Source organism: Brachycentrus maculatus, unplaced genomic scaffold (assembly GCF_059751285.1).
Source record: "Brachycentrus maculatus isolate JH-2025_06_01 unplaced genomic scaffold, ASM5975128v1 h1tg000396l, whole genome shotgun sequence".
Classification (NCBI taxonomy): domain Eukaryota; kingdom Metazoa; phylum Arthropoda; class Insecta; order Trichoptera; family Brachycentridae; genus Brachycentrus; species Brachycentrus maculatus.
In genome coordinates, this window is record NW_028281145.1 from 1,547,936 (window position 1) to 1,692,114 (window position 144,179).

At 31.7% G+C, this 144,179-nt stretch overlaps 6 protein-coding genes and 1 long non-coding RNA gene across 14 annotated transcripts; 4 read left to right on the forward strand and 3 right to left on the reverse strand.

Annotated features, from left to right (window-relative positions):
* The first annotated feature begins 12,881 nt into the window (after window positions 1–12,881).
* On the forward strand, window positions 12,882–16,277 carry LOC148302944 (F-box and leucine-rich repeat protein 13-like). Its single transcript, XM_088270840.1, has 3 exons — window positions 12,882–13,076; window positions 13,198–14,931; window positions 15,546–16,277. Exons 1-3 carry the CDS (start codon window positions 13,059–13,061, stop codon window positions 15,792–15,794), a joined length of 2,001 nt encoding a protein of 666 aa, XP_088126966.1. The 5' UTR covers window positions 12,882–13,058; the 3' UTR covers window positions 15,795–16,277.
* Window positions 16,278–27,080: 10,803 nt separating this feature from the next.
* On the forward strand, window positions 27,081–30,043 carry LOC148302945 (uncharacterized). The gene is made up of 2 exons (XR_015838556.1): window positions 27,081–27,139; window positions 27,988–30,043. It is a non-coding gene; the product is annotated as an uncharacterized LOC148302945 (long non-coding RNA).
* Window positions 27,586–48,776, reverse strand: Hsf (Heat shock factor). 7 transcript variants are annotated; one of them, XM_088270785.1, is made up of 10 exons: window positions 48,580–48,776; window positions 45,916–46,371; window positions 45,136–45,333; window positions 44,303–44,516; window positions 43,269–43,477; window positions 39,388–39,779; window positions 37,659–37,727; window positions 34,584–34,689; window positions 33,808–33,895; window positions 27,586–28,794 (listed from the first exon to the last, which is right to left on the reverse strand). In XM_088270785.1, exons 1-10 carry the CDS (start codon window positions 48,682–48,684, stop codon window positions 28,595–28,597), a joined length of 2,037 nt encoding a protein of 678 aa, XP_088126911.1. In that variant the 5' UTR covers window positions 48,685–48,776; the 3' UTR covers window positions 27,586–28,594. The 7 variants fall into 7 exon arrangements, with proteins under 7 accessions (XP_088126911.1, XP_088126915.1, XP_088126912.1 ...); XM_088270789.1 differs by having other exon boundaries at window positions 39,388–39,686; window positions 44,303–44,519; XM_088270786.1 differs by having other exon boundaries at window positions 39,388–39,725; window positions 44,303–44,519.
* Window positions 48,777–50,369: 1,593 nt separating this feature from the next.
* Window positions 50,370–58,101, forward strand: Sc2 (trans-2,3-enoyl-CoA reductase Sc2). The gene is made up of 5 exons (XM_088270794.1): window positions 50,370–50,554; window positions 50,637–50,998; window positions 53,387–53,603; window positions 55,525–55,717; window positions 56,517–58,101. The coding sequence occupies exons 1-5, from the start codon at window positions 50,549–50,551 to the stop codon at window positions 56,642–56,644; spliced, it is 906 nt and encodes a 301-aa protein (XP_088126920.1). The 5' UTR covers window positions 50,370–50,548; the 3' UTR covers window positions 56,645–58,101.
* Window positions 58,102–58,171: 70 nt separating this feature from the next.
* tous (testes of unusual size) lies at window positions 58,172–73,328 on the reverse strand. 2 transcript variants are annotated; one of them, XM_088270793.1, is made up of 22 exons: window positions 73,147–73,328; window positions 71,347–71,496; window positions 69,791–70,073; window positions 68,688–68,804; window positions 67,665–67,828; window positions 67,127–67,242; window positions 66,533–66,638; window positions 65,846–65,981; window positions 65,266–65,470; window positions 64,977–65,194; window positions 64,745–64,893; window positions 63,933–64,347; window positions 63,708–63,848; window positions 62,099–62,239; window positions 61,867–62,010; window positions 61,537–61,768; window positions 61,220–61,413; window positions 60,543–60,639; window positions 60,286–60,455; window positions 59,683–59,865; window positions 59,333–59,527; window positions 58,172–58,565 (listed from the first exon to the last, which is right to left on the reverse strand). In XM_088270793.1, exons 1-22 carry the CDS (start codon window positions 73,200–73,202, stop codon window positions 58,437–58,439), a joined length of 3,741 nt encoding a protein of 1,246 aa, XP_088126919.1. In that variant the 5' UTR covers window positions 73,203–73,328; the 3' UTR covers window positions 58,172–58,436. The 2 variants fall into 2 exon arrangements, with proteins under 2 accessions (XP_088126919.1, XP_088126918.1); XM_088270792.1 differs by lacking the exon at window positions 60,543–60,639 and adding an exon at window positions 60,793–60,889 and having other exon boundaries at window positions 58,234–58,565.
* A 6,666-nt stretch (window positions 73,329–79,994) lies between these two features.
* On the forward strand, window positions 79,995–104,707 carry LOC148302949 (uncharacterized). Its single transcript, XM_088270852.1, has 5 exons — window positions 79,995–80,434; window positions 98,133–98,242; window positions 99,921–100,101; window positions 102,280–102,499; window positions 103,590–104,707. Exons 1-5 carry the CDS (start codon window positions 80,256–80,258, stop codon window positions 104,649–104,651), a joined length of 1,752 nt encoding a protein of 583 aa, XP_088126978.1. The 5' UTR covers window positions 79,995–80,255; the 3' UTR covers window positions 104,652–104,707.
* A 272-nt stretch (window positions 104,708–104,979) lies between these two features.
* LOC148302950 (HEAT repeat-containing protein 3) lies at window positions 104,980–111,992 on the reverse strand. Its single transcript, XM_088270851.1, has 8 exons — window positions 111,792–111,992; window positions 111,257–111,508; window positions 110,219–110,327; window positions 109,597–110,109; window positions 108,635–108,884; window positions 107,081–107,363; window positions 106,007–106,306; window positions 104,980–105,130 (listed from the first exon to the last, which is right to left on the reverse strand). Exons 1-8 carry the CDS (start codon window positions 111,930–111,932, stop codon window positions 105,017–105,019), a joined length of 1,962 nt encoding a protein of 653 aa, XP_088126977.1. The 5' UTR covers window positions 111,933–111,992; the 3' UTR covers window positions 104,980–105,016.
* Window positions 111,993–144,179: the final 32,187 nt, after the last annotated feature.

Genomic DNA, 144,179 nt, shown 5'->3' on the forward strand with positions numbered 1-144,179 from the left:
GATTTTACTCAAAAATGTAATTATATCGTGAAATTTATGTAGCAAATTGGTAGATAGTAGTATCTTATTTCTAATTATTTATTGAATGTTTTTCTTAATAAACTAATAATATTTATTTACATTTTTTTCTGAGTAAATTATGCAGTAATTTTTTTAGAAATCAAGGTTAGTTCAAATATTTATTGCAACAGTAAAAGCAAATTAAATTGGATTTTTTTTTTCAAAACAGTGTGGAAATTTAATTTCGTACCGACGAACTGGTAACTTAATATTTATTGAAAAAAAAAATTTCATCAAGAGATTATTTATTTTGTAAACGAATTCAAACTTCATTTGTTAAATACATATTCAATTTATTTTATACATAGGCTATATAATAAATAAATATGTTCGATTTTTCTTAAAATTAACCTTGTATCGTTCATTATATTTGTGTTCATTTTACGCCGATATTTTTACGCCGGTGTCTCTCGGAACGGAACGACGATGTAAAACGACGGTTCCCTGCATGTGTTTTTTTATAAACACCACTTAGTAATAATAAAAAGCAGTTTTTGCTGTTTTTTCTTTGAAATTTAAATTGATATTTTAGGATGAATTTGGTATCACTGATGAATTATACATCGTTAATAAATTTATTCTACATCATTTCGCACCAGAGGGAATTTGTATGAGCGATCGATTTGGGGGGTCGTTGGAGTCTCCCGCCGACTCCCGGTGGGCACCCGCCCCCCTCCCCCCGAGGCCTAGGGAGTCCCGCGGGACCATGCCGCTATCCTCCATCACAAAGTCCATGTTTATTTTCTGTTTCCATACCTCTCCCGATGCTTCCGAGACCAAATAAGAAGGCATCTAACAATGGACCATAAATTTTGTTCCACGAAACTGACCATCAAAAGAAATGGAAACTAGAATTGTGATTGAACGAGAAATGGTCAACTTACAACCGAAGTTTACCATATGTAAAATAAACAATATCTTTCAAGAAACTTTTTTTTACATAATTACGCATATCGTTCACTCCTTTCAAAAACGTCATGTATCAAAAATCGTCATTTTTCAGTTATGTATGTTTTCGGAATGCCCAGAAAATATACTATATCCCAGCAAATGAGGCATATTTTTAACATAATATTTACCCGCTACAGGGCAGAAAGTGTTATTTTTGCATTTTGAAGAAAAGGAATTGTTTAATTATTTTATTAAATATACTAAATATTTTTCAAATAGAGAAAAAACATTCATGTTTTACCTAAAAAGATCTGTTGCACAGTAAAAAGTTCAATAAGTGTATTTGGTCCATAATAATATAATATTTATTCATTATCCTTGATTAGCGCTTGATGCACATATGCATTTAATCACCGCATAATTAAATAATAAATCAATTGCGTCTCGGGATACATTTAGTCGAATAGGGCTATGCACATCGTATTGACGAAACGCACGTCCGTTTTTATATACCCCGAGAGGCAAATTGTTTAATTTTGAGATGGTTAAACTCACGTGTGTATCGTATCTTAAGATCACAATCAAGTTAACAATACTGTATACAATAATTATGAGCATTTTTTTAATTATTGACTGAACCCCTATATCTTTCCGCCCATGATTTACTGATTGAAACTCCTTTATATAAAAGTTTATTAATATGTAGCAAACATAAATCATTTACATTTAGGTCGCAGTAATGTGTATTATTTTTGAGCTTCATCTTAATGAAGGTGACAATAATTTTGATGAATACTTGCCTGATTTTTACAGCACTATTTTTCAAAATGATCGACATAAGAGCGTTTAATATTTTTCTTTTAAACGATTTGTAGTAAGCACAAAATCTATACCTATACACTCAGTGCTATATAATACATTCATTCCACTCCACAACAAAAAAAGAAATTGCCTGAAGAAAAATGGTGTCACTAGGTTGTCACTAGGGTGTCATGTGTGATTCAAATGGATTTTTTTTAATGTGAATATGTGTATGTTTATATGTATTTACCAACATTTTGTATCTCATTACATCTGACAAAGTAGGGCCATTATGCAGGTGAGAAACTGTGCTGACATAATTACAGTCCTAATGCGGTCCTGCGTTTATCTGGCCGCAGTGGGCGCCCTATGACGCGCATCCGGCCCTAACGTCATCACTCGGCGGTCGGTGCTTCTGTCATTGATATATCAACTCTCCTACGATACCAAACTGATACTAATGGTAGCAGTAAACAGCTCCGGATTAGCAGATCTATCAGCCCACTTAACTAAGTGTGTATTAATATGGTTGAATACAATCGGATCATAAAATGTAATATTGAATATTACTATTTTTATTTATATGTTTACATATTTACTTGACCCTTATCTCGTCATCCAATGGTGCATAAAGCACTGCACCAAATTCATGTAATGTTAGTTTGATCGTGTATTAAGAATACAGAAGAATCGTATATAATGAAGGTACGGTGATCAATCCTTCACTTTACGCCAGTCCAGGGTAATATTTAATTCATTTTTGGGTTAAAAAAATATATTTAATTTAACCCCCCCTGTGTATTGAACTCGGGACCTGCAGCATGGTAGCCAAATAAACTAACCACTACACATATAAAATCGATTATTTATTTGAAAAATACCTTTAAATAATTGGTAATAATTAGCAACAAATTCGGAATATATTGTATATATACGAGTAAATATATATTACACACTCCTTTATTATCATATCTCAAATATTATAAATTTTCAAATATTTTTTTTTTTTAAATAAAATTTTATCTGATACCTTTCCATATTTAAATGATTTAAATGAAAGATTTTTTGTTTTCACTTTTTTCTGTCCAAAGTGTTTATTCTCAAAAGATTGATTTATTTGTTTGCCATACCGGTATAATATTTCTTTTATTTAGAGCAAAAAGAACAGTTGATCTTAGCTTTTTGAAATCTTAATGTAAAAAAAATCCGTTTCATTAATTAATTTTGATTTTTTTTCTTCATTTTAAAAGAGCAATCGTATAAATAATTATATACTCAATTTTAAAAAATAAGATGTCATGAACAGGGAGAAAAGAACTAATATAAATTATTTTACCTTTCCTGCAAAACTTTGACGAAAATATTTTATCGTAGGTAGGTAATGTTAAGTTAAACCCTTCTTCATTTTCGAATTAAAAATGCAAATAACAAAAACTTTAATTTATATTTTCCACCTGTATTTTTCCATTCAAACCATCCCTTCCCTTTGGGGTGTGCTTTTCAGGAAAACGTCGCCAGTAATTTGAGAAGGGTATAGAAGGGGTTCAAGTAATCATTTGAGAAGGGTTGACGAGAAAATTTCGCAGTTTTACGAATGAGTAAACTCATTAAATAAAATAAATCAAAACGTTTAATAAACGTATTTTGGAAATTTATAATTCTGAAATGCATTCTGGAAAAAAATTGTGTAAACTGGTGCCGCGGTGTAGTTGGGTAGACGCTCGACAGCGAATTTTGTTTTGAAGAGTTTGTGATGTATTTTTCACATTAATCTACCCTATCCTTACTATCCTACCTGCAAACAAACCTCTAAATGCATAGAGGCTTTGCGGGTTATTATTTTTTTTAATCCCAAGTGCGTCATTCTTTTTCTGATGTTAATTAAAAGCACCTGTAATTTATTTCCTTTCCTGTATATTAGTAATATCCTTCACCATGAGCTCCTCTCCTACGCCATCTGCTCTTCTTCAAAAATGTTCCATTCCTAGATCGAAGGAGAAGAAATACAGCGTAGAACGCAGCAACCATCATCACAACTGTCAAAAAAGACGATTTAGTTGGCTAGGCCATGCTAGATCTTTTTTTATTATTTGGGAATTTAACAGAAGTTACATCAAGTTATACACATATACGAGAATGGCGAAAGAGATGTCATCTGTTGCTGCAGACCAATCTGCAGGATTGAGACCAGAGAAAGATAAAACACGTACTTTTACTGCTCCAATGTTTAAAAATTTTCATTTGTAAAAATACCTGTAAATTGTACGAAATAAGGGACGCACCACGATATCAACATCGACTGACTATGTTAAATGATCTTAGCGCTGACAACGTCGAGTTGAAGATATTAATATCCCCATATTCATTCATTTAATATTCAAGTATACTTACGAAATTCCATTACTTTCATAAAATTTATATAACTTAACTTTTACCACTCTGTAGGGACAGACATTCTGGCCCGTATGATTCTAGTAGGCAGCTCCGTGGGCCACAATGTCTGGCCCGGCGCAGGTATGACTTTAATCACTGATTTCTCTATCACCCAAGTATATTCTACCAAAAAATAGTTCAGATAAATACAGTTTATCTTAATTAACATGGTCATACAAATTGCCAGACAGTGTCTCAAAATTAGGGAATCAAAATATTTATTTTAAGGGTAGAAAAACGTCGCATTTTTTTATCAGAGTAGCTGATTAGTTATGAGAAAAAATAGTCAGAGTAGAAAAGGTTAAATGTTATTATAATTATAGTACGCCACTTAAATTCATACAATTTAAGTTAATTTTGTCGGAAAAAATATACATAAAATCATGGTTTTCAACCCCTGCCTTGTTGTGTTGTGAAATTTTGTCTAGCCTCCTACCAGTCGATGATGTTGGTAATGATGAAACCCGGTCACTGGTCACGTAAAATAAATAAGGGAAATTCTTTATAATTCTTGTTTTATTTTATATAAAAATAATACTAAATTACGAGTAACATATTGAACACAGAATGACTCAAAATATTTTTTTAACTTTCTTTCTTTAAGTCTCTTCTTCTTCTTCTTATTACTTTAAGTATACACAATATATATATATATATATATATATATATATATATATATATATATATATATATATATATATATATATATATATATATATATATATATATATATATATATATATATATATATATATATATATATATTTATAGATATATATACTGTTTTAGAAAACGGGAATCAAGTTGTAGCAGTGCGAAGAATCGGATCTACAGACCTCGAATGAAAAGCCCAAGACCACAGGCACCCGACTCATTTATTTTAATCAATTTAATAAATAATAAAATAAAAACTTAACTTATTTCATATTTATAGGTAGAATTTAGAATTTGATTATTTATATACAGTTTTTTTATCTTCATATAATTAAGAAGATATTTATTTTATACAATTATAAAAGCTATCCAAAAAGTTTGTAAAATATTTGAATAAAAATAATGGTCATAACACTAAAATATTTAATTTCATTCATTACTTCGGCAGTCACTTTGTGGTAATATCTATACATTTCCAATTTAAGTTTTACTTGGTATAAACCACTTAATGGAAATAGTGATATTTACCAAGTAAAATATATACTAAAATATTTCATTTACATCCCTTTTTTATAAAATCATGCAAGCAATGAAATAAAAGTGTTTAAAATTAAAAACTGACATTTCATAAAAAATTCCAATCTCGCAGCCTTTGAGGACATCATTTCTAGACATTACAGACTTTATTACTCTATGGTAATTAAAGCGAGCGAGCGAGTGTGTCTATGGTTGCGCCACTCTGACGTCACACGCTGGCATTTTTAGAGCGCGCCCCGCCGGGGAGTATTCCCCGGGGAGCCACTCGCCGCCCCCTCCGCCCCCGGGCCCCGGCCCGACCCCGACCCCCACGCCACCTGGGGCCCCCTAGGACTCTCGTAAAGGTTTAAGTGTCTTCTCTTCTGAATTTAAAGCTGACGGTCGGTCAAAAGTTCACGGCTGAACAGGACCACGTGACAAATGATCCTACACAAATTTACTTGTCTAATTTCAATCTCATAAATAAATCAGCTATGGATCAACTACCTACTTTATTGAGATGGCTAAAAAAATGTCCGCCTCCATAGTGTTGTGGTTAGCGCCCTCGGTTACCGTACTGGAGGTCCCAGGCTCGATTCCCAGGGGGGGTCAAATAAATATAAGTGATCTGTTCATTCTAATATTTATTCAATATAACCTTGGACTGGTACCTGAAACAATGGGCTGATCACCATTCCTTCGTGTGTCAATGATCGATATAACACTGCATTTATATTATGTAGTCCCCTATGTACCACAGGGTGCGGAAAAGGGTTTAAAATAAAATATTGAATAATTTTAACCTCATTATAAATCAGTTATGGACCAAGTACCTAGATTTTTAAGATGGCTAATCCTTTTTACAAACAATTATTTACAATTTTTTTTCATCAATATTTTATCTGTATTTTTTTACTATGCACATTTTAATTTTGAGCATAATTTTTTATTTATTTTTATAACTGGTGTTCTAGATTTGTTTAAGTAGCTGCTAGTGATTTTGTCGCAGCGTCAAAAAGTATATACTGACGGTACTGTGTCCACACAATCAGATGCGTCAAAAATGATTCTTTTAGTGTATTGACTAAACATTACTTAAATGGTGCATTTGAATCTCTCGAAACTATTTGTATAGTCTGGTTACGGAAAATTTTTCATTTACTTAACATAGAATCACCCCCATTTCATTAAAATAATAATATAATAATTACTGCTAATGGAAAAATAGTAATAAATTTTAAATATTGTAATTTAGTCAATTATAATAGATTCAAGGGAAAATTCAATTCAAATATGAATGATTGGATAGAAATATTGAAAATTGAAAAAAAACGTTTGAATAGATGTTCTATCTAGAAAAATGGTTAAAATTCGCTATAAACTTTTTACAAAACTTAATAACCCCTTTTAGTGAATTTTTTGTAATCTAATGTTATTAAAAACTAAATAAACATACAAAACATGTATGTATTATCAAATAGTTTTGTGGAATATTTTTGAAAACATTTTTGCTTTTTTTAAATTTACAATTTCATTTTTAAAAAATCACAACCTAACTAGAAACAATGTGTCTAAATTCTTGTATAAACTATCAATTTGACATAATTTTGAGTATTATTACCTACTTACTAGATGCAGTGTAGTGTAATTGTTGCTATTAGCTACATACGCATTAAACAAAAAGTTTTAAACATAAATTGGAACATCACACTTGTCAACCAAACTATAGCTGGCAATTTATCTAATTAATATTAAAGAAAATTAATTTTTGACAATTTGAAATATTAAGATTTTTTGATGACTTTGTGGATGATTGTGCATAAAACCATATTAATAAAGGTATCATAACTCACGTTTGAGAGACCTGGGTTTCGCCTGTTTCCGGCGGGACATACCTCCCGCCTTTGGTACCCACGTGGGCGCCAGGCTGTCAATCCTCCCAACTTTCCACGAAAATCCAACCAACGACTCTCGTCAACTTCCTTCACTTCACGATCCTCATCTTTCACATTAAAAACAAACAACAAAAAACCACAACGCATACAAAAAAATATTATTTTTGAACTGTATTTTTCCCGCCCGAATCAGTTTGTTTTCTCGGTTTTGGCGGGATTCGTTTCGTTTTTCGCGCGTTATCGGAGCGAGTGTTCGAGAAGGTTGATTCGAAATACCCCAAGTTGCAGGGGATGCCGTCCGCCGGCGCGGCACAGGGCGCACTGACGGCTGCGGGCGTAGCGCCCAACAAGTGGGAGAGAGCAACGCGCGTGCGTTCATTCATACAACCCGCGTCTTGAACAGATGATGTATGGAAAACTTTTCCAATTTCTTTCAGTGCTTTTTGGTCATCTAGAAAAGAACTGACGTCAGCATTCAACATACAACAGTGTTTACATAGAACGTTTCAACTGGAATCCAAGCAGATGCGTATTAGATACTTTTTGCTGTACAAAGTCTAATTAAAAATAGACACGTTCATTTTTATGTTATTCACAAAATAAATGTTGATTAATATTAATATTTACTTTAATCTTAATAGGATATTTGCATTCGGGAGAAATATCTAATTGAACGGATTAAATTTTTTTTTAAGATACCTTTATTACTAAAATATAAATAATAACTTTACTAAGTTATCAAAAAATTGCATAATCTGTCACGCATACAGCGTTGAAAATAATACTATTTGACAATTTGAATATTAATTAAATTAAGGATGTTCAAACGTAGTGCTTACGTCCAAATAAAAGGGTCTCTTATAAAGCTAAATAAATGCTTTCTCAATCTAACATAGATGGCTGTTGTGAACTGATATGTACTGTGACATGAAATTAATGATATGTGTAGAAGTTCCGAATTTTTGGGTATTGTGATTGTCAATCATGGGTAGAATGTTGCACGTGTTCAAAGTAATAACATAACCAGCCTATGACAGATCATAAGCCTGTAAATGTCTAGACTGCTATATATTTCTTCATCTTTGTTGAGATGTCAAAAAAAGTGAAACGTAGTATTTTTAAAAAGATTCAATTTACCACAAACTCTTTCCTCTACAAGAGTGTATTTGCAGAATACGATTTTATTAACTAACGAATAATTTTTTTTGAGTAATCAAATTTAATAGATGTTTTAATAAAAAAAAAATACTTACTTTCGTATTAATAACTAAGAATAAAAATGATTTGTTTTAAAATGTAGTCGATATGATAATGAAAAGTGTTTCACGTACGTCCTTTTGTGTCTTATTTTATAAATATATTTTCAGTAAAAAGCTTGTAGTAAAATAAACCTTCATGAATATTCTATGTTGCGACGTCTCCAGAAGACGTCTCGGTTTTTCTCGCCGCGCTTTAGCTGATCATACCTATACGTCGTTCTTACAGAAACTGCAAGAATCATGGTGAGAAATACGGAAATCATTATTTTACTAACCATCACGCCACTTCCGCAGGGGTAGGAGAGAGAAACGAACGCCACACCACTCTGTCTTTGCAAACATTCTTCGCCTCTTCTACATTCATGCATCTCCTCATACATACCCGACGATTATTACGACTCCTGACCCGGCCGCTTTCAAGTATTTTAATGTGATTTGTTTAATTTTAATTTATTTACTAACTAAAATACTTATGTTGTCCGCCTCCGTAGTGTAATGGCCTGCACTATAGGCTACCGCACTAGAAGAGTATTGGTATGCAGCCCTGAGAGGAGCCATTTATGTTATTTTCATTTTCCTGCGTGGGATTCCTTCTTCATTCTCTTTCGTATATGGCAATAATATCACCCCAACCAGAACTCCTTCACTTTCCTAATGTGTATATCTTAAAATACATTGCGCTCCTAATTCCAAGAATCTTAAGCGCAGAACTATTTATTACCTTCTTCTTCTCCGGTCGTTTCCCTTATTGCCGTTTCCTCAGATCCTTGATCCTCAGATCGTGACCCCCTGCTGGCTTCTTCTAGAACCTCAGACAATACTCCGCCATTGGTAGGGACCAATGGCGGAGTGTTGTAATGGCCAAGGCTGTAATGCAGGGGCATTGCAGCCTTTAGAGCGCCCGTAACGTAGAGGCCTGTGATTTCTTTCACCTGGTCGGTCCATCGGGTTGGAGATCTACCTCTAGCTCTCCAAACATCTAGGCCTTCGGTTATGACATTACTTTACCACCATAAAATAAATGAAGAAGTTAATCAAGTTATCTGTGACCTCTGCACCGTCAAATGCGAATAGAGGTCAAGGAAAATGTTATATGTATTTATTTACAATGTAGAAAAAAAGATAATGTATGTAATGGGACACTTTACTCAATTTCTTATTTTTCTGGACATGAAACTCCATAAGGATGATAATAATTTCATGAATTTATTTGTTTCAAATAAAACAAAAAAAATCGAAAATCTAGTATCAATGATGACTATTAACGTTTTGTTGATATGTGAAATCTTTATTTATTTATATCGTTTTGTAATAAATTTATACCTTAATATCAAGTGTGATGCTTAAAAATATTTGTTTTATAATTCGGGTACCTACATATTTTAATATGATTTAATGTTAACACATTGTTTTGTCGCCTAAAATATGCCTTTGACTGGCGCTAGCCCCGGCACTGTATAAAATACACAATATACTACTTGATACATAAAATAATACCTTCATAATTGTGTCGCCTACTTTCAAAATCCGCCAGATTCATGTAGGTCGATTTTACAAAAAATGCAAAATTCGCCCGGTAACATTTATGTTTAAAAGATTTGTCATTAGATAAAATATTATGAAATAGAGAATTTTCCCATTTTTTTTAGAAAATTATTTAGTATTTAAAAAAAAAAAAACACGAGACACAAACCGATAATGACTTCATCTTAATTTTTTACCTACCCCGCTCTCTGATTGGCCGATATGGGTCAGAAGGCAAGTTCCATAAATATAGCGGAATTAGAAATAAAAGGCTGTTTTTAAATATTGTTTAGCAGGGTTTTTAAGTATATGAATAATTTAAATAATAAAACCCACAATTGGCATTCCGATAGAGTGTTTATTTTAAAATCTTATAAAATTGGATCTGGCGGATTTTGAAAGTAGGCGACACAATTCCGGTACAACCTATTTTATTTGGTTCAGAGCGTTGCAGCGCCCCTTTATCGATTCCAAGTAGTGGTGGTTCATCAGTTCCAACTTAGACTTTTGCGACCGTCTAAAAAAGGTTACCGTTGGTTAGCTTCAAGTTGTAATGAAAATTTTCATCTATATTAGATCAGTAGTATTTATAATTCTTTGGTATTGCGGATGCAGGGTTAGGAAGGGGTCTCTTATCATTGTATTATTACCCACTCTTCAGAACCCCCTATCGCCTCTGGGACCACCAGCTCATACCCTTCCATCGTCCCAAAGGGGTAATATTGCCCACTTCCGGAATAACCGGTATAAAAGATCTATAATATTTTAACTCTTATATAACTATATATATATATATCTATATATATATATATATATATATATATATATATATATATATATATATATATATATATATATATATATATATATATATATATCTTATAACTATAAAACTTAAAACGTTGAAGCCTGAGTAGGGTCATGATAAGCGGTGTTGCATAAGCCGTAGCTAGATTTCAGAGTCACTTGGACGTTAGGTAATTAAAAAAAACTCACTGCTTGCATCGCGTTAGCTTGAAACATAGTATCATCCCTTCTTAGTAGTCATTTTTATCTTTAATCGCGAAAAACTTTGCATGATTGATTAAATACCGATATAAGATTCAAAACAAGCAAAGTTTTTTTGAATTGATGGATCAGAATGGAAACCAAAAGTTTCTATACCGGACTTGGGAATGTAGCGGGAGCTTTCAAAGTATTATCCCCGATAGTTGCTCAAGCTAGCATGATTAGGTTCAATAACGTTATATATCTTCCGTGACCCTGATTTATCCGTACCTTCTAAATTTTATCAAAAAAGTATGTATCTATCTACCTACTATGTATAAGCGATCAATAAAAACTTTAAAAAAATAAATCATTACTTAATTTGGTTTTTAGATTAGATCACTTAAATCAATCGTACCAATCAGAACACACGTCACGCATTGCGTATTGACAATTTGACATCAAAAATCATCTTAAACCATAATTGAAATATAAACCGAGAAAAAGTAACAAATACTATCCTATTTAAGTAATCGAAAAAGTAACAAATAGCCATTTGTCACAGCTTTACACAAAAAGATTTGTAACGCTGCCAGTACATAAGCGATTTCCTATTTTGTAATCCGAATGCATGAAACCCATGCAATAACAATGTCCCAACCACTCATTTGGTTTTTTTAAACGTAATTTATTTAAAATTCTGAATTTTTGCATGGGTTTCATGCATTTGGAATGCTGAGTAACCCGTAAGCTGCGGATCGCATCTATTGTCGTTTTTTATAGAAGTACCGTTGACTGCGGATCGCATGCATAGTCGTTTTTCAACTTTACGTACTTATATCATCACCTATGGATAAATTTTTTGCACTTAAATTTGGTTCGAGGCATGGATGAATTAGTTCTCTTTGATTTATTGTCATAAAATATCAAAATTATTTTAATTTAGTGTAAACTTTAATTTAGTGAATACTTCCGGTCGGCTCGTGCTCCGCAGATACGACAGCCGCGTCTTCTATACAGCCGCCATACTTTAAGCCGCGAGTCCGTAAATGTTAATATTTTTGTGTAAATACACCATAAAAACATAATAAGTAAAGTGCATTGTATACTGTGAACATCTATGATGGATATCCGAAAGTTTCACTATAAAAAATAGGCAAAAATATGCTTTTTTGTCAAAAATATTATAATGTAAAATAATCCAGCACGGGACGGAAAGTTCGACACTCGAAATCGAGCAGCTTAGAGGGTAAGAAAAATTAAAGCTAAAAACGAACGTGTGTTTTCAACCTTATATATTTATGAGCGCTACTGTATCCATTTTTGTATACAAACTACTGAATCTGAATGTGAAAATATCACAAAACTCTATTACATTTTTTTTCTGTTCCACAGATAAGTTTTTCGACGGATACACATAAATATTCAATATACATTTATGATTTCAAAGTTTATATTTTATAAACATTACAACTGCATTTTTATTAAAATTTCAGACAATTGAACTGCCAGTTTTGACGAAAATGAAATAATATAAAATCACAAAAAAATCCTAATTTTAAATACTTAGAAAAGCATGTATTTAAAAAAAAATCAACTTCACAATAATCGAAATCGAATAGATTTTGACCCACTAGCTCTACAGGAAAAATAAGCGATAATAATTTTTGCTTTTAATAAACACTATAATTTTTGTGCAATATTTTTGGTTGTCAACCTACGTTTATTTAAAAATAATTTTATTTCATAAAACGTTTTTTTCTTTTTGTATATTTCATAAAAGTTCCTACGTTGTTTATAAGCAACCATTAAATATAAAACTGAACAGCCTTAAAAAAGTATTTTAAAAGTTATGTCATGTGTCATGTGAAACATGACAGCTCGGGACAATGTCATTTTTTTGCCATTTAACTTTAGTACGTGAAGTTTATCGTACTTATTCTTTATGTTAATATTTATAATGAATTATCATACGTTTACTTTTAACCTGTGATAGTTAAAATCTCAATACCTATGAACTTTGTGTTCAATAAACATAATGGATATTCCCATCGAGGTACGCATAATATTTATTTTTCCTTGAAATTAGCATTTCTCTGTTGTTCAAGGTAATCAATTCTATATGATAATATCATAATATTTTTGAATTTATGTTTTATCTTCCTCTTTCCTTTTAGGTACTCGTTTACTTATTTAAATATTTACCTCATGCTGATAGACTATCGGCTAGTCAAACATGCAAACTGTGGTACGAAGCTATATGCAGCAAAGAATTTTCCAACAAACAGATCATAAAACTTGCAAAAATAGCTCTTCAAAATGACTCCTATCCTAGCAACATTTACAGTTCTAATTACCTTCGAAAATTTACAAATTTTTCCTTCGAAGAGATGGATATGTCAAATCCAGCTTCAGAATTTTGGTATGAAAACGGAGAAAACATAAAATCTCTGAAATTTGACCAATGCGACATGCAAGAAAAGCCATTTGTCAATATTATAAACAGTTGCCCGAATTTAGAAGAACTGACAGTTTATTACTGCAGAGAGCTGTTTATGTCCGCCAGGCTATTTGAAGATTTGAATGAAGGATGTCTCAAACGACTCAAAGTTCTTAATTTACCTACAAATAGATATCTATCTGATGCCCTGTTCGATAGACTGCTATCTGCGGTCGGCTCCCTGCAGGAACTCGATCTATCCGACTGTCCTGTATCTTTCCACCCGGGATTATATAAGAAATTTTACCCTTTCGGATTAACACAAGACGGTACTAAAACTCCTTCCGAAAGTGTCCTCACTTTTGTTTATATATTAAAATATTTGGAGACAAACTCTCACAGTATTAAAAAACTTTCATTTAATAAAACCCTTATTGATGGAGAAGCCTTGAAAGACATTTCAGAAATCTCAGATTTAAAGTTGACACATCTGTATGTGAACCAATGTGACCAGCTCAACCTCTCTGGATTTATGTCCCTAACGCTGCATCAACAAAACTTGGTGGAATTAGATATCGGGAAGTGCTCTAGAGTAACTGACAAGGTTATCGAATCTATACATACTTGCTTGCCTAACTTGAAGCTTCTTCGTATCAACGCTTGTAAAGAAATAACTAATGTGGGAATTTCCCAACTGTGGCACTTGACAAAGCTGGAAAAACTTGATATATCGGAAAATGAAAACATTACCGGGGAAGGTATTCAGAATGGATTATGCAGAGACGTCAACTATCACCTGAAGGAATTGAACGTATCCTCGTTAGACATGGAAGAAGATACTATAATTTTGTTATCTGAGAAACTGCCTCATTTGACAAATTTCAATGCTAATTATTGTTTTTCTTCCGTCACCGATAAGTCCATTCAAGCAGTTTTTGAAAATCTTATAAATCTTCGCTGTTTACACATATTTAGATCTCAGGTATCCGATGTAGGCTTGACAGGAATGGGAATTGGCAAACAGCTTCTTAATGCCGCTGTAAAGTTACCTAAAAAAGGAAATATGTCATCCGATGGAAACATTCACAAAATATCTCTCAGGTCTCGAGCGGAAGAAGAAATTGTGAGAGACGCCAGGAGAAAACAAGATGTCCAAATCATGTGTGAAAATATTCTCGACGAAACGGACCGCGGATATTCTATTTCTCGTCTAAAGCACTTAACCCATTTGGATATCAGCGCTTGTAATAAAATAACTGATGTGAGCCTCATGTATGCGTTCAACTTTGTGCAGTTGAAGCAATTAGACCTGAGTGAATGCCAACAAATTACGCATGTTGGGCTGGAAAGCTTAGCTACTAATTGTCCTAGTTTGGAAGTCATTGAACTTCGTAATTGTTTCAACACCCGAGATGAAGGTGTCACATTTCTCGCTAAGAAATTGAATCGACTAAAACACCTCAACCTGAGTGTAAGTATAATTTTTCTTTTGTTGCGATACTTTATATCTATTTTATCAACTCCTATCAGAGATAACAAATTAATTTTATCACCAAATCATAGTATAATGATGATTAAAATCTATTTGTTTCGCTTCTCAACTATTTAAAAATCAAATTTCAGATTATACAGTTTTTTATGATATACATTTTTTTTCTTCATATTTCTCTAACCCAAGAAAAAATCAAAATGTTCTGCTTTCTATTCTTATATTTTGTCTACAAAATCTTCATACCATCAATGTATCAAAAGTGATCATCATTTATTTTATTTTATAACATTTATAAAATTCACTGGACTCGTTCGTATCTTTAACAATCATCCACAGTAAATATCTGCATATTAATAATAATACTATGTTAATTGATTATGATAAGAAAAGACGTTAATGTACATCCGGTATGTATTTCATTCAAATAGATATCTAATAAATATTCTAATGACTTCAAAACATAATAAACCTTGTGTATAAAAAAGTGGCAATTTTTTTCTAGTAAAAAAACCACTCTATAACATAACAAAAATAAGAAATTCCCAAATCTCGTTATTTGTATAAAAATAGTTTAAAATATTCTTTTTTTACAGGGCTGCAATCTACTTACTGACGGCTGTCTGTTTGCAATTCGGAATTACTGCAAATGCCTCCATTTCTTAAATGTGCAAGGGTGTCGCAATATTTCACCAGATGTTGCTAATTCCCTATCTTCTATTTCCACGCTTCACACTGTTCTCATCTCAAAACCCGGTCCCTACATTAATGAAGGACAGAAATATACCGTACCATCGCCTCCGTCAATTTCTCTATTTGCTAAATTTAAAAAACGGATATTTTAATTTTCTAACAATTTTAGGAATGCCTGGTTGACCCTTTTCCAGCTGAACATTTCAGAGTAGAAATTTTATTTTATAGAATGAAGTTAAATTAAATTAAACGTAGATATATTTTGCTCAAATAAGAAATAAAATAATAAAAAAAAAACATTACCGTCTGCTTTTCAAAATAAATCAATAACAAACTTATTCTTTATTATATAAATTACTTACAACACTTTTTTCTAAATTATTATTAATTCCCTTAATATGGCGCTAATAATTTTCTTATTGGGAAAGATTTGATATATTATTACCATATTCTACTTACGGCCTTTTATAAAAATTGCTCATCACTGTTATTTCATATTATTTATTATTATTATTATGGAATGAGATATCATCACATTTTGTAATATCCAGGAAATTGTGAAACTATTTTAGCTATTTATAAGGAAATTAATATATAGGTAATTGTTTACATGTACTTATTCACAAATAAATAAACAAGATAATAGAACATTATAAGCTCTATCAAAAATGCACATCATGGCGAATGCGCCCTATTATTATTATAAAAAACATTTTAATTAAACAGATCAAAAAAGTTGAACAAATAGTGTCACTGTAAATTTTGCATTTTGAATTTCCACTGAAGATATATGTAGTTTTAGTGTCGGGTTGTGGTCCCGTGGTTAGTGTCACGGACTCTTAAGTCAGAGTTTCTCGGTTCGAACCCACCTACCACAATTTAATACCTATTTCTAATAATGAGCCCCTTAGGCTCACAGAAATAGTATGAAATTGAAATATTTATGTAAATAATAAAAACAGAAATATTTTATTTTAAATTAAAACAAAAACAAAACAAACTTTCAAACTTTTAGGGGTATTTGAACATCCCCTAAGTTATACATTAAAACCAATGTTCCTAGGGATGAACAAGTTTCTTATAAGGCAATCGAATTGCACTTTAAGAGTATGTATAAAGGTATTTCATTTCACACATGTATAAATATTTGATAATAATATAGGCTTAATATAATTATCCTTTGTATTGTATAAGCATGTATATAACTATCTTACAACGAAAAATTATAAGAGTTTTAATTTTTAATGATTATAAAATATCATCTGGTTCTTTATATTATATATTATATTTACTCAGCTTTATTAAAATTAGTTTTTTTGTCACATAATGTTGCCTGATAAATAAATAAACATAATGTTTAATCTATAGGTTAGTATGTATAGTGTCGGTACATTTTTAAAACAAAAATGTGAGATATTTTTGTTATCATCAAAATTTACAAAATGAGTTAGATACAAATAAAAAAAAAATTTAAATCAATATATTATTTATTCATATATTTATGAGATGTCAAAACTTGAATTAATTAACTTTAATGATATATACATAATGTGATCTACTAAAAACAGTTTATTTATTTATTTATTTAATATTACCCTGGACTGGTAACTGAAGCGGAGGACTGATCACATTTCCTTCATGTGTTAACGATCAAGATAATACTGCGTTTATATGATGCAGTGCTCTATGCACCATCAGGCGCGGATGAGGGTTTGAAGATGAATGTAGAATCTAAAACCTACAGTGCATAAATTAAATAATATATTTATTTTTAATGAAATAATGTTAAACAGTATTTTTTTTAAATATTGTAGTCCATTAATTAGTTTTTTTTAATATTTGTGCATAATATGTAGAGTTCAAGTAATATATTTTTATATGTTATTTTATGTTTGTCACCTTTTTCTGTGATATTTTAGACACACGTGTGAAGGCACTTAGTAACTCGATTTTTTTGTCATTCATCAATTTGCAATATTATTTAAAAAAAATTCTTGTCCCTTAATCTATCATATATATTTTATAATTTGTGATTTACTTTATATATATTGTGTATATTGTAAAAATATACTGTTGAAATAATCTCAGCTATAATATTTTACCTCCTGGACTGAAATCTGATGTGTAAAATGGTCATTATATTGCGGCATCAATCCATCTTGATCTTTTTCACTAGATGCAGTTTATAAGAAGAAAAGGGATATCTCTCTCATTATTGGGTTTTCAATACTGTAGAAATGCTGAATGTAGTAATTCGTAATTTAAATAGACTGTAAATAACTAATTCCTCTTTTGTAATATAACAAAACAAATAGTCCTATTTTAATATGTAAATAACATACTGTCACCAATATTGAGAGAACAAATAACTCATTTTCACCGGTAAATGTAACCCTTTTATTTCACCGGTAAATGTAACCCTTTTACGTTTTGAAATCTCTGGTATCTGTTTCACATTTTTTATCATTATAATTCTTTATTTTCAATGCAGAAATGTGTTGTGTTAATATAAAGATTTATGGTTCCATTTTTTTTAAAGACAGGAAATGATAATTATTTCATATTGTTATCATCTTGATGTTGTCTTGGAAAAAGTTTTTAAAAATTTAACATGTTTATTATTGTAATCATTTTTTTCATGAAATGCATTTTTAAACATCACTTTATTTTCAAATAAATATGTAAAAAATTTGATGTATTAATTTGCATTCACCAGTACAATTGCATATTTTTTTTATTACCAATATTACTAATATTACTTTGTATATACATATAACCAATTGTGTAGTAAAGGTGACTTTAAAACTTGTAGATATAATCAAAATATTGTAAAAAAATTAATGTATATTTGATTTAAAAATATAAATAATATTTATTTTTATATGATATTAAATTTTTAAAATATGGTAGATTTTGCTTATTTCAGACAATTTATGACCAGAAAATTTGTCTCAATTGTGCCAAGGTGTATGTAACAATAAAATTAAACAATATCTTTGTGAATATTTATTTTATGTATGTTTATATATATATATATATATATATATATATATATATATATATATATATATATATATATATATATATATATATATATATATATATATATATATATATATATATATATATATATATATATATATATATATATATATATATATATATATATATATATATATATATATATATATATATATGCATATATATTGTCCGCCTCTGTAGTGTAATGGTCAGCATGCTCGGCTACCGTTCTGGAGGTCCCGGGTTCGATTCCCCGGGGGGTTTAATAATAAGTGATTTTTTCACTCTAATATTTATTCAATATTACACTTGACTGGTACCTGAAGTGGAGGGCTGATCACCTTTCCTTCATGTGTAATCGATCGAGATAACGCTGCGTTTATATGAAGCAGTGCCCTATGCACCATTGGGGTGCGGTAAGGGATTTATTATTTTATATATATATATATATATATATATATATATATATATTATCATATATATTATATATATCATTTCACCGTAACATGGTACTTGTTTAAAATTCTTCTTATTTAAAAAATTGATCAATAAACCTCTAATCTGTTGACTCCTTAATTGTTCCAACTATGAGACGTAAGCTTCTTTTTATTTCCTATCCTCGATATTTGGCCCAAATAAGCAGCTGCCCTAATTACTGGCCAGCCCAATCAAGCAGAATCTACTGTGTTTGCATGTAATTTCCATAAAACCGCTTGATCAAATTAATATCAGATGTTTTTATTATTATGTTTTAGCTAAATTCCTCGCATAATTGCAAATAAATAAGGCTGTTGCAAGAACGCATAATATAATGGAAATCTCCATACTTGTGTCTTTTCTTGAGTCTAATCTGATTTTTTTACATTACCGCTTATAATTGAATTTGCTCATTACTTTGTAAATGTATAAGTCATTTGTGAAACTAAGACATTTTAATGAAATTAAAAAGCTTTATCCAACATTTAGTAGCTTCAAAAGCCTTTATATTGTATATACTGCTTGTAGCTTAGTTTAACATGAAATATTTAAAACTGATAAATCGCTTACTCCTTTCAACAACGTCATATTTAAAAAAAACTTCAAGATCGTTTTTAAAGTTTAAAAATATAATAAAATGTATTAAAAATAAATATCAAGCCACTTATTGAACTTTAAACTGTGCAACAGATCTTCTTAGGTAAAACCTCAATGTTTCTTCTCCATTTGAAAAATACTTAGTATAAATAAAAATATATAAAAATAATTATTAAACAATACCTTTTCTTCGAAATGCAAAAACAACACTTTCTGCCCTATAGCGGGTAAATCTAAATTTTTTAAAATTAATGTTTTACTTAGTAAATACCACTATTTCTTAAAACATACTGTGACGTGTTTCGATGCATTCCGCATCATTTTCAAACACCGTATGTGAAGCTTATTCTAAATTTTAGAGTTGGGTCCTTGGGACGTTGAAGGTTGAAGAGGGGGTAGTAGCTGTTTCTTATTTTTATTTATTAATTTAATTTTTTTTTTTTTTTTTTATTTCTTATTAGGAAAATATGCCGCTTTTGCTGGGATAAAGTACATTTTCTGGGCATTGCGAAAATATGCACAACTGAAAATTGACGTTGTTGAAAGGAGTTAGCGATATGTCCAATGATTTTTTTTACAAGTAAATCAAATTACTAGCTGTTTCTAACTTGGTTTAACGACTTTAATTTGGTAAAATTATAACAACTTTTAAATATTAATTTGGATGATACTCTAAAAGAATTTATTTAATCAATTTAATTTAAAAAATGTACTTGAAAAATCCTTAACAGTCAATAGTACTTTATTGTATCTGCTTCTAATTTCAATATTTTTTCCTAATTTGGAAGAAAAACAAAAATATATCTGTTTTAATCTCTGTTATCATCAGTATCTTAATCCTACGGATTAATCATAAATTCAATAGCAACTAAAATCCATCCAAAGTAAACCAAAACACAATTCTGAAAGTCACATTGTTTAATGTTGGGCATATCTTATCTTCTTTTTAAAAAAATATCCGCACTTAATTTTTCATTATTATTTAGCACTTGAATGGACCTTTTGTAATATTAAATTAATGGACCCGTAATGGACTTTTTGTAATATTAAATTCGAAATGTTTTGTTGTATTACAATTTGCCAAATTTCCAAGGTTTTTTTTATGATTTCAACAAATTTTTCATGTTAAAATATTTTTCCTGCAAAATGTTCACAAATAGATCCCTTCTTTATCATGTATTTAAGCCACAAAATGCAATTTTGTGGCTCGGTATTAAGTCAGGTGGTAAACTTGGGAAGGCTACACAGTGACATTGGCAGCCTGTATGGAGTGATTATCAAAATTGGAAATATAATATTTACTCATTTTTTATGTATTCAGATTAAGAAATAACAGATATATTGTATTTTTATTTTTGTTAATCTAAGATCATATATTATTTATAATAATAAAACTATTTATTATCTCATATTTTTTATTATTATTTAACATCACGGATGCAGTTCTGGGCTACCTGTGTGTTGAGATGACAGACACCGTGGCATAGTTTGATTCCTGACAATTGCAAAATAAATTCAAGAAAGATTGATTTTCAATTAGTCTGGGTATTTGTCATGTGTTTTCCATATTTACCTTCCCTGTCCTACCTGCAGACAAGCCTCTAAAAGTAGAAGATTTGCGGGTTATTCCTTTTAAAAATTGAAAAAAATGAAGAAGTAAATGGAAGTCTGGGCTTTACAGGGCTTACGATACATCATAGGCTGAATTTACAGGGCTTAAAACCCGTAATAGGCTGGTTTAAGTGATCACTTTATACACATGCAACATTCACCATTGATTGACAACTACACTACTCAAAATTTTGAAACTCAAAATCTATGGTTGGTTTGAGTAATTTTTTTTTATTTAGCAAAGACTTATAGCTTAGACCTTATTTTAAATATATCCATTTCCTTCCAAATTATTTTACATACTGGTAGATGCCTGAAAACATGATTTGAAAGCTTGTAATTTCACCAGTTATTTTATTGACATGTAATTGAAATAAACTACTGTGGGCCAGCCCAGTTAGAAACTGACCGTGTCTGGACCCGTTGATGGTTACGGGCCGGTGTTGGCATGTGCAGACCCCTGATGCACGTCATCATCATCTGTATTATAATTTATCAAGAAACATTCAAAGAAAAAAAATAAACATTTCTTACTACAGTGAAACCCCTATTTTACGTTTTTTAAGGGACTGAGAAGGAAAGCATAAATTAAAAAATATATAAAACAAATTTATGAGGCGAATGTAATTGGGAAAAGGAGCAGAGGAAGACCGAGAAAAACATGGCACGATCAGGTATACCAAATACTTGAAAGTGGTCAGGTTAGGTTAGGTTAGGAGTCGTAATAATCGGCGGGTATGTATGAGAAGATGCATGAACGTGGAAGAGGCAAAGAATGTTGTCACAAGACAGAGTGGTGTGGCGTTCTATTCTCTCTGCCTACCCCTGCGGGAAGTGGCGTGATGGTTAGTTATTTAGTTTTTTTTTTACAGAAAGAAAGCTTAAATGGAGGGAAAATGTTAATGCGAGTATTGAAAAAAAAAAATTATTTAATTTTTGTGAAAATCATGTAGATGGGTTTTTTTGCTTACAAAAACCTAAATGGAGGGAAAATGTAAATCGGGGGTATTAAAAAAAAAACATTTTAAATTTCATTTTTAAATGAAAATTGTAATGACTTAACAAATAAAACAAACAAAAAAACATAAAAACTGCACGTAAACGATGATCACGAATAATGTTAAAAAAAAAGAACCATCATAGATCGAGTAAAAAATCGAATATGTCACAGGATAGTTTCGATGTAAACTGGGGAAAAAAACGTAAATACGGGTAATCAATGTACGAAAATATATCGGGGACTGGAATAATTCCATGAATTGGTGGGATAATGTTAAAACCGGGGACATAAAATCCGGATTTCACTGTATATAATATTCGTAAAATAAAACTAAATAAAATGGTGTTCATAAATTTATTGTTAACTTAATGAGAGTTACATTCCAATTCAGCCTTTACATCCTTGTCAGTATTCCATGAACCTAATAGAAGAGCAGGTTACTTGGAACTTGTTTCACCGTTCAGACAATGTACAAATCAGTGTATGAATATATAAACAACTCTTATATGTCCACTATCCTTAGTGCGTTTACTATATAAATATTCTTTATTACATATTTACATGGCATAAAAATCCAGGCAGCCAGTGAGGAGAGCTGCTTGTCAAAGCGGCCATTAATATATTTCCATGAATTCATTCGCATTTTGCTGTTATATTTTTTTATACAATAAGAAAAATTACTAATGAAATCTAGAAATAAAAAATTTAGAATAAGTCTGTATTTATTATTATTATTAATGTTAAGCTAACAATAAACACACTATCAAATCTCTGGTACATAAAATGACAAGAAAAGAAAATCGTCATTTATAGATCATAATATTACAAAAACTTATAAATCTAAGTTTCATTATTTATTGTTTATTGAACATTTATATTAAAACATTAAATTTCTCATAAATATTTAATCATTACTTATATATTCATTTTCTTTATCCAAAAATATTAATTTTTGTTCGAGCTTAAACAGGAAATAGACTAAATTCTTAACAAATTATTTGCTATTCATTAATGTAAATGTATTATTGTATAGGATAAACACCCATGGTATATCATGCATAATAAATCTTGAAAAATCACATAAATTAGGAGTGTTTCGTTAGAAATAAGCGTTGAATCACCAGATGGTGGTTTAAAAATCGTATGTAAAACCCTGTTATTACATTCCTCATTTCCGAGTTTTCCCACTTTTTACACTGAAATATTTCCGTTAAGCATTCATATAACTTTGTCCTGATTACCACACTCATGGTTACGCAACCCCATTTTAATACCATTTCAAAAATTGTAATGCTGACATTTTGCATTTATATGCTATAATCCATTACTGGTTACGAAAACATTAACTCATTTTCTTTATGTTATAATTTTTTTAACATTTTTGAGTTTAATAGTGCGGAAATTATATTTTTTGCTGAAAAAAATTACGGTAAGTAGTGTGGTAATCACAAGTTAACATTTTTGTAATAAATTTCTATATTACAAAAGACTGCCGAGTTCAAAGTTTTTGTCTGGTTATGTTTCTATAAAATATACAAAAATAAAATCAAGGAAAACTTTAAATCTCACAAAAATAAATCATTGTTTATTATAATTACAAATAGTACAAATCCATTCTTCATTTTAACATTTCATCGATTTTGCACCAATTTTGTCAGTCTCTAAAAAAACATAAAAACAAGGTTTTACTGTATTTGCAACATAATACACAATGTACTTAGGTGGGTAGTAATTTTATTTTATCTATATTGCCCACACGGTGAAACACCCTTCTTAACTTACGATCTAATTAGTTCTTAAATGATATAGTTTCCTATTGAATAGATTGTTAATATTTTATTATATCGTTACTGATAATTAACACTGAATAATTATTTGTAACACGTGACCTTTGTATGATTATTTATTTTTCGTCTGATTAATCTTAAAATCACATATCTCCTATACAGAATACATAGGAGATATGTGGATTTTACACTAACCAGTGGTAGTGAAATATGTAATTGATACGATGAATCTAATTATGTTACAGTAGGCCACCCTAACAATTTCAAAGACACTACGATACTCCCCGTTTAAAAAAATATCATAAACCCGTAAACTCCTATTGGCTTATTTCGATTAGGTTGCAACTAGTTGCAAGTATGTATATAGCTTTTTTTAATACATCAGGTTTTTAAAAATATCACATCCAAAAGATTTATAAAAAAAGTATTATATTTAATATAGTTTTCTATTTGTTAGTATATTACAGAAAAAAATCGGTATGTTGCCAATAGCACTTGTCCGAGGTACTCATCCAGTACAAGAGTTGCCATTAAAGTGGTCGGTGTTAAATAAAACTGAAGGAAACATTAATATTAATAAAAAATAAAAGTATTACCTCAGAACGCCATAATCTTTTTCCATGTTACGCAATTATGACCAAAGGAGGTTATGTCTTGGCGCCATGATAATCAGCAATTAAAATAAAGTTGGTCACCCTGGTTAAATGTCTATGACAAGTAGATTGAATCAAGATATTTTGGCAATTTGTTCACCCGGACTTAATTTGGCATTGACCACATTAAAGTAATAATTTAGAACAACTAAGGGATGGCCGACTTATATCGTAAGCATACTGCGGAAAGTGACGAGTCAATCCATATAACTTCTCAAAAAAATATTATTTTGTTCTATTATAATATTCTAGATTACACTGAAACACTCTTTTGTCGAGTGCGGCTCGACACCCTATTTATTACGCCTACTTTGATGTCGAGTTTAGTTCCACATTGTATTTCTCAATTTCTATTGTAAAAATAATACACACTGCAATTTATCAATACAAAACTTTTAAGTATTTTGTAAATGAATTAAGGAATTAGTGCTAGATAGAAAATGATTAATTAGAAATTGAGGAATGCATAAGTTTAAGGACTAAAGCTGAAAATCATTATTTAGAAGTAATAAAATATTTACTGGTGACAATCAATTTATTTTATTTTAATTTACTTTGTCATCTTCGGCAGCATACTCATGATATCTTCTATCATCAGTACATGAATAAAATTAGACATACTAAGGCCTCGCATATAGTAAATTTATTGGTAATATCAGCACAACATTTAAATAAGATCTCTAATAAAATATGTATATACATAACATTGTATTGTGTAACATGAACCTCGCAAAATACTTCACATAGATTGATGATAGATTTGGCCAGACAGCCATTGCAAAAAGCTTGAAAATAACAAGCATTAAATGTACATAAGTCACTGTTTCTTATTCTGCTCAACCATTCATCATATAAGTCACTGTTCCTTTACTTAATCACAACTCCTGTTCTTTGATCTCATCTTACAAAAATAGACCTTTCAAGTTAGACAATTATTATTAGGTAAATACATATATCCTAAACCATAAAGTAGTACAACAACAAAAATATAATAAGGTGACTCAACATAAATAATATTTCTAGATAAAATTCAAATTTGCATTCATATTTATGTGCATTTTGATTTTATTAACCTGCGAGGCGGTATCAATGTACCGGTACCTTGAAATGTAATCTATTATGCAGTACTTTAATATGTAAATTTTGCTTATTTTCACTCATTAAAAAAAAATCACTCAGCAGGTTAAGCGATTTAACAAAAGTATATTGACATTTTGTCCGCCTCCATAGTGTAATGGTCAGCACGCTCGGCTACCGTTCTGGAGGTCCCGGGTTTGATTCCCAAGGGGGGTAAAAATTTATTCAATATTACCATGGACTGGTACCTGAAGCGGAGGGCTGATCACCTTTCCTTCATGTGTAAAACGATCATGATAACACTGTGTTTATAAGACACAGTGCCCATGCACCATTGGGGTGCGGATAAGGGTTTTATTATTATTATTATATTGACATTACACAATTGTATATTAAAAGTGGAAAATTAATCAGAGTGGGCATCAGAATGGATTAGAAAACTTGTACCCTGATCAAGAACCTACCTTTTAATTTTGCATCATATGTATTTATCCGATTATAATAGTAAACCTAAGTAAAGTGTCTCAAGAATGTCCAATCAAATTATCAATGTCTCTCAATGTTGCTCCCTGTAGCAACAAATCGAATGTCACAGAGGAATTGAAGTAATTAGCATTTGCAATTTCTCATTGACAGAAAATGATACGTATTTTGATTGGAGCACAAGCAAAAAGTGGATGATTTTAAAAAAGCAATTTAGAATTATCTATTTTTGTCAAGAATCAAATTTTGTATTTAACACATTGAATATTATGCTGGTGTTGTACAATATAAAGCAAACAAAAAAAACCCGTCTGCACTTCAATTAATTTATTACAGGAAATATTTATTATTAATTGGACTAATATATTAAATGAATTTTTAAATGTATTTGAAATGTATTTTTCATATCTTCCTTCCCTGTCCATACTATTTTACATGCAAACAAGCCTCTTGAAAAGAGGCTTTGAGATTTGTCAAAAAACATAGACAGAGATTTATTATTGTAAACCAAAAAATAAGCATAAAATTTCTTATACAAACATGGATTTTTTTTAGCAACACACCCAAGAACTTGATAATTCATTTTCATAGAAATAAAAACCAGTTGAAACATTAGAATACAGAAAAAAATATACAATTGTTCATTAACAATAAGCTGGATTCATTTGTTCAGCTGGAAAATATGCTTAGTCACAACTAATGATACTCATGTTCACAGTAAGCAATCATAACATACAATGGATGATATTAAAAAACCAAGTATCTTCATACTATCGCTCCTACATTAAAAGGTTTTTATCCATAAAATAATTTACATATTTGAAATTTAGGATAACCTAATCCATAAGGATTCACTTTGCCTCAATTTGTTTCAATAATGTTGAATCATCACTACATATTATTACATAAAAATAGGAATAAAATAAATTTTTGAATAGAATAAATTAATATTATAAAAATAAATACGGTCTACAGAAAATAAAACTAACATTCAAAGACTTACATAGTAAACCTCCGTTTGATACCGTAACTCTAATCCAAAATGTAATTAAATCACCAAAGAAAGAAAATACATTTTGTTAATGTAAAATATACATTTTGTTAACACTAGAGGGGCCCACAACGCTTACGATTCCCTTTTTCTGATCTTTCATTCACCTCATCACTTTTAGTTGATCAATATTATCTTATAGCATACAGAGACCACCATTTTCTCCACTGCTAGCATTTCTTTCAGTTTTGGTTTTTGCAATAGAAGCAGTTATATCATGGGCGTACATGTTATATCATGGCAAAAAACCATTTTCTTGAAAGTATGCAATTTTGACTTAATGATGCATATTATAAAGTTTTCAGTGTTCTATAAACCGGCAAAATACACTCAGTAGTTTGAAATGTCATATATATGTGGTTTTAAAAGTAAATTCAACTAAGTAAGTTTAATAGCGGATATTTTATCCAGACTAAAAGCTTTAAATAAGAAAGATTATTTAAACAGGGATTTTAGAGTTAACGTTTTTTGCCAGTATACCCACGATATATTCTTATCATCATTGTGATTATTTAGAATCGATGAAATCAAAATTAAAAACAATTTATTGACATTGGTGGACAACAGTAATTTTGCGTCTATTTTCAGGTATGGACTCCCAATATTGTGACGAGGATCTCGCCGCAGGGGAGATGGAAGGGGGGAAGGTGGTGTCACACCTAATTTTAACAAGGGGCCCCGCGCGAGCCACTCCACCCCCACCTGTCATAATTCCATTCATCCATAAAATAATACTATTTTAACCTTCAAGCCAGAGATACACGATGTAGCTTGGAGCTGCCGCGGTCTGCAGAGTAGCCCGACTACGGTAGCTCTAAATTGCCACGAATATGCCAGATATCAAAACAAAGCAATATTTTTTAAAAATAATGTATGTATTAATTGATAGTGAACCGCCAAATTATTTTAACTAACATTTTGTTTATATTCTTTAATTTTGTAATTTTAAACTACCAAAATATTTGACAGAGATTTTTTTATAATGTATGTAATAGATTGAACTATTGTTATACAAATCAATGCTTATTTATAAAAAAAAAATTCATTGTATTTTCTGTAAAATTCACAAAAAGCTATAATTGAACTGTAATGATTGAAGAAAAATTTTAATTTACTTAGTAAAAAAATCTTATCACTCGGTGAAGTTATTACTAGATTTTGAGGAACGGGCTTATTAAATAAGGGAACATGTGCTTTAATTCCCCTTTCGGACAAAATCTGGTTCAGCTAGCCGAATTTGCGGTGTGTTAAGTACGGCGTCTTCAATGGGTGAAGAAATGCTCTTTCCCTGGTCCTCCTGCCAATCCGCCGGATTGGAGTCGTTATCCAGCGCAATGTCCTCAAAATCGAAAAGGTTCGAAGGGGGAACATAAGATATTAGCTGGCTCGCAGAATCTGTAATCATAAATACCCACTTAGATTTTATACTCGTTGCTTGCGACAATTATTATGGTTACTATGCCAGTATTCAATTTCACATGACATAACACAAACAATGATTCTTTGTGTTTACAATTAAATTAGTGTACCACGGAGTTAGTGTCTTAAATATCCTGAATTATATTTTGAGAATCATTTCTGAGTCTGTTTTGATTATGCCATGTATCACAAGCAATGCTTCAATATCCAGCATCCCAACTGATGATATGTTACGCCCTAAATGTTGAATGCTACAATGTAGTAGAATGTTACAAAGAAGTACAAACAAATATGTATATTGTAATAACTGAAAAAAAGTTATAAGCATCTGGACGGCTGTGAATATGTAAAATGTTTACATGAAGAACTGTAGTCCTTTTAGATTTGTGTTTTGTCCATTTTGATAAAAATCAGTACACATTCCAAATCAAGTATACTGAATCCGAATCATGAAACTGGATGGAATCTCAAAAGTTACATATTTTTCTATCCATCCAGTTTACAATTCTGTATATTTATAAGATAAGTATTATGTTATTTTTTTATGTTAAAGCTTGGAGAAAGCGCCATAGACCTATGTTTGATACAAATCGGAAATATAATGCAATATTATTGACTCGTAATACATCTATTATCGATATGTAAAGATACATGAATTTACTAAGAAATTTGGAAAAAATATTACTCAGGATATGATTATCATGCAGGAACAATTTTTGATAAGAAAATTTTTCTCTCAATATCACACAATCACAATTTATGAGTTTAAATATATTTATTATAAAAGAGCGTCCAATCTTTTCATTATCACTTTGAAATCTAAGATTTTTACACATTTTGTGAAATTCATTAATCTATCAGTAAAAGTTTCCATATACCCAATACAGTTACATCACTTAAAAATTTAAAAGTTTGAGTTATTGAGTTGGCCGAAAAGTTATATGGATTTTTTTGGACTATCGATGATGCAATTTCTGTTTTATTAAAGTATTCTGTAAGATTCTTCCATCTCATAGGCACGCTTTTAATTATTTCCTCAAAAAAATCCTATCTTTACTGGTAAAAATTCTAGGTAAATTTTTACACTTGTCAAAATTTCATATCAAACTATAAAGAGTTTGCTCCAAAAAAAAAACTCAAAATGATATCAGATGCGTGTTATTTGAGTATTTTTGTGTGACAAAAACAAAACTCACTTTTTGGCCAACCTTTGCAAAAAAAGAAATTATTTAAAAACATATTTCTTGGACAAAAGAATTTGAGCAATTCTCATTTTAAATTAAATTTCGTAAGAGTTTACCAATACCAAATGATGTAATATTTCACTATACTGCATTCAACCTGACAGATGTGCAAAATAATTGTGTAAACGCATAGTTACGAAGTAATGCGAAAAATCCTATCAAAGTGACAGCAAACAGACCCTGCTCTGAAATGTAAAATATAAATAGTTTTATAATAGATTAAAACCACCTACAAAATATTGCGATTGTATTACTTTTAAAGCAGAGTATAATATTATCTTCAGAGACAGGTAGTATGAAAATGAGGTGCATGAAAATGGTACCAGAGTTTAACTTCTCGGTGAGTGATTTTAAAAATTAATATATTGTTTATAAAACATTATAGATTAATCCAAAACTAAGTAATATTTTCAATAAACAGTAATTGCGATGTAATGAAACTGATTGCCGGTTTCAGTAATCTTCAACCATCAGTTTAGGAAAAACAAACATTATACTAAGTTTCAACTGCGAAACTCGGTATTACTAATAAGTGTTTTAAAACATGTACACGGCATTTTATATTCAATAAAAAAAGATGAAAGATGGTAAGTGTAAATCGTAACAAAAAAACTTAATTAAGTAAGTTATACTGGTTAGTTAACAATAATAGATTCCAGTAAGACATAAAATTTAATTATTGTATTGACTTATTCTTCAGCGCTTTGATTTCTTTCCATTACATTAAATTACTGCATTATAACTTCATAGCTCTTTTCTAAAATCAACAAGATAAACTTAAATAATAAATTTAAAAAATTAAAAACTGTTATAAAATACATGATTTAATAAAAATATGCTAATATAAAAACCGTTCAAACACTTTTTTGTCACTTCCCCTTTATAAGGTTTTAAGAAATTTCGGATTGAAATTACAAATTAAAAAAAAACATACTATCAGAGGACACAATGGAGATTGATAAAGGACAGTAGCCACCGTATTATAATTTCTTAATTCTTATTGCCTTAATTTCTGCCTTAATTTTTAAATTAAAGATATGATGTATGATTATGATTTTGTATACCGGTCCCGCAAGACACATCAATTCTACTCGATGACGTTGGAAAACCCAAGCGAATATATTCACGGGAGACATTTAAGGAGCGGTTTTAAATAAGTATAAAATATTTTTATTTTACTATTGATGCATAATATCCATATAAAGATACCTTAAACCGTCGATTGCCAACAAAAGATTTTGCCAAAGATTATCAAATCGGAATATAGCGTTGCGAATATCTCAAATCAGCAGTGGGCAAACCAAATAATTAATAAATTAAAAAGCACTAATATACAAAAGAGAGATAAACAGCCAAGAATTAACGGGGTACATTTGGCGGAAAATACTGGAATACTCGGAGACTGTTCATTGTAAATACATGTCCAATCGCATAGACATGACGTAAGAAGACTGTACTAACCGAAGTACACATTGCACCTAAATGGGAAGGCTTCATATTTGTGAAGCAAGTGAACTTTGAATATTTGAAAGTTGCCCACTGGGTCATAAATCATTATTTGGCACTCAATGGATTAATGAAAAAATTTAAAAATATATAATTACAATTTCCATCGTAATGTTGAGTTCGATGAATTGTTTAATAATATGAAGAAATCTCGGGCTGCTGTCATCTTCCGTCAAAGATGTTTTTATCGAAATATTACAATTTTTCTTATCAAATTTACGTATTTTATTATTAAATATTTATTATTAAATCTAAAAATTAAAATTTTTGTAACTTTTTTAAACTTTTGTTTAAAAAGAAACATGATATGGCAATAAAGTAAAATTTATAAAATATAAGATGCTCATAATTTCCCAGCATGACGGACTTGCAGCTGAAGGGAAAAATGCAGCGATAAAACTACTTGATTTTTAAAATGTAGATTTAGAGTAAAGATGCTAACAGTTTCTCAGTTTACTGGTAGCAGAGAAACATGTTACAGCGATATTTCGATTTAATAGACATCTAATAAATGTAATTTTCTTAGTATTAGATGCTTTCATTCCCTTTGATTTGGAATACAAACATGTTAGAGGTATATTATGTAGATTTATTATATTAGATGCTTAGATTCCTCAGTTTGCTGGAGGAAGAAACGCGATGCGACGAGGACCCAAGACATGATTACGTTTTGTGAAAGTTATTCATCAGCCACTCAAAATCAATGAGTTGCAATTCTTTGGGAGAATCTAGAAAAATAAAATTGACAGTTCATAGGAATATCAACTTTTCAAATCCCTTGCTGCACAAAACCTATTTCCACCATAGTAACTAACAATTATACCAAATCACTCATCATAACTCAACTCATACTCATGCTTGTTCATACTTACCTTACACAAATATGTACCATACGTTTATAATATGGTGAATGAGGATAAAACTATTTCAATCTCAATTAAACTCTGTACAGTTTAAGTAGCTGTAAGCCGCTCCCACATTTTAACCTGTCCAGGAGTATGGTCGTATATGTACGACCAATACAAAACATGACTTATGACATGATTTATATCATAATTATCCATGTTTCGATAAATCATGTTTACTGGTACAAATATGTTAATTTTTTTATTCAATAAAATATGTTGACTTAATATAAAACTAAAAAAAGTTTTAAAAAATATTTTAAAAAAACTCAGTCCTGGACAAGTTAATAACTATGTTATATATTTTTGTTTAACTGCGCAATGTTAACAAATAGGCATCATACACATAACGATTTTGGGAATTAGCAAAATGTCAATGTGACCAGTATTAAACAGCATTGGGTATGCCCCAACCTTCCATCAAACAAAACTTAACATCTACATTAGACATTACCAAGACGTAATTCAGTTATTTGGATATGTAAAATGTTATAAAAGCGTGGTTTTTTCCATCCGAATATGGGTTTGTATATTTTAAATTAGTTTTATAAAGTTATGTCTCGAAAAATTTATCATATTCATGTCGACATTTGAACCGCAACTCATCTTTCTGATCACCTATCTAATAAATTTTTAAATAATGTTACATATATAACATTTTGTGAATGTTTTCGTATTTTTTATAACAATCTACTACTATTCGATTTTGATTAATGCTGTATCTCTACAACAAAGATACTAGCTTTGGTAGTTGGAAAGGGACTGACACTGTTTTAGTTTTAATGAAGCTGAATGAAAATTTTATTTACATTTCAACACAGACAAAGTCTATTCAGATAGGAATATGTCTAAAAGTCTGGGAATTTAAGGGACTTATGACCTGTCATTAGGCGGTTAAAGTCACTTTTTACGCTGTGTAACATTCATCGTTTTACTAATGATTGAGTAAATCCAGCTTTGTAATAGATAAGCTTAGGACACGCTCAAAATATTTCAATGGAGAGGAAAAATGTGTTTTTAGAAAAATCATAGAATTAAGTTTGTAATCTGAAGTTCCACTGTACAATGAAATGCTCACATTTATAAACAGGATACATCCGTTTTGGAAAAACTAGCAAATAAAAATAAAGTATAATTCAAATATCATCTGCAATAAGTAATACAATAATAATTATCTCTGGCTGGATAGCAATAACAAGCACCAAATGAGTTTGTTTTAATAGCATGTTGTTCATTAGTTGCTTAAAAGTAAATATGGGATGATGAATTTGCATATTTGGTCATATTTTAATTTTTTATTAATTAATTATTATAATAATAAATTATTTACATACCATCAACTGCGTCTTTGGGTTTTTCTGGCATGATGTCCGTTGGATTCATGGGTGGTAGATTGTAGAATGGCTCATCTTGACTGAACAACTGGAATAAAAAAGAAAATATTACAAATACATCCACACATAATAATCAATGCCTAGATTCTATACTTGACTTTACCCGAAATGAGAGTTCTCCAAACAGATTTATCTTTGAATGATGCTATAGCCGCTTGTGCACAACGTGGAATTTTACCGTCCGGCAGTATGGTTTTGAAAAATAAAAGCGACTACGAGAGTTTAGCGTGATCGAATTTACGCGCAACGTGTTCAAGCACCGATCAAGAGCACCGATCCGAAAAATGGACAAAAGCACAAGCCAATCATCGTTTTATCACGCTTACTGAAGTGCCGGACGGTAAAATTCCGTGTAGTGCACAAACGCCCCATATGTACAGTAAATCTTGAAATTGGCAATGTTGACATTCACTGACAATTTGGTTTAAAACTTGGATACTTCATCATCATAAAGCCCTCATCCGCACCAGATAATGCACAAGGCACTGCATTATATAAATGCAGTGTTATCTTGACCGTTAACATATGAAGGAAAGGTGATCAGCCCTCCACTTCAGGTACCAGTCCAGGGTAATATTGAATAAATATTAGAGTGAAAAAAATCACTTATATTTATTTGAACTGCCCCCCTGGGAATAGAACCTGAGACCTGTAGAATGGTAGCCAAGCGTGCTGACCATTGCACTACGGAGGCAGAAAAATGCATAAATACATACCCCTAACAGAGTGTTGGCATCAAATGAGTAGGAATCGCTGCGGAGTAACTCTTTGAGACTTTCCAAATCGGTCTGCATAGAGTCCAGATGGTCATCGACTTCCTCACTAAAACCAAAATGTACACAGAATCAGTAAAACTCTAACTAACTAACCATCACTCCGCTTCCCCGCAGGGGTGCAGAGAGAATCCAACGCCACACCACTCTGTCTTTGCAAACATTCTTCGCCTCTTCCACATTCATGCATCTCCCGATGATTATTACGACTCCTGACCTCGCCGCTTTCAAGTATTTGACATACTTGATTGTGACAAATTTTCCTTGGTCTTCATCTGCTTCTTTTTCTAACTACATTCGCCACATAAATTTGTTCAACCATTCTTTCCTCACTCATACCAAACCATCTCAACACACCTTTCTTAACTTTATCGATAATGCTTATCTCAACCTTGCATTCATTCCTTATTTCATCATTCGAAAATCTATCAAACATCGTTTTGCCACACGTTCGTCTGAGGTATCGCATTTAAAACAGTAAAACTCTGTGTAAATTATTTTACAAAAAAATATGTTATTAAAAGAACATCCTTTTTTTTACTGCCCATCTATGATTTTTTTACCCGTCTATAATTGTATCATAAAAACAACAACTCGAGTCATTCATAAAACTTTTCAATTCCAATTGAAGTTATTTGATAATTCATCATTTTCATCTTTAAAATTATGATAATACATAGTAAACTTGTATGTACTTTGTATTAATACATAAAAAAAGAGTTTTTACAAACTGTCATTTTGAATGGTGAAATTGTAGTTAATTATCAAGAACCACCCAAGTAAAAGTTATAATAGCAAAGTACCGACACCAAAATCATATTACCTATAACTTGTTAACAATACATTCTTAGTATTTTTAATTTCTACTATGCCATAATTATAGTATTAGTATTTATCACAATGAAGATGCCTTCTTGGGTAAAATCCCTTAGTGATCAGATCAGAAAATAAAATATACGTATATTAGCATTTTTAAGACATACTTTTTCACAATATAACATTTTAATTTGAGTAAAATATTAGGTACAAAGTGAGAAAACAGACACATATTGTAATAGGATATGTCAGTGCCTTATATATTAAATACAAGCCATGGTGTAAATTTGATAACATCATATCAGCCGCAATTGATAAACCATTTTAAATAGTTTTTACACACACAAGTATGTAAATTTATTTATCAGAATGTTACAATTCTATTATAAGCAATATTTGTATCAAATTAAAACAAAAAGCATGATTTTAATTAAAAATAACCCATAAATTTTAGAAATATTTACAGGTACAACCGCCACATTTTGCTTTAGAAGAATGGCAAAACCAATTGTGTCGGGTTGTGGTCCAATGGTTAGTGTCGCGGACTCTTAAGTCAAAGTTTCTCGGTTCGAACCCACTCTACCACAATTTGACACCTATTTCTAAAAATGAGCCGCTTAGGCTCACAGAAATAGTATGACATTGAAATATTTGTGTAAATAATAAAAACACAAATATTTCTCTTTTCTTTAAAAAAAATTAATAAAAAAAAAAGCAACCATTTATCAAACACATGTAATATAATAATGTCAATATATATTTTCAACATCGATTCCATGATCAATAAATAGATCTCTCGGTTTATATCCTGTCAATCAAAATGGAATTAATAAAATCATCTCATGAAAGCCTACTATGATGGTTACCATGGCAAATGCGAACAAACAACTTGCCAAAACTATCTCTGAACATGGCATTGTATTTTTTAACTTGTAACAGGGATGCCCAAAATATATTCACAAAGGATTTCATGCAAGTTGCAAGATACTCTCCCAAGAGCAAAATGGCAATTTGTATGAAAAGTTTGGGAGCCCCTGGTCTAGAAGTTACTCTAACAATCTCCAGATAAAATCATGACCAAAATGTCCAACACAATATATTACAGCAAGGAATTATTGTAATAAATTTGGAAGAGAATTTACTGGCTGAAATTTGATTCGTACCATATTCTTTTATACCGACATTGGAAAATAGTATTTCAAACATGATTTTATAAAGACTACTTAGTGATTTTGTTCAAGGTAAAAACCTTTTTGCAGCCAGCTAATGTCCAAAAAAATTCAAAAATATTCATTCTATCGCTCTTTAGTTTATTGATAATTTTCCAAAATAAACTGGTTTTTAAAATCGACAATTGATTATGAATTCATTTGAAGATTGTGGTTCATTAGTAACTGACATATGAATAGAAGTGTTGTACATAAATATGGGTTATCAGATTTAATACTGCCCACCCTCAATTTATAATTTATTCACAAAGATTCACCTAAGGTCTTAGAATTGGAATAAAGTACTATAAGATCCGAGAAGAAGATAAAAATTATTGGATTTAATTTTCATTACCAAATAATTCACAACTTTTAATATATGCAGTAATAATGATTCATGGTTTCCTTAAAGATGGAAGTCACAAACACATAACATTACTCCAAGGTTTTGGGAAAACATACTATTTCACAAATGTAAAACAATATAAGAATTGACATTCAGAATGCGAGATTAGTTATTATTCCCCAGTTGAAAAAAATTATTTATGATCAGGTTTTTATGCACTAATTAAAGAAATAAATGAATAAACATAAAATTTAAACATTTTCAAATGCTTAAGCTCTGTTGATATTTTCATACGTCTTAATATTCCACTTGTATCCAAGAATTTGGAGCGCAAGACCTTGCTTTCATATAATGAATAATTAATTAGATAAATTTTTGATCTAATACTGTGCCCTATGCATTACATAGGTGCAGATAAGGATTAGATGGTATTAGTTTACAAATATAGCAGTAAATTATTATTTTTTAAATTCATTAATAGGTTATGATGCTGGCAAACTTGGGATTCCACTTTTTGAAAGATGGCCGAAGATTGTATAATTTATGCGTGTCGACCTGTTGTAAAGGAATTCCCTCAACAAAGTCTTCCGAGTATGTAACCGTTGTCAACATATTATGTAAAGAGGGTCGACCGTATAAATTAATTACTTGGGATGGTGTTGTCCTTGAAGTTTCTTGGATTTTCTGTCCGGACAAAGGGATGTGAATTCCTTCTTCCTAAATATAAAAAGTTATTCTGTAATTTTACACCACAGAGCACACTTGCTATTCATGTGTGTATTTCATACAATATTTTACATAAACCCTTCCAAAACAGGCAGGATTTTGCGTGTATTTATGTATTATGTAGTCGAGAATTGACCTGTTATGTACGTAATCCCTTCAAACCCACTTCATTACAAACGTATCAACTGTACCTTCTATTTTAGTTTGATATGTGATTGTTATTTAAACATACATTTGCTAAATAATCAAATGCATGGAACTAAATATTCAATCGTAAACCCCATCCTATATTCTATTGGAGCCAAAAAAAATGTATGGCTGACTTCGTGAAAGAAATACTGACTTATTCACATTATAATTTTTTTTTCTTCATAATTTAACATACAAAAATTATACATAATACGAAAGATGAAACATATTTCAATAAAGGGAAATGGAGAGATTAACAATGAAAATTAGCGCAATTTCATAGTAATCGTATAGCCAAGGTATAGGAAATAATACAAATACTGAAGAAAATTTTGATCCTGAAACCTTCAAACTAAATACATACCTGCAAATACTTGTACATGCGATATTGTTAAAAAAATTCAACAAGAGACATTTTCCCCCAACTAAAGTTCAGATTATTCTGAATTACTATTTTCATTTAAAATTTTTGATAATGTTAAAAAGTACAATGATTCATAATTTGCAAATATATTATGTAAGAAATTCGAAATTAAATTATGTTCAAACAATTGTTTTCAATGCATTAAGACAGGCAAGTTATAGAATTAACTTACAACCTGAAGTGACAGTTTACAGAGTACACTGTGTCGGTGCTCATAAGGATAGAGCAATCATTTGAATTTTGCTTATCTACCTGGAACCAAGAACTACCCGTACCGGTCAGAAGTTGCAACATTAGCTCATATTAATCCTTTGTGTCAGGTACAATACATCCCGATTTTTCAATTTTGAAATTCTTGTGTTTAAAATGTTTTAATAAAAATTGCAGTATTTTCTAGTTTATTTAATTCACTCAATAACTTTAGTAGCAGCACGAAAAATACAATTAGATTTTTTATATTATACTGTTGATTTTTACAAGATATCAAATTTAACAACATAAAAAATCAACTTTGAATGATTATTTACAAAGTATTTTTTTTATAAGATTTAAATTTATAGCAGCAGAAAAAAAAATGTGTATTATTGTCTTTTATTAACTACTTTTGTAATTCTGTCGACTAAAAATACAAATAATCTTCGAAACATCGATAAACATTAGTTTGAACATGACAAAAGGTAATTTTATTCTTTGATATTATATTGCTAATTTTAAAAAAATTCTAATTAAAATTATCCACCAATGTTGAATAAACAAGTTTTTACTATACAAGATTACGAGTATCACATTAACACAATCACCGCTGAGGATTTTTTAAAAATACCTTTAAACAGATCTCGATGGTATGAAAAATAAGCGGCATTTAGAGCAATCATTATTTACAATCTGAATAATCAGTTCTGAAAAAATAAACTTGAAATCTCTAATACCCCAAATCACACACTTATCTAAGATAGTCATACGGCAGATACATCTGTACCGTGTGCAGATGTGTGTCTATACCCAGTCAACGAGTTTAAGTAATAAAATTGCGCTTACACTGACTGGAACCTGTTCAGGGCGGGCCTTGTCTGATCATTATTGGATACTGTCGCCAGAGACATATTAGTCCAGTCGTCTTCATCGGCGTGTACAATTTCTTCCTTAATATTCTTCAACAAGGCGTCATCTCGCGCTTTAGATTCGTTCCTGACCTTCTTGCCCTTGGCCCGAGCCGAGGTGTTCAGATTCAAGTTGGAATTGTAGCTTCCCGAAGCCAGAGTGGACAGGTAATCCATCCCGTCGGCATTCTCTTCGTACAATTCATCTGACGCGTCTTGCAGCGCCGAAAGGGCTGCCTGTTGATTTACATCAGATAGAGACACGGGTATTTCATCCTGGGAATTTGTTTCATCATTGTCAAATATATTATTCGGTAGAGTGGGTGTCGGCTAAAACATTACAAACACATTGTACACATCTATTTTACACGGATACATTTAGGTCTACACATTTACAACAACAAAAATTCTTTTTCCAACCCTTTTCGGCATCCAGTGGTGTATAGAGCACTGCGTTAGATCGATACAGTGCCTCACAATTTAGATGCTGGTCCAGGGTAACGCATTAAAATATTATAGTGAAAATATAGTCAGCAGAAAGGTTAATTTATGCCACGACCATAATATTATCAGAGGAAAAAACTTTGAAAGATTTTGATGCCGAAATACACAGAGAAAATATGCTCTTATATGAAGTCTTAAGAGAGTTATCTAATTTGACTAATATGAAGTCATTTAAAGTGAAAATCCACTATTAAATCAGGTGCAACATATTCAACATATATGCTCTATCATGGCTGGCATTTTTACGTAGTTTAGCATTAAAAATGTTTTGAAAAAAAAAATATTTTAGAAATACAAACCATCCTGAAAGTTAAACCCCAGACCATGAATTTGGAAAATAATCTTAATAAAATCCTAAAATAAATTTTTGGTCATTGTTATAAATTACCTTTCTGCTGATAATATGTTGCTGATAATAATTTTATGTAGACCCAATCGGGAATTTAACCCGGGACCTCATGCATGGTAGCAAAATGTGCTAACCACTAAACCATGGGGAGACAATAATTACTAGACAACATCAGTAAATGGGTGAGAAATAAAGGAAACTACACACATATTTATTTTTATATTCATAAAGGAATAACCCGCAATGCCTCTATTTTAGAGGTTTATCTACAGGTAGGATAGTAAGGAAAAAGAAGGTACATAGATGTGGAAAATACATTACAAACAATAATTGACAATAAATATTTCTTGAATTCATTTTGCAATTGGCGGGAATTGAACCCGCAACGCCAGTTTCGTAGTTGAGCGTCTACCCAACTATGACACGGCGACTGTCAAATTATAAATAAAATATTTTTTATTGATCACAACAATAAGGATGCACTAAGATAATGTCACACATAATATTGGGTCATATAAAAAATATCCGCAGTTTTTTTATACATATTTGAACAAAAATTTTCTTTACTGAAAATTTATTTTAATCACATACATATTGACCATTATTATCTGTGACCTTTTGCCATTTTTCGAGTAGCTTCATAATTCCATCGGTGATGAACTTCTGTGGTCAATTGCTGAAAAACTTGGTCAAGTGATTTTCAGCGGCGCTTCGGTCAGCAATTTTTTTACCATCAATGCAGAGACCGAAACAAATGGTAATCAAATGGTGCAAAATCCAAGCTATATAATGGATGCATCAAAACTTCGTAACCAAGTTTCGTCAATTTGTTCCGAGTCATCAAAGATGTGTGTGAACGCGCATTGTCATGATGGAACACAACTCTCTTTCTGTTGGGCAATTCTGGTCGTTCTTTCTGGATTACTTCATTCAAGTTGTACGCAGTGAAGGACCAAATTGATGGTTTTGCCAGGTTTCAGCAGCTCATAATGGATAATTCCCTTCCAATCCCACGAAACACTCAACATAACCTCGCTTGCCAACAATCCAGGCTTTGAAGTCGTTTGTTGGAGGGTGACCAGCCTTTGACCATGACCATGATGGCATTTGATATTCTCATATTTCATCCACTTTTCATCACCTGAAATGATTCACTTCAAAAGTGGTTCAATTTTGTTGTGTTTCAGCAGCATTTCACTGATGGTAATTCGGTCAATCCATTATTTTTGCGTTAATTCATGTGGCACCCAAACATTGAGCTTCTTTTTGTAGTCTGCTCTATTCAAATGATTCCAAACTTTCATGTGATTGATGTTTAGTGCCTCTGCTATTTCCTGACAGCTTGCGTCCCAGTCTTGCTCCACCAGTTTCATCAACTTTTTCAGTGACTGGCCAACCAGAGCGAGGTGCGTCTTTGACATCGAAATTTCCAGACAGAATCAAACAAACAACCTCCGGGTCCTTCGTCCACTCACAACATTTTACACTTCACAAATTTAGCGGCATGTTTATTTGTAAGTATCACAAGTGTATTTCTTCAGATATTTCACACATTTTCAAATCAATATAACTTTTGACACAAGCAACTAACTAGAAAACTATCTTCACAAAAAATGTAAACTGAAATGTCACTTTTTAAGTACATGTTCGTTTGAGACAATCAGGTGAGTGTTGCCCGATATATAGGGATCAACACCATCTAGTGGCAAAAAACCGCGGAGACTTTTTATATGACCTATTACAATTGAAAATACCTTACCATTTCTTTTTTTTGTTATTTTTTATTATTTTAATTTTACTATTTGCATAGTACTGTGGAACATATCCACCTTATAAAAACAGAATAAGGAATCCAATCCTAATGGTTGGCTATACATGACAAAATGTTAATAACCTTCAAGAAACGTATATAACATTACTATCTATCCTCGGACCCATATTATCCTTTCCTCAGAGCCTCTCCCTTTCCCCTCAACTCCTTACCCGATTCCACTCTCCACACCTTCCCTGCTATTATCAATTTACATTGTCATCAATATATAATCATTTAATTATTCATACTCCCATCTTCTTTTAATTTATGTTTGATAAAAAAAACTAACCAACTAACCATCATGTCGCATGGGTAGGCAGAGAGAATAGAAAGCCACACCAATTTGTCTTGGAAATAATCTTGACCTCTTCCACATTCATGCATCTCCTCATACAAACCGCCGATTATTCTGACTCCTGATCTGACCACATTCAAGTATTTGAAATACTTGATCATGCCAAGTTTTATTTGGTCTTACCCCGCTTCTATTAACAATCGTGTTCGACTCATAAATTTGTTTTACTATTATTTCTTCACACATTCCATTGACATGCCAAAAACCATCTCAACACTTCTTAACTTTATCGATAATGCTTATCTCGGCCTTGCATTCATATCACCATTCAAACATGTTTCATAAATCGTTTTGACACACATTTATTTGAGAGATCGCATTTCGACTGCCCATTGATTTCAAACAGCACAGACTTTGACCACTATTAGTCTATTTTCAATTGGTTTTAGGATAGCAATATACCCGCCAATATAATAACAGACTCAGTATAAGAAGCCTAGTTAGTAAACAAAGAGCAACTGTTAAATGGTCCCATGGATGTGTCGCAAAGTACAGATCTGAGGTCCAGGGTTCGATTCCATTATTAGGCATATTCTCTAATACCTATTTTCTAACTCAAAAGTAATAAATATCACAAAAAACAAACATACCACGGGTACCTGCAGATTAGGACGACTCTATAACAAAGCCCACAAGCAAAACTTTGATTAAAATTTGTGTGTTTTAATCATAAGTCAAAAAAATATATTCTGTGAATGTAATTTTGTTTTTAATCTTGCAAACAATGTGCCTTACCTGTGTTGAGGATGTGATTGTGCATGCAGGGACAGATTTAATCTTGCAAACAATGTGCCTTACCTGTGTTGAGGATGTGATTGTGCATGCAGGGACAGATTTTGAATCTGCCGTTGACTTTTTTGAGTTCTTCCCGTTAGAAGTCTGGTTCCTTCCTTTATTACTTGTGAACAAAGTATGCGGCATCACATTTTCAGCTTCAACTTGGACATTCATGGGTATTTCTCCTGTCAGCATTCTTGTATCAAATTCTGGTACATCGACGGGGACATCTAGTAAAGTCAAGATTTTTTTTTTATTACACACTTTAAATTTTCAGTTCAGGGGGTAAAGAAGATACTAACCATACTGGATACAGTAAAATTCTCAATTTTTTATCATTCAATTTTGTGATAATGGCAAATTGCGAATGCGGTGTGAACAAGCCTCAGTGATGTAAACATTGTCAATTTTACTAACCGTGTCCGAGGGACTTTATCAAGTTATATAAAATATTCATAGAAAATTTTAAGGTAATGGACCATTTTCATTTGATATAGTGAAATACAGTGGAACCTCTCATAACGACCATAATTTGTTCCAGAATCTTACTCGTTAAGCAAAATACTTGTTATGCGAAACATTTTTTCCCTTGGAAATCAATGTAAAATACGATACCCTTATTAGGGTAATTCTTCTTAATGTACGAGGCAACAGTTTTCTATTTCTCTTATTGTGCTAGAAGATTGTTGCTCCGCTGCTTCCTCCTCCTCCATAATTTCTTCTGTGAAACACGATGCAACTCCATAAGCTCATCGGTGGTCAGCTCTTGACTGTGCTCTTTCACAAGATCTTTTATATATGTTGCTATCCACCTCGAGTCCCGGCGCGAAGTGTGGTCCTTTCTCTGTAACTCGTTATGCGAAATGTCGCTCGTTAAAAGAGAAACTTTTTCAGTTTTTTTGTTTGTTATAAGAGGTTCCACTGTATATTGCTTCTCAGAAAAAAAAGAAACAGATAAAATAAACATATTTTTGTTTTTATATTTTTCAAGGATAAGGGATAATTAATATTCACATCATCTACTGATATAAGTCTATATAGAAAATTTAACTTACCCTGGATATCCGGATCATCAATATCCTCAGATTCTATGAGAACGTCGTTGGCCGGTGAGGTGGAGAAGGCGGGGGAAGGAGAAGCGTAGGAGTGAACCGTGAGCGGACTTCTTAAAGTCAGCGGGCTGCTGGAGGGATGGCCTTCACTGTTCAACCTCATACTCCTCCTGGCCTCCGAGTGCTCGTGATCCACTTCGTGGATTGTGGGCCCCGACTCCTGATTCAAATTATAACCTATTATTGGCTGATTGAAAATCAAGTTTACCTCCATAATGTGGTTGTTAAAGCATTTGGCTACTGTATCCAAGGTCTTGGTGAACAAAATAAATAATAAAAATTGTTCACTGCAATATTTATTAATTATTACCAGACTGGTTGGTACCTGAAGCCTTTGCCTTACTACCGGGTAGCATTACTACCAATTTATTCAATGATAATGACTCAGCTCTTTAGTAATACAAAGTAAATCCCATTCCAGCAGTTGTTTATTTTAAATAATACATAACGCTAAATATACACTTATCACTATTTGCTACCGATGGAAGAATTTCTGTTCAAGAATTTGGTGTCGGGTTGTGGTCCCGTGATTAGTGTCGCGGACTCTTGAGTCAAAGTTTCTCGGTTCGAACCCACTCTACCACAATTTGATACCTATTTCTAATGAGCCGCTTAGGCTCATAGAAATAGTATGAAATTGAAGTATTTTTGTAAGTAATAAAAAAATTAACATTTATCTTTCAACAAAAAATAAAAAAAATTTCAAGGAATAAGATAGGGCCACTGATTCAATTTCAAAAAACACACATTAAGCTTTGGTTGACAGTTTAACTTACCACAGTTTCAAAGTCCACGTCATTTTCATCTAATTCATAATCAGGTTCCGGATCGACACGAGGACTTTTGGAATTTCTTTCGCCTTCATCGTGGTTGTGTGCGGAATTGTTTATCATTAGCTGATAACGCCTCTTGACTCCCGATTTGAGCGGACCATTGCGGGAAGGTTGGACTAGCGACATCAAGAACTGAATCAACTGGGAACAAGAATTGAAAAATATTAACCACAGTCAAATTTTGGTAAGAAAATTCGCCCGTGCAAGAAATCGTCACCAACAAGTCAAACCAAGACTGCCCGAACACCGCTCGGATTAGTAAATAAAAACAATACATAAATATATTTGGCTCGGGCAAATCAAAACTGAAAATTTGGAATACGATTTTCCCGAGCAGCACTCGGGCTCATCACTACAATGCAAACTCCTTACCCAACTGAATCAAACCCACAACACCACTTTCGCAGTTGAGTGTGTACCCAAGAAACCTACAGTTGCCAGTCACATGTAACACACTTTAGACGGGAAAGGTATTTCTACCCATTCGGTCGAATGATGCTTAAGGATGGGAAGGGAAAAACCTTTTACCTTCTGCGCTAGCCTCATTTCAAAGTCAGAAAAGAAAGAATTACATGTTTAATGTTTTGTATATTAGTATTATGTACCAGTCTCTTTGTTAAGGTCTTAACTATACGTACATAATTATCAAATCCCGTCGCCAATAAAAAACACATGGCCAAAATGTTTTAATACGTCACTTGAAGATTAAGAAAAATGACTTACATTGTTAACAATTTGCTGTTGTTTATTGTGTTTCTGTCGCAGTAAAGCGATTTCTCTCCAAAGTGCTTCATTTTCATGTTTCATGACGCTGAAGCGAGCATCGAGGCTCTCCTGCTTTCCTTTCATCTGCTTGACATCCACCAGAACCTTGTTCATGATTTCGGGTCTCAGAGGCGGCTTATCCTCGCCGAAGCTAGAAATCTGTGGCTTGGGATTCGCAATCTTCCTCTTGATATGTTCCAGTAGGTAGGGGTGCCCGCAGTGAAAGAACGGATGGCTAAATTCTATTTCGTCCTTCTCCGACTTGAGTCCCCCATTTTCGACAGAAGTAACTTTGTGAAAACCGTACATATTGAGCTGTCTGATGAAGCTGGCCATGTTATTATGCTTGTAATACAAAGGTAAAAGTTCTCTGGCAAAGTCTGCTTGATTCTGAATACTGAACATTTTTCCCCCCTAGAAATAAAATTCAATTAATAACACATGGGGCTCCATTTGTCATACGTCAATCGGTCCGTGAAGAACTGAACAGAGACAAATTAATATGTAAAGTAAACATTTGACTTATACCAGTGGTCGGCAAGCTCATTAGTTAACAGAGTCAAATATCCACAGTACAACGACTCCAGTTTGTTCTAATAGACAATTTTATTACAGTTAAAACTGTATAGGTAGGTAATTTTTTTTTTTTAAAACTTAATAAACTTTAATTAAAGCTTTATGTTTTAACTAAACGATATGTATAAAACTTTATATCATGCTGAATAATGGGCTTTGATATAAATTAAATTGTAAATAAATTATCCATAAAATTAAAACTGACAAACACTTAATGTAAACAATGGCTTTGCGTCTCCTTTGAAAGTTTTAAAGAAAAAGTCAGGTTTGTATGTAGGTTTTTTTAATTATCTGAAACAATTTCTCATTTTACTCTTGATAAGGGTCATGATCGATAACAAAATTGTTCGCATGTATATGAAGAACCGAAAAGGTAAAAAACTAACTTTTGGTGTTCTTATGATTTTGTGACTCAGGAATACTATTCCAGATGTTAAAAATAATCACGTCTTTCTTCTTCAGGTCTTTTAAAGCAGATCACACGTGTTGTTAACAAAGTTCACTAACTTATCTTCTTCTAACCCTTATCCGCACTCAATGGTGCATAGGGCACTGCATCAAAATGGTGAAGTGTTATTTTGATCGTTACTTATACGAAGGCTTGATTACTCCAGCACTTAAGGGACCACTCCGGAGTAATATTAAATAAATATTAGAGAGTAAAATGGGAATCAACCCGGGGCCTCTAGAACGGTAGCTAAAGATGCTAACCATTACACCGCGGAGGCACATAACCAACTCAAAATTTATGACGGAAACTAACGTTTACCAACGTGTTTATTTAATATGTATGTATGTATTCTTAGTATCTGAAATAATTTATTTTATTCTCTTTATTTATCTGTCAACGAGAAGAAAAAACATTTTCAATAATGAAAGTCAACATTATTGGTGATATACTATGTTCACAAAAACTTATGGCCAATTAATGTAACAATTGGTAACTACTTGTTTTCAACAGAGTCTAAACTAAGTAGCACTGCCTACGGGTACAATTTTGAACTAATCATTTATTTCTTTTAGCCATTGAAAAGAAGTTAATTTTTCTGGGTGCCAGTTGCCATTTGTGGAAAAAATGTGACTTACACTGATTGACCTTTGAGGATACTTTCGATCCATAAACTGGAAAGAATAACTCCTTACAGATTATGGAAAAAACTAAAAATTTATAATTTTATGTGCTTGCACTAAGCTGAGCTTGAAGAGCCAACTCAATAAAATTTTATTTTTAAATAAGTTTCTTATAAAATTTACGATTCATATATTAAATATCTATAACACATTATGTATTTATTTGTAATTTGTAACAATTACACTACTAAATATGGAATATATATTATTCATTAAAAAAGTAATTACTTAAGTCCTTGAAATTGATTTTTTTTTCTTAAATTAACGGCATACAAATAGAAAAACCATTATTTAAAAAAAAAATGAAATTATAACCTTAAAACTTAAACACAATTGAGTCATTGCACAGATAAGTTGTTATTAACTACTGACACTTGAATAATTATTTAAAATAATGATAAAACGAAAATTATTGTAAAATTAATGATTACTTGGAAAGATTTATTAAAATATGTTCGATCTTTTAATATTTGTTTACAACTTTGTTGGTTAGCAGCAAAACTTTTATTTTAGATAAAACCTACATATGGTATTTATATCCTCCGTGACATGAATAACACAAATCATGTCATGGAAAATTCATATTTTAGAAATATACACATCCCGCGTGGGCATAACGTAGTATCTAAGATAAAACCGGATATAAATAAGACTGCTTTATCAATTTTAAATATGTAAATATACAATTGAAATAACGAAAACGTAGAAGTGAATAATTGACAAGAATGTGTGCACAGAACTGCTATGTACGCATTACCCGCATAGGAACTATAAAACTACGTACAAATCGTAATATACAAAAAAAACGGAAAGAAGCAAATCCTGCATCATGCGAATAAATTATTCGGAAAATTTATGGGCAATATACTTGTAATAACTCCATGACCAGTTTGGTAAACACATTCTTATACTTACGGGAGACCATGATATCAGGTGATCTGTATCAGGATCGTCAACTAATTTCCACAACTTGGCCAAAAATGCCGGAACATTGGCACCAAATTCCACAACAGAACGCATTTTGAACAGAATTATATGCTTTTTCACAATATAAATAAAACTACGGAAAACACCGCAGAGCACAACACATTTGGACAAATACGAAGCGATGTGAAGTACGTAATAAGTTGACGCAATCGTACCAAAAATATGACACAGAATATTAGTTGCTCGTGGATACGGAAAGTTAGCTCCTCCTGAAAATTGTCGGCTAAAAATGATAGCATTTCATTTATTTTGAAACCAACCACTATAATATTAATATGATTATAATTAAATAAGTATATCACGTTAACTTTATTCTTAACATTTAAAAAGACAGGTTACAAATGACAACGGCTAAAACGAAACATATTTATTATTTGGTTTTTATTTGACACTGACAAAAAAGCCAATATAAAAGATAAAATATTTTTAAAAACATCAAATCTATGTCACCATTTGTTCATTTATGTATTTTTTATCGACAAAAATACAATTAATCCATTTCCTTCTGGTTCTATGTAAATTTGGAGTCATTTTTAATTATTTTTTTTAATTAATCATATTTTTAAAAGAAATACTCTTCAATTATCCCTCAACATTTCTTGGCTTTCAACGCCTCATTTACATTTTTATTTCTGTTCACACTGCCCCACACGAAAATATTATTATTTACTCTTTTTCTTCTTGCTGCTGTTTATTTTTTTTTTTTTAAACTATAGGGATGTCTTTAATTCTATAAATTATTCGTATTTTGTAAGCAATAATAAAATATCAATAGAAACAGATGGCACAGGAAGGTGAAAAAATATTACAGTTTATATTTTTTTAAACTTTGATAAGTAAACAAATAAAAGAATTCAATAAAAATTAACTCTTGAAACAGGTGAAAATAATAACAATTATTTCCTCGGTTGTTTAAAACAGTTTTACTAGATATCTCGTCTCCTATAAGCAGTAATTTATTTTATTTTATTTGAGTCGACATAATAAAGTATAAACATTTTATTCTATTTCGGAAAGAAATGAAATTCTGGTTTTCCAACAAACTTGTTTTATTGTTGTTTTGTTCTTTTTATTTGTCATTATTATAGCACCTTTCGATCTTGGTCGATTACTTCCTTCATATTTATTTATTTGTATACGTATAAGCATGAAATATTTTTTTTATTTTATCTAAAATCCGGATTTTTTATTTTTCTAAAAGCATCTTGGTATGCAAGTCGGGTGGTTTTTTACGATTAACTTTTTACTTTTATTTTGGCTATATTTTTATTATATTATAGGTACAGGTCAACTATTGTCTATTTTATAGAAATCTCTTATAATTTTACCTTCTATACTTTTCACGTATTATTGTCTATAAGCATTTAAAAAAGAGTAAAAGTGACGTTTATGTGTTGTTTCTTGTACACCTATGTCCAAAAGAAAATAAACCAGTCTTACCAACGACCATACTTAAATATAATATTATATAACACTTTAAGTACCTACCTTTAAAAAATATTTAAATGGCAATGTTTCACTTGACTTGAAATGCTTGAAATCTAAACGAACCGAGGTGTCATGCACGCGCATAATTTATAGTCACTTAATAAAAAAGCTTATTAAAATCGCCTTAATACGAATTAAAATCAGTTTTTTAAATAACCTTTTGATACGCGGGCACAATTATCTTTTACCTGTCATTACTAGTATATAATCTTTGCCTGTCATTATCGGCCGCTTCTCGTCGTGTATTTGTCAGGTCGTCAGGTGTACAAAGTTCTTCTTTATCTAGTGGCCTGCACAAATCACTGGATAAAATTGAATTTAACATATTTTCAACAGTAATAGGCAGCCTGACTTATTAATACGTAAACCGTGAACTTGACAAGAATCCTCGTTTTATTTTTATTTGAACATGGAGGTATTTGACGGATTTATAAAATTACAATGAGCACAACTTTCTATAAATGTTTAATATTTTAAGTGTATATTTCTGTTTTTAGATTGAAATCGTTAACTCTTTTAAATCAAAAACTCTTGGTAAGATTCACGTCAATCCTGAAACGACTATTAAGGATGTAAAGAAGAAAGTAAGTACATTGAAAAATGCTCCTCCCCCTGATCGCCAATTAATTCGTACGGAACCAAAGGGAAAAGCGCTGAAGGATAGCGACACTATAAAGGCGATAGGCATTTCTAACTCGGGAAAATTATACTTGAAAGATCTTGGCCCCCAAATACCCTGGACGACCGTTTTTCTCGCAGAGTATGCAGGACCTCTTGCAGTATATTTGTGGATGTACCAGAGACCCTGGTTTTTTTATGGAACTACAGATGGGTCCAGTCCAATGTCTATTGTTACGCAGTAAGTACATTTAATCTAGATTGAAACATAATTTCTAAAAAAAGCACATTATCTTGTCTTTCTGTGTGATGGAATAACTAGCATTTTTAGCACATAAGATCCTAGATACAATCCTTGTACTTACAGGACAAATTTTACACCATTAATATGTTTAATGATATTTTAATATTTTAAATTTTTCTAAACTAAAATAAAACATGCGTAAAATAAATTAGCGATTTTAAATTGGAAAAATGCGGACATTCATAGCTAATCATAATGAATTATAAATGAAAATTATAATAATTTAGATTCGTTTGCTGAAAACATTAGAAACTAATATTGACACCATGATCCCAATTTCTAATGTTGGAATAGACAATTCAAATTTTGGAGGCCTTATTTAGGCAGTAAGAATTGTGTGTACTCACGCAATGTAAATAATGCATGAACCTAAAACTGTGTACTATAAACTGGTCTTCTTGACCTTGATTCACCTCGTATTGTATTGTATACGAATTGTGTATACTGTTGACCTTTATCACCTTACCTAAAAATACATTGCACTGAGCACTTGAAGCCTTCATATTAGATTATTCTAATGCTGATATTGAGAAAATTCCAAATGTATCCTCTTTTGCTGATCATAGAACTGTAACAGACCCTTTTAGTACTATAATTATATGTTTAAAAGCATCTAGTGCTATGGTACTCAACCATTTTTTTCTTCAGGCCACAGGCATATATTTGTAATATTTGTAAAGTTCCGCTGGCCTCAATACTATATTGGTATGATGAAAACAATCATGACACACTCCTCCCCCCTTTATTTAAGAAATCATTTTTGTGATTTAAAAATTATAAACTAAAACAGAATAATAATAGTACAAATCAATTAAAATGTTTGACCACAAAGTAAATGCTTTGAATATAAATAATATAGTACAAATCACTTATCAGCATACTGTTCCACAAGAAAAAATATTTGCACGTGTACTTTTGTCTATCAAATATTTGTTTCTGGGAATAAATCTAGAGTGTGCAATAGCAACTCTTATACTAGATCTAATGTGGACCATAATGACAATCATCTTTGGGTGTATCTATTTGTGCATCAAAGTCGAAACGAGTCAAGATATAAGAAATTTAGAATGCCAGATTTTTATAAACCATGCTCCTGATAATAAGTGTATTTAGGGCCGCACATAAAAGCCTGGTGGGCTGACGGGTTGATTATCGATGATCTAGTGCAGAGGTCGGCAGGAGTGGCTCGCGAGCTGCATGCGGCTCTCTGCCTAGACGTTTGTGACTCTTTGCCCTCTATCTGCGAAAACATTGCAAGATAGAATTTCCAAAATGTCTTCGAATGTAACAGAGCAGCGAGTCGATATGAAGCTTCAATCAAACCCTCATCTGCACCCGATGGTTTATAGAGCACTACATCATATAAATGGAGTGTTATCCTGATCGTTAACACATGAAGGAAAGGTGATCCAGGGTAATATTAAATAAATATTATAGTGAAAAAAGCACTTGTATTTATTTGACCTCCCCTGGGAATCGAACCCGGGACCTCTAGTACAGTAGCCGAGCGTGTTGACCATTACACTACGGAGGCAGACAATGAAGCTAGTTTCCACAATATCAATTGCAACTGATGAGTCATGTGATACTAACTTCTTTTTCCTAACATTTCACCTCTACATATATGTATATGACATATATTTGGCTCTCTGGTTCCTTAGTTATCCTATTTCCATATCAATTTAGCTCTTCTCACTTGAAAACTGCCGACCCCTGATCTAGTGCAACAATTCAAGGCATTCAAGAGCTAATATTTAAATCTCATTTCTCAAAATCGTCGTAATGACACTTATATTATGAGCATCTGTCTGCAGAATATTTAAAGAAAATATCATTTGGTATTAAATGATAAAATTTGGCTTTTGTAATATCGCACTCTCACCGTGTGGCATGATAGTAACTTAAGCACTCATGTTTGAGAATGAGTAGACACAAAAGTAATGTTTTTTAACGTGTCTTATTAAAATTTTCTCATGAGGATAATTTATCATTGAAATGATTTGTAACTTACTTATACATCTGTCATTGCAATAAAAAATGTATCATTTTCTAAAAAATATGTATTTGAAATATGTAGTAAAGAAAAAAAAGGACTTTCGTGCTTCGTAGTATGGAAGTTATGATAGGTTGTGATGCGGAAATAGAATTAAGTAAAAATGAAAACAAAAAATGATTTGGCTAATAGTGATTTTAGTACAGGCAAATCAAATTAATAAAATAATCACAATTTGACATTATTTATTCATTATTTATTATTAATTTGAGTTTAATTTTGATTTCACAAATTTTTTTTAAATGTCTAGTTCTTTTAATTTTTTTTTTTAGTGCTGCGGCTGCTTGTTGGTCCATCCACTATGCAAAGAGATTGTTTGAAACCGTCTTCATTCATCGCTTCTCTCACTCCACTATGCCAATGTTCAATCTCTTCAAGAACTGCGGTTACTATTGGGGATTCACCATGTATGTGGCTTACCACGTGAACCATCCCCTGTACACACCCCCTTCACAGATGCAATTCTACCTCGGGTTGGCCGGCTTTATGGTATGTTTATTTTGTTCTCTATCATATTGTGTGGAAAACTTTATCCAATTCAATTCAATTTATTTAATATAGTTAACATACACATTACAAACTTAAATTTAAATCATATACATTAACAAAAATAGAAAATAAGCAAGAATACTATTGCTAAAGGTGTAGAAGAATCCCGCTTCGGAAAACTCCTTCAGACACAAGGAACATATCAATATCCAATGAGATATTGTTCAACACAGCGGTAGCTCTTCCTACAGGCATAACCATCGGCAGGTTGGTCCTGTTTATAGGAAACAATCTATGTCGACGCTGTCTTAGGTAACTATCGGGAACATACAGACCAATGTTCCGGATATTTTCAGGATTATCGATCATACAGCGCAACAATCGATAAAAATGCATTATCAAATACACATTCTTTCTAGTCTCTAAACTATTGTAGCCAAGCATACCCTGGAGAAACTCGGTCGGGTAGAGCCAAGGATAGTAGCCGTACTCTCTCAAGTAGAGATACCTTAGAAACTTCTTTTGGACTTCCACTAACATCCTGTACATAATCTTTGAGTAAACTTGTTTTCTAATGGAAATTGTAATTACAATTTCCTTTACCAGCAGTAGTGTGCACAGAGTGTTTAATCAGGATAGGCAGTAGGGTTGAGTAAGGATAAGGCATAGTAGGCACTAGTCGTGTTTCTGTATGTAATGCGAGTAATTCGGTGTAGGCACTGCTTTTCTGCCTATATAGAATGCCCCTGTCTCCCAGAAATCATTCGTTTGTCACTTAAAGAATCAGTATTACCCTTTACTATTATTTCCTAGGTCTAAGTGATGTTTATTTTAACTAAAAATCTAGAATTGTGGAATGACTAGGTATCAATTATTTTAAGTTTACATATCGCTCACTCCTTTCAAGAACGTCATAAATAAAAAAACTTGATTTCTCAGGAGAACGTTTTTAAAGTTTAAAAATATAATACAATGTATTAAAAATAAATATCAAACCACTTATTGCACTTTTAACTGTGCAACAGATCTTTTTTGGTAAAACCTGAAGGTTTTTTCTCCATTTGAAAAATATTTAGTATATTTAAAAAAAAAATTAACAATACCTTTTCTTCAAAATGCAAAAACAACACTTTCTGCCCTGTAGCGGGTAAATATTATGTTAAAAATATGCCACTTTTGCTGGGATATAGTACATTTTCTGGGCATTCCGAAAACATGCACAACTGAAAATTGACAATTTTTGATTTATGACATTCTTGAAAGGAGTGAGCGATATGTGAAATGCCTCAAGCTTATTAGTCTTTACCTGTGAAATACACAAGAAAAGAAAATAATGGTTGTAACATACTTTTAGTTTGTACTCATTTAATTTGTTATTTTTTTTTAGATATTAATTGTTATATTATTTGGAAGAAAGCAATAATCGTAAATCTCTGGATTTAATATATGTATGTATGTGTATATATTTATACATGTATATGTGAATACACATAGTTAACCAATTGTTTTAATAAAGTAAAATTATTATAGACTGGTGTTCTAATGTCTCAAGATAAAAAATTATGGAAGTTATTGTCGTTTATATAAAAGAAAAATAAAATAAGCAAAATATTGATAGCTGTGTGTGATTCTGTTCATATTTGAGTCCTGAACTTTTAAGGTGGAGACTGACCGGAGCATTTCGTCGTAACGTAACACGTTACGATGCGAGCATTCAGGCAGTCAGTACAGCGAGCCGAGCACTCCATCCATAGTTTCGGATGCTCGGTGATGCTCGCCGCGAGCGATGTTACGACGTTATGTTACGACGAAATGCTCTGGTCAGTCTCCACTTTTAGAACCTGTAATAATTACATATTTCTCTATTATTTTTGGTGCTAGTTTCTGCATTGATGACATATTTGTTGTTTTTATTTCTCAGCTGAGTGAATTCGGAAACTTAAGTACCCACATTTTGTTGAGGAATCTTCGTCCAGCTGGTTCCACCGTTCGCAAGATCCCAGTTCCTGATGGCAATCCTTTCAACTCACTATTCAATTTCGTCTCCTGCCCTAACTATTTTTATGAATTTGGAGCTTGGGCTTCATTTACCATCATGACACAGTGTATCCCAGGTAACGTATATTTTACAATCAAATGTATTTAATTTTTTTTTTTAAACGCAACTAGTCATGGGTAAAATTGTCTTACTAGTCCGCCTCCGTGGTGTAATGGTTAGCGTGTTTAGCTACTGTGCTGGAGGTCCCGGGCTCGATTCCCAGGAGAGGGTGAAAATAAATATTTCTGATTTTACACTCTAATATTGATTTAATACTACCCTGAACTGGTCCCTGAAGCGCCAGGAGTGATCAGCTTGCCTTCATGTAACTAACAATTAAGATAACACTGCGTCAGTACGATGCAGTGCTCTATGCACTATTGGGTGCGGATAAGGGTTAGAATAAAGAGAGAATTAGTTTACAACTAAACAATTGTATGGAATGCTCTTTCGTCAATCACTCGTATGTGGAATATTCAAATCTTGTCACAGTTCTACTCTTTCTTTCGTCTTTACCCGCATAGTGCATAGGGTACTCCAGTGAACAGGTGCAGTGTATTCTGGCAATTTGAACACACCTGTACTTCAGAGGTCAGTTCGGGGTTTATATTAATAGTTAAATAGTCACTCAAATACGCCAACTACTTTACTAGGGACGCAAACAAGACCTTTGCCTATGTATAAATACTGGCACCTGAGTATGTGTTTGTTATTTCTTATTTTATTAGACAAGCTCTACTAAGATACGGTACTCAATAATCATCCCAGCTGATTGCATAACCTCTACATATTTGTTATCTGAGCTATATCACTTAATCCAATTGATATAATATGGTGAAACGATCCGGATTTTGATTATAATAATTCATTTTCAGCTGGCATTTTTGCACTTGCCGGACTTTACCAGATGAGCATGTGGGCTATTGGCAAACACCGCAATTACAAGAGGGAGTTCCCCAACTATCCCAAAGGAAGAAAAGCTATCATCCCGTTCTTGCTATAAATTACCTCAATATCAAAACCGTACTAAGAATGTTGATTGGTATGTGTGAATCTAGTGCTCCCTTTAGAATGTACTGCATTCAATTATATTAGTTCTAAGTTATATTATTTTTTTATTATGGTGGTTGTATTAATTTTATGTGTTATTATTGTACTTTTGGAATTCAGGATTAAAAAAAAAAAATTATATATTTTCCTTTTAATAAACACCGCGGTTTATCAACATTTAAGTTTTTTTTCTTATCAGAATAAAAAATAAATATTTGTATTCTAGTTTTAAGATAGTTCATTCCAATCTTGTTTCAACGAACAAATTAATGTATGGTATTTGATTTTTTTTAGTTATTTATTACCTGTTGATTTGCTCAAATAATTTTAAAGTATGTACTGTGTGAATCTGATTGTATGTTCAATTTCATTTGTTAAGGGACTTTGCTACATAGTTTTTTTTTTCATACAAATGTACAAATTTTTTTTTACCATCAAGTCTTTACTTATGAATGATATATTTATAAAATAAGATCTTAAAAACAATACATTGTAATGATCATATTTCATTATCATACTAATCTCAAATTTTCTTTCATTTTCATATCAATAATCTTGGAAAAATTGAGTTTTGAATTTTTTTTATGTAATTTTATAAATGTGTTATTCGCTTGTGAAAAGTGTAAACAGATATAAATTTAAGAAAATCATGCATTTTAATGTTTTTTGACCTGTTGGAGAGTATCCACGAACCTTATTGTTTAAACAAAATTTGTCTTGAATTGTTTTTTTTTTTTAATAACAATAATGTACCTTATCACATACTTTCTTTAACTCTTACCACTCTGTAGGCCAGACGTTCTGGCCCGTATGATTCTAGTGGGCAGCTCCGTGGGCCACAATGTCTGGCCCGGCGCAGGTATAACTTTAATCACTGATTTCTCTATCACCCAAATATATTCTACCGAAAAATATTTTAGATAAATACAGTTAATCTTAATTAACACGGTCATACGAATTGCCAGATAGTGTCCCAAAATTAGGGAATCAAAACATTTATTTTAATGGTAAAAAAACATCGCATTTTTTTGATCAGAGTAGCTGATCAGTCATGAGAAAAAATGGTCAGAGTGAAAAGGGTTAAGTTTTTGTTCAGTGATCTGTGATACACGAAACAACAAATCATCTATTTTTTTTATCTAATCAGAAAATTAATTACAATACCATTTTTTAAACAATTATAATTAAATTTTTGTTACTCTTAAGTTCACTTCTCAGATACAGTTTGGTTTGTATAGACTCGCTAGCCGACAGGTTAAAAATTCTTGACACTACTTTACGCTTTTATTTTATGTGCATTTGATATACTGATTAATGTGTATTTTTTTTATTTTAATCTAGTTTAAATTACATCTATTTTGGTTATGTTTTATAAATATTATTGTTGTAACAAATACATTTTTTTAAATATACAAGTTGTCTTTTCTTTATGATACTTAATCAATATGTTTATACATATAGAAGTACTTACAGCTTCAAAAAAACACTCGTCTTATTCAATTTATTTGTAATTTCACACAAAAAATATAGATGTATATCATTCATTAAAATGTTAAACCACTACTGCAAGTTAATACTGTAAACATTATTCATTAATTTCATGTTTGTTCAATTAATTCATTACATTTTATTGACAATATAGTAAAAAAAATAATTAATAAAACATTATATGTATGTATAAAGTAATCTCTTTCAATTTATTATAATGTGGACCGATTACTATTGTACAATTTAAAGAGGATGATTCAGTTAATGTCTTCCATATCCTCGACATTTAATTGTATGGCAACACTTTCAGTGGCATGTTGACATTGTAACTTTAACAAAATGCGTTGATTTTCTTCTCTCAGCTGCTGAATAACCAAGTCACGCTCCTGTAAATAATTACAACATAATAAATGAAATATCCAAAATTGTAACCTCTGCTAGGTGTGTTGTCTTAAAAAAATATGTGGTACTTTAAATAGTACACCATAGAATTAAAGGTTAGCCCACCAACTGCCTCGGCATCGCCTTGCCTCATCATACATCGCCTCAACATCAGTGTGGCATCATTCCTGTCGGATACATCTTACATGGCGGTATAGTTGCAGCTCGCCATCACCGAGCATACGTCCAATCAATTTTAATTTATGGTTGATTGCGATAAATAAAGCGGGTTATTTAGGTATGGATTAATTTAGATATGCACTCGATTAAGAGAAAAAAAATGGGAAAAACTAGAGGAAAAGAAAATACATAATAGAATACTGGGACGCCCACCATAAGCACCACAGACCACCCACGTACAATAAAGACTACAAGACGTAAATGTGCTGACTGCAAGTTGACCACTAATATATGATATTGATTCATTTCTCACAACCTGTGCAAGATATGTGCTGATAAGTGTGCTTTGGAACTCCACATTTAAAACAAAGAATGACTTGACTAGAGGTGTTATTGACATGGTGCTGAGGCAATTCCCGAAAGAGAGCTTATGTAAGAACCTTGTTTTATTTGATAATTCAGTATTTTTGTGTCCACGATTCACATGGTTGTATCTTGTATAGAAATAAAGTATATTGCACTCTCTTATTTACTTTCTGGAAAAGATCATTCTAATAAAAAAGGGGTGTTTTACAAATGTTTTGATACTCACGGCTAGTTGCACATTGAAATCGTCCATCATCTTGTCATGATCACCGCAGGCCTTTTGTAAAATCTCAGCCGCTTGTTTAGATGTTTTCCATCTTTTAGAGATACCGAGAAGTGCTTTCATTTCCGTACATTGGGTGCTAGTTTCCTTCAGTTCGTTTCTAAGATCGTTGATCTCTGCCAGCAATGTACTGTTCTCCTTAAACACAAGAATATTCGAAAACGTAAGATCTACTGACCTAATTGCCAAAAATGAATAATTACTCACAGTTATTAATGAAGTATTATGATGAGAATGGTATTAAAGAAATAGTATACCTTTTTTATCATGTTTTAAAAGAAAAATACATCTACCTCCATAATTCTGATAACTTCTCCTCTTGAACTGGAGGTAGTTCCTTGCAACTGTTGTGTGAGAGCTGCAATTCTTCTTTCCAAACGATCTCTCTGTCGTGTAAACTCCAGTACAACTTCCTCCTCAATTGCTTTTTCATCCGTGAAATCCACATCTGACATATACTTTTGCTTGAGGACTGCCTGAAATTCGGTTTTAATTTTATATGATAAGAAAACCATATTGCACCAATGCAAAGTAGGCCAATTCGTCGAATAAGTGGCGTAAAATTATAACTATCTTTTATAATTTATTTTTCTCTAGTTTTTGTTTGATGTTTTTTTATTCAATCTGAATAATTATCCTACTAACCAACCCATCTCTATGATTCAACCACCTCAAATTTTATTGAAAATGATTTTTAAATTTTATGTATATTTTTATTCTTATTACTGCAATCAGTTTATTCTTATCAAGGGGTGAATAATATATGCCCATAATAGGTGGCGAAAGATGACTGGAAATAAAACCCTGGGTTGCTGCTACCTAACACATTTTGTCATTAAGATGTGGATTTTATAATATAGTATTAATACTTGTTAAAATAAAAGTGCATAACTCACCCTAACTGCTGATTTAAGTTTAGCGGGATCTTTGATAATCGGAGATAATCTAAATAAATCCACTTGTATTTTCTTGAGAACATTTTTTAGACTTGTGTATCTTTCCAGTTCTCGCTCTATTTCTACATTGGCTGCTGCCAATTTTTCATTCATGACTCCTAACTTGTATTCTGGAATAAAACTCATAGCATATACATAACATACAAACATACATTTTAAGAAAATATGTATATACAAAAAATCAAACAAAATTATACCAAAACGAGCTTTTTTCTTTATTAATTTCTTTAGAGACCCTTCTAAATCGGTAACTCTGCATTTTTTATCTTCAATTTCCAATGCTTTTGGCTCTATCTATTAGTGCAAAAGAAATACATTAGAAGTTAGTAATGTATAAATAATATTTGTCACATATTACTACATTTATTTTAACACAGATTGTACCAAAAGTCTCGCTTGGTATAATTTTGTTATTTTTGAGTAAAAACAAAGTACGATTTGACAAACCCAAGGCAGTTATAGCAACTACTACTCTAGTCTCCTCATTTTCCATATCTTCGATCTGTAAATCTAGCTCATGGATTTTTCTTTCTTTTGGTGCAATCTGTATTAAGAGCACACAACATATAAATATGCATATCAGGATATTAAATACTGTTGCTGGTTAAAAGGTCGCGAGTGACATATGACTACTTTTTAGAAGACATTTGAAGTTCTTTATCTTTGTCAAGTAGACATGTCTCCATAATTATATTATTATAATTAGATGGAATGAAGTACATGACTAACAAAATTAAAGTGCTTCAAATGCGTCTAATGAAAAGTAACAATTTGTCACTCACACACTTTTGGCTGGCAACAGTCATATGTGTATGAATTTTTACAAATGTAAATATTTGAACAAATATATGAGAACATTATTATAAATAGTAACCTGATTTTTCAGTTCATTTATTTTGAAGTTGAGTACAAATTTATACTTTTCGAGTTCCTGTGTTTTCAATATAAGTTCACGAATACGACCTTCCTTAGCCTCTATTGTTACGTCTCTTTCACTTATATCTTTTTTAAGGTCAGTTATATCTTTTTCCAGATTTTGAATTATACCTTGATATTGTTTATGTTCAGCTAAAAAAAAGAAAATAGAAATTGAATTCAATAGATTTGATTCATATCAAACAAATCAATAAGTTATGCAAAATATGCATTCAGTAATCCAATAATAATAAAACAATTTGTTAATATTTTTACCGTGCATTAGATTAACTTGGTGCTTATATTCTTCAATTTCCTTATGAGCACTGTTCATTTTCTTTTTTAAAATGCCAGTCTCTCCTTTCAGCCGAATATTTTCATCTTTTTCATCCTTTAACTGTGCTTCATAGTTCATTTTCATTTCAACAATTTCCCTATCTGCGTCATTCTCTATGGAACTTTTTATATATTCATGCTCTTTGGCCTCCAATCTGTTCTTGTGTTCAAGCTGAAAATATTTTTTTCCGGTTATAATTATTTTTCCACACAAAAAAGAAATAAATAGTGATAAATAAATAACATATTTTCTTGGAAAATGAAACAGACCTCGGCTATTGTGGACATCTTTTCTGCTAGCTGTGTTTCATACATGTCACTCATTTCTCGCAATGCTAGTCTTTTATTTTGGGCTAAATCTTCTAATTGTTGTTCATAATCAGCTCTCATTGTTGCACTTTTATCCTCGAGGGCCTTGAATTAATTTAAAGTAGCATATATATTATTTTTATAGCTTGCAAAACATAATTTTTTCCTCACTATATTACTCGTAATAACATACCTGATATTTATTATATTCACCAATTAGTTTCCCATTGAATTCTGTCTCTACTTGTTCTTGTTTCTTTTCATAGTCATGTTTCATCTGAGCTATCTCATCATGAATAGTATTCATGTCATGTGTGTGGTCGGTTTCTAGTTGCTAGTAATACAAAAATATTATTTACATATCTGGATAACTACATACATATTTTAATTCTTGCCATGCATTTTACTTTTTTGTTAATGTTTAGGAAAAATCAAAGACAATATTTTTTTGCAATAGATAAATTTACAACATTTTGAGTGTGTCCAAATACTCGTTCACAAAATCTGGATTATCTCCAATTACAGGAGTTATTTTCATATTATTTTGTGACATCTCATCAAAGATGAAGAAGTATATGGAAGTCTGGGCATTTACGGGGCTGACGACCGTCATCGGCTGGTTTAAGTGATCACTTTACACACGTGTAACATTCACCAATTCTACCCATTATTGACAACCACACTACTCAAATTCTTGGAAGTTCTTTATATATGAACCAATTTAGAAACCTTGTTCTTGAATCACTAGAACTTCACTAGAGACATCTATTGGTGAGATGTAAAGAAGCTTTTTACTAAGCAGAAACTCTTATATTAGTATGTGAGGTCCAAATCCTGGATTATAATCACACACATGAGAAACGCCAGAAAATACCATTTTCATTTTTATTATTTAAGCTTATAATTTGACCAGATAATTTATTTACAACATTTTGAGTGTGTCCAAATACTCGTTCACAAAATCTGGATTATCTCCAATTACAGGAGTTATTTTCATATTATTTTTTGACATCTCATCAAAGATGAAGAAGTATATGGAAGTCTGGGCATTTACGGGGCTGACGACCGTCATCGGCTGGTTTAAGTGATCACTTTACACACGTGTAACATTCACCAATTCTACCCTCTATTGACAACCACACTACTCAAATTCTTGGAAGTTCTTTATATATGAACCAATTTAGAAACCTTGTTCTTGAATCACTAGAACTTCACTAGAGACATCTATTGGTGAGATGTAAAGAAGCTTTTTACTAAGCAGAAACTCTTATATTAGTATGTGAGGTCCAAATCCTGGATTATAATCACACACATGAGAAACGCCAGAAAATACCATTTTCATTTTTATTATTTAAGCTTATAATTTGACCAGATAATTTATTTACAACATTTTGAGTGTGTCCAAATACTCGTTCACAAAATCTGGATTATCTCCAATTACAGGAGTTATTTTCATATTATTTTTTGACATCTCATCAAAGATGAAGAAGTATATGGAAGAACTTCCAAGAATTTGAGTAGTGTGGTTGTCAATAATGGGTAGAATTGGTGAATGTTACACGTGTGTAAAGTGATCACTTAAACCAGCCGATGACGGTCGTCAGCCCCGTAAATGCCCAGACTTCCATATACTTCTTCATCTTTGATGAGATGTCAAAAAATAATAGATAAATTAATAATTTTCCGTCCATCTATATTCTTCTTTTTAGTATTACAAATAGCATGCTCGATTACCAGGCATAAGATTCCAAGTTTGATTCCTAATCACAAATAGTATTAAGGACACCTATGTAATTTTGTACCTCATTTCGTTCCTTCAATTCTTCTATGACACTGCAGTATCCAGTATGAACATGATGTAAATAATCTTCATTTTCCGCTTTCATTTGACGCATTTGGTAAGCGTGCTCCGTTTCAATTTCATTAATCCGAGTAGACAAAACCTGGCAAAAATTAACATCAGTAACAAAAGAAAATATATTGAAAATTTATAATGTCACAGTCAATTCTTATAAATGTAAACTCACCGTTATTGCGGTAATTTTATCTTGCAAATTATCTTTATCTATTAATATTTCTTTGCAGTACTCGAAATCTTTTTCCATGGCTATGACTTTTCCTTCAATATTAGTCAATTTCCAAATGCACAAAGTGGCATCTTCGGCGACCGTTATCAGAGTTTGGTCATCGTAAGAAAGTGCCAGACTTGTGATGCTGGTATTATGCATGTGGAACTCGGCAAACACCGCTCTGTCCAGTAGAGGGAATTGTATGGAAGCCAAGTTACCAAGTCCGCCAGTCACAAAGATCATCAGATCTGATCTAGCCAGCACCATGTTATCCAGCTTACAGCCAATTATTTTCAGGTTTCTTATAATGTCATTGTTACTGATTTCTTTCAGTTCTCCATCTACTCCCACAACGTAGGATGATTTACCATCGCTGTTAATTAAATACATAAAACATTCATTATGTTAGTTTGAATTTTTTAAGTGAATAACTTACTTACCCTTTTTATATGAATGACTTACATGCATATCAGAAACATCTGTCACAAAAAATTATAATGCAATCATAAATTGTGTTCAAATTTATATGAATGATTGTGAATTCTAGAAATGATGCACTGATTAAATAAATAAAAGACATAGAATGTAGATTTATTAAGATGGGTGTTCAAAAACAAAAACACTTTATCATAAAGACCATATTATGACCTAGGCCTTGTTTTCGAGTCGCCATCTTTCCCTACTGATTTATTTGATCTTTTGCAAGTATTTTTATGTATAATTACTTAAGTTATATAATATCTTAAGTTATAAAACATTTTTTTACCAACCTCCTAACAGCGCAGTCAGTAAACACATTCTTTTTAACAATGACTTCACCAACCCTTTTGGCAGAAGTCATACACCACTCATAAACAGCACCCTCAGATCCGCAGGATATTAATTTGTCATCAATAGCAGTCCATGATAATGCATTTATCTAATAAAAACAATTATATTTTAATTAAGTTGAAATGGTCAGTATCAAAATAAATAAAAACTTATCAATATAAAGATGTATACCATTTCATTATGCCCCTTGAGGTTAAACAAATTGATAAATGATACCGCTGAATATATTTGAATAACCGCACCATTTGCAGCAGCAAACAGATGTCCATTATTACTGAAGCGACAAAGTTTACAATTTCTTATCGGAAATTCTCTCGTTTGCTCCACATCATCAATTAAGATGACCAGATATCTCAATTTATCCGAGAATCCGATGATTACAAATAATCCTGCAAGAATGTTCATTTCAAATTAGGATTTGAGGATGTAACAAATTTATGATTTCACGTATTACAATTACCAGTTGGGTGCAAAGATAGAGAGTGAATGTCTTCTTGGTAAAATTTCAGGAGCTCTAATTCCTCATTTTCATAATTCCATATCCGAATACTTCTGTCGTATCTTCCTGATGTCATAAATATAGGTTTCCATGAGCAAACTGATAAGCAGTTAATACAGGCATGGTGTAACTTGTGACCCAGCTCTTTAAATGGGATTATGGGAACCTAAAAGTTATAAGAACCATATTATAATGTTACAATAAACCGATATTAATTATTAAGACATGTTACGAAGTGGCTTCTTGATATAGGGCGCAAGGAGTTGGTTACCCCACCAAAATAAAGACAGCCGAAGTATTATTATTCCAATGTTTGTTTTGTAGCCAAAAATTTCTCACTGTACTTATTTATGTAGTTGATCTTGTATTGTATTATTTGTAATTCCTAGATATATATATTTTTTTTACATAAATTATGTTTAGCCGCTCATCAACAAAAAAAACTATTGTGATAAGTAATAAACAAAAACATAAATTATAATTAACGACTTGCACAGAAATAAATAAATAAATAAATGAAGAATGCCGTTAATGTACTTACTTGGTTCATATGTTGTTCAAAAAGCTTTACAGAATATAATTGAGATTTCATTGTCGTAACCAATAACGCATCTTGTGCGGGATTTACAGACAAAAATTTTACAATATTTAAGTCTACATACTGATCATCAGAAACTCTAAAAGTTTATAATAAAAACATTTTTAAATAATATATAAAATAGATAGTTTAACAACGACTAATCAAAAGGGAATATGGAAATCTTGGATGTTCACACTCTGTCATCAGCTGGCTTAATCGATCACTCTACACACTTGAATAATCTTCACCATTCTGCCCATGATTGAACATACATGCCACCTGATGTTTTAAACTTGTACATATATTTAATATGCAACCACCCATCCAGATGAAACATCTAGCAAGCCTCTTGTGAATTAAATAGCTTAAACGTTTTATTATCATACGTAACAATCTTTACGATTCTTTTCTGATAAATTGTTGTCTCTGCTAAGATATGTATGATATATCTTGATAATAATTCCTCAGATGTTAAATCCAGTGTTTGTGTGTAAATAAATTTGATAACTTGTACTCAAAATATTGCTAATATACTTTAAAATATTTTATTGTGTCCATGTTTTAAACATATTGTATGTATAAGCAGTGATTCAATTTATTTATTTATTTTAGCAATAACAATCTAACTTTACAGCTTGCAGTACTTACCTAAATTCTTCATCCATTATTTTGAATAAGTTTCGTTTAACCCAATCGTGAGGAGATTCTTTTTCAAACATATGAACCATCCCGTTCACACAAGAATAGGCAAAACCTGAAATATTTATTAATTGTTTTAATGTGCATGAATTCCATAAAAAGAGAGGATAATTTAATAATATAAAATATGAACATAAAGGTAAATAATGTTATTGAAAAGATCAGAGACAAAAGTAACAAGGGATGATCCATGTAACAAATATCTTAGTCGTATAGCTCACAGAAGAAGAATGTGTTACAACAGTCTATTGTTACATTTTCACTGATCTTCTCTAGCCTATCAAATAACACAAGGTAAAATAATTATTCGTGATGTCTCTGATTGCCTTCTCTGTTTTTATCTGGTGACAATCATGTTGTATTACATAATATGTGAATAAAACATAATATTGATAATTAAAAATGCATTCATTATTTTTTATTCGATAAAGAAGTGTGTAAAACTGATGTAGGGTCGATTTTGAGCGAAGGCTATTTTAACAGGGTTTTTTTCAACAGGCTACTACATGAAATTAAGCATTTTCTTTTGTTAGGAGTTGTTACCTTTTGAAAATGATGTCAGACATCTAACTTCATACTTTTCACTTTCTTCTGAGGATACAGATTCTTGTGAAAGTTCAGCTTTTGTTTCTTTAGTTTGGTCAGTTTCAGGTTTTGCGCTAGATCAGTGAAAATTAAAACCTTAAACGAGTCTAATAAAATACAAGCACACAAAAAATAAAAATACAATATCTAAGTATAAGAAGCCAGTACTTTATACGTAAATTAATTTAACACATTGTTGTCAAGCGGGCTTTTTCATCAACCCTGGCCCTAATTAGTATACTAATCACAACTAACCGCAAACCCAACTTTGCTTTGTACAATGTTTTTTGACATCTCGCGCTGTACCAAAAGTAAGCAAATAGAACGCTTATAAGCGTCTCTCGCTCTCTTCCAACAGTATGTTAATGACGATTTTAAGCATTTCCCGCAAGCAATGTGTCAAGATACAAGTACATATCTCCATTAATGAAACTCATTGTTAAGGTCCATTTTTGTACAAAAAATTTAATTCTTGCAATAACTGATCTGTACTTACTCTTCAATTTCCATCGATTTTTTCATAGACATTTCCATTACATCAAACGCTTTATAAATGCAATTATTTCTAAGTTCTCCATTTTCAACGACCATCAACATCCCTGTTTTGGTGCCAAACATTACTCTATCTGGAGTCACCCACATGCAGCTGGTGATTATAATCTGTAATAAAAATTTACAATTAAATAATAACATTGGCTGTAAGATAAATTACAGTAAACCCCCCTTTAACATAATACGGGTACCGCATTATCAGAGGGAACGTTATAGGGGGTTAGTGTTTTTAAATTGTATTTTTATTTTAAATGACTCATTTCAATCATTTCTGCTGCATTTCTTCACGACTTAAAACAGTTACCCCTTATAACGTTATCACCGATAACTCGGTACCTATCTTAAAGTTATAGGGGGGTTTACTGTATATTTATTAGCATTCTGTTCTAACATGCTCCACATGTACTTGAAATTTTAGATAAAAAGGTACTAATATAAAATATATTACAGTACGTATGTTGATAACCCACATATGCATGTAATGAAAACTTCATACTCTACGAACAAGTTTAAGTAGGGTGCAGACTTGAAGAAGCAAAAAATATTTTTCCTTACCAGTGATGAAGTGAGCTAATATTATGATTGCGGATCTATCCTGCAGTCAATTTTATTTTTTAATTATATTTAGATACATTTAAATATTCTTAGCACTAAAAAGTATAAAAATAAATAATGAAACTTTGAAATGTTCGTCTAATTTATAATAAATTATATTAATTTTACTATTACTAACATTATTAGTCTATATTATTTTATAATACTTATGAACCATATTACTTTTTGTAGTTTTAATTATTGCCATGGACCGAATGCAACATTTGAGATCCCTACGATAAAAATGTTTTTTCATGTATGAAATCTAGCACATCCTAGTTCACATGTTTACCTCATACGTTTATATCATAGCTGTTCATTAATTTGCTATGAGGTGTCCCCATACTGGTTATGTGTGTTAGTTGATACTCACATTCTCGGCTTTGGTCCAGCCCCACTGTCTCCAAACTGTCTCGGAAACATTCATCAGCTTGAATGTGTACGGTCCAGTTATAACCACTAGGGCAGGGTCTGATGGATTACATGTCACCTGTAAAAATAAAGTTAATTTGATAATAGTAACAGGTACTGTTAACTTTTTTCAATATGTTCGTTATGTAATAACGCTCATCTTGTTTTTCTCCATTGTCTTGCACAATTCTGAGCGTTTTAGTCTCAAGAAACTATACCAGAATGTACTACACTAGACTGTATCAGGATATCTAGTACAGTCTAGTATAGTCTGGTATATCCCAGGGGATATCTGGTACATAATGTATGATTTGCTTCCATTCCTTCTGGTCTTAGGCCATGTTAATGGTAACATTGAAGGATGGCCTTTTTAATTTCTTTATTTAGACTGTTTGTATTGTAGCATACTGTCTTTTTACTCACTGTCCCTAGACTGGGCCTGCCTAAAGTAGAAAAGAATCTTTTTCTGTATGTTGTGGAGAGACAAACACCTAAAATATATTGTTCAAAAGTCCATGTTTCTACTTCATTTTGTGATTCATTCATTCATACTCCACCACATACAATGTTGTGGAGAATACCATAAATTTCACTTGTTGACTTAGTGTTTACAATAATGTCGTCTATAAACTTAATAAATTACAATTATACCATTCCCAAGTTAACACATTGTGTGTGGGAAAGCTTAAAAGCATATTTTACATACTGTTGGTAGAGAGCGGGAGACGCTATAAGCATTCTATTTGCTTACTTTTGGTAGGCCGCGGGAGATGACAAAAAACATTGTAGGTACTGATCGGGATTGGGTTTGCAGTTATGTACTTGTGATTAATATACTGAGGGTCGGGCGGCAGCCTGTCTGAATATAATTAGGGTCAGGGTTGATGAAAAAACCGCCCGACAACAATGTGTTAAGAATGAATGTTCTACCCTATATCTTTATCATTATATCTAAAAATAAGGCATTGAAGACTTGTTTTGTATGATTAGAAACATGGCTGCCAATAGAATAATGCTTAGTCATAAAAATACCTTTTTGAGTTGGAAGAGTATAAAAATACCTACTTGCGTTACCGTGCCTGTACCATTGGGGTTCTGCGCTTTTGTTTGACTTTCAACCTTCCCATTTTCCCAGTTGTAGTAATACAGCATCCAGTCTGGATCTCCCGTGATGGCCACCAGGTACTTGGAGTCACAAGTGAACTGGATATCCACAAACTCCTTGCTGGTCGTTCCATCGCTGGGCGTCGTCAGCCCCTTCTTACGTTTCAAGGTAGATAGGTCATAAATACTTATCGTGGGCTTGGAGCTATTATTGTCGGCGCGCTCGTTTAGGGCTATGTACTGACTGAAAATAATCGAAATTCAATTTTACTCTAGGCACATCCCCTTTTTTCGGTATTTTTTATTAAAATTACTTATATAGTAATCTCCTTTATTTTACTCTAATTTTAATCTCCTTTGTTTTACACTAACAGCTTCAAGAAAAATCACTGTTGACTTGAATTATACCAAACATTTTTTTCAAAAATGCCATTGTTTTAAAGAATATTTTAAGTTAATAATCCAGTAGAAGCATTCATCTATGTACTATATATTATTTTATTCTTATTTTACACAGAAAATACCTCTATTTTTTTTAAATCCACTGTGATACGTCTTCAATACATTCACTATCATTATAAAACACCAGGTTTACCGATTTTAAGAAACAGCGGTATTCACTAAGTAAAATATTAATTAAGAGTGCATAAACATTAATGTCTTAGTGGTAATTAATTACTATAAAGTGACTGCCGAATCAATTAATGAAAAAGTCCATAATTTCTTTTAAAAATAATTATACTTTTGGGTTTTCAATAATGTCTGCAAGAAAGGGATTTTAATGTGAAATAAATATTGTCCGCCTCCGTAGTGTAATGGTCAGCACGCTCGGCTTCCGTTCTAGAGGTCCCGGGTTCGATTCTCAAGGGGGGTAAAATAAATATAACTGATTTTTTCACTGTAATATTTATTCTATATTATTATCCTGGACTGGTACCTGAAGCGGAGGGCTGATCACCTTTCCTTCATGTGTAAACGATCAAGATAACACTGCGTTTATATGACGCAGTGCCCTATGCATCATTGGGGTGCGGATAAGGGTTTTATTATTATTATTAAATATTTGGTGAAAAATCACTTTTATTTATTTTGAACCCCCCTAGAAATAAACCCAGGACCTCCAGCACGGTAGACAAACATGCTGACCAACCTGACGGAGGCGAACAATTTTTTTTAATTATTTTTTTTAAATCACAAAAATATATTTTTAGAATTCATAAGACAATAAATATCTACAATTTCAAAGAGAAAAATTATAGGTTTTTAATAAAAGTATACACGTTGATTCGCAGTTATTTAATATTTTTTGTAATTTTTTTGATCCAATTTCATAAATTTATATTTCGTATTAAATATTTACGAAAATAAAATGTTGCGATGCCCTTTTAAGGTAATAAACTCGTAACAATTTTTATAAACATATGTATATAAATATACATATGTGCTAGACCATTTTGCACGTACTGAATATCTCCAATAAAAACTAGGCGATGATTTAAATAATATTTAGGCAATACCGGCTAGGCGAGATGGCAATGGAATCGATGGTTTTGTGTTTGTCGGGCAATCTGATGAACCGCTGGTGTTTCTGTTCATGGTCGTGCAGTATGAGGACTCCGCCGGCTGGGTAGATCACTTCAGTGTCACTCACGTAGTGGCAATTTGCTCTGGAAACACAAACATATATGAGCAATTAGGGCCGAGATCTCGAACGCTTAAATCACAACGCGTTCGACCGCGCTGAGGGCTTGACGTCCTGCGCTCAATTAAAAAAAAAACATATAATGGAATTTGACTTTTTTTAGAATTATATTGAAAAAAAAAGATATAATTTTTTTAACTCTTTACCTTCCAAAAACTCTTTTCTTATCAAAACTTATTTTTTTAATGCTAAAACTATGTTTTAAGAAGTTAAAAAAAATACGTCCAATGTTACCTGGGTTCAAAGAAAATTAAGTTGCGATTTATCGTATATTGGGCATTAAGCGTTCATAAAGTAATAATATTTTCATATTATTTTTTGACATCTCATCAAAGATGAAGAACATGTTACACGTGTGTAAAGTGATCACTTAAACCAGCCTATGACGGTCGTCAGCCCCGTAAATGCCCAGACTGAGACATGAGACGTCAAAAAATAATATGAAAAAAAACTCCTATAATTGAAGATAATCCAGATTTGTGAACAAGTATTTGTACACACTCGAAATGCTGTTAATAATATTTTTACTCAACTACGACCGTTATATTGATTAATATTGCATTATCCGATTTTTTTTCGATATTTCAGTTTGATATTTGATAATTCTCACGTTGCTCTATTTGTGAGTCGTTAATCTTTGTTGAGATGTTATAATAAAACCCTTATCCGCACCCCAATGGTGCATAGGGCACTGCGTCATATAAACGCAGTGTCATCTTGATGGTTTACACATGAAGGAAAGGTGATCAGCCCTCCGCTTCAGGTACCAGTCCAGGGTAATATTGAATAAATATGACAGTGAAAAAATCACTCATATTTATTTTACCCCCCTTTGGAATCGAACCCGGGACCTCCAGAACGGTAGCCGAGCGTGCTGACCATTACACTACGGAGGCGGACATGAGATGTTAACATGTAAAAATAACTCTAAGTGGAGAAACCCAGATTTGGGAACAAGGATTTGGATGCACCAAAAATGTTAGGAATTACTAAGATGTCCGAATATTAAACTGTCAACATTTTAAGGATTTTTTTAATTATTAAAGATCGGAGTGTAAAGACGTGCGTTTACTTAAATATAAGCGTCTGATCGATGTGAGAATTTATCCTTCCAATTCTATATTTTTAAGTTTTCTAAAGTATTCTGTGTTTTACTATTTTTTAGCATCACAACAAAGATGAAGAAGAATATGGAAGTCTGGGTTTTAAGTTTTAGCTCTAGCTAAATTATAAAATTTGTTTATTTGTCTACTAATATACAAATTTTCATTGTTTTTGCGGTATACATTTATTAGTGATTGTTTATTTTGTAAAACTCGCAATAGCGTTGGAAAAGATAATTTTTCACCAAAAATATTATGATAATCTACGTTTATATTTAAAATACGACCATATTAATTTTGAAATCATACATAAAGCGTAATAACAATATTTTAATATGTATATTATTCCCATGGTAGACGACTCCCGGGCAGACCATCAAATATATGGATCAATAGCTGGAAATCGACATCGCAGGAGGCAAATCCCTCTTAAAAACAGGCCACAAGGCCTACACCAAGAAGACGATATTTAGAACATTATGGAAATTTATTATAAATATATAATATTTTACCTTATGTCTGTTCTAAGACCGTAAAATGCACGAGCCTGTATATGCGGGGGAGCCATTTTTAAAGCCTTTTAGAAAATACTTTTAGTTTAGTCCTTTGAATGAAATGTTTTACTAACTTAAAAATCCTTTCTTACTTTTAAACATCTTAGACAAATTAAATGGATGGGTAACAAACAGTCTGCGTCGCCATGGCAACCGATGTGTAGATATTTTTTAATTTATCGATTTAAGAAGCAAGCACCTACAGTATTATTATTTCAGCAAAAAATGTCAAGTTTCTAAATTATTTTTGAACACAGTAAATACGTAGATACCTATCATAATATTTTATATAGTGTTATCATTATTTTGTTGACAAACTCTAGGTTTGCTCCACTTAGAAGTTGAACTCCATATTGAAGGCTGAGATAAACATTATCGATAAAATTATGAAAGGTATGTTGAGATGAGTTGGGCGTATGAATCAAATGAGTGAAGAAAGAACACCTTCCTTCTTCAAACCCTCATCTGCACCCAATGGTGCATAGGGCACTGCATCATATAAACGCAGTGTTATCTTGATCATGACCACATGAAGCAAAGCTGATCAGCCCTCCACTTCAGGTATCAGTCCAGGGTAGTATTGAATTTATATTAGAGTGAAAAAATCACTTACATTTATTAAACCCCCCTGGGAATCGAACCCAGGACCTCCAGTACGGTAGCCGCTGACCATTAAACTGCGGAGGCTGACAAGAGAAGATAGAACAATAAACATGAATTAAAACTCGTAAATATAAGAGGCGAATGTGGATGGTAATAAAAGCAGAGGAAGACCGAGGAAAACTTGGCATAATCAAGTATTTTCATTACTTTAAAATTGGCAAGTCAGGAGTCGGAAAAATCGGCGGGTATGTATGAGGAGATACATGAGTGTTAAGGGGTCAAAGATTGTTTGGAAAAAAAATGGTGTGGCGTTCTATTCTCTCTGCCTACCCCTGCGGAAAGCGGCATGATGGTAAGTTAGTTATATCCTAATAGATGAAGAATATGGAAGTCTGGAGATTCACACGGCTTACGACAATCTGTGATTAGCTGGTTTAATATGAATGACAACCACATTACTCAATTTTTCATATTCTTTCACATTCTTCTTCATCTATGTTGAGATATCAATAAAAAATCTTGATAACTTCATGTTTATTTTTAATTTGTCATTTTACTCCAAAAGCTATTTTTATTTTGTGTCTTTTCATTACCCTTTATACGGTTTTAAGCAGCTTGTTGATATATAACAAACCGTGTACGTATAATTTAGGTGTCTCTGCGTCTGCCTACATACGCAATAAATTAATCTGAATATCCTTGTTCCGTATCAGTGATACAATAAAATAAATTTAAATAATTACATGCTTTACAAAAAATTTAGAGATGGGGCGCAGGTGATATTTTATTAAATATTATTAAATTTTTAATAAATTTTATTATGTTTTATTAATGAGTCTACATCTGTTTGAACGCTGCATAGGGGATTTCACGAAGGTTTTCAGCCATAGATGATGCCGAAAAAGTGGCATGCTGAAGATGTTTTCAGTTGTAGCACAATCAGGGCTTTTTTAAAACAAAAAAGGTCCCGGAACTCAGTAAAAACAAATACTCAAATATCATTTAAATATTCATTACACTACCTTGTTTTATCATTTTGACGAATTATATTAATATAGATTGTAATTACGTAAGCACAGACATTGTTTCGTTTAATTGATTTTGATAATTAAAAAAATATATGCCCGTAAAAAAAATACCGGAACGTCATTCCACCGCGTTACATGAAAAAAAGCCCTGAACATAACTAACTAACTAACTAACTAACCACCACGCCGCTTCACCGCAGGGGTAGGCAGAGAGAATCGAACGCCACCACTCTTTGCAAACATTCTTCGCCTCTTCTACATTCATGCATACTCTCATACATCTCCCCATACATACTCGACGATTATCACGACTCCTGATCCGGCCGCTTTCAAGTATTTCACATACCTGATTGTGCTAAGTTTTCCTCGGTCTTCAGTTGCTTCTTTTTCCAACTACATTCGCTTCATAAATTTGTTTAATCGTTCTTTCCTCACTCATACGTTCCACATATCCAAACCATCTCAACACACCTTTCTTAATCTGCCGAACATAACTATAACTTCCAAATTTGAGTAGTGTGGTTGTCATTCATGGGGAGAATGGTGAATGTTGCATATATATACACTGATCACTTAAATCAGCGTATGACAGGTCGTGAGCTTCGTCGTTGCTCTGAAGAAAAAACAATATAAGTATTTACTTTAAAACTGCTTGGCATCATAAAGGAAACGACTTCAAACTCTCGTTGCTCAGAGTATGTATGTTTGATTGGCAAAATAGCGAATTTTCTTCCTACACACTACTTTAAATTATTTAGAGTAACATATGTAATATATCTACCAACACGTGTGTTTATAGTTAATAGGGAACGTGATATATTATGCTTGTGTACTCTGCATATCATAGATAAATTACGAGTATGTGGGTAGGTTTTTTTTTAAATAATAATATTATCAGAATTGTAACACAATTGTATATTCCTAGCCTAGGAAATAATGAATCTCTAATATTATAGGCCTCGTAAATGAAAGACAATACATAGTTTCTGTTTTTTTTTTTTTTAAATATCATATGAATAGAATAGCTACAGTTATAGAACATGAAAAATTGAAAGCGCATTGTGTATTTGTTAAAAAAAAACACATGTTTCACCATCTTGAATACAAGTACTATGTTCAAGTACTATCTATCCTCTGATTGATTGCAAAAACTGGCAAAATACACAAGTAGTTTGAAATGTCATATTTGTGGGGTTTAAAAGTTCAAGTAGAAAATTTAACTTTCAGTTTAATAGCGGGTATTGTATTCAGGCTAAAGGCTTTAAATAACAGGGATTATTCAAACAGGGATCTTAGAATTAACGTTTTTTGTCAGTATACCCACGATATTATACATCTTGATCCAGCAAGTTGGAGCGCAGTCCTGATTATCTTGCCTTCATGTAATTAACAGTTTCGTTAGCACAGCATCGATCCGATGCGCTGCGGTTAGGGGTCAGAGGAAGGTTAACAAGTCACACTTTATCATTTTAGTCAATCAATTCTAGAAAACTGTATCATCACGTTTCATTAAGAAAATAACCTATTATTGTATCAACATTAATTGCTGGTAGCGGTGTGTCAATTGAGAAACATTAGTACTGTAGTAGTTAGCAGTACCTACATATGTACATATCGCTTAATCCTTTCAACAACGTCATACATCAAAAATCGTAAATTTTCATGTTTTCGGAATGCCCCGAAAATGTACCATATCCCAGCAAAAGAGGCATATTTTTAACTTAATATTTACCCGCTACAGGCCAGAAGGTGTTGTTTTAGCATTTTGAAGAAAAGGTATTGTTTAATATTTTTTTTAAATATACTAAATATTTTTCCAATGGAGAAAAAACCTTCAGGTTTCACCTAAAAACATCTGTTGCACAGTAAAAAGTTCAATAAGTGGCTTAATGTTTATTTTTAATACATTTAATTTTTTTTTTACTTTAAAAACGATCTCCTGAAAAATCAAGTTTTTGTTATTTATGACGTTCTTGAAAGGAGTGAGCGATATGCACTTACGGCCCAGCATTCGTTATGTCGCTACTCAATTTTCTCTAAATCCAGGTACTATTATACGTACCATGCCTAATTGTTTTTTTTTTCTTACAACACAGAATTTGCATTGGAAAAATGAGTTTTTCTCCGAAATAATTATACGGTTTTGAGAAGAAAACTGTTATTGAAAGGTAAGGATTAAAAAATAAAATTATTAAATTTATTATTTTATTTTATTATATTTTTATTACATATTTTTCCTATATATTCTAAAAAACAAAAACAAAAATCCAGCATACATTCTTTAAAAAAATCGGGTGTGAGGAGACAGGTGACCTCTCCGGTAGTCTCTGGTGGAATGAATGCGATTTAACGAATGCTGGGCCTTAAGGGGATATTCGCAAACACATAATTCATTCGACCGGAGAGGTCACATGTCTCTTCACGCCCGATTTTTTAAAATAATGTATGTTGGATATATTTGTTTTTTTTAGAATTTATCTAGAATTTTTTTTTTTTAACTCCATACCTTTCAATGAACCTATCAACACTATATAATTCTTTCGAAGAAAAACTTATTTTTTCAATGCAAAATCGGTATTTTTAGAAAGAAAAAAAACAATTACGTTATATGTTACCTGGATTTAGAGAAAATAAAGTTGCAACTTAAAACTGACCACTCATGAGCAGTAGATACTATTATTTGTTGGACCTATTCGACAAAGTTCCAGAACCAAAAAATAATGCGGAATGAAGATTAGGTGATGTCACCATTTAAAGGACAGTTTTTTCCATTTTATTTATTTGTTTAGTTTACTCGAAAACAGTACTTGATAGAAATAAACGAATTAAAATAACCAAAGATAAACAAGTGACGTTTCAAAACCGTTTCCTTTTTTTAAGATTCCAAATATTTATTATGATCAAACAAGTAGTCCAATGGATCAACTATTATCATGTTTTAAAAGCGATGTGATTTTGACGTTGTGAGGAATGCAGAGATAAGGCGTTGGACGCAGCAAATCTTGGTCACAACTGTCGTCAAGAAAAGGCGATTCAGTTGGCTTGGACATGTATTCCGCATGCCTCCCGAGAGCCTTAATCAAGCTTGCCTCTCTTACAAGGCATCAGGTTCGCGCCGCCCAGGACGACCACTGCTGACAATTCGTCGGCAGTTCTCGTCAGAACTTCGGGACGCGGATCTGACTTGGGAGGATGCAAGGGAGCTGGCAGCCGACAGAAAGGCCTGGAGACAGTTTGTGGACTCCATATGCTCCACCTAGGGAGCAGATATGGTTAATAATGTATATATATATATATATATATATATATATATATATATATATATATATATATATATATATACATATATATTTATATAAATATATATATATATATATATATATATATATATATATATATATATATATATATATATATATATATATATATATATATATATATATATATATATATATATATATATATATATATATATATATATATTTATATTATGATCATGTGGAGAACATAACTCTTCTCTGCAGACTAGTAACATCGATAATATTATATTTAGGAGGCCATCGCGTTGCATTCTCGGCGTGGGGTTCCCCTTTTCTATTTTTATAATTAATCGTTTGTAAATATGATACCAACTTATCTCTAGTTGTAACGCTTGTGATATTTTCTACTGTAACAAATGTGATATTTTTCCACACGTTTTAAACTCAATTAGTTTTTAAAAAAGAACTACTATGAACCAATAATTACGCAATAATTTATAGGAAATACTTAATGGGACGTAAAACGAAACGCCTGAACTATAATTTAACATAATTAACTCATATTTTCCATGAAAAATAATTGTTTGTAAGAGAAAAACAGGCGCTAGGTGGACGTTTGACTGCAGAATATTATGCGGCGTCGCGTCATGGGTTTATTACGTGTCTTTTTTATTTATTGCTTTATGTTTATTTTTAAGGGTTATTATTTATTATAAACTACGCTTGGATGGCTTGACTCTGGCCAATATCTGTACCCGACGGATTCTTCAGTTCTTTGGACATGCACGTGGCAACGAGGATAGCCTGAAACGACTAGTTGTGATCGGTAGCCTGGAGGGAAAGAGAGGGAGAGGAAGATCCCCTACACGATGGACCGATCAAATTAAGGCAGCAGCAGGCACGTCAGTGGTTGGAGCGTTACGTGCAGCGCAGTCAAGGGATAACTGGAGTCATTGCTTCTGCAAGGGTCACAACCCTCAGCAATGAGGAATAAGACGGAGAAGTAGAATTATTTATTATATTAGTCCTGGTACCTTAATTTAATATATTTCTTCTTCAATATTTTTTTTCCTGTTTAATTTTTGAAAATGGATTTTTCACTTAAATCTCAAAAGATCTTTACAATGTGTGTTTTAAAAAGTATATCTTAATAGTCAATCGAATTTAATTTTTTTTAAAGTACTTTTAATTACGATATCGTGACTATCCTTAGAACTAAAATTCATGTTATATCTTCCTTTATTCGCACCCAATTGTGCATAGGGCACATTGTATGAAGCAATGTTATTTTGATAGTTACTCATAATATCAATACTTACGAATTAAGGCAAGATGATCAGTTCTGCGATTCAGGTACCAGTCAAGGGTGATTAAATAAATATTAATGTGCTAAATAAGGTGTATCTATTTTGACCCCCTGAGAACCGAGAAACTCCACCACGGTAGCTAAACGCTTCAACAACTTCACTACGGACGCGGATACTTTATGATTGTTGTATTGCAGAATACTCTACGAAACGGTTCTTATTATGACTCATTTGTTACTGCTTATTACGAAATTTATTTAACCGCGATATCGGAAACGTCAATAGGCATTAATAATGATCACGAGTGCGCTTTTGCTTAATTTTAATTGATATCTCGTTTGACAATAGTGTCATGCAAATAATTCTGATTGCAATATTGTCGTATCATTGAAGTATAGTAAGTGATCGAGCGTCCGGTTCCGTCTATAGCCGGCGCGAGTGGGTATTGGGTGTGTTGTGTTCTGTATGTTTAATTTTCTTGAGACGTCTTTGCACCTTTACGTCATCATCGCCATCGACTAGGTCGCTATAGGCTTGCGAGCGCTGCTGTACTGTAAACATTGCGACTAAATAATTCAGTATTCAGTGTATTCAGTACTCGGTGATTCAGTTCGATTCGGTTATTCGGCGAGGAGGCATCGAGCGTTCGAGTCGTGACGCGCGTAATCGCTACAATAAAAACACAGATGTGTAGCGAACATCGGTTTGAAGGTTATTGAATCCGATTGTTGATATAGTTATCAGGATTCGATAAAGACAACCGAGTCTGAAGTAGTAACCTGCCGGCTGATAACAGCTGATAACAGATAGCGTTAGGTGTGATGCGGTGTCAGTGCGCCAGTGAGAGCAAAGTGTTGTGAAGAGTGAAGATGGCAACTCTGGAGAGGCAGAAGAAGCTGTCCATCAACATCTACGACTATCCGGAGCACCTGAATCCCTTCAACGAGGAGGACAATGTCGGCAAGCTGCATTTCTGGAACATCGGGAAGAAGAAATCTCGCAGCAACAGCTTTAGCTTATCCGGATTTAAAGACTTAAGGAACACATGGTAATTTTAGTGATCATTAATAATTCACGTAAAGGTTTATACCAAAACGATCAATGCACTTGAATTTTCCTGCTAGCGAACGCGAAGATACCAACGTTAAAAAAATATATACATTGCTGAACGGAACACTTATTTTTTTATTATTCTTGATTATAAATTCCATTTTGGTAATTAATTACAAGTCTCCAGATTCAAGTATAATCTTGTATAATATACGATATTAATATTAAAATACAAAAGTTTCCTTATTGATCATGAAGGAAATTAAACCCAGTACCCCCATAAATGGTAGCCAAACATGTTAACTACTGCACCACGAAAATGGTATATCCTTTGAATTTCTAAATATAAATGCAGATGAGTTTAAACTGTTTTAAATAAGATAAAAAATACAAAAAAAAATACTTAGTCAAATATTTATTACATATCTTTTTCATGAATATTATTAAAGTCACCTGTATTTTCAAAATACTACCGTCAAATTCGCAATGATGTCGCTCTTCTGATGACAATCAATATACCTATGGCTTTTAGTAATACCTCTTATCATATCAGTGCCTATATACCCAAATATATATCAGCGTCTATCGTTAAAATAAATATACCAAGTTGGGAGTACAGAAATCTAATTTTAAATTATTACAAGTCATGCAATACGTGGGTGAAAGTTTGTATTAACTTATTAAGGTACCCGATTCTAAAGCAAATCAAATATTTTTTCGCTTTTTTAACTTCCTTCCTCGAGATTTCAAATTGTATTTTATTTACGTTTACGTTCTTGTTAAATGAAAATGCAAAAAACAAACATATTTTTTTCAATGTTTCGATGTCCGTAACGATGGATTCTCCTATCAAATTTATAAAAATAGCTTATCTAAGCTTACGTAAGCGAATTTTCCTTTTGATCAAAAGCCTTACCTCAATACTAGGTATTTCTTAATTTCTAAGAAATTCAAGGCAGTTAATTATTTATTTACAAAATGAAAATGCGTCAGATTAGCTTTGTATTCATCTTCGATACCTACTCAAAATTTAATTTATTCGTTTAAAAATATGAATGTGTTGTTATCTTTCAATTAACAGATAAGTTGTTTAATTCAATAGTTTTGTTAGTTGTTTTAATAATGATTATGAAGGACCCTATTATACACATTGAAAATAAATAATTGAGAATACATATATGTACGTACACATACATATGTTAGTGACCTCTTGTCGCTCACACATTCTGTACGGAACATGTATGAATAAAATAATGTTTACATTACATATAATAAGTATGTTTTAATAGTAAAACATTAAGTGATTATGTCCATTAATTGGACATTAGAGAAATACTATAAATAACTGGCATACGTCATCGATCGGAAATCGCTAAACATAGTTGTGGATTTAATTTTTTATTCTTACACATTATAAATGACATCATATTTTAAACTTCGTTAAATTTTTTTATTGTAGAAGGTTAACTGCCGAAACTTTGCAAAATATCAAATTAGTTTTTCCCTGCATTTTTTTTTGTATCCGTTTTTTCAACACTAAATTCCCATACTTACCTTATTTGTTTTTGGTTGGTTGGAAGATATTTCTTCTTAACACTAAGCCCGCCAATGTACATATATTCTGTACAAGAAGTTTAATAAATAATTATATTAAATTAGAAACTACGTAGGTACCTACACTTATTTCAAATAATTAAACATGAAATACCCTTTAAATTAAAAAAAAAATTACATAATGCGGGTATATTAGGATATTGATTTAGAAAGTTCGTGCAAACGCATAATACATCATATACCTACTTACGCTCGTTTATGTATAATACATACATATTTAATATATAGATATGTACCTATATATGTATGTCCACATAATATATGTGTGTATAGGTATGACCTATGTTTTCTATAATGGGAAATATGAATTTCCGGTTGGAAAAACCCAGTAAGTGAATTTAATTAGAGAACAACATATGTAATTTAATTGGATCTAAGAAAAGGGTAGAATATATTTTATGGGATGAAGGATATTATTACTATATGGGAATGGAAATGGAGAAGGGATAGTCAGTATAATCAGATAGTAGTTAGTATAGTGTATAGTATAATTAGATGAGAAAAACGAAAAATAGTAAAGTAACAATAGATTGGGCACTCGAGATTGCATACCTTTACTCATATAAGTTTGATATACAAGGCAATGGAAATTTGAACGATTCCTTGAGGGGAAAATAATAAAGCAATTAAGAAAAAAACTCTTGCATCATATGTGACCTAAATGTACCATATGAAAAAATCGATTAAATATTTACATTCTATATCTGGACTGATCAAACACAACATGTACCATGTGCTGAAATAAATTTTTAATCTTCAAAAAAGCAAACCAGAGTTCTTTTAATAGCTGTACCAACTGACTATCAAATAATATCTGGAAGGTTTTTTCGAATCGCATAGAAAATCTATTTTTTATCCTTGTGTATTCTAACGCGAATTATGTTTTTCCTGAGTAAATAAGCTAAAGTTTCTTATCTTGTTCGAATGTTTGAGTTAAAATTAATATCTATTTATAAGAAATTATGTCATTCTCAGAAATCATAATCTTTGCGCATGATTATCGCTTCGGGTTAGAAAATGTCAGACTGCCTATCCATTATATTAATTCTCGCCTAGGAAATATCGATTTTACGGATTTTCTCCTAGGAAAATCGACAAAAAAATTACATCAAGAGCCGCCATTTTTTTTACTTATGAATCTTCTTTCTCCACGTGTTTAGAAAGTGACATTCGGATATATATTACTTAGGAACCCACACTGATTACGACGATATTACGTGTTTTTGTATAGTACGTTTAGTGTAGGCTTGCCAGATTTCTAAAAATGTCCAGCCAGGACACAAGAATCCCCCCAGCGCACAGCAGAGTAAAATAATTTACAAAGTAATTATTCTATGTAATCCTTCACAGTAAATAATTTTTAGACCTTTTTGTCATCTACATATAATCAAATTAAATTTTTACCGGGACGAGAAGTAAACCGGCAGGGACACCGGGATTTTGTCTGAAAAACGGGATTGTCAATCAGGGACGTCTGGAAGCCTAGTTTAGTGTGACGATTTTTTTTATCCTCTGGTCTCGAATAAGTACCTATACAAATACTGGACTTATCCTCCTGGAATTGTCAACAAAATGATAATCTTTAAGAGATAACTGATTGAGGTCAAAATAATATTAATTTTGTGCATTATAAACTATGTATACATACATTAAACAGTATTTATTTGACCTCATTAGATTGACCTAATGACTAATTACAAAATGTAGGTAAATATTGTTTTAAATTATGAACTTCCGATATTATTATACACACTGAATTTCATTTAATTATAGATTACCTTTTAACATAACAAAGATAAGAATAAACCTATCCCTCTTATGTCTCACTTTTCAAATTGTCATTAAGTTTTTTTACCGCAATGGCAGCGCCATCTTTTGAAAGTAACAGCAGCACGCGCAACACTAAACATTGCCCTTGGCAGACAGCGTGTTTTTTTAAAGCTACTAAAATAGTGTATAGACACAAGTATTGTGAAATTAACGTATTAGAGAAGTGTGCTATATATTTTATTTATTTCACATTTGACCAGACTGAGTCGCAGTAAAGCATGGCCGGGTACAGTTAGTATATTATGAATTAGAACTCCAAGTATTGTGACGATCACACTTCAGCAACAAAAGTACTTTTATCACCTTCGCAAAATGGCATTGCGTGCAAATTACATGCAATTAGCCAACCGGAATTGAAAAATTATCATCATAATACAGATAACCTAAAGAGTGCAGTCGTACTAAATATTATCAATTTATATATGTACAATCTTCTACAATTCGCTTATTATTTAATATAACTAAAATTTTCATTTAAAAAATATGGAAAATGAAGCCCAGTATTTGGTCATTCGCACGAAGTAGATTGTAATCTGTATACCATAAAATCAGCACAATGTTTATCATTCCGTGAAAAATTAAACATACGAATTGCAATATTTGAACAATAACTTCATGTTTCGTTATTCACACTGAACAAAGACAATAAAGTGCAACATGAGCATAGAAATTGTCATAACATGGATCATATAAAGCATACATGAGCAACCACCAGCCCGCCGAGCTATTTTGTCCGGCCCGAAATCATCTCGGCCAAGTATAAACGAATATGAAAATTTACGAATATTGTGTAAAAAAATCATTTGTCTTTTTGGCAGCACATAAACGTATGAACAGTTTTTGTCGAGGAAGAAACATACTAAATAAAAATTCGAACGATGATTCCGTTATACATGGAAACCTCGATAATTCTATGCGATTATCCTTAAAACATTGACTGCCCGTGTCAGCCACCGGTAGCCGACACAAGGCATTTTAATTGCGTCTCGTCGGTCACCGGAGGCTGACACTCTATACCTTATATTGTCATATAAGTCAATATAAGGTACAAAGTGTCAACCTCTGGTGGCCGACGAGACACAATTTAAATGCCTTGTGTCGTCCACCGGTGGCTGACACTGGCAGTCAATATATTAAGCAATACTAACGCCAATATTGATAGTCTTTTAATTCAAGTAGGTACAAGGCCATTCTTCAGACAATTTTTTTTAGTCAGTATGTATTATATTGTTTTAATAATTTGTCATTTATTGCACAAATAAATAAATTTATATATATATATATATATATATATATATATATATATATATATATATATATATATATATATATATATATATATATATATATATATATATATATATATATATATATATATATATATATATATATATATATATATATATATATATATATAAGAAGTAGCAACGTGTTTTATATCATTTAATATTACTTTATAATATTAAATAACTTGGTCCGGCCCTTGACTCGGGGACATAACGATAATTTGACCCCAGACCTAGGAAAGGTTGCCCATGCCTGATATAAAACTATAGTAACCTTCTGTATATACTTTGTAAGAACGTCCTTTTGAAATCGTTTTTTTTATAATTATTTTTTTAGATTCACCTATAAAAAGTATTAACAAAATATTAAAAATAAAAGATACAACCAAAATAGCAATTTCCAATCACTATTACGTACATCATCATAAAATAATGCAATTTGTTTTTGCCCCATGATAATTTGACCCATCGTCTTCGATAATGTAATACTGCCCATCTGTATTCTTATTTTAGTTGCCCACGTCATAAATCCATTTGTCTATCGATTATCATGACACCTATCGTCATTATTTATTGCTTTATGTTCAATACCTACACTAAACATGTGCATAATGTATTATGCGTAGAAGCAAACATAGTAATCTCCAAACGAATCATCAGTTTTAAACCGCTTTACTTATATCCAATACACGGTTGAATGTTTTTCGTGTAATGCAAAATGAAGGTGAAATTTGCGTAAAAAACGATATATGGCTGATATAGCTCACTCCTTTCAAGAACGTTATAAATCAAAAAACTTGATTTTTTAGGAGAGCATTTTTCAAGTTTAATAATATTAAACAATGTATTAAAAATAAATATCAAGCCACGTATTGAAAATTTTACTGTGCAAGAGATCTTTTTAGGTAAAATCTGAATGTTTTTTCTCCATTTCAAAAATATTTAGGAAATTTAAAAAAAAATAATTAAACGATTTCTTTTCTTCAAAATGCAAAAACAACACTTTCTGGCCTGTAGCGGATAAATATTCAGTGAAAAATATGCCTCTTTTGCTGGGATATAGTACATTTTCTGGGAATTGACAATTTTTGACTTATGACGTTCTTGAAAGGAGTGAGCGATATGTACATTTATGGTATTCTATCGGCGAAAAAAACCACTTTCATACTTAGATGTAAAAACAAACTGTTAAGTTTTAAGGTAACGTCTATTAGGATGTCATTTCACAGTGTTATGGCGTTCAGCGGTAAATTGTGCAGAGAATATTTTTAATTAGACAGAATACAATAGCATTCATTGCGGTCATAATTTCTAAAATGACAAGTTGTGTCGGGTTGTGGTCCCGTGGTTAGTGTCGCGGACTCTTGAGTCAGAGTTTCTCAGTTCGAATCCACTCTACCACAATTTGATACCTATTTCTAATAATGAGCCGCTTAGGCTCACAGAAATAGTATGAAATTGAAATATTTATGTAAATAATAAAAACACAAATATTTCTCTTTAAAAAAACGCATTTTAAGTATGAAAATTTATTTATTGTTATTATTATTATCTTGTTTGAAAATTAAAATAAGACTTGACACTGGCAGAAACATCCTCTCACCGGTTGACTACCAAAAATATTTTTTTAAACATTAATTTTTAAACATTTCAATACCTACATACTCGTATATCATGATATAAAAATTGAAGAAGAAAAGCTAAATTAAAAATATTTTATTTGTACAATGTTTATTTTTTTCATTGTAGCATAGGTACACTGGTTTATTGGATAAATACATACGTTCAAATATTCTCCGCCTTTATATTGTAATGGTTACCGCGTTTGGCTACCATGCTGGACGTCCCGAGCTCGATTCCAGAGGAACAAAATAAATAAAGTGTTTTGTTTGCCATAATATTTGTTTAATAATACCCTTGACTTGTACCTGAATCGTAAGACTGATAAATTGACTTAATGTAATTAACGATCAACTTAACATTGCATCAATTTGAAGTGCAAATTTGAAATGCCCTATGCACTATTTGATCCGAATGAGGGTAAGAAGAAGAATATATTCAAGGTAAATTGTTGATTCATTATTTTCTTCTTTTTCTTTGTTAGCCATCTCTCCACTACTGGATTTGGCCTCTTCTATTTTTTTCCAGACTGATACACATTATTCGGTATTAATTGAAGTACTCATTTTCTTACATCCGTTTTCAAAACCCTGTCCAGAAAATTAGTACACTTTTCCTTTTATTTTGACAAGTCTAGCATTTATGAATGCGTAATAATTTGCATTCATTCTATAATTATTTTAGTAGAAACTCCAAAATGGATTTCACACCCGTAGGCAACTATATGTAGTAATAGTCTATTTGTGTTTATGCCGTCATTGTTGCTTATCGTTAAAACATAAACGACAACTTCTTTAAACACATGCTGCCATTGAAAGCTAATTGCTCACTCCTGTCAAGAACGTCATAAATCAAAAATTATCAATTTTCAGTTGTGCATGTTTTCGGAATGCCCAGAAAATGTACTATATCCCAGCAAAAGAGGCATATTTTTGACACAATATTTACCCGCTACAGGGCAGAAAGTATTGTTTTTGCATTTTGAAGAAAAGGTATTATTTAATTATTTTAAAAAAGATCTGTTGCACAGTAAAAAGTTCAATAAGTGGCTTGATGTTTATTTTTAATACATTGTATTGTATTTTTAAACTTTAAAAACGTTCTCCTGAAAAATCAAGTTTTTTTATTTATAACGTTCTTGAAAGGAGTGAGCGTTATGTCAAACAACATAATATTTATATGTGCCTACATACTACATCCTAACGCCTAACATCGTCACGTTTTTACGACATTATTTGACACGGATTAATGTGCAATATAACGAGGAAATCTAGATCACCATGCACTAAACGGAAGATCTTACTGTCTAGGGTTCAGAAATGCTTAGTAAATAAAATAATCAAAGGCCTAATCGGCTGTCCAAATTTAAAACACAGTAAGGGACATTTTTTTTGTAGTAGGTTTTTTTGCATTTATGGACTAAGTAGACTCTACTTACTCTACTTAGTCCAAAAATGCAAAAAAAAACCTACAAAAACTACAAAAAAATGTCCCTTCCTGTGTTTTAAATTTGGACAGCCGTAATGATTTGATATGTTTATTATTTACCATCTCGTCAACTTATCTACGGATTTGCAAACGTGTATAAATATTAGACACAAATTATCCACTACCAAAATTCTTCCTCATTTGACAGATTGTGCATAGGGCACCGCATTGCATGAACTAAATTTTCACTTGGTCTAATTACATAACGATCAGTCTTGGGCTCTAGATTCTTGGATTAAGGAATAAAAGGACATTACTGCTATACGGGAAAGGAAATGAAGTAGGAATATTTGGTAGAAACTAGCACTAATGACTATGGTACTCAAGATTGTATACCCGTACTTGGACTAGCTTGTGTAACTTATTTATAAAAGTCCCTTATTAAAAAGGAATTAAATTAATTCATGTGGTAATCAAATAGTAAGAAGAAAAAAATAATATAACACATATTAGTATTTTTTATTATTATTTTTATGTGTGAACAGAGTGATCTTTCTTTTTAGATGATATCTCTGTCAAAATGTGGAGGGATAAGAGTGCTGTTTTCTTTCAAACTAAAAGGTTAATTAAATTAGTTTACAGTGTAATAAAATTATATTTAAAAAATCGCACGGTTAAAGATCTGTACCGATTCTGCTGTACAAATTCTTGCATGTTTATGTGTATGCATATATTTAAATGTGTATTACACGTGTAATACGAAATATTCGATTCAAATTTTAGTGTTTTCTGTAAACATATTCAACATTATCCATTGGGCTATATTTGTCTTGTTAGATTTCGCGTGAATAGTAGTTCCTACGATACGCTGTTATGTGCTTTTGTTCCTACGTACATACATCATCGTAGCGTTATTACATATTTTCTTTGTTACTTTGTGTTTCTGCGTTTATGGAAAGTTAAGTACCTATTTACCGACTGGCTACTTACTGCCGAACTGGCACACTTGCATAGTCATAATCCCCGGTCAAGTGAGATTGAATCAAGTCCAAAATACATCACTTCTGCGGAATTTAAAGTGCGCTCTGTCTGAAACAGAACGCGTCTTTGTCTGAAGTCAAATCGCTCAAATATGACGATTTCAGAAATAATAGACGCTATCAAACGCTTTTAGGTAATGACTCACTTTGGATGAGTAAGAAATAAGGACATGTATGTAAATATATACGTGTAGATAATAATTATAGGTATATCTGCAGCGCTTCGGTCATTCTATAATAATATTATTCGATACTGAGCAGTAAACAATATCATAATCTTGCGATTTGTGAGTTCCTCGATTCGTGATTAATGGTCCGTTGAATGTTAAAATTGAATTCAATTAACCGTTAACAACGTCCACAATCAAATATTTTGAATAGTTTTATAACGAAACATACATATTTTTCTGATGTATCACAAAACTGTTTGAAGCATATTCCAACGCTTATAATCCACATTATATTTTTAAAGGCTTATGGAAGTGTGTGTACCTAAATCATAAGTCACACTTAATAAACACGTACCTAACTATTATCTATAAAATCATCTAAAATGAAGATAATGACATTAATTAGAGCCAAACCCATTTGTTCATATGTTGTTGTTTGATTTTATATATATCTCGTATGTAGGTAAATCTTTATCTTAGATTTATATCAATCAGCTTGATTTTATTTTATTTATTGGAAGATATTGCTTCATAATAATAAGTCCACCGTGATTACCTACTGCTTAGTGTAAAATAAGTTTCAAATATTTATCAGAGTTTTCTTTCAAACTAAAACTAGGTACTATTAAACTATTTTAAGAACTTGATGCAAAAATACAATATGGGTATGTAATCATATTAACCAATGTTTCATGAATATTTACTTCTTAAAATATTTGTTTTAATTCAGAATAAATATTTAAAGATATTCCTAAACAAACATTTTTATTCAAATTGTTCATATGTCGGGTTGTGGTTCCGTGGTTAGTGTCGCAGACTCTTGAGTCAGAGTTTCTGGGGTCGAAACCACTCTACCACAATTTGATACCAATTTCTAATAATTAGCTTAGACTCACAGAAATAGTATGAAATTGAAGTATTTTTTTAAATAATAAAAACGTAAATATTTCTCTTTTTTCAAAAAATAAAATATAAAAAATAAAAACAAAACTCTTGAGAAACGAATATATTTAAATACTATTTGGTGGTTTGTTTTAAACATATATAAATATTATAAATAATTAATCCTATAATTCACACACAGGCATCAGAAATGTTGGCTTCAAAATATGGTTCTAAAAAAGCTACATAATATTTTAATAAAAATAACATAAAAGCGTACATTACATGGGTATTATAAAAATTTGTACATTAATTTTATTACCTACCCACTGTTTAAAAAAAACATTTATGAAAAAATGTAAAAATACATTATTAAATATAACACCGTTTTACATTATTAAATAAGTAAAAATAACAACGAGTGTTGTATGAAAAATTCTACCTCCCCCTATTAGAAGACCATCAATCATCAATCAATATGTAGAATGATGGCGCCTGTAACATCTAACTATCGGAATATATTTGAGTAGGATTCTCATTAATTTTTTTTTAAAACAGTAAATAGCTTCCCACACATATCCATACAGAAATCTAATTTTCATTCGAAAATGCAGAATATTGACAGTACACAGCGAATACTTTATTTGAAGGTCTAATTTGATATATATTTAGCTCTTTTAACTGTTGTAACTGACATCCTTCACACATATCCATATCATTATACGCGTATATATCTTTCCGAATCTGAACATCACCCAATTCGGTCATACCACGTTGTCCTTCAATAGCGCACGTTGATATAATTTTTAAGGTAGCTCGTTCTATATTTCCTCCCCCATACTTCCACCCGCACTTTGCATTACTCATGCATATTCTAATACTAATTCCTACACATAAAAATAATGTTTCTATCATATGCGGAACCCACGCTAATCTCCTTATAAATATGAAATGGCGTTCCAGCTCCTACGTGTAATCTGTAATTGGACAATGAACCTAGGAACATAATAACTGTAGTTCTTTTGTTTTACAAATAAAAATATATCAAAATATCAAAAGATGATCTTTGAAATAATTTACTGGTGATGGTTTTCTTCAGTAAAAGGCTAAATATACTACAGGAAATTGCATAATGTTTAATAAAACATTTTGCAAAATACATTGGAGGCGTCAAGTTGTGTTATAAATTGTGTGCAAGCTTATGGTATATCGAACGCACAATATTATGTGTTCGCTATAAGCCCACTATTCAGGCCATACTCGCAATTATAAAACTCAGTTGGCTTCCGGCAACACATCTCATAGAGCTGGTCATCATGCCCGATTTTTTTTTTTAGAAAACACATTGGACTTTTTTTTGTTTTTTAAAATATGTGTTGATTTTTTTTATTTAGTAACTCTTTACCTTTCAATAACTCTTTTCTTTTCAAAACCACATATTTATTTCGCAGAAAAACTTGTTTTTTCAGTACAAAAACGGTGTTAAAAAAAGACTTATGTCAAATGTTACCTGGGTTTAAAGAAAAATACTTTGCTTTTTAACGAATAACTTTAACTACTCATGGTTTATAATCATTTGAGCAGCTCACAATGTTTTTTTTTAATTCATTTAAATAAAAAGTCCCATTTAAACATTTCAAGAGGTTATTTTCAAACGCGACCTTTAATTGGAACACAAACAAATGTGCTTAAGTAATTCACTTTAGTAGCGCACTTACTTTTTTTATTGGAACATTTCATCCAACGTGCTTTGGAAATCACGCGGCCAAATATAAAACCATGTTTTTTACATGCTGCTTCTTTTTTCTCAAGCGGTTGACATCTTTCTTTGTAGTTTATTTGCTTAGCTGTTTCAAACTGGAATCCAGCATGATGCATACTGCCGGATTACACTGTAGGATAATTTTTGTAATTGTAGGTTCTTCGGCGTTGTGTTTTGTTACCTAAACGTTAAATTATACAATGTGTTATTGACGTTTGAACACACTTATTTTTACGATCATAGTATTCCTTCACCTCTTCCGCGCTTCCGAGTAAAAAGGAAACAACAGGAACAAAGGCAGGTAAAAAATAGATTTTAAAATATTTTAAAAAGTCTCCTAAAAATGTAGATGACCAACTATCAATTAAAGCTACATTTTTAAGTATTAAACCTCTTACTCAACAAGGGAAATTTAATAAACATAAAAAATAATAAAGCTTCATTGTTTCCAATCATGCATATTTTATTTACACAAATTGAATTATGCATTGACTCAAATATTTACGGGTCATGGAGCATTTCGAAAATACCTCTTCCGTTTTTAAATTCAACAAAACCCTTTTTGTGAATGTAATGAGACGTCATCACAAGATGTCCCTCATTTAGCGTGGAAATGTACAATTATTTTTAAAAAGAAATTTTAAATTGGAAACAGAAAATGCGAAATAAGGTATGCTGTTGATAAAAATTTATGAGGCTATCGGGCATGAAGATCAATCAGATTTAGTGGTGTCTTATTTAGAAAATACGACAAGACGAAAAAGACAAATAAATAAACCGTGTGACTAATCTCGATTGATATAAGATATTAAATTCATTGTATTTATTGTAATCGTATATTGAGCCTTAATATTAAGTAAAGGAAAAAATAATTTTACCAATAATTTTATGGAACAAAGGCGAAATAAAGGAATGGGTGAATGATCAAGGGTTAATTTTTTGTAATAAAAAAATTGAAAAATGTATTAAAAAAGAACTCCACCGACACGACACGCAAGGTGGCTTGGTAGGTCTCTGCATTTTTTTTAAAAATATGTTTAAAATTGTGATTTTAATAAATGTATACAATTTATGTTAATAAAAAAAATGAGTTGTGTATAGTAGATTCATTATATGGTGTGTAGGAATAATGTGATAACATCGACCTGTTCTTGACAAAATATCGTTAATGCTAGTAAACATTTTTGTTTTCAGAGATCAAGCTTATTCATTTACTATTTACTTTACCCATTCACTATAATTTTAAAGTTATATATACTGAACATGTTACAAATCCTTTTACATAATAGGCGATGAGAATTTTCTTAGGCTAATAAAAAAATTCAAACCCTTATCCGCACCCCAATGGTGCATAGGGCACTGTGTCATATAAACGCAGTGTTATCTTGATCGTTAACACATGAAGGAAAGGTAATCAGCCCTCCGCTTCAAGTACCAGTTCAGGGTAGTATTGAATAAATATTAGAGTGAAAAAATCACTTATATTTATTTGACCCCCCCTGGGAATCGAACCCGGGACTTCCAGAACGGTAATAAATAAATATTACTTGAAGAAAAATATTTTTAAATCATTCTTATTGATAAAATGCAAGGCAAAATAACGCAAAGCTACAAAGATAAACCATAGAAATAAGACACATGTTTTATCTACTTCAGTCGTTATTATCGTGGTTGGCAGATTATAGAGATGATTTAATTCTAGCCATGAGCAAGCATGTTGAAGGCAATACATTTTGACACCTCGCCTAGGTGACGTTATTCCAGCTAGCAACTGTGAACACTTACAATATCAATACCTACAATATCGATTTACCGGCCGGAAAACATGAATAAAGATTTGTAATGAGCTGTGTGATTTGCATAGAATCGATGCGTATGTATGTTTCTACTTGTAGATATACTTCTTTATAAATTCGTTTACATTATGTAGCTCCGCATACCTACTGATTGTATTTTTCGCTAAACACGTTTGCCTTTTTAATGGTTTAAGGTTCAAGCGCATGAGTGATTTGTAAATATACAGAATTTTATTCAGTTCCTATAATTTCTCATTCTTATTGTATTGCAGAAAAATAATGTTTTTATTTAATATATAATAAACTACAGTGATTAAAAATCGTGACGGTTTTTTTTCCCACAACATTTCGAGTGAGTCTAAGTACTTGAACACAAATCTGGATTTCCTCCACTCTTTTGACATCTTAGTACATTTCGGACGGGTGTTTTTTACGGGATTTGGTAATTATGTATATACATTTAGTTAAATCCTTAACAAAGAGATTTATACATAATATTTATATAAAAACATTAAATATGTAATTCCCTCTTTTCTGACTTTGAAATGAGGCTAGCGCAGAAGGTATCCTTCACGTCCTTAAGCATCAATCGATCGAACGGGTAGAAATACCCTTCCCGTCCATAGTGTGTTTTAAGGATATGAGCTGGTTCCATATTCTTCTTCATGTTGAGATATCAAAAAAAAAGTTCATGTCCATAGCAAATATCATATACTATATGTATAAACAAAAACTTGATTATGAAATCAGAAATTTTCACTTTGCTGTTTATGTTTCCCAGTTTTACGAGTTTTTTTGTATCACTTCAAGATTACTGCATTTACCTAACTTTAATATCTTTACCACCATTATATTTGTACGAAACACGTGTTAAGTATGTTGTTGCTTTTAATGTAAACGTAAAAATGTTTTTTTTTTGTGTCGAAGAATAATGTATATTTTTCGACATTACCTTGTCTTTCTCTGCCCATCAAATCTAATAGGCACTTTTTTATCACTTCGAGTGCGTTATAATTGCCAAGAGCGTTTTTAATATTTTTGGCAATTTGATTATCGTTATCTTTTCGTTATCGCTAATGTTTTTCTAGGCTCAATATACGGTTTGCATTTTGGTAAATGTTTATGTAATATTGACATAAAAATTTTAATACCCACTACTTAATACACAAATTAGGAGTGTTAGACACACTTTCGAATTATTTTCTCGGTTGATCGGTTGCAATAAAATAACAAAACTTTTTGAGGTGAAAAACGTTTGTCGGTCTAGCGATCACAATAGGCATGCAACGGATTTCGGCAATAGGTATTTAATATTTCCGGGGCACCCAAAGCATAAAGAAAAAAGGTCAAACACTGTAATAAAAGGCATGGCTTTTATCTATTCAATTCACAATAAAACTGCATACATAATCTCTCTCTGCCTACCCCAACGGGGAAGCGGCGTGATAATTAGTTAGTTTATAAATAAATATACTCTATTAAGGCTGAGATCTAAAACGTTCGAATTCAGAACGCGAACGTCCGCGCTAGGTAGGAGCCGGAACCACGCGCTTTTTTTTTAGAATATACATATATTGGATTTTTTACTTTTTAATATATTTTTTTAGAATGTGTATTGGAAAAATATTTTTACATTTTTTTTACTCCTTGCCTTTCAATAATTCTTATTTTCAAAACCATATATTTATTTCGAAGAAAAACTTATTTTTTCAACACAAAAAGGTATTTTAAGCAAAAAATTCAATTACCTACGTCAAATGTTACCAGGGTTTGTAGAAAATTAAGTAGCCATTTTTCGTTTATTGGGCATTTTTATAAATTATAGGGAGAAAATTATGTTATTTCAATAACCTGTTTGTGGATAGTAGATACATTATATGGTATGTAAGAATAATGTGGTAACATCGACGTTTTCCCGACAAAATAAATGCCAGTAAACATTAGTTGAACGTCTTTTTTTTTGGTAAATCTACTTCAAATTTATTAATAATTTTAATTTTTATGATCTCAAAAAAATACAGTATGATTTTTTTTCCAGATGTTGCGATTTAACACAATTCACCTAACTGACGTTTGCTTTGTTTTGCCGGATGAGACAAAGTTGTTTATTTATTTATACAAACAAGCCTTTTTGTATCTTGCCGGCTTATTGACAATCGTTATATACCTGTATAATAATTTAAGATTGTATCTTCCAATTTCCAAACAAAACATTCGCGTGAGTGTATTTGTTTTTTTTTTAACTCAATTTGGTCAGAGGTATGGGTGGGTGGTGAAGGAGTCGGAAAGGAATTGAAAAAGCAATAAAACAATTTGATCGTTTTTAACATGATAATCAAAGAAACAATGGAAAGCAAAAAGCAAGGTGGTCAGAAAGGGAGTAACTATAGATAATACTCAATTTCAGTATTAAAAAAATAGTTTTAGGTAAACAATTCTTTGAAACCTTGCTTTTGGCGAATGATATAAAAGTATGGACTTCACCTTTTACCTTCAAACATTTTATTCGTAGTAATACTGCTTAGAGCGTGAATAATTCAAAAATAATTTTGATTTATATAATAATACAGCAGACTTCAATTAATCGGTAAGCCATGTAAAGTCTCAGATGTGAATAACACTCAATAAATTAGAAAAATCGCAAGAAAATGACAAAAGGCGAACATATATTCAATTAGGTAATAGGCTTTATAAATATCCAAATAGATACATATAGGTGTGTTCTCAAATATGCTCACTTAGTTGAACCATATCAGCTCAATGTGTGGAGCATAAGGAATCCACAAACAGTCTCCAGACTTTTCTGTCGGCTGCCAGCTCCCTTACATCCTCCCAAGGTCTCCCGAAGTTCAGACGAGAGCTGCCGACGTATGGTCAGCAGTAGTCGTCTTAGGTGACGTGAACCTGATGCCTTGTAAAAAGGAAAAGCTTGATTAAGGTTCTCGGGAGGCATGTGGAGTGCATGGCCTAGCCAACTAAATCGTCTTTTCTTGACGACAGTTGTAACCAAGATCTGGAACGAAGAGATGAGGCGTCCTACGCCTCATCTCTTCGTTCCTCGCAAAGGTCAAACCACCGCACGCCTAAAATTCTTCGCAGACACCTATTCTCAAATATATATAATTGATATAACAAAAAAACAACATTAGATGAATTAGATAAAGAAAACTTTATATTGCACCTAAAAATAAATGCATCATTCTCAATATTGATCATGTTTGTGCATCGTACAAAGGCCAGTTACCAGACGCTGGAGCAATTAATCCAATGATGCATTTTACTTTGCTCAATGCGTCTAGTGCCGGTTCCCGCCAGATGAGCTACTCGATACTGTATTGTATTTCAATTGAATAAACAATCTTCTCTTCAGTCGAGTAATTGGTGGCAATTCTTGGTGCCATTGTGACCGTCCCATACAAAGGGGGTTTTTGCAAGATCTCAATTTGTCATGATGATCTTGCAAGATGTAAACGGACGACGTAATGAAATCGGGAATAGTATTATAACTCGTACCTGAATTTATTTTTTCCTGACCCCTGTTTGCACTCTAATGGTGCATAGGGCACCGAATGAGATCGATGCGATGTTAACTAGAAATAAAATGCAGGGTGATGAGTACTGCGATATAGATTCTTGGATAGGAATGTTTCTGATGGGATAGAGATGTGACTATCTAGGGGTAGGCAGAGAGAATATATCGCTCACTCCTTTCAAGAACGTCATAAATCAAAATACTTGATTTTTCAGGATAACGTTTTTAAAGTTTAAAAATATAATTCAATGTATTTAAAAAATTATTAAACTTTTTACTATGCAACAGATCTTTTTAGGTAAAAACTTGAAGATTTTTTTTCCATTTGACAAATATTTAGTATATTAAAAAAAATAATTAAACAATACCTTTTCTTCAAAATGCAAAAACAACACTTTCTGCCCTGTAGCGGGTAAATATTAAGTTAAAAATATGCCTCTTTTGCTAGGATATAGTATATTTTCTGAGCATTCCGAAAACATGCACGACTGAAAATTGTCGATTTTTGATTTATGACTTTCTTGAAAGGTGTGATCGACATGTAATATGTGTGATATAAATAATTAATATAAATCATTACCAAAAATATTTGCATTTAGGTATTTTTGTTCTGTACCCATTTTTTAAATCTGAATCAAATGCAGTGCCTTATGCAACATTTTCATATTTGTTTAAGTTACTTTCTAAATTAATAATCCTTTTGAATTTGAAACTTTTATTTTAATATTCTTTTCAGGAGCTTTAAATCATTCACCAAAAAAGGACGTCGAGAGCTCAAGGAAAAAGCGCAGAATACATCTAGCAGTGCTACCAATAGTCCAATTGTTTATAGAAAAGCTTTTAACGGTAAATATTTTAATATGTTTAACAACTTTTTTAATTAATTGCTTTTTGTAAAATATTAGTAAAAAAAATATTCCTATCTCTTGACCATTGAGCATAATAATCTCTTTTTTGGACATCTAAACAAAGATGAAGAAGAATATGACCAAATTAACCAGCTTGCGACCTGTCATAGGCTGGTTAATGATATTCTATCCATGATTGACAACCACACTACACAAATTTTTGAAACTCCTGGATACATCTCATTATTCTCATGACACAGTACATGTGAGTTCACAACAGCCATCTATGTATGTTGGATTGAGAATGCTTTAATATGGCAGAGACACTTTTATTTGAATGTATGTATACAAAAGTTGTGAATAAAAATAACTGGTCAAATTCATCTTATTCTAACCCTTATCCGCACCCAGTGGTGCATATGTCACTGCATCATATTTACGCAGTGTTATCTTGATCATTACTCACATGAAGGTAGAGTGATCACTCCTGCCCTTCAGGGACCAGTCCAGGGTAATATTAAATAAATATTAGAGTGTTAAATCACTCATATTTATTTTCACCCTTCCCCTCCTGGGGATCGAACCCGGGTCCCTCTAGCATGGTGCTAAACCTGCTAACCATTACACCACAGAGGCGAGTAAAGTTACAAGCTGCATAAAAAAATTGTTTTTAGGCGTTTGCCAGTAAGTAAAAATGAATAAGTTCGGATCTTGCATACATCCAAATAAAAGGGTTAACAAAAGCTTCATTTGATAATATCGACGTGCCCTACATAAAGTGCTCTAACTGCATTTTTCTCAATTTTGAGATATTTGGTGTGGGTTATCAACTGACCGTTATCTACAAATATAAACCAACAAAAAATATATAAAATGAATTATTCCTAGTTTTCAGGCGTATAAGACGCTATCTACATCGAATTTTCGATATGAACTGATCTCCTAAAACGCTACCTTCTTAATTTTGACAAAGCATAAAGTTTTAAAACGATTTAATACATTATTTTACTGTGTATTTGAATCTATAATACTAGTTTAGAATTTCAGATAAATCCATTGATTGTTAAAAAAAAATATGTTGAAAAAATCTTCTAAGCTCTCTCCTGTAAAGTAACAGATTTGCAGATAGAGTACTTTACGTAGGGGCCGTCGATATGATTTCATCTTCATCTTCAATAATTCATTCATAATAACAATATTTTATCTTCCTTAATATAATTATATGATTTCTAAAAATTTTATTATGTGACGAATGTGCGGCAAAACGATGTTTGATAGATGTTCGAATGATGAAATAAGGAGAGAATGTAAGGCTAAGATAAGTATTATCGATAAAATTAAGAAAAGTGTGTTGAGATGGTTTGGACATGTGGAACGTATGAGTGAAGAAAGAACGGTTAAACAAATTTATGAGGCGAATGTAGTTGGAAAAAGAAGCAGAGGAAGACCGACGAAAACTTGGCACAATCAGGTATGTCAAATACTTGAAAGCGGCCGGGTCAGGAGTCGTAATAATCGTCGGGTATGTATGAGGAGATGCATTAATGTAGAAGAGGCAAAGAATGTTTGCAATGGCAGAGTGGTGTGGCGTTCGATTCTCTCTGTCTACCCCTGCATGGAAGCGGTGTGATGGTTAGTTAGTTAGTTAGTTTTTAATTTTATTATTTGATTTCTAGGTAATTCATCTTCCAGTTCACAAACCTTAAACAGAGTGACGACTGGGAGTCAGCCGCAGGCCAACAGATATGTGTATGCGGGATCGGTCACTCCTTTACCGCGGATACGAGTCCATGAACGAGGAAGTATATCCAGCAGCCAACAAAATGACAACTATCTCTCTCCTATGACCCAATCAAGGTGTGCCAAATTATCTATGCGTACTTTTTAATACAAAACAGCATCTCATAGTAATATTCGAAACTTTTTAGTAATTTTATAAATTTACCAAATGATTTGTAATGTAATGCTAATTATATGTTGAGTTTCCTAGGTAGGTGCCATCAATACATTTCTTTAATATTCATAAAATATAAATTATTATTCATTATTTAATAAACCCTTATCCACACCAGATGGTGCATAGGGCACTGCATCATATAAATGCAGTGTTATCTTGATCGTTAACACATGAAGGAAAGGTGATCAGCCCTCCGTTTTAGATACCAGTCCAGGGTAATATTGAATAAATGTTAGAGTGAAAAATCACTTATATTTACTAAACCCCCCCTTGGGAATCGAACCCGGGACCTCCAGTACAGTAGCCGAGCGTGCTGACCATTACACTACGGAGGCGGACAAAATAAATAAATATAAATTAAGTGATTTCAAAAGGTTAATCATTAAGAACACTTTGCAACACCAATAGCTTTGGCAGATTGTTTTATTAAATATCCGAAGTTATATTTTTTGTCTGCCTTCGTAGTGCAATGGTTAGCACACTCGGCTACCGTACTGGAGGTCCCAGGTTCGATTCCCAGAGGTGCATCAAACAAATATAAGTGATGTTTTCACTCTAATATTTAATCAATATTACCCTGCACTGGTACATGAAGCGGAGGGCTGATCAACTGTCCTTCGTGTGTTAAGTTCAATTTCCTTCATAACACTGCGTTTATATGATGCAGTGCCCTATGCACCATCAGGGTGCGGATTAGGGTTTGAAGAAGAAATTAAGTGTTGCTTTGGCAGAGCATTTGCAACATTTTCAATATTTATCAATACTTTTATTTTTTTCGCAGCATCTTATATTTCTAATATCGAACTTAATGTGCATTAAGGGTTTCAATTTAATACACATTGAGATTGGATATATGAATACCAGGCCAAGGTGTGATAGTAAAACAGAAGAAAAGGAAGTATGATTGTTTATTAGCTTTGCGAAACAGCTGTATTGGTGCAGTTGCACAAATACTTTATTACGATGTGAGTTCATTATCCGCTAATAGTAAATAAATTCCACTGATACCAAAGATGTGCCCTAAGCATTATTAAATGTGGATGAGAGGAAAATTAATACACTATATGATTCAGTAAGTTCCTTAAGTTGCTCATTACAAGACTTTCCAAAATAATCATTATCACTTAATAATCTTTTAATTCAACACGACCAAGTAATTTACTAAACACGATACATAAAATTAAATATAATTTATCAAACAGTGGAAATTTTGATTATATAAGATAACTAATATCAACTTAAAAGGGTTTTGTTGATAACTGTAAGTAAATGGCAATCTTCAAGTAAATTATATAATTGTCAACTAGAAAAGATATAATATAAAAATATTACATGTTTTAAAAGCCATTTTAAGCCTAGATTTATATCCTTTAGTATGCCAGGCAGAGTAATATCAAGGTACTAATGTGTAAAGTGTCTAGATAACTGTAAGTAAATAACAATCTCCAAGTAAAGTATGTAATTATCAACCAGAAATGACATGAGATATAATATTACATTTTTAATAGCCCTTTTCAGTCTGGATTTATATCCTTTGATTTATAGCCAGGCAGCGTAAAATGTCTAGGTACTATAGTCATTTCTATCTGAGCAGTAGCAAAATCTCATTTTACTCATTCAAACCCTTATATGCACACGATGGTGCATAAGGCACTGCATCATATAAACTCAGTGTTATCATGATCATTAAAATATAAAGGAAAGGTGATCAGCCCTCTTCTTCAGGTACCGGTCCAGGGTAATATTGAATAAATATTAAAGTAAAAAAATTGCTAATATTTATTTCACTCCCCCAGGGAATCAAACCCAGGGCCTCCAGCACAGTAGCTAAACACGCTAACCATTACACCACGGAGGCGGACTAGTAAGACAACTTTACCCATGACTAGTTGCGATTGGCATAAATTGAATTAAATACATTTGATTGTAAAAGATACATTACTTGGGATATACTGCGTCATGATGGTAAATGAAACCTCCAGTACGGTAGCCGAGCGTGCTGACCATTACACTACGGAGGGGGGCAAATTCTAGGAGAGTAAAATTCCTATCCCTAAGCTGTGTACATTCTTTTTCAGGAGAACCAGTGCACCAGGAACGAGTCCCCTTGACCACCCGCTCCCTAGTTTAAACGAATTGAATGTGGAAAACCACGGCTCGCAGACAAGCTTACAAAGCAACAGCCCGTTTGAGAAGAGGGCAGGATCCATCAGGGCTTCCACGAGGAAGAAGAGAAGAGCTCCTCCACCGCCGCCACCGCAGAGGACCAGCAGCATATCCGAGACACCAAGCATTCTTGTAACTTGATCTTATATATATTACCCATTTATTTCTTGTATTTTTTCAAGGCCTAAATCTCAAATTCACTTTTTTTTCTACCCATTTTACATTTTACTTTTTATCACTTTTCACTTTTTTTTTCACAATACCGCATTATCGCAGGGAACGTTATAAGAGGTTATTGTTTTAAATTGTATTTTACATTTTAACCAGCGGAAATAACTGAAAGGAGTCGTTTAAAATTCAAATACAATTCAAATACATTTACCCCCTACAATGTTCCCTCTGATAATGCAGTACTTATCTCAATGTTATTAACTGTAATAGATTGATCAAAAACTAACTAACATAAATAAAAAGGTAATCACGAAAAGTGATAATACTGAGAGTGGGTTTTAGTAATCTTTAGCTAACGGTACAGCCAAAACAAATAGGTATTGTCGGGTTGTGGTCCTGTGGTTAGTTTTGCGGACTCTTGAGTCAAGCTTCTCGGTTCGAATCCACTGAACCCACTCTACCACAATTTGATAATTATTTCTAATAATAAGCCGCTTAGGCTCATAGAAACAGTATGAAATTGAAGTATGAAACTATGTGAACTTTGAACTAGATATCTATACTGTTGTTATTTTTTTCAAACACAACTCATGTATACTCTTTTGTGACTAATTTTATATAGATAATAAGGTTCGCCCATACTGTCAGAGAGAATAACAGTCTAAATATTCTCCTTCTTTGGTCTCAATCCTGTGGATTGGTCTGTAGCAACAGATGACATCTCTTTCGCCATTCTAGACTATTTTCGGAAGTCCTCTTCAGCTCCTCATACGTCATGCAGCCCATGTCTTCGTATAAGTCGCTTAGGTATTCACGGCGTGGGCGTCCTTTGGCGTAAAATATTAATTTACTATAATTAATTTGTCTGCACTGTTCCCTCCAAATTAGAAAGGGAAATGACGGGAAAAAAACATTAAAAGAAAATTGTTGCTCTCAAATAAAAGACACTAAATATTCCATTTTCAACTTGTCTTAGAAATTTGTTTTATAAATCATATAATGAAAATGAAGTATATAAAATAATTGATTGTTTTTTTTAAATGTTTTTCAGGTGACAGATACGACACAAAAAAACAATCACAAAGTCCTCACAGATGACATTGATGTTAATGATCCTTCACTCAATGTTGAATTAAAAATTGTGGAAGATCTTGATGAAGATGATAAGGGCAGAAAAGATGATAAAATGGATTCAAAAATAATTACAGTAGAAATTACCAAGGAAAGTAGGTGTGAAATAACTACAGGCAATGTCACTTTAGACAAAGGTGCCAAAGACAAGGAAGTTCTAGAGAAAGATAAAGACTCTGTCAATAATAACGCTTTAGACAAAGGTGATGAACACAAAGTTATTGAAACACCAATTGTTAAAATTGAGGAACCCAGAACCGAGACAGATAAGGTAACTATTTCAAAGACTGAAACATATAAAACCAGTGTCTCCATTGAATCTGACAGCGATTCAGTGTTTGAACATTCTGAAAACAAGGAAGCCATAATGCAAGACGATATCGATTTTGTCATACAAAAAATTTCAGTTGCGGAAGACTCTCCGGTAGACTTATTTCAAAAAGTAGATATTGTAACATATAAAAAACAAATTAGTGGCGATACGCAGGCAGTGGAGAATTCAGATGATAAGTTGAACAATCATAAAATGGAGTCCAAAAGTCTAAACGATGACAACCTAAACAATAATTGCAAAGAAAAATCAGAACAGCTTAATAATGAGAATTCAGACATTCAAACGGTGAAGTGTAAAGTTATCGACTGTAAAGAAAAATACGCAGCGGCAAATAATGCCAATGCAAGATCGGAATTCTTCCAATTTGATAAGGCCAGTGGGGTTAATGAAAAGGAAACCGTAGAAGTAAGAGAAAAACCAGTAGATAGTGGTAACTCAAATTATCAGAGGCGAACTGTCTCTGATATGAAACAGTTGTTCGATAATCCAAATAATAACGGTAAATCCAATTCCGGGCCTCACTCTCCTAATCCAATCCCAAAACCGAGAAGAACGCGACTGGAATCCAAGGTATCCAGCTCGAGTGAATCGCATAATGCAGAATCCCCTTCTCCTGATGTACAGGAAAAGTTGAGCTTAAAGTTATGAAGTGGCTTCACGAATAATATGTATATTTATAATAAATCAGTTCTATCGTTAATGTATTACAAGTTTTTATTTTATTCTGTGATTGAAATAATTTATATGTTTTTATATAGATTTAAAATAAATTATAAAAATGTTATTATGTATTCTACTTAATTCTAAATTATATACATAATATGGTTGTAATAAAAATAAAAGAGAACACTAAATATCCACAGAATTGTTTTGTTACCTCCATATTTATCATTAGTATGTATATAGGTACATCATGTGAATGGTGTATGGTTGGTACATTTTATGAAGGGATAGGTGATAAATAAAATAACAATAATAAAGGAAAATAATAATTAATATATTTCCAGCAATCATCACCGTATATTTGCAGTTCTTTGTTTCTTATAATCTATAAACCTAGGTAAATTTGTAACAACAGTGCTCACAATAGCTGCGTGGTCTCCCAATGTCTTCTTTTGTTGACGAACCTAAAAACAAAGAAAACAAAATTCAATTTACAATAAAATACGAATCAGATGACCAGGTTATATTTCGATAACATGGTTGTAAAGCAAATTGGGCAATAAACAAACTCCTTGCTTGCATCACCTCTCTGGCAATATCAATGTTCGATAGCTGCTTTTTATACAATTTCAAAAAAGTAGTCAATATTTTTTACCTTTCTTATAGGATTTGGATCTTCAGTGTTAAGATCAGGAGGGATATGATTTTCATATATATATGTAGTTGGTCATATTATAGAAAAGAAAGTTTTATAGACTAATACGTGCCCATCAAGTATGACATGTTTGTATAAAAAAAATTACGTCTAAATGCATGTATTGAAAACCTGTAGGTAACGCTTTATCGATTTTTGTTAATAAATTATGAAAGAAAGAAATAAGACTAAATTAATTTCAGACCAATTTTTTTTTTTTTTAATGGAATATTTTTACTAAATTTGTTTTTTACAAATAAGAATGTAAATTAACAAAATGTCAATTTATAGTTTAAAATAACTTGGTCTGTTGGATGGTCAAATTATATTTATTTTTTGTTCAGTTGCAAAAAATGCCCTAGAATTATTCCTATACTACGGCAAACTACATTCCTAAATTTAGTTGTTGTAATACATCTTATACTATTAAATATGTCTTCCCTGTTAAAGATGAAGAAATTTATTGGTTCTCCTTAGGCTAACTGCTCCCACTCATTGCAGGTGCAGTGTCAGTATGTGTACCACAACATATGTAACTACATATAAGTGATTATTAGTAATTTATGGTTGAATTCATTCAGATAAATACTAATCATCTTATAAAATAACAGAGATGTTATTATTCTCAGTAAAGCAAGATACTTACTTTACTTTTAAATGTAGGTTTGACAGAATTAAGTTTGCTGATAAGTCCTATCTTGTGGGCTAAGATGTCTGTTTCATCTTCGGAAAATAAATCCATAACAGTGTCGATAACTTCAGCGAGGAGCCAACATTCTGTTTCCTTGAATATTCGGTCCAGTAGAAACTCGGAAATTGTCAGCAATATGTTGCAGGAATTGTTGTCAGCGCCCTTTACCAGAATTAATCCAACATTTCCAATCATCCGGGTGAGGTTGGCCCGAATTTCCGGGAAAGTACAGGCTTGTATACCGTCTAACAGAAACTGTAAAAAAATACTTTAAAGTAGTTTAAAATAAAGCTAAACCATTTTATAAATTTAGCAGTTTTTAAGTGATAATATAGGCATGTAAATAGTGACTAACCAGTTTAAAATAAAATATGTATTAGAAGCTTCAGATACAGAGCATTTATTTTTTTTAAATATTTTGGTGAACAAGTGATTACAAAAAATAATGTTTAAAAAAAATATTTTTCAATCGGGGATCAAACCAAGGTCAACAGCATAGGACCCAAATATCTTCTGAATGACGCCACTGTTACAACTTAAGCAACGAGAAATTGGCTGTAATACTAAAAAAATATTGTATCCTAGCCCATAGGTGAACTAACTTGCATTTCTTACTAACACAAAGATTTTAATATGAAAAAAATTTGATGTATGAATTAGAATTTATAAAATCAAACAATGATTTCAAAGTCTACTAAATTTTAACATTTAATACGCTGAGGATGGGTGTTTTTTACGCCTGTGGAGCGCTGGCCACTGAATTCAATAATTGTGTATATTTAGTTAAGACCTTAACAAAGAGATTGGTACGTTAAATTCATATAAAATAATTAATTAATAATTTCTTCTTTTCTGACTTTGATATGAGGCCGGCGCAGGAGGTAAAAATAATCTTCCCGTCCTTAGTTTGTTAATATATAAATTAAAATGTTGTACAAATTTAGGGCCAAATCTATAAAAAAAATGTATTTGTATTATATTATAAAAGAGAAAAAAGTATTACTCTGTAGATTATTGTAATTTACTTACCTTAATGTCATGGAAAGATAGTTCCTTAATGAGTGCATTATTAATAAAAGAACCACCGGACTCCTGAGTATCAGACTTGAGACGATCGAGAGAAGCTCTCATCACAGCACTAGCAGATTCCAGTATCTCCTCAGCATTGTACGGTTCCTGTTCCTTGAATATCCGCTTCCCGGTATCTATCCAGATTTTATATAAACCTTCTTGGCCTCCGAGTATATCCATTGGCAAATTTGAAATCAGGTTATTCATGCAAAGTAAAGATCTTGCTTGCAGCAGACAGAGCCTACAAATAAACATAATTAATTAATTAATTAAACCATATCCGCTCCCTAGGTGGAGCATATGGAGTGCACAAACTGTCTCCAGGCTTTTCTGTCGGCTGCCAGCTCCCTTGCATCCTCCCAAGTCAGATTCGTGTCCCGAAGTTCTGACGAGAACTGCCGACGAATTGTCAGCAGTGGTCGTCCTAGGCGGCGCGAACCTGATGCCTTGTAAAAGAGGCAAACTTGATTAAGGCTCTCAGGAGGCATGCGGAGTACATGGCCAAGCCAACTGAATCGCCTTTTCTTGACGACAGTAATAAAAATATGTAAGTATAATTTAATGCATACCCAAACCCAATTCATTTTATTTTTTTTTTTAAATTACATTGTTATAATAATTATTTTTCTTCTGAACCTTATATACGCTCAATGATGCATAGCGTGCTACATCGGATCGACAGAGCATTATTTTGATTGTTAATTATATAAAGGTAAGGTGATAAGTCCCGCAAAATAAGAGAAGATTTTGGAATGATATTTAATGAGTAGAGTGACAATCTACAACATTTTGAGTGTGTCAAAATACTTGTTTACAAAATCTGGATTATCTCCAATTACAGGAGTTATTTTAATATTATTTTTTGACATCTCATCAAAGATGAAGAAGATTTACGGCAAATGCCCAGACTTCCATATTCTTCTTCATCTTTGATGAGATGTCAAAAAATAAATAGAGTGACAGTGAGTTATATTTATTTTGACTCCCTGGGAATCGAACCCAGGCCTTCCAGCATAGTACACAAAAGCGCTCACTGCACTACGGAGGTAGATATTTCCTAATTCAGTAAAAAAATAAAGCAAATGCTATGGTGACCTTTTCGAACCCATAATACATAGCTTGTTTATATTATTTAATTTGCGAATATCAAAATGAATGAATTATTATGAATGAGTTAGTAAGAAAACCAGCACAAGATAAATGGATGTCTTCTTCAAATCATTACCTGTACCCAATGGTGCAGATAAGGATTTGAAGAAGACACTGCATCATACAAAAGCAGTATTATCTTGATTGTTAACACATGAAGGAAAGGTGATCAGCCCTGCACTTCAGGTACTAATCCGGGATAATATTGAATACATTTTAAGTGAAAGATCACTTCACCACCTGGAAATCGAACCCGGGACCTCCAGTACGGTAGCTAAGTGCGCTGACCATGTAAATGGTAAATTATTTGGGAAAAAAGTGCAGTGTTGGCCTGTTATTAGTAAAGTATTATAGCACACATACCGTTTATAAATATCTTGGCCAGTTTCTGAATCCTCAAAAATTTTCAATACATTTTCAGCAGGTAGGATAGATTTTGCCATTATTTTGGAAACAATGCTGTTACTGGCGATACTCTCCGTAACTTCAACTGGCAGTTTTTCAAGCGAATATGACATATCTGTCCCATTAGTGCACAGCGTTGAATTTTCATCTTCCATATCGGAATCCATATCCGATACACTTTCTGTCTCCATCACATCATCTTCCTGATCTAAATAGGAAAATTGATAGATATTGACAAATAATATGAAATATATATAATGAAATATATTTAATTACATTAGATACTAACTATCATTTGATATAAAACAAAATACGTATACACAAATAATTTATTTGAGCTGTGGATGATCATGATCAAGTTTAACCTGTCTGACAGTGAGTTTCTGCAGGTAAAACTTATATTTATTGCTGTTTATAATTTTTTATCATAGTCGTCGCTATAAGCAACACATTTTCTTGAACAAAAAAAAATATATACACCAGTAAACATGTTTCATATAAAATTATTGATGTTTTATTTCGTGGATTTTCTTTGACAGCGTCATTACGACAACATCACATAAACTTTATTGTAAGTAAAATGTTGTGGGTAAAACAGAAAAATAATCTGAAGTGTAGTTTTAATTTTAAAATACAACCACAAAGTAAAAGTGCCATTTTGTAAATAAATGCCACCGAACTTTAGTTATAAGCGCGGCCATTCATGTACATCTATACTTCTTTGAGAAAAGTTTTATTTGGACGAAACATGAGCGGCCACATCAAAGTATCGAAAAGGCTTATCAATATTTGAAAAGAAAATTTCTTGTAATTTTTTAATGGTTACTCTATTATATTGATAATGGCAAGGCTACTTTGGGATTGCATAGTACAACATACGAGTTACTGGAAATTTGGAGTAATATATAAATTTTAAATACCTTCACATGAACATAAGTTGGTCACAATTTCAACAGCTATTTGCTGGGCATCTATTAAATGCTTCATGAGGGTCACTTGGTTATCGATCTCTTGCTTCTTTTTGTGGTTAGAGGGATTGGACTCAGTCTGCACTAGCGGCAGAATACTAGAAATTTGATTAGAACTTTGTCTCAAATCGATGGACAAGGTGGCATTGATTGTAGCCATAATTTTATGAACAATTTCTGCTGGTAATGACTTTATATTACTAGACTGAATATTCAAGATGATCCCTGCTGCCAATATTCGTAATAATAAAACAATAGATGTCTCATCTTGTAGGCTAAATATAGTTCTAATCGAATCCTCTCCCAAAATTCTCATTTCATTGATTGCTTTGGGGTTATCTTCAGTTATAACAAATAAACAGTGAAGTATTGCGGCTACCATTTCATTTCCAAATGCCTCGATATCCAGACACCTTGTCAGGATTGATATAATGTTGGAGTTATTAAAATATTTTACAGCCGTTCCTAAAACAATGTAGAAACATAAAAAAATACATTCAATATAGTGTATCTAGTACTCAATTTTGATGATAGTGTATTTTTCATTGGCCTTATTTACAAAGCGAATATTTACCTGAACTTTCACAAAGATTCCATAGTAAATTGACACAATGCAAAAAAGTATCTGCATCTTCATCAAGTTTGCCAGAATTTGTTAACTTTGGGCCCCAATTTTCCGCATACTGAAATATAATATTTGCATTCATAGAAATATTATAACCATACTAAGAAAATGACTTATTCAACGCAAGTAATTTTGACATAAGCTCATTGAAGTGGTCAAAAAAGAATTTTATGATTTCATTTCTCAAATTCTATGATTATATTACTCAAACATTAAAATTGAAGGTTAAAAAAAACTTGTACATATATGGACTGAAATGCGTGATACAAAATTAATAATGTTTTTGCATAAATCGTCTCATTTAACTTAAATTCGAGTTGGCAAGATTTCGCAGTATTCTTAAAATAAGCTAGTTGAGAAATTTTAGTCTGAAACTACTTTGGGTTTATAAAAGCATCCAGATGACAAAAATAAAATAAGGATATGGAATGTGAATATGTAAAGTTCAATATTTACAAGATATATAGTGTAGCAATTTTTATTTGAGTGTAAATCAAAGAAAAAGGGAATGATAATATGATAAACAGTATGGTAAGATAAGATAAGATAGCTATTTGATCAAGTAAAGTTTTTTAAATGCCTAAATAAAAATGACCTCAAGATTTTTTTAAAGACAATTATTAAATTAGAATGTTGTCTAACTTTCAAGTACTGATAGCTTCTCCCAACATTCACAAAATGGACTGTTTTTTCTCCTTCTTTTGGTGGCAGAAAATGTGCCTTCCTAGTCAATTAGATGCGAGCCACAAGCTAGAATATCTTGGTGGAATGGGTCGCAATTGAGCCCCGTCAGTAGACCTGCCAACGCTTACTACCTTATGTGTAAATATTCATTTTTTATATGAAATATGTCCTAAAAATGTCTTAGTGTACTGGCATCATGATAATTGATCTAGTGTGAATGCCTCATGACAGTGTGAGTTCGAAACAAAAGGTTTCCAAAAGGAACCCAAAACGTTTCAGCAAATGAAAACAAAGGAATCATACCTTTCTGAAAAATTCTATAAGAGGTGTCATAATATCCTGTCCCACTAAATACTCGCAAGCATCGAGGCCAAGAGCCGAGAAGTTCCTCAATGCTCCTGATGTCACATTCCTCACTGCTGGGATCTCGTCAACCAAGAGCGGAGCAGCTGTACGAACTATGGATTGTTCAACTAAAATACTCTCATACTCCTTCGACTCTAATAACATTGACAGTGTCTGCAGGCCACAAAGCTTGTCTTCTTGATTCGGCGACTGAAACAATTTTCAAAATTTTATTACTTCGGTTTTACTGCCATTGGATAGGACAAAGAGACCACCAACGAAAAAAAATCATAAGAAAGGAATTAGTGGAGACAGATACTCGAAAACATCCCTGTCATAATTATAGTTTCTCAGCCACACCACAAAATACAGCAAAAACAAATTGACAAAACAACATGTCATATCCGATAAATAATAAACCATTTTTTAACTGTAAACGTACAGTCAGTCGCGAACATTGAATTAAAACTTGAATAAACCCGTGATTTCTAACCTGCAATTGTTCCTTCGCTGCCTGAATAGATAACTCATTAGGTGTGATTTCAGACTCAATAACTTCATCTTCAGTTATATCGGATTTACTAATAGGATTATTTTTTCTAGGTTTGTTCCGATTCTTTTTTATTTTACCCATCGTAAACAAAAGTTGAAAGATTCAAACGCACGTGTAACTGATGAAACTAAATAGAACCATAAACCAAGCGAGAACCGGCTCGAACTGTCAAAATTTATGATTTTATTGTCTATTGCGTGTGGTAAAATATTTACTCTGGCAACATTGAAAACATTTTTCATCATTTTTCCCGCTATAATTGAAACCGTATAAAACTTCTGAAGTATGTGTTAAATTACCAGATATTTAAAAAAAACCTTTTTATAGACTAAGGTTATTTTTTTAATAATAAGTTTAAACAACGGTCTAATACATAAATCAACAAAAACATGTTTCCGAAATAAATAGACTAAGATCTCATTGTTAAATGCTTAATCGTGGTTAGAGGGATTATAAAAATATATTTACTTAAATAATACTTTTTCTTTAACGCATTTTTCCGCATTATCGTTATATTCATGATGTTTCATAAATAATGCAAATAAATCTAATTAAAACTGAATAAATTGTACCTCTAGGTGCGTAAAATATTATGAAAATAATATGCTTCATTTTATACTAAGATACTTAAATGAGTATTTAAGATTTTCACCTTATTTATATTCATAAAATAAATATATATATATATTATTTCTGTCATTTTTTAAATTACGGTGAAAATTAAATTCATCCTTATATTTTTTGAAAAATCGAAATATTTTTATTCAGAACATGGTGGAATTTTTATTTTTGTAAACGTACCGACTCAATACTCTACATCTCAGAATATAATCATTGTCACGCCAGGTATTCAGTATTCAGATAATAACCCATCGTTTAACTTGTTAGAATCTAAGTAATCACCATTAGATTTTGAAGGCACGCCACTTCTACGCAACTTAAAAAGATAACTTTGAAAAATTTAAACACCGTAATGCGTTTTTGATACAATAATAATGAACCAAAATGACGGTATTATATGCGTGAGAGCGTGAGGAGAGGTAGTTAAATAAAATCATAATATGAGGTAATAATAGGCACCTACTCGTAATATCCTATCCACTAATATATTCTAATCATTTCTTGGTTTTTATCACCCCGAGGTGTCTGTTACATTGTAACGATATTAACCTTTATCTACCTTTTGTAATATCTAAACCTCTTGGATTTAAGTAGGTAGGTACTTAAAATTTATTGGATTTTTAAAATCTGGGTTTCCAGGTTTTAGCAAGGCTCGGAATGGATCAAACTGCTATAAAGCGACTATTTAATTCCTGAATTTATTAGATACTAATACGTTTCTATAAAGAATGATATTTATATGCTATAAGGTATTTATATTATTAATAGTGTATATATATACATAGGTCCTCAGTGGTGTACCTAATGGTAAGCGTGTTATCGTGCTGTAGGTCCTGGGTTCGATTCCCAGGGGGGGATGAAAATAAATACTAGTGATTTTATTCTCTTACTCTAATACTGATTAATATTACCCTTGACTGGTCCCTGAAATGCAGGAGTGATCACCTTGCCTTCATATAAGTGAAGATCAAGATAACACGTCGTCAATACGATGCAGTGCCCTATGCACCATTAGATGCGGATAAGGGTTAGAAAAAAATTATAAATAAATGAATGGTAAAATGTAATGATTTTTGGCTATTACAAATATATGTACATGTATCGCTCACTCTTTTCAACAACGTCATATATCAAATAACTTTTTTTTATATATGACGTTGTTGAAAGGAAAAAAACAAAAAAGATTTTTCAGGAGATCGTTTTTAAAGTTTAAAGATATAATAAAATGTATTAAAAATAAATATCATTCCACTTATTGAACTTTTTACTGTGCAACGGATCTTTTTAGGTAAAACCTAAATGTTTTTTCTCCATTTGAAAAATATTTAGTATATTTAATAAAATAATTAAATAATACCTTTTCTTATAAACGCAAAATAACTTTCTGCCCTGTAGCGGGTAAATATTAAGTTAAAAATATGCCGCTTTTGCTGGGATAAAGTACATTTTCTGGGCATTCCGAAAACATGTGTATAACTGAAAATTGCCGATTTTTAAGATATGACGTTGTTGAAAGGAGTGAGCGATATGTTGGAAATGACAAATTGCAGGAAACATACCTTGGCAAAAGGATGCGATACAATTCTTTAGAGGAGTGTATAACGAGTGGGGAGGACTCCTAATGGAGCTGTCGTCTGCACACTCTCAGGTACTTCCTACCAGAACTAAAGCAGACCTCCATTCTCCGCCCAACTACATATCTTGTTTGTAAATCTCGTGGCATAAACAGAAAACCTTTCATAAAGGTTGCTATACTTTAACGTTTGGATTAATTAATTTATGTGGATACAAGATATAAACTTGTACTGAACATTGATTTTTATTTAGGGAATACTCTTAAATGTACAAATTCAGTACGCAACCGACGGCGCGAGGACACATACGTGTTGTCTGAACGCATTTTTTAGAAAACACATATGTTGGAATTTTTTTTTAAAATATACTCATATATTGAAAAAAAAATCACACTTTTTTAACTCCTTGCCTGTCAATAACACTTTTCTTTTCAAAACTATATAATTACTTTTAAAATAAAATAAAAATCAATACAAAAGCAGTTTTTTATGCCATTATGTTAAATGTTACCTGGGTTTAAAAGCGGGCTATTGATTATCCCGCCTTCAATACTCGGGTTCAAATCCCATGGAGTGAGGTCAAAATAAAAATAAGTGATTTTTCATATTTGTTTCCTGATGCGCAGGAATGATCACCTTGCCTTCATGTAAGTAACGATCAAGATAACACTGGGTCAGTATGTGCCTTATGCTCCATTAGGTGCGGATAAGGCAGTGTTCCGCAAACTTTTTCTGTTCAAGGTACACTTACCAAATCAAGAAATTTTATAGGTAGGTACAGCAAAGAAAAAACAAAGTTTATTTAATATTGATTTATTATTGTCCGCCTCCGTAGTGTAATGGTCAGCACGCTCGGCTACCGTTCTGGAGGTCCCGGGTTCGATTCCCAAGGGGGGTAAAATAAATATAAGTGATTTTTTCACTGTCATATTTATTCAATATTACCCTGGACTGGTACCTGAAGCGGAGGGCTGATTACCTTTCCTTCATGTGTAAACGATCAAGATAACACTGCGTTTATATGACGCAGTGCCCTATGCACCATTGGGGTGCGGTTAAGATTTATTATTTTTATTATTTTTATTAATATTAAAATTAATATAACGCGAAAACATATAATATAACAAATTATGTTTAATTCGAAATGTGAGCCTGTTTAACTGAGCACATTTTTGAGCAATTGTTGATAAGGCTGTGTTATCTTCACAAAACTAGATTTTTTTCGCGGCACACCAACTAATCACCACGCTACACCAATATGCCGCGGCACACACTTTGCGGAACACTGGGATAAGGGATAAAAGAAGATATAATAATTGAGCTTTGTAATTGGATTGGAGCCAAACCGCGCCGAGTGTGGATTAAAACTGAGACTGGTTAGATTACTTTAGATTAGTGAAAAATTATCAGAGAAGCTGAAGAACATTAAAATACTTTCATATTTGTGAAACGTTAAGCATGGTAAAAGAAAACGTAAATCAATATTTTTTAAATGAACAACAATAAAAACAAAAAATAAAACATATTTTTAACCTCGTCCTAGAAAATAAAAAAATTATTTGAAAAGTCATCCATAAAAGCTATGATATAATAATTTCGATGCATCGTTGAACTAACATGGAATGTAAACAACTTTAAATAATTGATATCGCTCACTCCTTTCAACAACGTCATATATTAAAAAAACTTGATTTTTCAGGAGATCGTTTTTAAAGTAAAACAACATAATAAAATGTATTAAAAATTAATATCAATTTTACTGTGCAACAGATCTTTTTAGATAAAACCTGAATATTTTTCTCCTACTGAAAAATATTTAGTTTATTTAAAAAAATAATTAAACAATAACTTTTCATCAAAATACAAAAACAATACTTTCTGCCCTGTTGCGGGTAAATGTTAAGTTAAAAATATGCCACTTTTGCTGGAATATAGTACATTTTTTGGGCATTCCGAAAACATGCACAAATGAAAATTGGCGATTTTTGATATATGACGTTGTTGAAAGGAGTAAGCTATATGTGTTTATGTCATAAATACAATATTTGAAAGTCATAAATACAAGTTACGACAAGGTAAGAAAATCTGTAAATTCCCAGACTTTCATATTACCTTATCAAAAAAAATCATCGCCTCCGTTGAGATATCTTTAAAATAAAACTAAGTACTCTTTGCAAACCTTTTCCCTAAATCAAATGCCCGTTGTAGAACTTTTATCGCAAACAAGTTTGTTATTTCACCGCAAATTATTCAAACGGGATGAATTGTTAGTAATGAAATCATGAAATATGTCACCACTCAAAAGAAGTTATCGCCTTCTATAGTAACTCGTAATGAAATATGACGACTGGTAGGTAGGTTTTCTACAGACTGCCGAGGGATGACAAATTACATTTGAATAACAAAGTAATGTTTGTGTTAACGAAAATTAAAGTGCGCATGCGCCCCTGGCCAATCGGCCTAAACAAAGTTTTTACTGCGGGAATTTTCATTTAGGGCGGAATACACCCCCGTGTAGGTACTCGCGCAATCCCTCAGTACGCGTCGCGACGTCCCGTAGAGAGAGCGTGTCGTGTGTTTAGAAAACGTGCCACCGTTTACGTATCCGATACTTTGAAACTTCATTTGACAGTTGCAATACCGAATTGCCCGCTAATTAAAATGGCTATATTCAAAACCAGCCAATATTACAATACAATCTAATACGATTTTCGTTCATCGTAGCATTAATTATTAATTATTATTAATTCTTTGTCACTGATTTTGAGGTGAATCTCGCGATATTTGTAGTAATTTTTGGTAGTTTTTTGTTGTAAGTGGTTGAAAAAACTCGGGTCAATTGTTCATTTTAAATTTTAAAAATATTTTCCAAAATTTTGTCCATTTTGAGCAGACGGTTCCGGCTGAAGCGGTACACGCGGCTTCAGTCAAATGAGGTTTGTTTTAATTATATTACATACACACACACCTATATATATATATATATATATATATATATATATATATATATATATATATATATATATATATATATATATATATATATATATATATATATATATATATATATATATATATATAAATAAACCTATTAAAATATTCTTTGTACTACCTTTGCATGTCAAATGTCACCAATAACAATGTATTGATACCATGTATAGTATATGAAAAAATGGTAACAATTTTATTTTTATTATTATTCTTTATTGAGGGTATCAATATTTCTTTAAGTAGAAGGAAACGTATTGAAGAAGTCGCGTAATAAATTATAAATCATACTCTTTGAATAAATCTCGTTTTTTAAATAAAATAATACTTGATCATATCTATTTATTCTCTTCAAATCAAGTAGACAATAGCATGACTAAGGATGACCTTTGCGTGAGTCGCAGTCGTTGAAGTGCATGCGTGTTAATAAAATAGTCCTTCTTGATTCGAAAAGGAATCGGTTCTAATAAACTCCCTAAGTATTAAAATACTTTTTAATACCTAACTATATAAAAATGTAGATATACACGATAAGCGGAACCCGTGGGAATGGCATATATACGAATCGAAAAAGCGTATAAAAGTTAGGTTATAAATGTATATATAAAATCGATGGAGATTGATAAAGAAAATGCTAATTTTTAGGTAACCACTTCACCAAAGGCAACCTTGTATTTTGTAATCAATATGCAAGTTTGAATTTTAATGGGCTCCTTACAAAACTTCTCACACAAATAGAGACAAAGTACATTGGAATTTAACATTTTTCGAATATGTATTGGAATTTTTTTTTTTAATCCTTACCTTTCAATAGGTACCTCTTTTTTTTTCAAAACCATATATTTATTTCAGAGAAAAACTTATTTTTTCAATACAAAAATGTTGTTTAAAGAAGATTTAAAAAAAAAGTGTAATATTACCTGGTTCTAAAGAAAATTAAGTTGTAATTTATCGAGTACCAAGACTTAATTAAAAAAGAAATTCTTACCAATGACAATGTTTCTGTTTTTACTTATTCTGTGTTGACGTCGTATGAATTTTTATGTGCCTCATGTCTTACATAAAGAAACATAAAGACATACATTTTACGAGCAAAATATGAGTTTATGCACCGCTCTGAATACATAATGAATAATTAACCTGCGAAGGTTTTACTGTCACCCACGTGAACTATCTGCGAGGGTTTAGTGCTGAAAGAATACAATACAGCCTACTCTATTATGTAGGGATTCACCTTCTAAGAGTGAGGCGTGTCTCTTACAAAACACGGAAGAAAAAGATTTTTTTCTTTGTGTACCTACCTTAGTGATGGTCAAACGCGAATAAGTGACAAAATTATATCGTAATTATAAAAAAAACTAACTAACCATCACGCCACTTCCCCGCAGGGGTAGGCAAAGAGAATACAACGCCACACCACTCTGTCTTTGCAAAACTCTTCGCCTCTTCCGCGTTCATGCATCTCCTCATACATACCCGCCGATTATTTCGACTCTTAACCTGACCGCTTTCAAGTATTTGGCATACCTGATCGTGCCAAATTTTTCTCGGTCTTCCTCTGTTATAATGAGTAAAATGAGTAGATACACTAACTTATCCATTATTTATTAAACACTTACCCGCACCCTGATGGTGTAAAGAGCACCTCATCGAATAAAATCTCTGTTAACTTCATCGCTAATTTCATGAAGATAAGGTAATCAGTTCCGCTCTAGATTTTCGTATACAGAAGTGTAATATACTAAGACTTGATGGTATTTCATGACTTTAGTGAAAGCTCAGGAAAATGAAGGTAGCACAAGCAGACAGCAATTGTCTAGGGCACTCGGGGTTGCATAGCCGCACTACTACTATATATTTTTTGTAACATGTGTTTGGGTTTATGTAACTACAAATTTTATGAGAATTCTCTTGAAGAAATGAATCCGTTACATTCATTTTAAGGCAGAAAATAGATTCCTGTAGTAAAGTAGTATCAGGGTAACATAATTAAATATATACTAATGTAAATAGTACCTACCTCCATATCGTTTATTTTAAAATATAAGTAAAAACTCAGTATATCATATACGGAACGATGATCCAGATCTCCCTTTAAAAAAAAACTGTTTCTCATTCACATTCAGTTTTTTTTAAATTATGCAGTTTTTTTTGTACAGGGCAAAATATGAAATTTAAAGCATCGTTAAGTGTCATCTATCACGAATGAATTGCAACCCTTGAATGTCCCTCTCTCTCTAGCGTTAATTAAAAAAAATACATTTCCATAATTTTATCTCGCCGATTTTTATTATAATAAAATCAAAAGTATGGAATAAAAAAGTCATAATATTTTTAATGATGGTCGGATTAGGGCCTATCTCATTTCATATGACTGTACATTTACCAATAATGTGTACTGTTTAAAATTATTTAAATACTTAATTATTACTACTACTATTAATTACTGAAATTTTGTTATTTTTCTTTCTTTAGCTTGTAATTATCATTTTCTCCTTTAAAGGTCAGTGGTTTTTAACCTGGGTTCGATCGAACCCCTGGGGTTCGGTGAGTCAGTCTCCTGGGTTCGGCGGAGGTCAAAACACACCCGACTTATTGTACGACATTATGAAAAATGATATATATTCATTTATCCAATAGATCTAGTATAAAACAGGAGCTCAAACGCTAAACCAATGCACCTACTCCGCATCGCACATTTTCTTTACTGGGATAGGTCTTCAAGTAAGTCATAACAAATGTACAAGATCAATTGTCATAACGTGTCGTCATTGCGAAATGGGCATTTAATTTTTTTTAAATGTGGTTATCATGTTGCAATTGTTTTGTTCTTTGTTTTTGATGATTTTGTTTATTTTGTGCACATATCGCTTACTCCTTTCAAGAATGTCATGAATAAAAAAACTTGATTTTTCAATCGATTAAAAATAAATATCAAGCCACTAATTAAACTTTTTACTGTGGAACAGATCTTTTTAGGTTTTGCCTGAAGAGTTTTTTTCCATTTGAAAAATATAGAATACATGTATTTTTTTAAAACAATTAAACAATACCTTTTTTTCAAAATGCAAAAGCAACACTTTGTGCCCTGTAGCGGGTAAATATTAAGTTAAAAATATGCCGCTTTTGCTGAGATATAGTACATTTTATGGGCATTCCGAAAACATGCACGTATGGAAATTGACGATTTATGATATTAGACGTTCTTGAAAGGAGTGAGCGATTTGTATAAATATAAACTTTTTGAATTTGAAAAAATCATATTTTATTTTCCAATTAAGGGTTCGGTGAATGGGCATATGAAACTGGTAGGGTTCGGTACCTCCAACACGGTTAAGAACCGCTGTTCTAAGTATACAGTAATATCTTGAAAGTACTTTTAAAGACACTCGTAATTACATGCAATAAGATACCAATTTTCGTAAATATACCAAACTCGGTATATATCACGTAATCTTCCATAAATGGTTTAATGACAAGCTACTAGTAAAATGGCTGTATTTAAATCGTCTACGAGACGAGCGGGGTATAATTATAAAAAGGTCTAACATTTCAATTGACATGTGATACCGTTCACGCAATATTATCGTACTCGAACGTGTTGTTCTACGTGAAATATACCTACCAATTAGTAAACGAGAACTGACTTCTCCAGAATTTGTATTATTATAGGTATTATAGGTATAATATATGTAGGTGTAACATATCGCTCACTCCTTTCAAGAACGTCAAAAATCAAAAAACTTGATTTTTCAGGAGAACGTTTTTAAAGTTTAAAAATGTAATACAATGTACTAAAAATAAATTACTAGCCTACTTTGAAGGTTCTTTCTCCACTTGAAAAATATTTAATATGGTTAAAAAAATAATTAAACAATACCTTTTCTTCAAAATGCAAAAACAACACTTTCTGCCCTGTAGCGGGTAAATATTAAGTTAAAAATATGCCGCTTTTGCTAGGATAAAGTACATTTTCTGGGCATTCCGAAAACATGCACAACTGAAAATTGACGATTTTTGATTTATGGCGTTCTTGAAAGGAGTGAGCGATATGTTATAACTGTTAACACGTCATACAAGTACAGAACCTAATTATGTTAAAGCAATTTTTCAACGTTCGTTTTCTATTGTATGTTTCGTTTTTACATTACATTATCAACCTTCTAACCCTTATCCGCAACCAATAGTGCATAGGGCACTGCATCGTATTGACACAGTGTTATCTTGATCGTCACTTACATGATGGCAAGGTGATCACTCCTGCGCTAAAAGGACCGGTCAAGGATAATATAAAATAAATATTATGGTGTAAAACCACTAATATTTATTTTCACCCCCTCCTGGGAATCGAACCCGGGACCTCCAACACGGTAACTAAACACGCTAACCATTACACCACGGAAGCAGTCAAAATTATCAAAAGAACATAAAATTACTCTTCATCTTCCGATGGGCAGATTATTTATTATTTTACGAAAAAATTGTTACATGAATTATCAACAACAACAAAAAACTGTTATTTTAAAGGGGGACTAATCAATTATAATGTCCGCATCCGTGGTCCAATGGTCAGCACGCTTGTCTACCATACTAGAGGTCCCGGGTTCGATTCCCGGGGTGGGGTCAAATATATATGAGTGATTTTTCTGAACCTGGTACCTGAAGCTGATGGCTGATTACCTTTCCTTCATGTGTTAAAGATCAAGATAACATTGCATTTATAAGATGCAGTGGATGCGGATAAGGGTAAGAAGAAGAAGAATAAATTTTACTCATTTGTTATTTTTTTCATTAGCTTTGAATAGGTATTTTAAAAAGATAAAACACGAATTGAAATGGTTTTACTCGCGAACTATCGCTCTCACCCTCGATATGTATGGAAGTATAATATTATATATACCCGTCAGTAAAAACTCTCAGATACTTGTAGCATTTTGCATAGGATGTGAGTATTTTAGTTTTTCCTAAAGTATGCTAGAGTGAGAATATTAGCTCCGTCAGTTGAACTCTCCGGCATGTAGGTACAACATGCATTCCACATTCCGACCCCTGTATGCAGAGTTACCAACGAAAACCCAGTTTCAGCCAATCCCTGGGGTGACTGGGATTGGCGTGTTAATGTTTTTTTTTCGTTTTTAATTTCCATATACTTTTAGTTTTTCAAACGCTCATCTCTTAAAATTCTAAAAGTAAAATTTAAAATGTAATTTCATATTTTTGTTTCACACATTGTTTGAATTATTGTATTCTTGGACTCTTTAGATTTTTTACTGTGTTTTTTAAATCTTGAATTTTATTAACTATTGTGTTTTTTTCTTCAGTTTTCTTTGTCTCAAAATGGAGATAAATTTACTCAAAATATTCCTAGTTTAGAGTATAACTATGTGAAGCCTATAAATTACTAGGTATAAAAAAAATAATGGCTTTAATACGATGTATTTATGTACATAAAAGAGTGATTTGCAATTATAGTATCCATAATACGTATGTTCATTAACGATTTAAGTATAGATAATATACGGGATAAAAATATTATGCTGTATCTACAAAATATATGTGGCGAATGTGAGCGAACAGAACGAGGACCAGATCAATCAGAACCTAAAATCTGGTGGTGACAAAAGTCTGCGTACTCGAAGGGTATGTATGACCAGATGTATGGATGTGAAACGGCGTGATGGTAGTAGCAGTATTTATAATTCAAAATAATGCATACCTACACTATAAAATAATTCAAGCATTTTATAAAGATTCCTGTGTAGGTAGATGGATACCTATAAAAACATTCAAACAGAAAAAACCTTCAAAAACATTTTTAAATCCTATTCTGGAACCGTTTTTAAATACGTGACAAAGAATGTTCCGTTTTTAAATTGAAACTAAGAATACAGAGATGTATCAGTCTTCTCTCTTCTCATTCGGAGCACAGCGGCGCAGGGGAGCATCGGGATAATGGCCGCCTCGGGCTAGTGAACTTAGAAACTGGGCCATGAGTTGATATAATACAGCCTGACGTGTTTATAGAGATAAAACATTTAAGAGGGTTTCATACCCCATTATGAGCGAATTCCCGGCCCAAAAACTCCACAGTAAAATTGGAAAAAACCTTTTACTTTTTCAGCTTAGAGTACAATATGTATACTGAAAAATACAACAATCTTGAATGGATTTTACCAAGGGAGTTACTCCAATGTTAGATTAATTACAGGAAATTAATTTTGAGATTTTTAAACTAAACGCATTTGAGTATTTATATAACTAATAGGAATATATGTACTACGTATTTATGTACCATATATCCGTTCACACCCATTAAAATCACTATTGAACATTTAGTTTTTTTTTTTTATTTCACTGTGGACATAACTGCTTTATGGGAATGAAATACAGAAAGAAAAGTAGGTAGGAAATAGAGAATAGCAGTAACCTTTATAAAATGAAACAACTTTGTTTTAACCATTTTTTTTTAAATTTTATTAGCTTTAACCAACCGGTTTCGACGATAACCTTGTCACCATCAGTTGTTTAATTTAGTAAAGTTTATAAAATGTGCCACAAAGTATTTGCGAAAAACATTCAAGAAATAGCAGTTATAGCTAGAGAACTAAGGGTTGCATTTGCATACTCCAACTGGCTAGTGGACACAAACATTTTGATAAACCCTTGTAAAAAATCACTAGATCAATGGGTAGGGCAATCTGGGTCGAATAATCATACTCATATAATCTATTTTTGTTAGACTACGATGTGTTCTTTTGAGGTAAATATTACAATGATTCATAATTTAACGGTTTTGTCCGCCTCCGTAGTGTAATGGTCAGCACTCTCGGCTACCGTTCTGGAGGTCCCGGGTTCGATTCCCAAGGGGGGTTAAATAAATATAAGTGATTTTTTTCACTGTAATATTTATTCAATATTACCCTGGACTGGTACCTGAAGCGGAGGGCTGATCACCTTTCCTTCATATGTAAACGATCAAGATAACACTGCGTTGATATGACGCAGTGCCCTATGCACCATTGGGGTGCGGATAAGGGTTTTTTTTTATTATATAATTTAACGGTGCCTTAACCGTTGAATACTAAACTATCGAAAAAATGACAACGGAAAAATGACGATTGGAAAAAAACAATATCTGCGTCGTCCACGCGTCCCCTGCTTCACAGTGTCTGCGTCGTCCACGCGTCCCCTGCTTCACAGTATCTTCCTAATGTATCTTTTTTCTCATTATAACATAATCTCTTAAACCCAAAGAATGTTACTATTACTTCTAAAATAAATATATAAAAAAGATCGTATTTAATCCCGTTTTATTTTTGTGTCGTATTTTTAGTAACAATGTCACTCGTAGAATAGTTTGGTAATCTATAGTTAACAAATATAAATTGTATCAAATTATATTAAAAAAATATAACTAACTATATAAATAAATAAAAAAATAGAAAAAAAGTAGAAAATATTTTACTTAATACCAACGCACCTTTCACAGCCGTTCTAGTAAATAGAAAATTTACACTTAATGAACATCGTAATCTAGATTATATCTTAACGATTTTCAGATAGTCTACGCACATTTCAGCCATAAAGGTGAATACGATTCGTTATCGGTTCTGTTTTCCCATAGTTCTCCCCTCGAGGAATTTCCCCCGTCACTTCCTGTTCTATTTCTACCCCCTCGGCCCTTACCCTTCTCCCGCCGACCCACCCTCGCACCCCATAACAAGTAATAAAGGGTGACATTTATGATGATTCCGCTACACTCGGTTTGAAAGCCTGACTCACTTGTGTCGAATTGTAAATGTTGCCATTGTAAAATACATATTCACATATGATCCTATTTTTTTACTGAAAAAAAACATAGCTACGAGTAAATGATAGTGTGACGTAATTCAGGTGTAAAGTTTGAAACAATATTGAAAATTTATTACAATAGACGTGTTCAATATTGTATTAAACCATATCCGCTCCCTAGGTCGAGCATATGGAGTCCACAAACTGTGTCCAGGCTTTTCTGTCGGCTGCCAGCATCCTCCCAATTCAGATCCGCGTAACGAAGTTCTGACGAGAACTGCCGACGAATTGTCAGCAGTGGCCGTCTTGGACGGCGCGAATCTAATAATAAAAATTTATTAAACTTGTAACGCTTATAATAATATAAATATTCAATATTGTAACATAACTCCTCTCCTAAATCTTGTTCAAACCCTCATCCGTACCCGATGGTGCCTATGGTAATACATCATATAAACGCAGTGTTATCTTGATCATTTTAATACATGAAGGAAAGGTGATCAGCCCTCCTCTTCAGGTACCAGTCCAGGGTAATATTGAATAAATATTAGATTGAAAAAATCATTTATATTTATTTGACCCCCCCCCCTTGGGAGTCGAACCAGGGACCTCCAGTATGGTAGCCGGGCGTGCTGACCATTACACTACGGAGGCATACAAAATACCTAAGTACCTAGTACATAATACTGCAATGTTTAGGTATACAAAAATGTTATAATTTTGAAATATTTGTCTATAAATAAAAAAAAAACAAATAAGTATTCATATTTTTTCAAACTGTACAAAATAAATTATTTTCTATATTAAATCAGTCCAAGTATTCAAATTTTATATGTAGCTTGGAATAAAAGATGAATAATTTTATGTGTAACTTGGAATAAAAGATGAATAATTTTATGTGTAACTTGTGATAAAAGATGAATAATTTTATATGTAACTTGGAATAAAAGATGAATAATTTTATGTGTAACTTGGAATAAAAGATGAAAAATTTTATATGTAACTTGGAATATAAGATGAAAAATTTTATATGTAACTTGGAATAAAAGATGAATAATTTTATGTGTAACTTGGAATAAAATATGAATAATTTTAAATGTTACTTGGAATAAAATATGAATAATTTTAAATGTTACTTGGAATAAAATATGAATAATTTTAAATGTTACTTGGAATAAAAGATGAATAATTTTATGTGTAACATGGAATAAAAGATGAATAATTTTACATGTAACTTGGAACAGGAATAATTTTATGTGTAACTTGGAATAAAAGATTAATGATTTTAAATGTAACTTGGAATAAAAAATGAATAATTTTATTGTCATATCGTCGAGGGAAATTCTAAATGCTGTAATATAATTTAATGGAAAATAATGTGCAAATATATGTGCCAGGATGTAGAAAGTTTGTAATAATTTATAGCCATGATAATATTCGCAACCTATGGACAGGAAATTGAAACACGTTTGCATATCTTCTGAATTGGATTCCATCATATTCTACCCACTCGCTCCCCATCCTGATTCCGGTGAAAGGTTAAACGGAGTTGAAACCCCCTGTTCCTACGATTCTCAAACTGTAGCTCTCAATCGTCCGTATTTTTTATTATTTTTAAATCGGGTAAATTCGACGTTTCAGTACAGTAAGTATGAGAGTATTCTCAGAAGTAACCGACCTAAGAAAAAAATAAACATAAAAATAATTGGATGTCACCTAGTGAGAGGATGTTTTCAGCCAGTGTCCAAGTTGGACACTAAAAGAACGTATGGTTTACATCCGCTTTATCTTGTCCACATTCTCAATATGGCGATGTAACGCACTTTATCTTATCGTAATTTCTTTACATTTTGTCTCTTTTTAGCTGGAAACACTTTTTCTAGCGATGTTCTTTAGCTTCGATACCCTATTATAGTGAAAACTGTGAAATCTCCTTAAAATAGTCGTTTAAGGCTGACTTCACGTCTTCATTGTTAACAAACCTTTTACCACTGAACCACTTTTTCATATTTGGAAAGAAAAAATATGAAAATGACTAAATGCTTATTCCGCCCCCGTGGTGTAATGGTTAGCGTGTTTAGCTATCGTACTGGAGGTCCCGGGTTTGATTCCCGGGAGAGGGGGGGAAATAAACATTAGTGATTTTTACACTAAAATATTTATTTAATATTACCCTGGAGTGGTCTCTGAAACGCAGGAGTGATCACCTTGACTTCATGTAAGTAAAGATCAAGATAACTCTGCGTCAATACGATGCAGTGCCCTATACACCATTGGGTTTGGATGAGATTTAGAAAAAAATATGCTGATTTAATTTTAATTGATGTGATTTAGGGATATTTTTTCATTCCAAGAATTATCCTTGAAGGGCCTTTTTTGAAGGTTTTTCAGGTTGGGAAATACGCTAGCTAAATTAACCTAAAAAAACTTCGTTTGATAATGCCCTAACAAGGCGAAACAATTGTCACAATATAATTTTTTATGTGTTTTTGTTAATAAAATACAACCTAGTAGACTCAAAAAATCAGTGTTTGATTTAAAATTAATACATAAACTAAAAAAACTTCCTTGGTTGTTGGCGGGAACTCGACCACACAGTTTTGCAGCCAGGCGCTTACTATTGTACCTACGATAAACCATCCGGCTCCGTAGTGTAATGATGGTACGTTTAGCTACCATGCATGATTCATCGGATTAAATCCTACCAGAGTCAGTATTAAAATTAAATGTTTTTTTATGTTGTAATATTGAATACATAGGTATATTATTTAATATACATGTAACTTTTAACTTATACCGAAAAAATATAACTGATCCCCTTTCTTTTACGTAATATACTATCAATAAAACATTGAGTTACCAAATAAAGTATGAAAAATAAAGCTTTCGTGAAACTATCAGATAAAATAACTTCTCATTTTTTTCATATCTTTCTCCATGCTATTTATTGAGAGTTTCGTATAGGATAACTCACACATCATAGAAAAATGGGTCAGCTTTTTTACTATTATCATAACTTTTTTACTATTTATTTCTACATAGCTCACTCTTTTGCTCTTTGTTCCCTCACTCCCCCTTTTATTCATCGCCTCTCTATCATAAAAGTGGCGATAAACCATTTCAATTCAAGTATTGAAATGTTGAATGCAGCACCGCGGAAGGTGGAAAAGCATTAGTATTCCTCATGTTTCGTTTTTGAGGTCACTTCTATTCAATGGTGCATTCAATCCGTACCACAGATCTGTACCCATTAGGGTAATGTTACCACATTTTTTATTCCAAAACTCTCCAACATTTTCAACGCGCGAGTGGCTTATTTTTTTTTATCCGGGGATTTTCACAGAGAGAGAATACAGACATATTTTTTTAATTAAAAATTTATTTGATAACATTTTCTACGCAAAATCTATGGGAAATAAACCAATGTTTGATGCTACAAATACCTTCCGTACTAGATCGTTGATGTGTTAACTTGATCGTCACGGTCGGATGTTTTTCAAAGCACAAGTAATTTTATTTGCGATTTGTAGCGCTAGAAGCCGGTCTTGTCATAGAGCACTTTTTAAAAATAATGTATATATATATATATATATATATATATATATATATATATATATATATATATATATATATATATATATATATATATATATATATATATATATATATATATATATATATATATATATATATATATATATGTGTGTGTGTGTGTGTGAATTTGACTTATTGAAAGATTTTTTTTTTAAGTATCCATTTTTAACTCCTATCCTTGCAGTAATTTTTATCTTTTCAAAACCATACATTTCTTTCGAAAAAAAACTTTCTTCAATTTTCAATACAAAAACGTTGTTTCAAGAAAAAAACACGTCAAATGTTACCTGATTTTAAATCAAATTAAATTTAGATTTATCGTATATTGAACCTTCACCACTGGCCACGAATTATAAAATTAATCAAAGCATTATTCTAATTTTCAATTTTAAATAAGGAAATAGCTAAATCTTCTTTCTGGCAACATTATTATTGTTGAAAACAGAACGAAGCGCGAGAAGATAACTGAATTCGAACTGACTACCTATTCTTCTCCAGATCTTGTTTCTGACAGGCATTGTGGAACTTTCGACATAATAGCTCCATTTAATGGCAAGAAGTTCTCTCTCTCGGCACCTGTTCAAATATTTAACACAGATTTGGGAAAAATGAAAAATATTTGCTGAAAATGTGAAGGATCAATAAATACGGAATTCACCTACATCAAAAATGTTCTAGTGATTCAAGAACAAGGTTTCTTAATTGGTTCATAGAACTTCCATAGAACTTCCAAGAATTTGAGTAGTGTGGTTGTCAATAATGGGTAGAATTGGTGAATGTTACACGTGTGTAAAGTGATCACTTAAACCAGCCTATGACGGTCGTCAGCCCCGTAAATGCCCAGACTTCCATATTCTTCTTCATCTTTGATGAGATGTCAAAAAATAATATGAAAATAACTCCTGTAATTGGAGATAATCCAGATTTTGTGAACAAGTATTTGGACACACTCAAAATGTTGTACATTTAAGATTTGTACTGACATTTATTGGTGGAACTGCATTTTAAATAATAAAATAACAACTACGTATATAGTTTTTTTACACAAAAAAAATATTTGACCAGTGACAGGGTTTCATCATAACCGATATCACCAGACTGGTGTGAGACTAGCCAAAATTCTGTTTTATACACAACAACGCAAGTTACGACGAAACTCGGTTACTGGTCAAATAAAAATGGATGTGGAAAAAACTGAAAACTTGTTATTTTATTTTAATATGTACATATTTGATTATGTGGTAAAACAGATCTTCAAATATAAATTCAAATTCTATTTTAAAAAAATCGGTAGTTGCTAAATCGATCGAAGATTTCATCTAATTATTTCACCCGCTAGCAGATGTGCTCGAATAAAACCAAAAAAGCAGCTAAATTTAAATTAAAACCCAATGAGCGTGTAAAATATTCGGAATAAAAGGCAGCTAGCGCTTCTCCGCTCTCCGAGAAAGCTTTAACTCGTAAGATTTTTTTAAAGATCTCATTATGAATTCACGCTGCTTGAGTTTTCCCAAGGAGCACTACCCATAATGTAATAATAAAAGCTCATTCGTTATACAAGTAAATATTTTTCACTGAAAAAGCCGTTGGGTTATAAATAACTAATTCTTTAATACGAATAAATAAACTTTTTGCCAAATTCTAAAAAAAATATGGGTGGTTTTATTATGTAGCTTATTTAATAAATAATATATTTATTATAAGGAATGTACCGAAACATGCTAAGATTCTGGCAATAATATAGCTACGGGAAAGACACAGAGTGATTTGAGATCTGGGAATCTATGGGATCAATGGAAAAAATATAAATATAATATAATATGCTTAATAAAAAGCTTCTTTACATCTCACCAATAGATGTCTCCAGTGAAGTTCTAGTGATTCATGAACAAGGTTTCTAAATTGGTTCATATACATATATAGAACTTCCAAGAATTTGAGTAGTGTGGTTGTCAATAATGGGTAGAATTGGTGAATGTTACACGTGTGTAAAGTGATCACTTAAACCAGCCTATGACGGTCGTCAGCCCCGTAAATGTCCAGACTTCCAAATTCTTCTTCATCTTTCATGAGATGTCAAAAAATAACATGAATATAACTCCTGTAATTGGAGATAATCCAGATTTTGAGAAGTATTAGGACACACTCAAAATTTTGTATATACTAGAATGATTTGAAATCTGGGGAACTGTGGGAAAAAAAAGTAGATGGAAAAAATAAATAATGTAATAATGGGTTTGATTACCGTACTCGCACTAGCTTCTGTATCTTTATTTTATTTATTGTTTCGGCACTAACTTTGTGGTAAGACATGTTACAATAATTAAAGAAAACACTTGTTTATTACCACTTGAGTTTTATTATAGACTACATGTTTCAGAAGTTAAACTTGCATCATTCAGGTCTGTATAATAACTCTGTTATTATACAGACCTGAATGATGGAAGTTTAACTTCTGAAACATGTAGTCTATAATAAAACTCAAGTGGTAAAAAACAAGTGTTTTCTTTAATCATTATTTTGTATCTTATGTTATACACACTGATAGAATATAAAAATACGAGTCCATTGAAGTAATATTTCATGTTGTGTTTACTCAATTTTACGGTTTCCGAAAAATTAGTTGTATCCTCAATATTATATTTGGAAAGGTTTGATTAAATGAAATTGATTTTGGTACATAGGTAGTCAAAGGTAAGATTTTTCATGGTTCAATGGTCCAACTCCATTACGGTCAGATATCTTTGATTTTGTAAATAAAGATAAAAGATCATCCCGTACTCTTTTCGTATCCTCATCAATTATTTGTCCACCTGATTGAAGACGTTTTCTGTTGTCCCCTCTAGGGAGGTAGAGAGTTTAGGGTTGGTTCGAACGGGGGTGGCAAGGGGTGCATAGTGACTGAAGTGAGCTTTTAGTTTTCCTTTATTTGAGATACTTCAGCGGAGTTGGTATTACTTATCAAAGAGCTGAAAGCGTCCAAAGGGATATTATATCCATATATCGATATTTTTTTCTATTGCTTGTCCAATAGCAGGTGAAAAACTTGACGACCTGAAAAAGGATGAGGAAAATTGTACTCGATATAATACCTGATAGGCGGTGCGACTGGTATGAGACTAATGGATCTTTTGAGCCAGATAATGTAATCCCAGACTTATGTTATCGCAATTTGCGTCCTTTCAAACTGTTTTATTTTGAAAAGTGCTTTTTAGAGAACACATTCAGTGGAAAAAATGGAATTTGGCAAAATATACTTTGATTTTTTTAAAGGCATGTAGTCCTTAAACTAAATAAATATTTTTTATTAGTAGTAAGCAATTATACCTTTTAAAAATATATTCATAATGAAGTGTTTAGCGATTTGAGCAGTCATAGATACGTTTGTAAAAATAAAGTAGCCTTTTTTTTTAATTCTAAGTAAACATTTTACAAAATTAAACAAAAGTTTTATGAACCTGTGTTGTGCTTACATAAAGGTAATCTAATAAAACTGATCATGGTAATCTAATGAAACTGTCTGATAATCTAATAAGACTAACGATGAAACCCGTTCACTGGAAAATAAAATAAAAGTAGAAAAAACTTTATATTGTAGTCGTTGTTTTATTTTATTTGTAAAATGCAGTTCCACCAAGAAATGTCAATTAAAAACAGTATAAATCTAATAAAAAGGTTATCTGTTTCAAGCAATTTGTACATACGATAAATGAGATGACGCTTTTCATTAAAGTTATTTATACAACAACAAAAAAAGTCAGTTGTATTCTTAGTTTTTTTGATATTTTCGGTTTCGTAATTCATACTATTTAATTGTTTCTCAATTATTTACGATAAAAATCTTGATAAGTAACTCTCTGCTATTAAACTTTTTTCATTAATTGATTCGGCAGTGACTTTGTGGTAAAATCTATCCATTTTTAATTAATGTTTTACTTATTATTTACAAACCACTATTTCTTAAAATCCACTGTGATACGTGTTTGAAACTTACGGTGTTTGAAAATGATGCGGAATGCATCGAAACACGTGTCACAGTAGATTTTAAGAAATAGTGGTATTTACTAAGTAAAACATGAATTAAAAAACCTTTTTCATTTATATATAATATATGTATATATATATATATATATATATATATATATATATATATATATATATATAATATATATATATATATATATATATATATATATATATATATATATATATATATATATATATATATATATATTTATATATATATATATATATATATATATATATATATATATATATATATATATATATATATATATATATATATATATATATATATAACGTGGTAATATTTTCCTTTTGAAAATTAAGTGTAAATAATATGTAAAGTGGGTGTATAATAATAAAATAAACAATGTGTTGCTTTGTAATTAAAGTTTATTCTTAATTTATCTTTATAATATATCTATCTATCTATCTATCTATCTATCTGATTCTGACAGTTAATCATATTATCGGAAGTCTTTTGTTTTATTCTGAGCGACGCATGCGGCATCTGGTGGTAGAACTGTTTTATGTAGGTACCTTTTGTAAGTACTTAATAAAATGTATAGGTAGGTACCTAGTTATTTTATTACATCTCCCCCCTTGGGGATGAAAATTCATAGTAAAATTTTCACTCGTCCTCCGGATCATCTTCTTGTAGTGAAGGGACTGGTATAAGTTTAGTGATATGATAAAGTTTTTTTTTTTTTTTTTCTTTCTTTCTTTTTTTTCCTTCTTTTTTTTTTCTTTCTTGTTTTTTTTTTCTTTCTTTCTTTTTTTTTTTTCGTTTTTTTTTCTTTCTTTTTTTGTATTTTTTTTTTCTTGACCCTTTTAAAGTAGACACAGTTTTTTTCAATCCATTTGTTTTTTTCTTTTGAATTCCTTCATTTTTATTCAGATCTCTTAAAGTATCTTCTAATATAACCAAATGTACAACTTTTAATTGTTCATCTGCATTTTCATTCGATTCTAAAACTGGATTCCTGCTTAGACAATCTACTTCTAAATTCTTCTTTCCTGGAGTATATTTTGTTTTATATTTTGTAGTATTTTTTTCTACTTTATTTTTATTTTCATTCTTCAAGCACTGTTTCTGTGTTATTTGTATGTCTTCATTTTTATTCTGATCTTTTAAAATATCTTCTAATTTAACCAAATTAACAACTTTTAATTGTTCATCTGCATTTTCATTCGATTTTAATACTGGATTCCTGCTTAGACAATCTACTTCTAAATTCTTCTTTCCTGGAGTATATTTTATTTTATCTTTCGTAGAAGTTTTTTCTACTTTATTTTTATTTTCATTTTTCAAGTACTGTTTCTGTGTTATTTGTATGTCTTCATTTTTATTCTGATCTTTTAAAATATCTTCTAATTTAACCAAATTTACAACTTTTAATTGTTCATTTGCATTTTCCTTCGATTCTAATACTGGATTCCTGCTCACACATTAATTTTATCACTAGTTCTTAAATTTCCACGTCTTCTTTGACTATCTTCTAATCGTTTTCTTTGATCATCTTCTAATTTTTCTCTCTCACTCCAAACATATTGTAGTAATTGTTTTAATACATCTAATGTTTCATAATCCATTTCCAATTAACAAAATTGTCGTTTTATAACGTGGTAATATTTTCCTTTTGAAAATTAAGTGTAAATAATATGTAAAGTGGGTGTATAATAATAAAATAAACAATGTGTTGCTTTGTAATTAAAGTTTATTCTTAATTTATCTTTATAATATATCTATCTATCTATCTATCTATCTATCTGATTCTGACAGTTAATCATATTATCGGAAGTCTTTTGTTTTATTCTGAGCGACGCATGCGGCATCTGGTGGTAGAACTGTTTTATGTAGGTACCTTTTGTAAGTACTTAATAAAATGTATAGGTAGGTACCTAGTTATTTTATTACATATATATATATATATATATATATATATATATATATATATATATATATATATATATATATATATATATATATATATATATATATATATATATATATGGATATGGATTGTTTGACATTGTTTCGGTGTATACCTACCGTATTTAAGGAATATTCTCATGTATGTATACAAAAGCACGCAATATTCATGTATAGGGCGATGCATTACTGTGAAAGCATCGTGCAAGTCTAACAGGTAAAATAAAAACGGATTCTAAATGTATCACGTAAAGGCAATCTGTCTCGGCCGCGTGACGAGGGGCATTTTATTGTCCCAAATAAATTGGAGTTGATTGGTTTTACCAACAGGGGGTAGGGGAGGGAGGGAGAAAGGGTGAAGAAAGAGGAGTTTTATGATATATTATTATAATTCACGTGAAACGGTTCCGGGCTTCAATAAATAAAGGAAAATGTATAAAAATAAACGTCGCTTTAGTTTTCATATAATAATATTTTGAATTTTATTTTATACATAAAATACATACATAAAATTAAGATATATTGTACGTATAAAAGAAGGATGAAGTAGATTGAATGCAGTCGAAATGCTTTCCCTGAGAAGAATGTGTGACAAAACGATGCATGATAGATGTTCGAATAGTGAAATAAGGAATGCAAAGCTGTATATATAATATAAATAAGTACTTTTCCTTTCCATTTGTTTCAGATATTTTTTTCCATAAAGGACACTAAAATATTGCAGTGATTGTTAATTGCACGGTGGTATTATCATGCAGTTTTATGTTGACCTCTCAGATAGTACCTAGCATGTGACAACATCTGTACTATAATAAAATAAAAACCGAATTTAAATCCTCGATTCGTTTTCAAATAACATTTTCGCGTCTTTGATTTTAATATCTGGGAAAGTTCTTCCAGGCAAAGCACCCGATTCTAACAACGTGACAAACCAAAATCATCAAATTAAAAATGTGTTTTCCTACGGGAAATGCTTCCCGCATAACATAATATTTTGCAGCCGTCTCGCAATTTCCCCTCAATAAAAGCGCGGAAAGTGGACGCCATTCCCTTAAGTAAACGAACATCTTATGAACTCCGTGGCGCCAATCTCGGGATAATGGAATTCCCGAGGTAAATCTTGTCCAAACAAGCCGTGTGGGAAGTGAGAAGTGGGAAGACGGAGGGTGAAGAAAATGCAGCACTTAGCGAGGCGAAAATTGAAACTATTCATTACCTACTATCAGTATTTATTGATTTCAGTTATTTATTTTTTTATTTTAGCAACATTGAACAAATTCATTGAATCTACTTAAATTTATTCATAATTTATTAGCACCCGCTGTACTTTGTATCCGCTGTTAGGAAAGAACCTTCAACACTGGCTAAAGATTTTTTTTTATAAAAATTTACCTTTTTCGTGTTATATTGTACGTACTCGTATTATATATTTTATCCCAATCAGAACGTGTAGAATACTTATCATTTAACTCTAATTGTTAGGTTATGGGGGAACATTAATTTTAAAGCCCATTATTCAATATCCTGTTTTTAAACAAAACTGATTATTGAGAAATTTATTTGATACTTAAATAATTATTCAACATCTTGTTTTTAAACAAAACTGTTTACTGAAAAATTTGTTTGCCAACAAAACAATGATTCAACATCCCGTTTTTAAACAATACTGATTATTGAGAAATTTATTTGATCCGCAAAAAAGTATTCAATATTCTGTTTAAAAAAAATGATATCTAAGAAATTTGTTTGATATCGGTTTAAGTGACTAAATTATCTATCTGCCCCGAATTTCCTGTTATGACTGCTTTAATTTCAAACACACGAGAAAATCATTTTCATAAGTGTATAAATAATACTCTTGAGCGTGGGTCGTTTCTTCTTCTTTGTATGTTTCGTTTCAGTTATCATCTGGCATGTTTCAGCCGGTATTGAAAGACGAGTCGCTTTATAATGTTGTGTACCTTCATACATAATATGTACGCTACTGAAATATCAGTATCAGTACGAGAGCAGTAGCGGGCTGACAAAAAAGTTGACTCGGGAAATCGTTTAAATTACGTCCCCTTTGAATAAAAATAAATATTATTTCAAAAAAAATTAAGTATATCACAATATGTTACTTGAAAGACATGAAAAATTTAAGAACATTAAAATTCAAAGTAAATTTTATAATTCAAAAAGAGAAATCATGTGTCTGAATTGATGAAATGTTAATTTGTAAACATTGATGTATTGAATAATGGGCCAACGAATAAAAAATCATTACAGAGACAGAACATAAAAACATTTTACTGAACAGTTTCGCAGTGATATTACTATTTTTCCAAGAGTTTAAATTTTATTTAAGGTAAAATGATATTAATATAAATGGTATCTTGAATATATGAAGAATGAAGAAATAATTGGAGCAAAACGAACTACCTGAATCTGGAATGTGAGTTTTTATCCGTTACCAATGTTGTTGTACTCGTATTTTAACTCGTATTTAATGCAGAAGGCGCATATCACGTAAACGATATTTTTTACTCCATCCCCGTCACTTAAAACCCACTCTTTTATTTTTCTTTTTGCGTTATCAACATCAACATATCGCTCACTCCTTTCAAGAACGTCATAAATCAAAAAACTTGATTTTTCAGGAGAACGTTTTTAAAGTTTAAAAATATAACACAATGTATTGAAAATAAATATCAAGCCACTTATTGAACTTTTTACTGTGCAATACATATTTTTAGGTAAAAGCTGAAGGTTTTTTCTCCATTTGAAAAATATTTAATATATTTAAAAAATAATTCAACAATACCTTTTCTTCAAAATGCAAAAACAACATTTTCTGCCCTGTAGCAAGTAAATATTATATTAAAATATGCCTCTTTTACTGGGATATAGTACATTTTCTGGGCATTCCGAAAACACGCACAACTGAAAATTGACGATTTTTGATTTATGACGTTCTTGAGCGAGCGATATTTAAAACAAACCATTAAAATAATAAAGACACAGAAACATAAAGATTAGTACAAAATATTATAATTATCCCGAATACTCACCTAACAGTAAATATTTCTCAGTTTGAATTTAGTATATATCCATCCCTGAAGAAGATAAGGTGCTTGTCGAAACTGGTAGAAAAAAGTACCAAAAATACATAAGGTTAAAAAAATGATTTATTCTAAATATATTTATTACATACTTAAAATTTATTAAAAGATTGCCAGTGACCCAGACCGCGATTGAAAAATATTTTAAAGATCGTACTTCTTCAAAATTGATTGACGTGATCTTCAATTAAGTCGACATCAAAGCGTTTATAAATAATGTAAAAGATTTTTCTCAATATATTTAAATATGTGCTTAACTTGAATGATTTTCAGTGGAGTATTTTCTCGACTCCCCCTTCTTTAGATTGCAGACTTCAGCACCGCCTTCCCAACATTTCTGAAATTGAGAAAATGCGAAGGAATCAAATAATAATAGAGAATCTAGTTTCCTTGTTGACAGATGACTTGACTGGGAACATTTCAAGAGTTCATCTTGCGACGTGCACCTTCCCTATTCTCCGTCCGCTTCGAAATCCATCAATCGGATGGGTAAAAATAAAACTTGATTATTTTTTAAACTAGATGGTTTCAGGGATTACTTAGAGAGATAATATTTGTATACAACATTTTGAGTGTGTCCAAATACTACTACCAATTATAGGAGTTACATTTTATATTATTTTTTGACATATTATATTTTTCATAAAAGCTAAAAATAATAAAATGAAGGGTATTTTCTAGCGTTTCTTATGTATGTGATTATAATCCAGGATTCTGACCTCACATACAAATGAAAGAGTTTCTTCTCAATAAAAAGCTTCTTTCATCTCACAAATAGATGTCTCTAGTGAAAAGTAAGTATATATTTATGTTAATGTATATTCGGTTTACATTTTATTTACATATTAGCCTCGTGATTTTTGCCGTGAACTGTTCTTCTTCTTCTGCCTTTTATTCGCATCTAATGGTGCAAAGGGCACTGCATCTCATCAATGTAAACTTATCTAGATCATTCATTACGTGAAGGCAAGATGATTGGTCTTGCGCTTTAGGTACCAATCCAGGGTAGTATACATAAATAGTTGATAGCCAAAATTTATAGCTTTAGCCTTGCCACAACTTGTTTCCTGTTTTGAAACATAACCTGATCGGCTTACCTGAAAAAACATTGAATTTTAAATATATGTGTATAAAAGGAATTTTTATATTAAACAAAAGAAAAATAGCTCCATAAATTTGATAAAATACGTTTATGTAGTTCTAAAATAATGGCTGATAAAAATCGTTTTTCAGGTCACTACCCTGAAATCCACTGATGCTGAAAATAAATAAAATTTCATTGGTAGGAATTCCAGTCAACACGTTTCGGTAAAATCATTATTTAGCAGTTGGTTTAAGGCACATTAGAGTCACGTTCTGAAAATACAAATCTACTTACTACGTACCGTTGTATATGTAGGTACCAATACTACATATGGTATTTTTACGTGAATGTTCGTCCCATACCGTTTGGACCTTTGTCAAAAATGTTGATGTCAGAATTCGCGTACGTGATAAAATACTCCTAAAACTTATTTGATAGTGTTCAAAATCATTGAATTTTTTCTATAAAATGAATACGCATAATGTTTTTTTTTATCCTAATTAAATTAAATTCACATTATTTTGAGGGAGTCAAATTATTTTTCACAAATGCTCTTATGGGTTGTTTTTAATTTTTTTTTTTTTTTTTTTATTCATTTAATATATTTACATTTTTATTTATAACATAATAACATTTGAATCATTTATACATATGTAGAACTTTTATATTTCGATTCGCTGTGCCTCTCCATAAAAGAGTCTGTGCTCTTGTGCTTGGAAAGGGACTTACACTCGTGGTTTAATGTTATATAATAAAAGATATAATAGTTTTTTTAATATATTTTTTTAAAGATTTAAATGTATAGAGCTTTAATTTTTTTCTTGAGGATTTTTATATCATCTATTTTTTTTATTTCTTTAGGGAGTTTATTGAAATGTTTGATTGCCAAATATTTGAAGTTTTGCTGAAATTGCTTGGTGTTGCATTTTGGAATAGAAAAATCGTTTGAGAATCTCGATGATAAATTCTTTGTTAAATTTAAATAGTTGTCACCCTTTAGTATTTGAAAAACTGCGATTTTTTTATAAATGGATTCTATATTTGGGACTTGAAATTTTTTAAATAATAATTTTGTTGGAAATATGTTTTTTTTTTTCAAGATGACTTTAATTATGGTTTTCTGTACTATTTTCACTGAGTTCAGTATGTTGTTGTATGAGCCTCCCCATGCAATAATGCCATACTGTAGTAGTGAGTGAACGATAGCATAGTAAACTCTTTTTAGTAATATTTCCATAATATCCCTAAATATGTACGTGAACCTGTTTTTGAGAAAGGAATATAAAAACCTTTAATATTTATGATAGGTATAAACGACCTTTGGCTGGTCTAAGTAATCACCTAATTTTTCAATGTGATTCTCTATGCACAAATAGTGATAACTGCTGTATTCACTGAACGCAATATTTTAATGTATGGATATGAACGTACTTACAGTCCCTATATTCTATATTCTCTTCTGAATTTTCATTAACCTTCTTCAAAAACAGAAAAAAAATCTCTTGAATATCATATTATTTTATTGATCGGTTGTTGGAATTTGTGGCAAGCGAAAAGCAAGTATATAAATTGTTTTTGATTGAACCACATTATGTACGATAATATTTTAACTGTACATTTAAATGTACATAATGAGAAATAATATTTGTTTATTAAACTAACAGCAATTACTACCGTGCATTAAATTATTCATTGAATTATCTACAAAATAATTACTCGGCTACGGAATGACCCAAATAACAAATTATATTTTATTAATGATTATCGATTCACGTTTATTTAATTATAAGTGCGTTCAATTATTTTCGTTTATTATAAAATTAATAACGATTAGAATTTTATACGAGCGAGCTTTTCATAAACCTAACATACAAGTAAGTGACTCTGAAATCTAGCTACGGCTTATGCGACACCGCTTATAATAGCCCTACTTAGGCTTAACTTATCTTTATATTATTTATGAACAACACTGTATTTATTATTTATGTTTAAAGTTACCTTAATTTCATGTAATTCATGAGTGAAAATTCTAGGCAAAAACACTCGCTTTTACCAGCGAGATGAATAATGTACTGCCGATTGCCAACCAACAGGCGCTAGTTTAAAACTAGTTTTTCGAATTCAGTAATATTTCTGACAATATCAGTATTACAGTAAATTTTTTAACCTGATTTCAGAGTACTTTTTAAAATACTTTAAAGTACTAAAAGCAGTTTTCAGAGTCATAAAAATAATTAATGTTCTATATACTTTTTGCAAAACGCTCAGTTTTTTTTGTAGTACTTACCTAATTACTCTATAGCGGGCCACTAATAGATAGTTAAACTACGTGTAACTATGTCTAAATGGTATATTTTAAAAACATTAGAATAATTTTAATAAACATTAAATCGGGATTATGTTGTCCAAGTCAAGTTTGCAATTTTGATCGGTTTACTTAAACGGTTTTAATTTGTTCTGCTCTTAATAAATTAATTTAATGGTTCTAGTTTATAGTAATTGAATTCGTTCCACGTTTTGCTATTTATCATACGAATACCAAATTATTACGTACAGCATTTTGAGTGTGTCCAAATACTTATTAACAAATCTGGTTTATCTCCACATAGAAGTAATTATTTACATTTTTGGACATCTCAACATAGATGAAGAAGAATATAGAGATTCATAGGGCTTATGACCGTCATAGGCTTGGTTTTAGTGATCACTTTACACACGTGTAACATTCACCAATTCTACCCATGATTGACAACCACACTACTCAAAATTTTCGAACTTCTAGATACTTCTAGATATATTGATCAAACTCATGACACAGTATGTGTGAGTTCATAACAACCATTTATATTGTAATGAGGAAATATTTTATTCAACAGTACCCTTTCCATTTGTAAACGAGGTCCGAATCCTGGATTATGTTAACATACTTGAGATCCGCCTGAAAACATGACTAATTTTTTTATTTTATTTATTATTTGACCAGTTATTTTATTTAAAACATTTCGAGTGTGAATGGAAAAAATATATTATTTTTGAAGTTTGACATTATGAATCTTGTTTATGTATTACGAGAATCAGGTAGGTTTGTAGGTTTTTGTTATGATGATGTAGATTCAGACAATGTCACATTGTGGGGGTCAAATGGAAGAAGCATACAACTTGTCAGTCGTCTCGGAGGGGAGCAACCCCTCGGGAACCTCCCATTGTTGAATGCTCCGAGTTGGGGTTGAATCGTTGCTTATTCAAATACAAAAGTCAACCAAAATATGCGACAGGATATAATGTGATTGAATTTTCATAAAAATATCTCAAGGGGGAAAACTGCGACATTAACGTTTTTGTCAAACTTGTATTGTTTCTTTTTTATATTTCCTAATTGCTAAGACTTGTAATAGCAAGTCAGGAAAATAAAGCTTATCATAATTGCTCCGCCGTGGCGTAGCTGGATAGACGCTCGACTGCGAAACTGGTGTAGCGGGTTCGATTCCCGCCAATTACAAAATAAATTCAAGAAAGATTTATTTTCAATTGATATGGGTGTTGTGGTGTGTTTTTCACATTTACCTTCCCTATCCTTTGTATTCTATACGTACCTGTAGTCAAACGTTTAAAAGTAGGGGCTTTTCGGGTTATTCCTTAAAAAATAATAATCATAATGATAAAAATTCAATATTTTGAGCGTGTCCTAACACGTGTCTACAAATCTGGGTTTCTCCTGTTAGGAGTTATGCGACATCTCAACATAGATGAAAAAGAAAATGGAAGTTTAGGTATTTACACGACTAGACCTTTAATAGGCCGGTTAAGTGATCACTTAACTTACAGATCGTCACTTATTTAGATTTAAAAAAATAATAAATATCTTAAATTTCGGAAATTGGAAATCGATTACAGTTGAATTTCAGTCGTGACCGTTTTTTTTTGTAGCTACAATTATTTAATGTTATTTTATAGTAGTATGTACTATGCAGTACAATGTTTTTTTAGTGAAAGAAGATAACTCTGCGAGTATTAAGGAAATATCAAAGGTAAGAAAAATGGCTTAATGGAGGTTTAGCAGATACGAGGTTGATTCAATGCAGCGTCGATAATACGTAAAAATCTTAAGACTGAGATCTCGAGCTTGTCTCAAGCGTTTAAATCAGAATCTGTTCAGCCGCGATCAGAGCTGCACGAGTGTCCACGCCCGATTTTTTTAAAGAATGTATTTTGGATTTTTTTTTTTTATTTAGAATATGTACGGAAAAAAAAACTTTTCTTCAAAACCGTATAATTATTTCGAAGACATTCATATTTTCTTAATGCAAAAACGGTGTTTTAAGAGAAATATCAATTACGTAAATGTTACCTATATTATTTTTTGACATCTCATCAAAGATGAAGAAGAATATGGAAGTCTGGGCATTTACGGGGCTTACGACCGTCATAGGCTGGTTTGAGTGATCACTTTACACACGTGTAACATTCACCAATTCTACCCATTATTGACAACCACACTACTCAAATTCTTGGAAGTTCTATATATATATATGAACCAATTTAGAAACCGTGTTCATGAATCACTAAAACTTCACTAGAGACATCTATTGGTGAGATGTAAAGAAGCTTTTTATTAAGCAGAAACTCTTATATTAGTATGTGAGATCCGAATCCCGGATTATAATCACACACATGAGAAACGCCAGAAAATACCATTTTCATTTTTATTATTAAGCTTATAATAAAAATGAAAATAGCTGTATTTGGACACACTCAAAATGTTGTTACCTATATTTACAGAAAATAATGTTGCGAGTTGACAAATACCGGGACTTAAAGATTAAATCTTCGATAATATATTAAAGCCTTGATTTCGAGACAATTTATTTGCATTCATAACTGAATACACAATTTACAGGTAGGTATCTACTATAGAAATCGGATCTCGAAGAATGAAATCGTTTTCAAGTACTAGCCGGTTTACGGGTCTCTGTTATATTTTGTATGGGATTTAGATTCAGGCCGTTAGGTAAAGCCGAGCAGCTGTGGCGAGTTCCGGTTCCATTTCCTCCATAACTTTTGTGTCGTGAAAAGATTTTCATTTTTCCGCAAATTCTTATCTCAGAGAAGCGGGAAACGCCAGCCATCCGCAGACGGAGTTTGTAAAAAAACTGGTGGCGAACGCTGAATAAAAGGATACTTCAAATATTCCCAATATTGAATATTTCCATCGAATACTGGTCGCATTTGGCTCGCGAATAATTTTACATATTTCGAGGAGGGCTGACTGAACATCGTCTTGAAATAATCAATTCGTTTTGTCCGAAAAACTTTTTCCAAATATACTTGAATTCATATTTATAAGGCGTTGTAAAATATTTTCTCAAATTTTCCGTTTTTTTTTCTCTTCTTTTGACAGGCTAAAAATTCCATTCATCAAATAAATGATAAGAAAACTTTTTTCAAAAATATATATGTACATATTTTATTTATGTAATCACATCTGTCAGTCAATGAAATACGACCGTAAGGCAGCTTGTGCACTTCAGGGATATTTACCATCCGGCAGTCCGGTTTTGAAAAATGAAAGCGACTACGACAGTTTAGCGTGATCGAATTTACGCGCAACGCGTTCACGCA

Bases quoted from the DNA above. Each gene is read 5' to 3' on its own strand.
- tous (XM_088270793.1), bottom strand. From the start codon at position 73,202: ATGGCTCCCCCGCATATACAGGCTCGTGCATTTTACGGTCTTAGAACA. The intron at 66,639-67,126 runs GTAACAACTCCT...TAAATATTTCAG, and splicing joins TCTGACATCATTTTCAAAAG to GTTTTGCCTATTCTTGTGTG. The intron at 59,866-60,285 runs GTGAGTTATGCA...ACCGAATTTCAG, and splicing joins AACTTAAATCAGCAGTTAGG to GCAGTCCTCAAGCAAAAGTA.
- Sc2 (XM_088270794.1), top strand. The intron at 53,604-55,524 runs GTATGTTTATTT...TTTATTTCTCAG, and splicing joins TCGGGTTGGCCGGCTTTATG to CTGAGTGAATTCGGAAACTT. The intron at 55,718-56,516 runs GTAACGTATATT...ATTCATTTTCAG, and splicing joins CATGACACAGTGTATCCCAG to CTGGCATTTTTGCACTTGCC.
- LOC148302950 (XM_088270851.1), bottom strand. From the start codon at position 111,932: ATGGGTAAAATAAAAAAGAATCGGAACAAACCTAGAAAAAATAATCCT. The intron at 107,364-108,634 runs GTATGTGTGCTA...GTTTATTTGTAG, and splicing joins GGCCAAGATATTTATAAACG to GCTCTGTCTGCTGCAAGCAA. The intron at 105,131-106,006 runs GTAAGTATCTTG...CTTTGTTTTTAG, and splicing joins AACCTACATTTAAAAGTAAA to GTTCGTCAACAAAAGAAGAC.
- LOC148302949 (XM_088270852.1), top strand. From the start codon at position 80,256: ATGGCAACTCTGGAGAGGCAGAAGAAGCTGTCCATCAACATCTACGAC. The intron at 98,243-99,920 runs GTAAATATTTTA...TTTGATTTCTAG, and splicing joins TTATAGAAAAGCTTTTAACG to GTAATTCATCTTCCAGTTCA. The intron at 100,102-102,279 runs GTGTGCCAAATT...ATTCTTTTTCAG, and splicing joins TCTCCTATGACCCAATCAAG to GAGAACCAGTGCACCAGGAA.
- Hsf (XM_088270784.1), bottom strand. From the start codon at position 48,684: ATGCGTTCTGTTGTGGAATTTGGTGCCAATGTTCCGGCATTTTTGGCC. The intron at 43,478-44,302 runs GTAAGTTAAATT...TGACTTTACTAG, and splicing joins TGATGATCCGGATATCCAGG to ATGTCCCCGTCGATGTACCA. The intron at 33,896-34,583 runs GTATGTATTTAT...TTTTTATTCCAG, and splicing joins ATGCCAACACTCTGTTAGGG to TTGTTCAGTCAAGATGAGCC.
- LOC148302944 (XM_088270840.1), top strand. The intron at 14,932-15,545 runs GTAAGTATAATT...CTTTTTTTACAG, and splicing joins TAAAACACCTCAACCTGAGT to GGCTGCAATCTACTTACTGA.